The 141,390-nt window shown below is 50.3% G+C and overlaps 4 protein-coding genes across 8 annotated transcripts; 1 reads left to right on the plus strand and 3 right to left on the minus strand.

Annotated features, from left to right (window-relative positions):
• The first annotated feature begins 1,799 nt into the window (after positions 1–1,799).
• On the plus strand, positions 1,800–10,147 carry TMEM86A (transmembrane protein 86A). Its single transcript, XM_027580764.1, has 4 exons — positions 1,800–1,928; positions 4,039–4,303; positions 4,669–6,475; positions 10,022–10,147. Exons 1-3 carry the CDS (start codon positions 1,908–1,910, stop codon positions 5,103–5,105), a joined length of 723 nt encoding a protein of 240 aa, XP_027436565.1. The 5' UTR covers positions 1,800–1,907; the 3' UTR covers positions 5,106–6,475; positions 10,022–10,147.
• On the minus strand, positions 6,506–27,052 carry IGSF22 (immunoglobulin superfamily member 22). 2 transcript variants are annotated; one of them, XM_027580763.2, is made up of 23 exons: positions 26,851–27,052; positions 25,277–25,410; positions 23,167–23,298; positions 22,797–22,933; positions 21,551–21,650; positions 21,426–21,465; positions 21,045–21,219; positions 20,294–20,407; positions 19,636–19,798; positions 18,714–18,986; positions 17,426–17,710; positions 16,569–16,693; positions 16,303–16,444; positions 15,852–16,148; positions 14,452–14,754; positions 13,519–13,692; positions 13,096–13,224; positions 12,154–12,450; positions 11,417–11,505; positions 11,016–11,208; positions 9,999–10,298; positions 8,888–9,217; positions 6,506–7,633 (listed from the first exon to the last, which is right to left on the minus strand). In XM_027580763.2, the coding sequence occupies exons 2-23, from the start codon at positions 25,383–25,385 to the stop codon at positions 7,563–7,565; spliced, it is 3,978 nt and encodes a 1,325-aa protein (XP_027436564.1). In that variant the 5' UTR covers positions 25,386–25,410; positions 26,851–27,052; the 3' UTR covers positions 6,506–7,562. The 2 variants fall into 2 exon arrangements, with proteins under 2 accessions (XP_027436564.1, XP_027436563.1); XM_027580762.2 differs by having other exon boundaries at positions 6,506–9,217.
• A 1,903-nt stretch (positions 27,053–28,955) lies between these two features.
• PTPN5 (protein tyrosine phosphatase non-receptor type 5) lies at positions 28,956–82,188 on the minus strand. Of its 4 annotated transcripts, XM_027581579.2 has the most exons (16): positions 81,898–82,188; positions 67,196–67,285; positions 64,830–64,913; positions 61,184–61,260; positions 43,115–43,308; positions 42,451–42,558; positions 42,141–42,218; positions 41,416–41,657; positions 40,046–40,235; positions 37,640–37,724; positions 33,900–33,979; positions 33,577–33,714; positions 32,996–33,106; positions 30,743–30,903; positions 30,532–30,645; positions 28,956–30,143 (listed from the first exon to the last, which is right to left on the minus strand). In XM_027581579.2, exons 4-16 carry the CDS (start codon positions 61,206–61,208, stop codon positions 30,050–30,052), a joined length of 1,620 nt encoding a protein of 539 aa, XP_027437380.1. In that variant the 5' UTR covers positions 61,209–61,260; positions 64,830–64,913; positions 67,196–67,285; positions 81,898–82,188; the 3' UTR covers positions 28,956–30,049. The 4 variants fall into 4 exon arrangements, with proteins under 4 accessions (XP_027437380.1, XP_027437377.1, XP_027437378.1 ...); XM_027581576.2 differs by lacking the exon at positions 64,830–64,913; XM_027581577.2 differs by lacking the exons at positions 64,830–64,913; positions 81,898–82,188 and adding an exon at positions 68,482–68,620.
• Positions 82,189–125,371: 43,183 nt separating this feature from the next.
• MRGPRX2 (MAS related GPR family member X2) lies at positions 125,372–129,076 on the minus strand. Its single transcript, XM_027581077.1, is given in 4 exon segments — positions 125,372–125,428; positions 125,430–125,653; positions 125,656–126,059; positions 128,984–129,076. Coding segments are annotated over 4 exon segments (696 nt in total). The 5' UTR covers positions 128,995–129,076.
• Between the last annotated feature and the right edge of the window lie 12,314 nt (positions 129,077–141,390).

The raw sequence follows: 141,390 nt of genomic DNA on the forward strand, positions 1-141,390 counted from the left end.
CCAAAGATGGAGTGAAGCCCCTAGTTAAAAGAGCTAGTAAGTCCCAGAGAAGGACAGGTTAACACCAAGTACAGTAGTTCTAACTCTCAATCCAGGCTTTTTTCTGGGCAGGACACTGTAGGAAGGTGTGTGTGTTGTGTGTGTGTTTTGTGTGTGTGTGTGTGTGTGTGTGTGTGTGTGTGTGTGTGTGTGTGTGGCACCAAGCCCAACCCTCCGGGCAACAACTGTAGTCTCCCATTCTGGTAAAGTAGGTCTGCCCACAGTCCCTGACTAGGAAGAGAAGCAGAGCAGGCGGAGTTCACTGCCCACTGGGGCTCAATGCAGAAGGGACTTGGAGGGGATGGGAGAAGGCTGTGGGTGACCCCCAGCCCCAAGTCTTGATTCTCACCCTATTGCCCCTGACTCTGAATCTCTGCTTGTCAATTCTATCACCAAGAGAGGGCTGCTCCTCACTCCAAGTGGGTGTCAGGTCCGCACAGGCTTTGGGGAAAGCTGGGCAGGTCCCAAAAGAAAAAAGAGAGGCCCATTGTGGGAGGGGCTCACAGAAATCAAGCTGTAGGCTTCTTCTGGCCCAGCACCAGGTTGGGGTGGAGCAGCAGGGCTTTAGTGTCATCCCAGGATGTTTAAAATTCCTTGTTGGTTGATAATTAGGGCTAATTAGGGCTGGTTATCCCCTCCAACCCCAATTCCCAAAGCCTGACAGACAGCTCCTTCCCTCCTACTGCAGATCAAAGACCACAGGCCGTCCTTTAAGAAGTATCTGAAATCTCTGTCTCCAGGAAGCCTCCTGGACTTTCCTAACACCAGCAGCCTGCTCCTTCCCCATCCTACACAACATGTGGGCTGGGGAGGAAATTTAGAGATTATGCGCTTATTTTATATATGGGGAAATCAAAGCCAGAGAGGGCACGTGATTCACCCAGTCACCCAACGTGGACCTGGCAAAACTGGACGGAGATCGCAGTGCATTTGACAGCTTACGGGTCCACCCATTTAATTCCCATGATTCTGATGAGGCCGGTTCCAAATGTGCCTGTGTCCCTTTAGTCTCTGTAATCTCGACATTCAAGCTGCCTAAACCGGATTTTGGCAAAGTTAGTTCCCACTCGTGTGGGTCCTTAAGTATGCTCACGTCTGCCTGTCATCCCTGATGTGTTCTTATGCTACAGTTAGTTGTCTCTGAGCTATGAGAGGCACGTGCCTAAGGGCAATGAAGTATTTGTGGTCTGTAAGCTGCTGCGGGCTTGTCTCTGTGTCTCTTTTGAAGTCGAAGGATGTGTGTCGACCTGCCGCTGCTGGTTTTGTGTCTCCGGACTTGTGTGACGCCTAGGGGTAATTGTGATTCTGTATATGTTTGTATATACGTGAGGACGGTGAGTCTATGGGCTGCTGTGGACCTATTGATGTGTCTCTTTTCATGTTGAAGGTGGTAGGTACGCTGACCATTGTGTGTCCATTTGGTTGTGTGTTTGTACACAATGAAGGTTGTGGGTCTAATCGTAACTATGTCCGTGTGAACTGCGTGTTTAAAGGCTGAAGGGAATCAGCTTTTTATCCCCAGGTTATGAGAAGATGTGTGTAGGCGTGTGCCCACGACAGGAATGTGTTTGACTCTCAGCCCAAGCTCGGCCCTCACTCCGGGGTAACAGTCACGTTCCGGGGTGCGCTGGCCCGCGTTCCCGGAGGGGCGGGGCCTCAAACGCCCCGCCTCCCCGCCTCCAGCGCTCTCACTGGCGCTGTGTGCTGTGACGTGGCGGGGATCGCAGACAGGAATCCGACCGCCCGGCGAGCCGGAGGTATTGTCCGTCACCCTAGGCTTTGTCTTCGCCTGCTCACCTGGCCGCGGGCACGTCCTGGCCGCTGCAGCCCAGAGCGGAGTGTCAGCCGCTGCCGCCGCCGCTGCCGCCATGGTGTCCCCGGTCACTGTGGTGAGTGAGCGAGCGAGCGAGCCAGTGTCCGGCGCGGCCGGAGCCCACCGGCCTGGGGACTGGGCTGCGGCAGGCCAGGCCGTCGGGGGCCGAGGAAGGGCAGGGATCCCGCGGCGGTCGGCGTCCCCGGGCGGGAGGCGGGCGCTGTCAAGGGCCCCCGCAGTCGGGACCCGTGGCGCCCCTCCTCCACGCAGCCCCTGCCCGCCGCCGGCGGGAGGGAGGAAGACAGTGGGCACGTGACTCGGAAGCGTGACTTTGTTGATGTCTGTGTGTCTGACGGGGGTCGGCGGGGTGGCTGCCGGGGAGAGAGGGGACAGCGACTGGCCGCCAGGTTCTGCGTGGGCAGACCACAGGGAGGCGTGGGAGAGGGCGGGGAAGGGCAGGAAGGTTACTGGGACCTCCTGGGAATCCTGGCCCAAACTTGTTTCCTGGCGTTCCTCATCCTATAAACAAGCCTGGGGCGCGGGAGGGGACGCCCCTAAGTCCAGGCAGCGTTGGTAATGCGCTGGAGGAAGAGGGGTCATTCTCTCTTGCCATCTCCCCCTATTCAGACTTTCTCAACTCGAACCTTTGTCTCTTCCCCACCCTTCCTCTTCTAGTGTTGGATTCTCTCTGTCAAAGTCTCACCAGCTACTACTACTACGGCCTGTTTCTCCCTATAGGAAATATGGGGCTGGGGGAGGGGTATGGAGCAGAGGTTGATGCTTCCAAGGACTGGCAGGTGGTTGCTGGAGAGAACTGGGGACTGTGGGGTTGTTCATCTCCTCCTCTACCCATGCCCCTACCCTGACGAGCCTGGATGGAGCAGATCTCCGTAAGAAGGGACTTAGTCATCTTTTCTCCCTGCTCTCACCCCTGGCAGAGCAAGGGCAGGCTTGGACCCTGGACCTACCCATCTGCCTCTTCCCAGCCTCCTTCATCACAGTCTGATCAGTCCTCAGGTACCCGGCAGTCTGGGAATCAGTGTGTTCCCAGAGCCTTGTGCTGGACAGCTCACCCAGCCAGAGTCACAATCATTTTGGGCAGAGTGTGTGTATACAGGGAACCTCAGCAGTTCTGGATCACCCACAGAGACCCTGTCCTCGAAACCCAAAAAAAGGAGCTTCAGGGGATCACAGATTCAGAATATCTGCAGTAGCCCCCTCCCTCAGCTTTGGAGAGTACTTGAAGTGGCCTTGGACACACCTTGCTTTAGCTGCCCTCCCTCCTAATCTGGCTGAGGCCGAGTCAGCTGCTCTAACTTCCCCCCCTCAGTTCCACATCTCCTCCCAGCCAGTCTACTGGCTTCAGATCAAAAGCTGGAAAGAGAACCCCTCCCCTGCTTCCTTCCTCTCTTTTTGATGAGCTCTTGAATTGCTCTTGTTCTCTGGGAAATGAGACTGACCAAGAGACACCCTGCCCCTTCAACTCCCCAATCCCTGAAATGGTTCTCTAGCCAGCATCCCTATCTCCTCTCCTTGCTCTTGATGGTACCTTGAGGCTGGTACCTTTCAGGGCAGCTGGAACGAAGGCTGAAGAGCAGGCTGGCCAAGGAGAGAGCCTGTGGGGGCCGAGGGCCCACCCTCACACATTCCTGGCACTCACCGGGTGTTGCCAGGGCCCTAAGCCTGTGCCCTGGCCCCACCGCGGAGGATCACGAGTTGGCCAGTTGTGGCGTCTCTGTGGTTTCCTGCTGACTCCGCTTCATTCCAGACAGCTGGTGGCTGATGCTGGCAGAGAGGGGTTAAAGGGGTTTTGGGGAGGGACAGGGAGGAGCCAGAAAGGGAGAAGCATTGCCTGCAGGAGGGGACTTTATCCCAAGATCTGTTTTCTGCCCAGCAAGTGACCATTCCGGTCCTGCTTTGGGCCAAGAATGCCCATGGGCAGCAGGAACAGTGGAGCCCTTCCTTTGCCTAATCAGTTAAGCCTCAGGGTGATGATGGGAATGTTCATACTCTGCTGGCTGGTTGGGGCAGGCCAAACTGGCTTTCTGTGTGTCAATTCTCCCTACTTGGGAGGTGGGTCTGGCTCTGGGGTGGTATATGTCTGGGTTGAGGGTGCTGGCTCGGAACACCTCTATGGGCTTCTGAGCCCCGAGTGCTGAGTGCTTCCCTTGTCCTGTGTCCTCCAGGTGAAGAGTGAGGGACCCAAGCTGGTGCCCTTCTTCAAGGCCACCTGCGTGTATTTTGTGCTCTGGCTGCCCTTGTCCAGCCCATCGTGGGTCAGCGCCCTCATCAAGTGCCTGCCCATCTTCTGCCTCTGGCTCTTCCTTCTGGCCCATGGCCTAGGATTCCTGCTGGCCCATCCCAGTGCCACCCGCATCTTGGCGGGGCTCGTCTTCTCCGCTCTAGGTGATGCCTTCCTCATCTGGCAGGACCAGGGTTACTTTGTGCACGGTCAGTTGCCCCAGTAGCTATCTGGGAGGAATCCTGGGGCTGGGTGCCAGAGGGTCTTAGGTGGCCGAGGATTTGGGCGAGGGAGCTTTTGAACAAGAATACGGGGAATCTGAGGGTTTCTGAGGCCAAAGACTGTGGGGCCCTTGTTGGAGGATTACCTTGCATCTAGATGATCTGGTGATCAGTTCTAGAGTTTCTCAGGGGAAGGGAGGGTGTATCTTTACTTCTGTGGATTTCCTCCCACTCGTGATACTCCCCGGAAAAGCTCCTGGGTTTTCTGCAGCACTCCCCTCCTACCCCAGCCCTGTTACTCATTAGTCCCCCGAACCTGCCCTCAGCATCCCCTCATCCTCTCTCACTCCTAGGTCTGCTGATGTTTGCTGTGACCCACATGCTCTACGCCTCGGCCTTTGGCATGCGGCCACTGGCTCTGCGGACAGGTCTGGTGATGGCAGTGCTCTCGGGCCTGTGTTATGCTCTTCTCTACCCGTGCCTCTCAGGTGCCTTCACTTGTCTGGTGGGGGTCTACGTGGCCCTCATCGGCTTCATGGGCTGGCGGGCTATGGCAGGACTACGGCTGGTCGAGGCAGCCTGGCGCTGGACTGAGCTGGCGGCAGGCAGCGGTGCGCTGCTCTTTATCATCTCAGACCTGACCATCGCCCTCAACAAGTTCTGCTTCCCCGTGCCCTACTCACGGGCACTCATCATGTCCACCTACTATGCTGCCCAGATGCTTGTTGCCCTATCAGCTGTTGAGAGCCGGGAGCCACTGGAAGACTACAGACCGAGCAAGGCCAACTGAGAGGCCAGGGGCTAGTTACCCCTCTCTCCTCCTGGGGCAGGGATCCAGAACCCGCAAGGACTGGGTCAGGATGGCTGTAGGCCTAACCTGGGGCAGCAGATACCACCCGGGAAATGTACAAGTTTGAGGGGCTGAGCAGGAAAGGGATCTCTCTAGCAAAGCTAGCCAGTCCAGAACAATTCTGAGAGCTAAAAAGAGCCAGCCTCATTCTCCTTGCTGGAGCTGAAATCAGACATCTCCCCACCTCTAACCCCATCGGGACTGTCAAAACCCCTCTGGAGGGTGATGGTGCTCAGAGTCTTGTCTCCCCTCGCCCCACTTCTTCTAGATAGAAAAGTCTGACTCACCCACTCCCAGTCTTTCTGATCTGCACAGAGTTGAGGGAAGAGAGGAGAAATCTGAGCTGAGATGACCCAAGCCCAGGGCTTGAAGCCCCTTTTGCAGGCCCCTAGTTGGGAAGATTGGATGAGAATGGAGTCTCCCTTTCCTTCATCTATCCTTGTTACTTGAACAATCTCAATTTCTAAGTGTTGGTGGGAAGGTGAAGGGGTGTCTGTCCAGGTAGGCGAGACTGGGGACTTCACTGGCCTGGGAGCTTGGGTTCCCAAGGATTCAAGTTGGTCCCATCCCTCTCAGAGGCTAGCCCAGAGTGCAGGCCCACCACCACCACCCTTAGACCCTATCCCCAGGGCTAGGGTGAACCATGCCAAAGGAAGGGGCCAGCCTGTATTTGTGTCTGTGCATGTGACTCCATGTGTGTGTGTGGTCTGTCTCCCAGTCTATGTCTGACTCTGCCATCTGTCTCTGTCCTGCTGTCTAAGTCTTATAAGGGAGAGGGCCTCAGGGAGTTGCTGAGGGGGTGCTGAGCCTGGCTTAGAGAGCTGGGACCCCACCCTGCCTCCATCAGTGCTTTCCTCTCTGCCCCTTCTGCACTGGGAGCCAGAGGAGGGGGCTCCAATGACATTCTAGGGTCATAAGACCTAAGGCATATTCAATGCAAAAGGAGCAAGGATGGGACAACTCCATCCTTTGCTGCTCACGTGAAAAAAAAAATAAAAACCAAGGGCCATCATCTCTCCTGCTTGTCTGCCTGTGTGGCATGTGGCTGTCCTGGAGAGGAGGGGGTGGGACATGGTGCCATGGGCCCTGGATGTCCTTACAGCCTGGGTCACAGTCCTGGCCAGTGCATCTTGGCGCCAGGCTGGCTCCCTGGCTCTGGTGACACGGTGCTGGTTGGAGTGGGTCTCACTTCCCCGGTCACGTGTATGGGTGAGGATGTAGTTCAGGAGGATGGGGGATGGGTCGGATTTACCACCATCCAAGTTTCTCCTTGATACATTGCCCTGCGCACGGGTGCCTGGCCTCCTTTGGTAAGTCTTAGTTACCCAGTGTCCTCTGCTGCTGCCCACCTCCTCCCAGACCTGCTACCTGCTCCAAAATGATTCAGATTCCCTTCAAGCCTCTCCTCTCTCCTTGGCCTGTGGGCTCAGTTAAACAGCAGGGAGGAGGGAGAGTAGATTGGTTGATTTGTACTTTAGATGGGAAGCCCTGGCGAAACAATGGAGTGGAGTCACTCCACTCCAGGGGCATTTGCATCTTAATGGGCAGTGTCCCGACCCAGAAGCAGAAAGGGAAGCCTTGGGTGGTGGTGAATATGCCCGTAGTAGAGAGGTTGTAGAGTTGTGGGGACTGGATAGAGGAGGAGGCTCAGTCCCGTGTGGGTGATGGGTGAATTAGTGATTTCCAAACTAGGATTTTTACAGAGATACCTGGTGGGGGACAGTGAAAGAATAAGTTGAGGAGGGAGGCTCAGAGACCCCCCCCATCCTTGTTTGATGTCCAGTAGTTTCTTATGATTTTTTTTTTTTAAAGGGAGAATTCTGCTGTAAAACCTAAGTTTGAAACCCAGTGAGCTGGATGACCAGTTCCTTCTAGCTCTGAGATGCACTAATTCTGAAATAGTGGGAATCCTGGGCACTAAAGAGGCAAGGCCCTGATCCCCTCAAACCCCAAAACTCTGAGGACAGATCTACCTGGTGAAGAAATGGGAGGGGGGTACCTGAAGAAGGATGAAGCCTATCTAAGACTTGCTCTCCCTTGCCCTGAGGGGAGAGGAGGGTGCAGTGTGGCTGCAGAGGAGGGGGGAGGCATGTCAAGGTCCAGTCTAGAAGGGGCTGCTCACTCCCAGTGTGAGTGGGTTTGGACTAAACTCTTGGAGTCCATGCTCCGTGTGTCCCCATCCACTCCCAAGTCCATGTCCTTGGTCCCTGTTGCACATCACCCTCAAGAACAGGCAGGGGTGAGCTTAGTCAATTTATTGTCCCATGCCTTCGTGGACTGTTTACACTGACAAGCACCAGAGAGCAAACGGGGGCTGCCCTCACTGGGGCCACACACAGGATAGGCCCCGAAACCACATATCCCAACGTCCTCCTGATGCTTGGGCCGGGACGGAGCTCACATAAGGTACTTTGACTTCTTCTGCAGACTTTCAGTGACTGATGCTAGAATGGACTTGTCATCTTTGTCTGAAAGAGCAAAACAAGTATTTGTCAGTGTTAATGTTGCTAGGAGGAAGGCAAACTCTAAATTGCTGGACTTACAGTTAAGGCCCCAGTCTCCCAAGGTCAGCTGAGTGTATGGGGCCAAGAGCTACCAATTATTCAGCACTTAATATTTGCCAAGCATCGCGCCAGGCACTTCTGCGCACTATCTCATTTAAGCCTCAGAAGAGCCCTAAGGAACAGATGAGAGAGCAGGCTCAGCGTGGTTTGCCAAGGTCACACGGCTGGACAGCGGTGGAGCCAGGGCTCTGGGCCCACGTGCTTACAACCAGAATTAAGTTGCCAGGGATTTCTCTAGCTGTGGAATGAAAGCTGGATGTCTCCCACCAGGCCTTCCCTGGCCTACTTCTGTCACACAGTTCCGCTGCCACTAGGGAGGCACCATCTCAGTGCCAGACGTCTAGCTGGGTACTTGAGAGAGACAGCGACAGGGCGTGGCACTTGCCCCAAAGAAAGGCACCTACAACAGGACACCAATGGACTGCCATGGAGAGTTCAGGGAGTGGCAGAGGATGAGGCTGGAGAAGTAGATGTGAGGAGGAGCCTTGCTGGCTGGGGTTTTCTCAAAAGGATCATGGAAAAGTTAGGGAGTTAAAGCAAGAAGGGAGCAGGGCAGGTCAGCTTTGCATTTCGAGAGTTCATGCTCCTTGCTGTGTAGTTGTGAAGATAGTAGAGTGTGTAGGAAGAAATAAGATAGTTCCCCTACATGGACGCACCTGAGCGGAGGTGTGGCACACCTGTGCAGAGGAAGGCTCTCCACTAGGTTCCCTTCAGTCTTTCCCCCATCTGTACTTCCCATCTATCCTTATCCTAGACCAGTAGTTTTCGGTCTTGGTTGTGTATCAGAATCCCTTGTCAAATCTTGTAAACATAAAAATTCCCTCCAGAACCCTGCCACAGAGATGGTGACTGGTGAGTCTGGTTCAGGCCTTATCACCGGTATCTTTTTCAAAGGCAAGTCTAGGCCCACCAAGGGCTGCAAACTACAGTCTATTGAGGGATTGCAAACTCCCAAGTCTGCAGGGGCCAGGCACATAACAAATGACATCCAGAGGATGGGAGAGAGGAACCAAGTATGGCCAGTTGGTGAATGTTTACACCACGGGATGGCAGAGGAAATAAAAAACGGCGCCAAGAGATGGCCATCTTGTGCCTCTGGACCAGGTGGGCCGCAGGGACGCCTCCCCACCCCCAGCCGGCCCGGCCCGGTGCCCTCACCGTAGACCGTGAGCGTGCAGCTGCTGCGGTCCTTGCCCAGCTCATTCTCCACCAGCACGCTGAACTCGCCGCTGTCCTTGAGCGTGCAGGTGGGGATGACGATCGTGCAGACGCCGCTGGTGGAGTTGTACCAGAACTTGGAGTTGGCCGTGATGTTGACGTCACTCTTGTAGAGGGTCACCGTGGGCCGCGGGTTCCCAAGGAAGGCGCAAGTCATGGTGCAGTCCTGGCCGCGCAGCACCGTGTGCGGCTTGAGTGGGGTCAGGAAGCGCGGCGCGTGGCGCCAGTCCTTCTGCTGGTACGGCTTCAGCTGGGCGCTCAGGTCCTCGACTGCGCGGGGCGGGACGCGGCGGGCGGTGAGCACGCCCGGGACCCCAGCCGCCGCCCGCCCGCTGAGAGCTCCGAAAGCGCCCCGGAGACCCAGCTCCCCGAGAGCCCCGGGCCCCGAGCCCCGAGCCCCGGTGGCCTGGGCTACGTTCCCACGCGCTAGCAACTCTGGGGCCCCGACTTGACACTGGCGTGCCCGAGGTTCTCCTTCCGCCACGCTCCCACCCCTTGTCACTCCACGGTTCCACGATCAAAGCCAGGTGCGCGGGGGTTTTTACGCTTTTCCAGACATGCGAGTCCTAAGTTCTTGCCAGCTTCCGGCCCCAGCTGTTACCCGGCTGTTAACTGCCCATCCAGGCCTTCCCCAGCGTCATCTCAGCCTCCAGGATCTAGCCTCGCCTCCACTTAGCTCATTTCAAGTTTCCCTGACCCTATCCCCACCCTTAACCCCTTCCCTTCCTAGATGTCACCCTCGGAGACCCTCCCAACCCTCACCCCCGTGGACCCCCCAGGCTCCGAGGGCCGCGGATCAGCTGCACACCGCCCGCCTTCCCTGTCATCCCCGACCGCAAGGGCACCTCCCCACCCCCACCCCTCAGAGTACCCAGAAAGTATCTCCTCTGGGCTTCAGGGTCGCTACTTTTCTTCCCAGCATCCCTGACGTTAACCTTTCCACCTCAGCGGTTCTCAGATTTTACCTCAAGTCTTGGGTACCCCTGGCAACGCCTATGTCCTCCCTGCCATCGGGGATATAACCCAAACCCCCGAGTCCCCCAACACTCACTTTTGTCCTTGTTGATGAGCCAGGTATCCTTGGAGTCGAGCGGGTCACTGTCACCGATTTCGTTGCGGGCCACCACTCGGAAGTAGTACTTCCTGCCGGGGAGTAACCCTGTCACCGTGTACTTGTTGCTGAAGACGCGGTCAGCTGCTGTGAACCAGGTGGCGGTACTGGCATCCCGCTTCAGGATGACATAGTGGGCCTCGCCGTCTTCCTGCACGTCAGGGCTGTGGTTCCAGGTCAGAGTCACTGTGTTGGGGACCTCCTCAAACAGCTGTAGGTTTGTGGGTGGCCGCGGAAAATCTGGAACAGCCACAAGGTCCGTCAGCCACCCTTGGGGGCCTGAAGACTTGTGCCCCAGCCCAGCCGCCTGCCAAGCCCCATGGAAGATGGAATGGGGAATGTCTCTTCTTTGAGTCTCAGGCCGCTGGTGTTTCGGAGTCAGAAAGAACTTTCTGAGGTGCAGCTCTGCCATTTACCAGCCCTGTAAACTCTGAGACCCATTTCCTCATTTGCAAAATAGGGCTAACAATAACTCCCACAGAAAATGTTGAGTAAAGTGCCTGGCACATAGTAACTGTTCAATAAAAGTTTATCCCTTCATCCCTAGAGGGCTTAAGGCTTGATTATAAAGCTTCTAGCCCTCACTATGAGCTCACTCCAGGTTTAACGGACTCACCTCCTCCTGTCCATCCTGCCTCCCACTCATTTTCTGCTCTCTCTCTCTGCCAACCATACCTTGCATATATGCCCCCGAAGCTCACCAGATACGAGTGCAGAAACTGAAACAAGGGTTTGGTCCTAGTTCAATGCCTCTAGGGCTTCCGGACACTGAGAAAAAGTGGAAACAAACCTCCCCATCGAGGCAAAGGCCAATAACGTCTGGCTCTGTGGCGCCAGAGACGCCTTTACTACCTTCAGGCATGACTTTACGGTGTCAGGAACTCGAGCAGCAGTGGGGAGCTCTGTTTTGGAGTGTGTGCAAGGATGCCTTCTCGAGGCCTCCACCCGCTGTCGTACCTGCCACACGCACGTGGATGTCATAGTATGCCTCTCCAAACTCATTCTGGAGCAAGATGCGGTACACCCCTGAGTCGGAGCGCTTGGTGCTGTTGATGAGGAACTGGGAGTGGTTTTTGCCCTTGGTGATGGTTTCCCGGCCCTTGGTGGGGATGCCATCTTTCTGCCAGATCACGTTCGGTGGGGGTGAGCCCTGCGTGGTGACAGGAGATTGGCACTGGGGTCACCCAGGTGATATTTGAGGGCAGGCCCTCTCCCACTCCACTGTCGAGGGGTCTCCTGCCAGGCTCTAGTGCCAGGGGTCTGGCGAGGGGCAGAGACAGAGATTATGATAGCCAGAGCAGCCATCTTCATTAAGTGTGGGGGAGGGCATCGGGGGGCCAGGGTCTGGAACGACTCACAGAGAAGGCAGCATGGATGCAGAGGGCTGTCCCAGCGCGAACCATCATGTGACTCTTCAGCCGGGCACTGAGGTCAAACTTGGGGGCAGCTGAGTGAGACGGAGGAGACAGAGGTGGGGCCATGGACTCAGCTTTAAACCTCCCCTCAGAGCCTTCCCCAGCCTCTTGTCCATGCTCTCACAACAGGTCAGACCTACAGCTGGCAGCCCCAACACTGCGAAGCATTTAGTTGTTCCCCCTTTATCTTCCCCTGTTAGTATGTAAGACTCCAGGCCAGGTCCTGTGTCTTATTTGTTCCTATATTTCTAACACCTCCCTTGGCACACAGTAGGTACTATTTGGCATACAGTGAGTGGCGTTTTTTTGGGAGGGGACAGGTCACCCCTAGCTCTGTCTAGGCACAAGTATGGATGACTTTTTTTTTTTTTTAAAGATTTTATTTATGTATTTGACAGAGAGACACAGCGAGAGCAGAAACACAAGCAGGGGGGAGTGGGAGAGGGAGAAGCAGGCTTCCCACTGAGCAGGGAGCCCGATGCGGGGCTCGATCCCAGGACCCCGGGACCATGACCTGAGCCGAAGGCAGACGCTTAACGACTGAGCCACCCGGGCGCCCAAGTATGGATGACTTCTTAATCATAGCATCACCCACTTTTTCCCTGTGGGATGAGGTCCAGAGAGGAAAGTATGGGGCCAGGATGTTAGGGCCTAAACCCCAGGTCTCTCTGCATCCTCACCTGGTGGTGGCATGGCACGGATCCCCTCCTCCAGCTCCACAGGCTCCCCAACGCCAGCCTCGTTCACAGCCCGGATTCGGAAGAAGTATTTCTGCCTCTCGGTGAGGCCTCCCACTGTGTAGCAGGTGCCCGAGATGGGGATCTTTGTGCACTTGGACCACTCCTTGGTGTCTTCAGCCCGCATCTCAAGGATGTAACCAGAGGGTGGGTCTCCCTCTGCAGGCTCCCGCCAGGCCAGGGAGATGCTGGAGTTGGAGGAATCAGACACGTGCAGACCCTGCACCAGGCCTGGGGGTTCTGGGTGGCACAGGTATTCAGTCAGCCTTCCGACTCCTCTGCACTCAATCCCATGCCCAGTTCCCACATTCAGTACCCCTAAAACCTAACTTCTACCACCTCTGCCTCCAACTCCCAGTTAACACTTTCCACACCAACCCTGCACACTCAACAACCTCCAAATTCAATTCTCTCACTGGATCAACGCTTTCACCCTTGAAGTCAATACCCTCCAAATTCAACATACCCTATACCGTCAATCCCCCTATATTCTAAACTCCAGCCTTTAGCCCAACCATCTCTACCACATCCATTCATGTTCAGTACCCCCACCTCACCTCCTAAATCAGCACCCTCCCAACCATCTACCCTACAGCCCTACCCAATCCTCAAATACGCATCCACCACCGCACCTAACCGGAAATACTGAGAGTTTGATAACTTTCTTTTCTCACCCTGCCTCCTCGCTGTCCCTGACTCTCAATCTTTATTTGCTGGCTTTATTTCTGGGTGTGAATCCTGTCCCTCTCTTAGGCTGGCAGCCCCCAGAAAGTGGATACTGTGTGGTAAGGTCACCCTGTTAGACCTTCCCAGAGAAGAAATCCACTGTCTACGTTGAATGGGCTAATTCTACTATGTGTTGGGGCTTGGCAGCCCCCTACTTACTGACAGGGTCCTTGGCTACCACTGAACTGGATGCCATACTGGGCTGTCCAGGGCCTGCCTTATTCACAGCTATAACTCGGAATTCATATTCTGTGTCCTCCAGGAGACCATCCACAGTGCACTTGGTGTCTGAAATGGGAATTTGAGGGGTCATGAGGCAGGGGGTCCATGAGATGGGAGACCATAGATTGAGAGGACATGGAAGGGGGGGTTATGGGATGCTATTAAAACCCCCAAAGGAGTTGGGGAACAGAATATGTTCAGGGCAGCAGGATGGGAGAGAGGAACCAAGTATGGCCAGTTGGTGAATGTTTACACCACGGGATGGCAGAGGAAATAAAAAACGGCACCAAGAGATGACCCATGGGTCCACCCAGCAAAGCCTCCCTTGGTCCTCCTGGGCCTCTCTCCCTAGGACCTCACCTTGGATGGGGTCCTTGTTGACTGGCACCCATAGGTTACTGCCTTTCTTCCTCCGCTCCACAATGTAGCCAAGCACTGGGGCTCCCCCATCCTGGGTAGGGGCATTCCATGTGATGGTCATGGCCTCTTTGGTCACATCAGTCACTTGAGGCTGGGAGGCAAGACCAGGCGGTTCTGTGGGAGACAGAGGGCAGAGGTTGGTGGGGGAGCATGGAGACGGTTGCCCACCCTATGCTGATCTCTGGTTCCCTCCTTTGAGAAAACCCTGATGATTCTTAACTGTGGCTGCACATTAAGATCAAGTGCAGAGTTAAAAACAAATACCATCACCGAAAGACACTGTCCGGGTTTTACCTCCAGATAGTTTAATTTAATTGGCCTCGGGTGGAGGCCAGTCAGCAGCATGTTTTTCGAGACCTCAGGTGATTCTACTCTGTGGCCAAGACTGAGAATCACCAACTCGAATCTCCCAAACTGTGTCATTCTCAGTGCCACAGTTCTTAATGTTCTTGACACATGGAGACATGGAGACCAACTGGGAGGAGCGCAGCAAGCAGTTAATCAGCATTCATAATTAAAATGCCAATGTTGTCAAGGGTTTTCTTTGGGGGAAAGTTAGAACAGATTCAAGGTTATCTCTAAAGTAACATCACTCCCACTTGGATTTGGGATGATTTCTGGAATGGAGAAACAAGTGGAATCGTTTCCCTGGAATTGAATGCACTTCTGGATATACACACGGGAGTGTGTTGTGCATGAGATCTGACTGGGAAAAGTCGAGAATTCCCACCCAAGATGTTCGGCTCCTACTCTGGATTCTGTCTGTCTCATAGGATAGCTACAGAGGTGACCCCAGGGAATTCCCCCACAGGCTAGCATTCCTCACTGTCTGACCCCTGACTTTCCCACTGAGCATGGGGCTATCTCACTGACCAATGGGATTTCCCGCAAACACTTCATCTGTTTCCAGCGGGTCGCTCACTCCTTCTGAATTAACCGCCAGGATACGAAACTGGTAGGCTTTCCCCTCTTCTACCTTGTTGGTGGAGAATTTCGTGAATTTGCTGTCCACCTCGCCTATCTTAATCCAGGCCTTCTTGCCGACCATCCTCCGTTCCACTATGAACTGTGTCACTGGCCGCCCGCCATTGTCCTTCGGAGCCTTCCACTTCATGTGCACACAGTTCCCCGAGAGTTCCAGGAACTCCACCCGGCCCTGGGGAGGCTTGGGACGGTCTGAGGACAGAAGAGAGCATCAGAATGGGAGCCAAGGATGAGAAAGGCTTTATCCCACCTGCTGGAGGTCCAGCCAGACTGGGGGATAGTTAGATTCTGAGCTTTGTGGATGCCTCACCCTTCTCTGTGTTCACTGCCCCTCCTTGTAAGACTTGCCCAAAGAGTTGGATCCTTGGCCCCCTGAGACTCTCACTTGCCTAGCACTGGGGGGACTTGGGGACCTGAGGGTCCCCTGCCTCAGTGGATTCCCTCCTTGTCTTCTTCCAGACAAGATCTCCCCCTCCCCTCAGCTTCCAGAACTCCAATGCTTTCTGGTATTAATAGTTTATCTTATGTTATAATTACATGTCTGCTAGTTTTCATCCCTTTTGGGTTGAGAGACTGCTGGGACACTTCCATCTCTGCCCTCAGCACTGAGAACACAGAAGAGCTCAGTCATGCTGCTGAATTGAATTGAAACCCAAATTTCTCACTCCACAGCTTCATGGCGTGGTGTGTGTGTGTGTGTGTGTGTGTGTGTGTGTGTGTGTGTGTGTGTGTGTGTGTGTGTGTGTGTTGGCTATGAGCTCACTAAAGCCAGCTCATCTCTTTCCTTAGCCTTATGTTTAGACTCATCCCAAATCCCATTCCTACCCCCTCCCATTTTTCCAACCTCATTTTATCCTCAACTGTATCTCACCTCCCCTGACTTCATTTCACTTCAACCCCCAAAACTTCCCCACCAGCCTCACTTCTATCCCTAAATCCCACCTCTTTCACTTCACTTCTACCTTCCAACCATGTCCTCATCTTCAAGTCAGTGACAACACTTAACGTTGGAAGGTCTATTATGTGGTCGTGCACTCTGCTATGTGCCTTAGATTCACTTGAAAGAGATACAAAAAACAAACTAACAAAACACCAAGTCATCCTGTTGCAGGTAAGAAACTGAGGCTTCAGAAGGTTCATTGACTTGCCCAAGGCCACAGAATTAGGAAGTTAGAAAGTGGGCTTCTGGCTGCAATCCCTTTCTCAAGCCCCAGCTCCAGCTCTATCCCCACCCCCAGCGCTGAGCAGCAGGTACCCTCAGCCCAGCCCAGCCAGGGTCCTGCCCTCACCCAGCACGCTGAGGTGCAGAGGGGCTGTGGCTGTGCCGTGGTCATTCTTGAGCTTGAGCAGAATAATGCCACTGTCCTCACGCACGCAGTTTGAAATGGTGAGCAGTGCCTGGTCCTCCCCGCGCTCCATGGTCACACGGTCTTCCTCCGTCACCTCCACGCCGTCCTTGTACCACGTCACTTTGGGCAGCGGCTTAGCCCGGAAGGGCACCTTGATGTTCGCAGCGTGGCCCACCTTCACAGTCACGGGGTGCGCCCCCAGCGCCTCCAGCACCGACGGGTCAATGGTAGGAGGATCTGTGGGGCGGCGGCAGGGCAGGCTCGCCCAGCAGGAATGGGGGCCAGGGCGACAAGGGGTGGAGGAGAACCCCAGGGGGGTGGGGGAAGAGCTCTGAGCACATGGGCAGGCCAGGCCTCGTTGAGTTTTGCCTCTAGGGGGTGGTGACCTCACCTGCAATGAATACCGAGGCTTCGCTCTCTGCGCCCTTGGCCCGGAATGTGTACTTGCCCTCGTGCTCCGGGCCCATATTGGGGAAGATGAGCTTGTGCACTGCACCCTGCTTCACGATCTGCACGCCGGGCAAGTCCGTGATCTGGGAGGCGGGGGGGGGGGGGGGGGGGGGGGGGGGGGTGGCGAGGGCGAGGGGCGGGCGTGTGAATGTATGCCCAGTCAACCCCTTCCCTCCTTGGTCCCCTTCTCTAGCCCTTGCCTCAGACCTCCTTGCCATCCTTCAGCCACACGCCCTCCACCTTCTCATCGTTTAGCACGACGCACAGCTCAGCCGGGCTCCCAGTAGCCGCGTGCACGTCAGACAGCCCGCTCTTCACTGTGGCCAGACGCTCTGGGGAGAAAGGGAGCAGGGGCTGGGTTAGGGTGCTGGGGGTGGAAAGGACTCATGGGAAGATTGCTGGTGGCCATGGCCAAGGGAAGGAGCAGGGGTGCTGTGTCTATCAAAATAATTTATGATTAGCAGGAAGTTTGGAAATGGTCATTGGGTGATTGGAGAATGGTCAGTGGGGGGACTGGAGCAAGTAGGTGGGAGGTTGGGGAAAAGTTAGTTGCATTGGGAAATGGCCAATGGGGGGCTTATCATCGGAGGATGGTCAGTGGGGACTTGGGATGCTCAGCTGAAGAAGGGGAACAGATGGTGGGGATGCGCGTGGTTAGCGGAGCTAGATATGCTAGACTGCTTTTAGGAGTTGACGGTGGTCAGGGACAGTGGGGAATGGTTAGGGTTAGTGAGTAGGGGCTGGGCAGGGTCAAGGAGTATAGAATGATCAGGGCTGCTAGGGATGGTCAGAGTCTGAAAGTGAAGGATGGATAAAGTCAAGGGATTTCAGATAGAGTTCGAGAGATGGGGTATGATCAGGGTCTAGGAGGTAGAGATGTTCGGGGCCTGGGAGGTCGGAGATGGTCAGAATTTGGGAGATGGGGGTCGTCAGAGTGGGGAAGTAGGAACTGATCATGGTCTGAGGAGGGTTGGAGTCAGTAGGGGGCTGATCAGTGTCCATGGTAGGGAGCTGTCAGGATTGGGGGGGATTGGTCAGTGGGGACTGACAGGGTGGGTGTATACCCTCCACGGTGACCATGGCAGTACTGTAGTATTCAGTGGGGTCTCCATCCTGCATGGCCACCACGGTGTACTCGCCACTGTCACTGAGCAGTGCATCCTCAATGACCAGCTCTGCTCGCTTGCCCTCATGGCTCATGCTGTACTTGCTGCTGCGCTCCAGAGGGTGCCCGTCCTTCTTCCAGTGCAGTGTCACATCTTTGGATGTCAGCTCACACTCAAGGCATGCACGGCTCCTCTCTTTCACACGTACGTTCTTTAGGTTTCTCACAAACTTGATGGGGATGCCTGTGGACAGATAGATCTGGATCTGCACCCAACCCTGACATCCCTTTTCTGCAGCTACCTGCCGCCTTGCTCCTCGTTTTGGTCCCAGAAACACAGGGACCTGTGACATGGAATGTGTTTGTGTGCAACATGTGGCCCATAGAGGTAACTGGCAGGGAGAGTCCCAGCTCTATGCCTTACTTCCTAGCTGACTCTATGCAATGCATTCACTCCCTGAGCCTCAGGTTCCTCATATGTAAAATGGGATAACAACTTTTACCTCCTCACAGCATGGCAGTCAATATCTCTAATGCCACTTTGGAACTCCAGCCATAATTGCACTGTCTTTCTGGTGTCCGGGCCTTGATACATGCTGTTCTCTCTGCTGAGAATTTCCTCTCTTCTTCCCCATTTGCTGAAAGCTGAACTCCTTTTTTGTTCTTCTGGGAAAGAAGTAGCTTGGCCATCACCTCATCATATCCTTTCTGAAGGCTGTGATGGCACCACCACCTAGCGGTGCCCCTTCTTTGGGTTCCCACAACCTCTGTGCCTCTCTCCATCACAGCCTTGATGTTTCCATGTCACATGTGTCAAGTGCGGTTCACATGTGTGGCATGCTTCTGGGTGTACCCACCATCATGTGTAACTCTCCAAACTTGCTCATATAAGAATGCAAGTGGTTAAAAGGGATATGCTAGAATATATGAGATTAGAGCCAGAAGGGCTAATAATTTCTTGACCCATTATCTCCCAGCTGATAATAAGACCCTAGCATGTCTTGACTCCTTGCTTGAGAACTTATGTTCTAATTCACACCTGCCTCCCCCACTATACTAGGAGTTAGTGAAGAGAACCCTCTGTCTTTCTAGTACCCATCACAGGGCTTTGCAAGGAGAGATGGATGGATGGATGGGTGGATGGATGGATGGGTGGATGGATGGATGACTGGATGGATGGATGACTGCCCACATGGAGGTGGCTGTGGCATGAGGCCCACCCCTCGAGCTCTGGCCCAACCACTCACGGTCAATTGTGACCTGGGCCTTCTGTACCAGGTCCCCCACCTCAGCAGAGAACTCGCCCGCATCACAGAGTCTGGCGTCCTTAATCTTAAGTGTGTGGGTCAGACCATCCTCGGACACTGTGATTTCATACTTTTCGTCCCTCTTCAGCTCCTTCCCGTTGAACTTCCACACAAAGTTAGGCACTTTCTTGGAGAGGCGGATCTCAAATACAGCTGTCTGGCGCTCTGTCACCTTCATTGGCTTCATCTCTCCCAAGAACTTTAGGGGCTCATCTGTGGAAGAGTAGGAGGGGCAGTCACTGGGCTGCAGCCCTGGTCTCTCCTGAGGGGTGGGGTGATGAAGGGGGCATGGAGATTCAGAGGTCACTGGCCTCCCGTAGCCCACAATTGGGGGAAAGCATCCTTCCTTTCATTCTGCTTGTGACCCTTTCCCATGACGTTCCTATGGTCTCCTCCCCAGTTATGTTAACACAGCAATTTTACAAACCACTTACGTAGTTTTCGATAAGTGCCAGGCACTCTTCTAGCCAATTTGCACATATTAATGTATCCAGTTCCCGTATAGGTAGATTTTACTATTATTCCGCATTTTACAGATGGGGAAACTGAGGCAAATAGAAGTTAAATAACTTGTCCCAAATCACAAGCTCACAAGCTCATAGTGAAGCTAGGATTTGAGCCCCACTAGTCTAACTCTGGAGACTGTGCACTTAACCACGCTGCCACGCTGCCCCAGGGCATTTATTATCTCATGGTCCTCTCCCCATGTTGCCCTCCTCCACTAATGTCCGTCCGCATACAGTCCTCAACTGCACAGCCCCACAGTCCTCTCTCCCACATCCCTATGGAACCCATCCCTGGCTCTTCATCCCTTGACCCTGACTGGGCTCTCTTTGTCCCCCAGATGCCCACACATTCATACCCAGCACTGTGAGTTCTGCTCTCATCCGCTTGTCACCCACGGACAGGCTGTAGGTGCCTGCATCGTTCATGTTCACGTTGGTAATAATCAGCATGTACTTGGTGCCCATCTGCTTCACATCATACTTGCCTAGGGAGTACTGGATCCTCAGTGGTTCACTACCCTGCCTCATAAAAAAGGTAGAAAAGCTGATGAAGGACTTTAAGAGGAGACTTCCAGAGGTCCTCATTCCCCAAGGCCAGCCTAAGCTGGAGGCTGCCATGTCTACCTCTCTAAGATCCTCAGACACACCAGAGACCCCTAAGATCTCTTTAGCCTTATCTTCTGGCTCAGCGGGACCCAGGATCCCTGCTTCCTGTGAGACCTGAACTCTTAATGTGACCTTCAGGACTACCTAACCCAGCCTTTTCAGATGGCTAGACTGAGACACAGAGAGAGGAAGGTAACCGTCTCAAATCAAAAAGCAAAGTGATGGAGTAGCTGACTAGAGCCCAGCTCCCAGTCAGTTTCAACCGTACCAGGAGGCATCCTCTTGCTGGGATGGAAGAGAGGACCTGGTTGATGGATAATGAGGGGGGTCTGTGAAGGGAGGAGGTACAGAGAAGAAATGATATTGCCAGGGCAGGCCCTGCCTCGGTGCCCCCCAACCCCTGGCCACCTTCATCCATATCATCTTGACATTGGGGTCCTTCAGCTCCATGATGCAGTCAAAGACCACAGTCGTGTCAATCTTGGTCTCTATGTCTTCCAGGGGCTTCAGAATCCGGATGGTCTGTGAGATTGTGATGATAAAATGGCAGGCATCAGGGACATCTGGGGCCTGACCAGTGTGTTAACCCAATGCTGGAGGAACCCCCTAAAGGTCTGGGCAGAAATGACTAGGCTGATTGGATAGCCATGCTTCCCCCCCACTTCCTGCCACTGAGAGCCTCCGACACTTAGGGGGAGACGATGAGAAATGAACCACCATTTGCGGAACAGTCACTATGTACCTGAGCCCATTACATAAGTCCTCTAATTCCACTGTAGATGCTTAATAATTGAGAGTTGGTTGAGTGCATGAATGATGACAACACAAAAACAAATGAAAGAGGAAAGTAGAATTTTCATTTTGCAAATGAGAATTTTGCAAATGAGGTTCAGAGAGATGCCCATGTTCACATAGTTAATAAGGCAGCAGAACTGGGATTTGAACCCAGGGCTGTCTGACTCCAAAGTCCATGCAAGCACATTAGGGGGTAGCGGAGAGAGAAGAAGTAAAAGGAAGGTGAGTTCCTTTCCAGCTCTCGCCTTTGAGCATGTGTGTGCAGGCTGGAGAGGCCTTGCCACCGGGGGACACACAGGCACTAGCCCTTCTGGAAAGACCCAGACCCCTGCCTGCAGACCCCTGCCCCACTATGGGCACTGACCTCCACCTCCACTTTCTTCATCTCTTTGAGCTTCCTGAGCAGCCCCCGGAAGTCAGTGAAACCGTATTCCATGCAGACCCTCTCAAAGTCCTTCTTGGGCACCTTGGACAGAATCTCCAACATCTCTTTCTCACCTATCCCCTTCTTCTGCTTCTTCTTGGGAGCAGGGGGTGCCCTGCAAGGAGGTGGGTACCAAGCTTGGACTCAGCACCTCCCTCTGAAGACAGAGGGAGCCTCTCCCAACCTTGAGATTCCCCTCCCTACTTCATGGGTTCTAGGAGCCTGGGTCATTAACTCAGGGCCCTGCTGAAAGGCCTTCAAGAATCCCTAGCCTGGAGGTGGAGGGACAGCACCCCAGGCAGAGGGGCCTCCCAGCCTCACCTCTTCTTCAACATCTTTTTGAAATCCATTTTCTCTTGACCTGAGGACCAGAGAGATGGACAGGGTCAGACAGGGGGAGTCTGGTCCCTAAGAGGAAAGGCCAGGAGGAGAGGGAGCTGGCTCACCTTCTGTCACCAGCAAGGACACGGTGTAGATGGCATCTGCATGGTCATTGCTTGCGATGCACTTGTAGTTGTCAGAGTCATCGGAGGTCAGTGGCTCCAGCTGTATCAGAGACAGGCCATTAGTGAGGTGGGGGGGGGGGGAACCCCAGGGAGACTCTCTGTGAGAAGGGAGAGGAGCTGAGCGTTGGCATGTGTGTGGAGGACTGAGCAGCCTCTATGATGTGGAGGTTCCAGGTAGTAGTCAGTGTGAGTGTGTGTGTTTGTAGCCTGATTCTGCATGGGATTCTTCTTGGCTGTGAGCTGGAAGACAGGGACTTCCGCTGAGTTGTAACTATGTGCAGTTTCTATCAGTGGGATGGTATTCCTTCCTTTAACACATATTCACTCCTCTGTACCGGGCACTGGGCTGAGCCCGAGGAAACTGGTGAATTAGGCTGCCTTGGTGCCTGCAGCATGGCACTTACAGCATAGTGGGGCCTCAGAGGGTACTTGCTGAATGAATAGATTTGTGTAAGGGGTGGCCCGTAGGGGGACCCTGGGGCAGCTTTTGTGTGCTATGTGGGGCTGAGGGTCAGTAATGGGACCATGAGAGGAGAAGGAACCGAGTTCTGTCTGTGGGGGAGAGGGGAGGCTCTTTGCCCTTCACAGTGGTAAGTCCTGCCAGGACCAATTGGGACAGGTCTCTGCACATCCCATCCCTCCTTTTCCTCAAGGGTCTAGAACTAAAAGTTGCAGAAGCTGGTTAGATCTAAAGATGATCAGCCCTTGGTGAGAGTCTTTTGGAAGGCTCCCCTGAAGAGCCCAGGAACCCCGGCCCTCACCCCGACAACACTAGGCTCCATTCCTCCCTCTGTCCCTACCTGCCCCAATTTAGCCTGGCTCCACCCACTACGGCCCCGCCCCTTCTAGCCAGGACCACATACTTGGCCTCTCTTCCCTTTTGGCTCTCTCTCCTCTGGAACAGCTGGGTCTCTTCTGGTGGGGCCTGCCCCTCCTTGGCTTTGCCCTAGTTCTGCTTCACCTCGCCCCTGAGTTTGGTCCCCTGCTCACTCTAGCAAGGCCTCAGCTCCTCATTCAGCTTCTCTTATCCTGCCCCTCCTCTAGGGCAATGACAGCCTCTTTTCCCGTGGCCCAGTTCTTGGGTCGCTGTTGTGGCTCTCTTGTCCACAAGGGGGGCTGCAGCATGCCCTGGGGTCCCTGCCTCTGGCTTCATCCATAACTGGATCTCTGGCTCGGGTCCCCGCACCTTCAGCACATGCTCTTTGTTAATGCTGTCGTAGAACATCTTGGCCGACTCCTTGATGGGGATGCCGCTCTCTCTCTTCCAGGAGATGTTGGGTTTGGGGTTCCCCCGCACCCGGGCTCGGAACACGGCTTTATCCCCTGCAGTGGGCACAGGACGCAAGTTCATCTCCTAGCCTCCAGGCCGGACCTTCTGCCTGCACCCTGCCTCCTGCCAGGGATCTCACGTCTGCCCTGGGCAGGGAGGGACCCTCAGCCTGGCGTGGCTGATGTCCGTCAGCTGGGGGTCAGTGGGGTAGTGGTGCTGGTTGGGGCACTGGGAAAGAATGGGAAGGAGTTAGAGGCGTGGGGAGGAGACACGGGGAGTGACGCACCCTCAGACGCAGTGACCGGTTGAGGTTTCTCTACGAACTCCGGGACGCTCTCGCCTGGAGGGATGTCAGAACTTCGAGTGACCAAGCTGAAGAACTCTACCGTGCTGGAGGACTTCCTTGTCACGACTTCCTCTGTGGCGGCAGGTGAGAGGTCAGAATGGGCTCCAGGCAGAGCTCAGCCCAGGACTGGAGGGCTGATCTTTTCTTTACGGGACAATGGAGCATTTTAGGCCAGCGCGGGGACTTTGGCCAGGAAAAGAGGACTTAAGAGTCAGTGGGTCGTTGTGTTATGGCAAATTTCGAACACCAGGGGGAGCCAACTCCTCTTACCTTCATTGGACCACAATATTGGGCCCTAATTTTTTTTTTTTTTTAAAAGGAGACTTATTTTGGGGGGTTTTCTGGATCTCCTGGGCTTCTCTCCTGGAAGTTCTGGTCCCTCAGTCGCCTTAAGAGGGGCCAGGGCTTTCTGCTTGGGAGGCCTGGTAGCTTAGTTGAGCTCTGCTGTAGGCCTTCCCCCTGTCCTTCTGTGGTTCAGCATTCATTGCTATGGGAGTAGTAGTGAATTTTGAGTGAGGGACAGGAAACATTCCCCCTCCAGAGGGGCTTTATGTGGGCATCTCCTTATCTGAGAGAGCATATTCAATGTGGTAGGGTAACTCTATATTTGGAAAATGAAAAGTTGTATTTTCAGCATAAACTACAGAAAATCTTGTTGGCTGGTGAGCTGACAGTTAAAAACAATTGCTCTGATTCACCGAGCACTTTCCTTGGGTCAGGAACTGTGCTAAACACATTTCAGAGATTATTTTATCTCATCCTCGCAATACCCCCGTGAAGCAGGTGCCTTCATTATCCCCGCTAATCTGAAGGACTGAGATGTGAAAAATGTCTTAAGAAACTGCGTTTTAAGTATGCTGGCTGCACCTGACCTGCAGATGTGTGTTATTTGACCTAGTCAATGGTTAAACAAAAAGGAGCCCTAGATCTAAAAATTGAGAGATTTCACATAAAAATTCAGATTTCTGAATTCTCAGCCCTGAGCTCATACTCCCATACGGCAACGGTCAGTGGGCAGCGACTAGTGGGGGCCCCTCTAGGTGGGGCATGTCCTCTGCCATTCACCTCTGTCTCTTTTCTGCATTTACATTCCCTGCCTGGACCCTGTTGGCCAGTGGTTTTAAACTCTGGCTGCATGCTAGACTCTCTGGAGAGCTTGAAAAACAAACAAACAAAAACACACCTGATTTAGCAGTTGAGTCAGACTTCCGTATTGCTCCTTTTTCATTCCCCTTCCTCTCTGCCTGCTACACTAAGATAATTCTAATGTACAGCCAGGGCTGAGAGTCACTGCTATAATCACTGAAGTTTGCAACTTCTGGTCTCACGTCCCAGCCGTTCTCCTTGCCTTGCCTCACTGACCAGCAGGAGTTGGTATAGAGCGTTCATCTGGCCCTGACCCCTGTGCACAGAGGAGTTGGAAGGACTCTATCCCTCCAGGACTTTGAGGGAGGGGCAGTGACTGGGAGGAGATATTGGATATCCTGGCCCCTGGCCATCTTTTAATCACTTTCCACCAGAGACATGACTAAAACAATCTGTTCTGCTCTGAGACCATTTCTCAGCTTTCCCTTGGATCTGCTGTCCCCCAAGTTTGGTCCCCAAGGGTTGAGAGCCTGGAAGCTTAGGTCACTTGTTTATGTGTTCATCCTCTCTCCACTGACGGCTCCAAATCTCCTATTTCTGAAGTGGAGCAGGGTCAGCATTACTCAGATCTAGATCCCTGACTTCCTCTGTGCCTGCAATTCTGCCATCAGAGATACATCCATCTGCCTGTGACCCTACCTCCTCAAGCAATTAAGCTCATCAATCACTCATACACATTCACGGGGTTGACTTTCCTAAGCTGTTTTCCAGAAGATCTGATCTGTGAGTAAACATCCCACTGGCTGAAGCTTTATCAAAGCACAGATTAGGAGAGGGTTGCTCTTTGTAGCTCGGGCTCCTGAGGGGCCCCGGCACTCACAAAGCCTGAGGCCACCCAGGGAGTGGATGTGGAAGAAGAAAGGCTGCCCTTTTCCCGATCAGCCCTCCCACCCACTCTACTTGCCTCCCGCAATCTTGGTTGTCTGGGAGAAGGTCTGCATGTGGGTGGTGGAGCTGGAGAACTCCATGGACACGTGCTCCTGCAGCATCTGCTGGTGGTGAATGGTCGTCATGGTGACAGCAGGCGTGGGCACTCACCTGGGAGGACCGGGGAGAGGGTGAGGCCATGAAGGACGAGGAAGGGAATAGGAGAGAGATCCAGAGAGGTTATTCTTTGCGTGTGCGTGTGTGTGCGCGTGTGAAGGGACAGGGCAGGTGGACACAAGGGGAGATGGCTGTGCACAGGGGAGGGTGAGGGGAAGTAGGGCAGCAAGCCTCTTCTTTCTGGCCTCTCTTTTCCTCCCTTCATGTCTCACCTTCCCAGGATGGTCACAAGGACCCGTGGGCCTGACCTCCCCACCAAGTAATCCCAAACCATTCCAAGTCTCAGGGGGTGAGAATGTAGGGCTTAGATTTACCCAGGGAACCAAGTTAGGCCCAGGGGGAGCTGAGGATACATATTGATAGCTACATGGAACAAGGGAGGTGGTGCTGGATATTTCAGCGGGAGGGAATGAAGTCAGACCTAAGAAGGAACTTCCTGACTAAGCCGTACTTCAGTGGGCCTTAAAAGGAAGCTGGGGATTTTCCTCCTGAGCCCTGGGGACCCCTGGCATCGGTGGAATGCTGAGACAGATGATAGCTTGTGTCTACAGCTCTGCTTTCATTTGTGACTGGATAAAGACAGAGGTTGAATTGTCATGTCCTATACTTCTTTTTTTTTTTTTTTTTTTTAAAGATTTATTTATTTATTTGAGAGAGCGAGAATGAGAGAGAGAGAGTACATGAGACGGGGGAGGGTCAGAGGGAGAAGCAGGCTCCTCGCTGAGCCAGGAGCCCGATGTGGGACTCGATCCCGGGACTCCGGGACCATGACCTGAGCCGAAGGCAGTCGCTTAACCAACTGAGCCACCCAGGCGCCCATGTCCTATACTTCTTAAAAAAAAATCGGTAATTCAATCGCATAGTTAACAAAACAATATAAACATCTATATGAAGAGGCTCCCTCCCACTCCTGAGCCCCCGACTCCTAATCCTCCCTCAACATGTAAGCACTGTGGCCTCTCAGCTCCTTCTGGAGCGCCTTCATGCAAATACGAGCATGTTTTTTACCCTCATCCCCTTTTTGCACTTCAGGGAGCCCTCCTATATACACTCTTCAGCCCTTTCTTTTTCACTTAATACATCTTGGAGATCTCTCCAAACCAGTTCATAAACACGGTCCTCATTCTTGCTAACAGCTACACAGTGTTTCAACGGAGGGATGTTGCATTTTTATTTAACCAGCATGGCAGTTTTTCCATATGAAAGAAACTGATGTCTGAGAGAAATGACATGTTCGAGGTCACTCAGACTAGAATCCCGGCCTCTTGACTCCCAGTCCACTGCCCTCCCAAGGGACCCAAAAGCCTGGCTCTAAGCCAGTTCGAGGCTAAGCTTCACCTCCCTGCTATGACAGATCTCTGCCTGGCCTGCTTCCACCTCTGAGCTCTAAAACTGTCACCACCTAGACCCCAAGAGCTGATCTTTACTCCTCACCTGCTTGTACCCAAACTCTGTCCCACATTTTTCCTTAAGCTCTTCTTTCCAGCTTATTTCTTCACTCAGGCAAAAGACCCGAAGGGCCTAACATCCCGTGATGGAAACCGAAACTACCCCTCAAGCAGTAACCCTTGCCCAGACGGGGGCTCCGTCAGCTCAGGCGGCCCAGACCCGTCTGAGCCCAACCCCGACTCACGCCTGCGCAGATGGACCGCGGAGTGACCGACGGTTACCTTTACCTCAATAGAACACTAAAATCTCCACCCAAGACGGAGCACGAGCCTGCTTTACATGACATACAACGTACGTATGAGCATGTTTCCGTAAGGACCTTACGCCCGCCCTCGACACAGGACGACAAGGCTCCCCTATCTATATATTCATCCTAGCCCTCAGTAAAAGAAACCCACTCGCCCTTGCTCGGTCACAGCTTTGGAAGTTATTCCCCACGATCTCCTTATTTGCGGCAAATGAAGTTTCCTTTGTGCAACAACTCACCTGGTGTAGTTTCTACCTATGACTCACCGAGGAGCAAACTCACGTTAGTTGGGTTACTCTGGCCGTCCTGCTCTGGGCTCTGAAGGTAGCAGGCTCTGCCCCTTTCTTAAGGAAAGAGGGGAGACTTACCTTTGTGTGACCAGTTCCTCCTAACCCTTGAATGCCGTGTCCACAGCTTTGGGGGTGCAGCTATGCCTGGGCTATCAGCAGGCCGGTCTCCTTCTTCTTTTGCCCCAACAGTGGAGCCACCAGGAGTCACGGGTTCCTTAAATGTCTGGCCCCCTGGGGGCGATCCCTTACTTAGGCTCCACAGCTGCCCCAGCTAGACTGGCACATTGCTTTGGGGGGAGGAGGGTGGGGGAAGGGAGGCTAGAGTCAAGGCTGGAGGAAATGCTGGGGACCAGGCGTGTGGGCAGGAGTCTGAGGGCGGTGGTCCAGGTTACTTTTCCTGTTCCCTCTTGGCAGAGGTTTTGGTTCTCACTGCTGGTGCCTAGGGGCTCAGGGCAGTGTGTGTGCGCGTGCGTGTGTGTGTGTGTGCGCGCACGCAGGCACATACACACGCATATGTACATGTGCCCACAGGCCAGTGGGGCGGGGGGGGGGGGGGTCAAGGAAGTCGGCCATTTTGCAGAAATCCAGGGGCACCACTCTCGTACTCTGTGTCTGGTGCCCACACAGCTTGAGTGGCCTCCCAGGGCCACCCTGGGGAGAAGATAGAACTGTTAGCTCCCCTCCTCCTTCCCACTCCTACAGCTCAAACCTCATCTGGGTAGAGGGTAGGAGGCCCACCCTCCATGGCTGGAGAGCATCCCCCCCCCCCCCGCCGGCCCCCAGCCGCCCCGGGACCTGCATCCCAGCTGTTCAAGCTTCTCCCTGTTGTTTCCTCATTGTCTGTAGCATAGCTGTGTGTGTGGACCCTCAACCAACCCACACAAAATGCTGGTACCTCCTAACGACCCACTGGTTGGTCAGCAGCCCTGCCCTGGACCCTCCCATGCCCTGGAGTGACCCCACCTGCCAGCAACAGCATCACAGCTACTTTTGCTGCCTCCCTGAGGGCAGGGGTAAGAATAGAGCAGGAGTGTCTGGTATGGCTCAGGACCTGAGCCCTGGGGCAGAGTCTCTGGGCCCCTAGGGAGAGTCTCTCAGCCCAGGCCTTACAAGGGAAATTTCCAGGTTGCAGCTGCTGTTGGGACCTGTAAGGCTCACGGGGATGAGTGGGTGGGCCAACAGGGAGGGGCCTGGGTGTGACCTGAAAGTCTCCCTGCCCTAGCTTTGGCCTCTCTGGCCCACCTGTCAGAGCTGGTGGCCTGCTAGACACTTTGCCTTCTCTGGAAGCCTCCCACACCTGTCCTTGAGGCTCCTCATGGTCCAGGGCTCCCAGATGGGTTGGGGAGGGGGATGGTGCAGGAGACTCCTGCCAAAATCAAATGGATTTGGTCTGAATTTCCAATCTGCACAGGGGGCACCAGGGAGCTTGAGAGAGAGAGAGAGAGAGAGAGAGAGAGAGAGAGAGAGAGAGAGAGTGTGTGTGTAGAGGGTGCACAAAAACCAGGTTACAGGGAGGCAGGGAGGGGAGAGGCAATCACACAGACCCAGGGGGCTAGTTTTGCTCAAAATGCTCCGTTTATTGCTCTATTCAATGACCACGAGCAAATTATAAAAAGACACCAAATGTCTCTGTCTGCCGTGGAATAAATATTTAAAGTCAGCAATAAAAACACGTGGCTCCAAGATAACACATGTTGCCAAGAGTCATGCATGCCCTGCTGCCGGGCTCTCAACACACGCATGGACACAGGAACACGCAGGGCGACACGCAGCGAGACTGCTGGGAAGGCTTTCCCACAGGGACACAGAGAAACGTTTCACACAGATCTGGGGCCCAAACCCCACCCCACCCTCAGAGCTCCCCCTTCTCCCACCCCCACTGGGGCCCAGGTCCTCTGGGTTCACAGCCCCCCTCTGTCCCCTTCCCCCGCCAATGCCTCACAGGCTGGTCACTGCCTCCTGAGGGCATCTGACACCACGAGGTCACCCTTGCTGTGACACTCCTGCCCCCCCCCACCCGACCCCAACCCAGAGACCTCTCCCCCGAGCTGAGATCTCTCCACCAACTCCTCAGGAGCTCCCCATCCCAGTCCCCAGAACTGGGGCAAAATGCAATCTGCTGCGTGGGAAGTGGGGGTGGGGGCCCGAGGCAGGCACCTCTGCCTGGGCTGCTTTGGGGCTGGAGCTCATTACCCCTTTCCCGGGCTGAGGAGACACAGTGTCCGGTACAGATAGCAGAGATGGATGGACAGACAGAAACGCTGCGGCAAAGACGCTTGGAGTGCGGCACAGAAACGTTTTGGATCAGGTAGCAATGGAACCATCGTTAAAAACTGAGGCCCCAGGTCTGCATGGCATGGGTCAGGCCCCGGGGCCCCAGGCCTGGCCTGGCACATCCATCCCCCACCCCGCCCCCCACCCCAGTATGTACAGTAGGAAGAGCTCTGTTGGGGGGGGGCAGGGGCCAGGCCAAGGCTGACGCAGGAGGGAAGGAGGGAGGGAAGGAGCAGACTGAAGAGAAGGAAGCAGGAGGGGCGGTTGGGGGGCGGGGGCAGGCCAGGACCGAGGCAGGGCTCTGCATGTGGCCAGGGTGGGGGCCCAGACTCAGGTTGGGTGGTGCCCAGAGGACCTCAGGGCAGGAGTGCGGTCACTCTGGGGGCTGGCGGGACAGCTGCTTCTCGTAGAGGCTCATGACATGGTGCACAAACTGGTATTGCTCGCATGTCTGGATCATGCCGCCCCTGGGGGCAGAGACACACGGTGGACATGGGGCTGTGGACGGATGGGCTGTGGGGGGGGCGCCCCCAAACCAATGACACCCAGTCATTCGCGAGGGGCCTTGTCTTGCCCTCCCCGCCAGCCACGCTCCTCTGCTCCTTCCTGCCCCTCCCAGCTCCGCGCGGACAGGAGCAGGGACAGGGATGACAGGTCCCTCCACCCCTGGCGCCCCCCTTCTGCTCACCAGCCATGCTGCTTTCCCCTCCCCGTCAGGCCCCCAGCTGTCCGGATCCAGCTCTCCCCACGTGTCCTCTCCACGCCCTCTCTGCCAGGCTGTCCATCGGCAGCGTGTGCCCCGGCCCCTCAGCCCTGCCGCCCCCGGACTCCGGGGCCCCGGGCGCCCGCGCTGACCTGTCCTGACGGAGCTGGCATGTGGTCTTAAGGATGTCCACCACGCCCTCCTGGCGCAGCTGCTGGCAGCAGATGCTGGTGGCGATGAAGCAGCCCGTCCTGCCGATCCCTGCACTGAGAGCGGAAGGGACACGACACTGGGGCAAGGAACAGGGCAGCTCCGGGAGGAGGGAGGCCGCCCCGCCCCAGGGGGCCGGCTGCGAGGACCCACCTGCAGTGCACGATGATCGGGGCACAGCGGGGCCCCTCCTGCTGGGCTGCCTCCTCCACCTCCCGCACTAGGTGCAGGAGTGGGGGCGCCCGGTCGGGGGTCTTCTGGTCAGGCCAGGACGTGAACCAGTAATGCTTCAGGCCTCGCTCTTCGGTCCCGCTCTGTCCAGGAGACAGAGACCCAGCCCAGGTACATGTGAACGCTCAGAACCCACAAACCAGCCCAGAGATGGGATGGGAGTGGCAAGGACACAGCGAGGAGCACCCAGGGAGTGGGCCGATGGCCTCTGCTGCCGACACCATATATGGCTCAGTGGCATCAGAGACACAAATCCAGCTTGGTGGTGGAAGCTGGTCAGTGACGCAGGTACTGGTCTTCGCCGGTCAGTTCTGCCCCGACAACTCCAGGATCATCCAAGAGAGGCAGAGAGTCCCTCTCCAATCCACTCCTGCCCTCTGGCTCTTTATCTTTACAAACCGCCCAGTCACCTGTTAGTCCCATGACGCCGAGCACCAGGACTCTCCCTCTCCCACCACCGCCCTGCTCCGCCTGCCCACCCCCAGCGAGTCTTGTCAGTTTTCTCTCCTCTCCTCCAGTACCACCTCCATTTTGGCCTTTACCATCTCCGCCATCTCTCACTCCTGACGGCTCCCTCCCCACTGCCGTCAAGCGGGCTCTGTCTGCAGCACCAGTCTGGACATGCCACTCTCCTGCTCGGAACCCTCTCAGGGCTCCTGCTTCTCTCCGAATAAAACCCATTCTTCTCAGTCTTCAGTCTGGCAAATAAGACCCATTGTCCAGGGTCTAGCCCTCCAGGCCCTTCTCCTACCCAGGCCTGTATACTCGTATTCAATGCTCCTGCATTCCAAATGGTGTGTAGATAAAACCTCTGCGCCCCTCCCCCACACTCTCACAGCTATTCTCTCTCTCATGCCTTTCTTTCTTTTTCTGCTCTGCCTGGAATGTTCTTCCCACTTGTTTGCCCCCCAGTCAACTCTTACTCATCCCGCGAAACCCCACTCAGCACCACCACTTCCAGAAAGCCCCCCCTGAGCACCCTGGCTAACAGAGTGTCCGTCTTCTGTCTTCTTGCCTATTTCTAGCTTTGCACTTACCATCTGTGGGTGCTCCTTTAGGAGAGAGTCCAGGCTTTGGACAGCTCTGTGTTCCCAGTACCCAACCCAGAAGGAGGCTTAGAGCAGGCGCTTATAAAGACCCAGGGACAAGCTGTTCCATGGCACTGAAATAATGAGGTAGCCCTCACCTCACTTCAGCCTCCTTCCAGGGAAGCAAAAAGCTGGTTCCTTGGGCCCCGAGGTTATCTGGCTGTGACGGCTACCAGAGCCTCTGCCCCCACCTCCCGGCCCTCTCATGCCCCCCAGCAAGGCCTAGATCTCAAGAGCTGCTCAGGTGGCCACTGCCCTTCCGGGGCTGAGCGCTTTGACACCCCACCTTCTACCTTCTCCAGTGGGAAAGGGCAGCCCAGAGGGACAAGTCTCAGTCCCTCAAACTCAAGTCTTGAGTTTGACCCTGAAGCCGCCAGTGTCAGTAGACTTCTGACTGTTTCTGGTTAGAGCACAGCTTCCCGGTGCCTGGCTCACCTCCTCCAACCTGTGGGGTTATTACATCGGGCTCTCCCTTCCCGGAACATGGGTCTTATTTCTCAAAAACGGAACCCATTAATCCTCCTGACTCCAAAGGAACAATCTCCTCTGTTATGCTGAGCCTGGAAGAAGCACAACTTCAGGGTGGGAGGATACCTTCCCCCCTTCTTCTGGGATGTTTTGTATTGCTCATATGTTATATGCCTTTTTTTTTTCCTTTTTTGTGTAAGCATCACTTCCCTGTGAAACCCAAATGCAGCAAGGAGTGCCTGCCCTCTGGTGGACGGATTGCATACTACAGGATCTCAACGTTACCAACGGACCTTCCGTTTTAAGGACAGTGCTGGAGGCTGTTGGAGATCCCTTATCCAGGCAGTCCTGGACGTGAGTGTATCTGAAGCAGAGTTGGAGGACATTCAGAATGCCAGTGTAGACAGAGAATCCAAGAGCATTAAATGCAACTGAGGTTTCATCCTGCCTCTGGCCCTCAAGTCCTTTCACCCTCGCTCATCCCTGCTTATCGGTACGTCCTGAGAAGGCACAGGCCTGGATTTCAGCTACTGTGGACTCTTGGACGCCGTTATCTGTGGCGTCCCCAGTCATGACCCTGTCCCTCATCCTCCCAGCCCAGCCCAGCCCCTGGCCTCACCCTGAGGGAGATGAGTCGCAGCCGGTAATCCTCAGTATGAATGACTTTCTGCACGATGATCTCCACACCGTCGTACATCACCTGCTTCTCCGGCCAGTACTCAGTGCATTTCTGCAGGGGCCCAGAGCAGGCTGCATACACTCCCAGTGCCCCCCCACCCCCAGTCTCCCTAGTGCCCCACCAGGGCCAGTGGGGCAAAATATAAAAGGGGAACAGGTTTGCAGTCAGAGAGCGTTGGGTTCAAATGCCCCTTTTGAGCCTCAGGTCCCTCATCTGGAAAATGGAATACCTACTTCAAAGGACTCTTCTGGGGATTCGATTAACTGGGCTGGCCTGGCACGGGCACAGGAGCCGCCAGAGCGAGCCCTGGCAGGGGAGCGGGGGGCAGAGCGCATGTTTCTGCAGGTCGGCCCATCTCCTTGGCCCTGAGCAGATGACCTAACTCTGCTCGGCCTCCCATTTCCCCTCCTTGGCCACAGGCTCCCAACCTCCCAAGACTGTTGTCAGGACTAATATGGAAACAGATGCTCAGCAAAGGGCACAAAGCGGCAGACACCTGGGAACAGCACAGGGGTGCCTACCTCGTTCATCTCCTCGATGTTGGTGATCATGACGATGATGGGCGTGTGCTCTTGCCACACCATGCGCCAGAAGTCACCGACTGTGCTGACGATGGGTCCCTGAGTGGCGATGTACACCTTCTCCTCCCCACCATAGCCCTGCGGCCAGCCAAGCCCAGGCTGTCAGGGTCGGACACCGTGTTCCCTGGGCCCAGTCCCCACACTCAGGCCCTTCCCGGGGGTGCTGGCAGGAGCCACGCTGGCTTAGGGACAAGCCGGGAGGACGGATCCTGTGGGCTCGGGCCTCCCTTTCAGGGAGAGGTCACTTGGATGGGGCTACGTACCCGGATGTAGTTGGCGTTGATGTAGGAACTCAGAGGGTCGTCAGGGTCTGGTGAGGTCAGACACACTCTGCTGTGGGGGTCTGGGGTGGGGGGAGACAGGTGAGGCCGGTATTTGACAGGTGCAACAACCCCTCTAGGGCAGGGCTCATCTTCTCTGGCCCACTGCAGGGCACCCGCATTTCTTCTGGGATTCTTGAAGTTCCCCCTTCTCCTGCCCACTAGCAAAACACTGGCCCATCTCCGTGGCCCTGGCTCTCCACCTCCGTAGCATCAGTGTCTGCCCCCTGCCTGTGTCCCTTAAGCTTCCCCGGGCTCCCTGTGCCTCCTGTTCTGGAGAGGACAGAGCTAAGTCAAGAAAAGAACGACCTAGGGCACGCATCCCGGGCAGCAGGGGCAGCAAGTGTTTGGATGCACACGGTCACTGGTACGCTGGGCCCACGTGAAAACACGTGGCCCTCCTAAGCCTCAATTTTCCTATCTGTAATCCGGGGGTAAAGCTGCCTACTTCCTAGGGTTGTTGGGAAGATAAATAAGAAAACAGCCGGGAAGGTGTGATGTAAACCGTAAAGTACTTTATAAATACAAAGGGCTATTGGGATTTGGGGGTAGAAAGCCGAGGGAGAGCAGAGCACAGCACAGGGATGGGGGGCGTGGAGCCTTCCACGCCTGCGATCCGACGGCAGGGCCGTGGCAGCAGAGGCAGCGGACAAACGGCTTTTTATCTTTTTTTCCAATCTATTCCCATGTCCAGTCCCACAGCTACAGAGTCTCACAGCCTCCTGCTCCTCTCCCTGGAGTAGAATCTGTTTTGTTCCAGCTAGAACCTCCCTGAATGGACGCTTCTCTCGGGGCAGGGGCTGGGACAGAGACGGGGGAGGCTGCGCAGCATGGGCAGGGCGGTGGCTGGGGGCCCAGGGCCCTGGCTCCTGCTCTGGCTCTGTCACCAGCTCCCTGTCCCATCCCTTTCTCTCCTGAATAGGGAGGTTCGAACGGAAGATGCTTCCAGCACCCAGGCTGGGGCTCTCCATAGGTTCGAGTCCTGATGCTGTGATTTGCTGTGACTTGCTGGCAGTGTCAGCTTAGTTTCCCCGTGCCACGTCTACGAACTGGGGACACCCCTTCCATCTTAGCCCTGCTCGTCTTGTAAAGGTGAAAGGAGCGAGTGGAACTCGAGACCAGTAACTGAGCCCAGCACGCACCACGTAGCACCACGTAGCACAGAGCTGTTACGACTGCCATTGTTACCAGCTTCCCTAGAAAGTTCCCAGAGAGGATCCCAAACCAGGGAGGAAAAGCAGGTGACACTCACAAGCCTCTGCTCTCCAGCCCTTTCATGCCCAGCGCCAAGGCCTGAGGTCCTGGCAGCTGGTCTGGGGGCCAGGCAGCAGAGAAGGGCGGGGAAGGGCAGGGGATGCTGGGTGGCCGGCAGAAGAAAGGAGCAGGGAGTGCTGAGGGGCCGGCTCGCTTCTTGTCAGTGCCTGCCCAGATCAGGGGCCAGAAGTGGGCACAGCACCCTCGGGCCAGACGCCAGGGCCTTTGGCATTAAAGAACCACTGTGCGCACAGTGACCCTCCTGAGTACTGCCTCTGTGCCTGGTGCTGTGCCTGAGGGCAGGGACTCCCCAACAAACATGACAGGGTCCCTGCCCCCAAGTACTGCAGGCAGGCAAGCAGTGGGTGGTCTGACAGCAACCGGGCTGGGTGTGAACGCCCAGTAGGAACAGGAGTAGGGAACACCGTTCTGTCCGATTCCAGGGCACAGGGCAGGGTGGGGGATGGAGCCATGAGCTGGAGAGGAACCAATTGTCAGAGGGTCTTATAAACCATGCTTATCGAAACCCGAGGATTACTAAGGGTGACAATGACAGTGTTTAAGGAAAAGAAGGACACAAATGGATTTCTGTTTTGCACCATTTCTGTGATAATGGTAGATGAAGGATAGGAGGGGAGAGTACAGGACTCAGGAGACCCGTCAGGAGATTACTGCCTGGCACAACTCCAGGGGCCTTATGTCAATGCAGTCTATGCCAATGTGCCCCTGGAACTGGGCAATATAGATGCCCCGACCCCCCAAAAGTCATATGGCAGTGAGGATGGAGAGGGAGAGCTGATCTGAGAGACATTCCTTCCTTCCTTCCTTCCTTCCTTCCTTCCCTCCCTCCCTCATTCAAATAGGAGCAGAATGTCTACTATGTGCCAGGCCCTATTTTGGTACTTGGGGCACAGTGGCAAATGGACAGAAATTGCTCCCCCATATCTTGTCTTCAGTGCTGTCAGCTGGTTACTGGTCACTCTGTCCTATTAACTGCCCATGGATCTGATTCTTCCATTAGACTGTGAACTCCCTGTGTCTCATTCATGCCTCAATCCCCAGTCCCTGGGGCAGGGTTCAGCAGATGTGCGCCAAATGAATAAGAGAACAAGCTTCAGGGTGTCCTGGATCTGGCAGGCCTCTGTCACGTCTGACACGCCCTCTGTCCCACACACCCCCGCGCTGGTCCCAGTCTCTGAGGCACAGGGTCAATTCTTGCTGGCCACGGAGGATGCTCTGTGGGGCTCCAGGGCCTGGAGGCTCAGAGCATGGTTGAAGTGGCTCAAGGCCTCTCAGCAATCCAGTGGGGACCAGGAGGAGGGTGGCCTGGCTCCCACCCTCCCCCAGGGACCATTCTGAGTGAGCAGCAAAGCCCTGGGTTCTGGGGGACCTGAGCTGCTCCTGCCACAGGGGGCTGGTTGGTTGGAGGGTGACAGGATGAGGAAAGAGGTGAGCAGCCCTGAATAATGCATCCTGGCCTTAAATGGTGCTTTGTTTAACTGGAACTACCTAGAGATGGTGTAACCATAGCAACCACAAGTCGATATTTTAAAAGTTAAAAATAAGTCATGACATCTTACATGTTGTTGGAGATGCTGATGGCAAAACTGCTTTTTTTAAAGCCTCGTTACTCCACAAACTGAGTGGAGTAGGTTGGTGGGGATTCACTTTCAACAAGTCACCCCCTAAGCCAGCCCTGGGGCCAGAACTTGGCAGGGGTGACAGGCAGACAGGGGCTTGATGAAAGTTATCCGAAAACGACACCCCAGGGCTGAAAGAGGAACATTAGGGCACCTGGTCTAACTGCCCTCGAAGGGGGAAAATCCCTCTCAGATCTGCCAGGGGATTGATCATGCGGCTTCACTTGAACACCTCGAGTGACGGGGAGCTCACCATCTGACGGGCAGCTCATTTCCTTGTGGGGGTGGTTCTTCCTGTTAGAGGACTCAGTCTGACCAAACTCGACTCAAGGTAGACAAAAGAGCCCGATTCCGGGGTCAAAGAGGCCCAGATTGAAACTCAGTTCTGTGCTTCCTAGCTGTGTGATTGTGGATGAGCCACTTAACCTCTCTGAGCCTTATTTTCCCCTCTTTAAAATCTTCCCCTCTTTAAAATAGTGATTTTATCTCTATCTCCGAAGAGATAAAGAGGCCTTTAAACTCCTGTCTAGGAGCTGCTATGATCCTCATTCTTTCTCTCTGAGTTTCCAGAGCCAAGCATAGCCAGGACAAGGGTGAAGGAATGAACTCACTCCTGCCCTCACAAGGGGTGGAGGGGGGGTCCTTTCCCTTCACTGGGTACCCACAACCCTCTTTCTCTTCTCCTCATGACCCTGGAGGCCTAGCTCTGGGGTTGAGGTCTTCCTCAGGGCAAGGGGCACCGAGGCGAGGGTGAGCCTGTCCCCACCCCCTGGGGCAGTGAGTACTCACTGGGAAGGATGGTTTTGTACCGGTTCTTCCGCACCAGCCCAGGGATGTCATACTCCTTTGGATCCACAAAGTTCATGGGGATTTCCTGCAAGAGGAGGACATGGGGGTGTTAGCAGCTGTGGGCCGCCTCTCACAGAAGTTTGACTCCGGCACTGGTGGGCTTCTAGTCCAGTCCATGTTTGCTGGGGTGCATACATTCCTTCAGTGAACACTTACTAGTAAACGAGTCAGTGCACACAAAAAACACTTAGGACAGGGTCTGGCACATAGTGAGCGTATAATAACTGTTACTATTACGATTGTTGATCTGGGGCCAGCCCGGCACATAGTAGATGCTCAATAAATGGTTGATGAACAAGGAACAAGAGAAAAAGTGACCCGGCCAATCACTGCCTTCTACCACACTCCCGGCGCCGCGGCCAACCCGAGTGGCTTTGCTGATCCGAGTTCCTGCCCTGGGCATTCCCACCTCCGGGAGCTCAGCTTGTGCTGCTCCCTTTGTGGGAACATCCACCCTGTCCTTCCTGCTCCTCTCTCCTCTCCACCTTAAATGCCACCTCCTCCAAGAAGCCTTCCCCAATGCTCCAGCAGGAAAGAAGCCTCCTTCTGGGTCCCCAGGGATGTGTTTGTGCCTCCCAATTACGCTCTGTGTTAAAAGCCGCAGGGCCAAAGTCCTCTGCCTGGCATGTGAGGTGGCCTGCGATCTGGTCTTTGTTTTCCCCAGGGCTGTTCTCGGGGACCCGCTCTCCAATTACATGCCAGTCTCTTCCCTGCTGTGAATGTGCCCCTCGCCCTCCTGCCTCCAAGTCTGAGCTCCCAGCATTCCTTCTGACTTTCTGTGGGTCGGGAGCCCTGGTCCCACCCTTCTCCATCTGTCCAAACGGTTCCCGGCCTTTCAGATCCCCTCTTGCTCCCTCCCCACTGTTCTTGGGGTGACTCCCCAGGGGCTCTGGCTTCTTCGCTCCCCCTTCCACCTGCCCACACTTCTCAGTGCCTGACCACAGACAGGTTCACGGTGTCCACGGTTTTAGGACATAGTAAGTATGGGCTTCAAGGATCACTACACTCAATTTCTAGGGTTATTATGGGAATCCAAAAACCCCCCCCCAAAACCGAGATGTACAAAAGTGCCCATGGGGTGAGGGTACAGGCTGTGTTCCTCTGTCTCTGGACAAAATCAACAACGATCTACTGAACAGGAAACACCAAACAGGATGCAAGCCCTTTCTCCAAGGGGAGGTGAGGGTAATGGGAGCACACAGCAAAGCTGAGGCTGGGGTGGTTGAGGAAGGCTTTCTGGAAGCATCCATTGGGGGGATGATGTGAGTAGAGGCATGGGAAGAGGAAGGCCTGGGGCGGTATCCAGTTTGAAGCGGACAGTTCCTGTAGGGGTGGGAGGCTGGCCCAACTCGGGTTAAGACCGGCCATGCCCAGCCCTGGAGAATATGGAGCAGTGGGTTGGAGGGTGGCAGAGGTTTTCTCAGAAGAAACAGCCATCAGGTCCAAGTAGGAGGCAAGGTGGCCTGGGCAAGGGAAGTTGAGGGAAGCACATGGCTGCCCCATCGCCCCGGCTTCTCCCAGGGGGTAACTCTCCCCAAATACTCATGGCCTCTTGCCCATTCCTGCCCACACTGGGGGGCGAGTTACCAAATGGGTGAGTTTGAGTGAGGAACGCACTTTTGGGCCCAAGCCCCTTCCTTCCTCCTCCTTTGGGGACCCTCCTGCAGAGAAAGAAATATAGGGGTGCACCACCTGGGGTGGGTAGAAAACTTAACTCCTAGTATCAGGAAGCTCACTATTGCTACGCACCTAAGCCTCATTTTAAGCTTAGCTTTCATCATCAAAAATAAAGGTGATATTGTCATCTCCTACGTCTTAGCTAACGACTGGTTGAGTGCTCAGGCGGGAAAAGCAGAGAGGTCACTTATTGGGTCCCTCAGAGTCCAACAGGAGGCAGCTGGAGGCTCCTGCAGGGGTCTGGAGTGGGGAGGTGACTGGAGAGTTGTCAGAAGATGAACAACGCTTTGAGATGTGGGGCAGGAGGAGGGATGAAAAACAGGAGAGTCAGAAGGAAGGCTTTCCATCACTTGCAAAGCATAGTACTGGGCAGTAAGGACTTGGGGACGCCACCCGACACCAGTCACTGCAATGAGTGCTCTGCACACGTTAGCCATCTCTTTAATCCTTGCAACATTCCAATGATTTTTATCCCCATTTTCCAGATGAGGAAACTGAGGCTCAGAAGGGAAGCAGCTTGCCCAAGACGGCGGGAGAGCTGATAAGGAAATGACAGTAGTCTGTGAGGTGCCGGGTTCTGGGCACCCCGCACCACTGCCTGGCTAGGTGCGTGACGGAGGTGAGCGGAAGGGTCTGCCTGCTGTGGGTGGCTGGCTCAGGGGGACTCACAAAGAATTCTGCCTGCAGCAGGAAGGGGTCCAGGGCCTTCTCGTGAAGCTCCTCGGCCTGCAGGACCCGGGAGGCGCTGAGCAGATACTCACGGGCTGACTCCTCACGTGGGGACATGAGGTAGCCAAAGCCCTCCTCACTGCAGCCTGGCGTGCACATGTCCAGGGTCAGGGAGACGTTGGAGCCCCTCCTGGAAGGACCGGGAAAGGGGGAGCGCATCTCAGAGGTGGGAAGATGAGGCGGGAGAGATCCAGGGTGGGAGCAGGGTGGCACCCAGGGGAGGAGTGGGAGGGGGGACAGCACTCCTGCGTGAGGAGCACGAGGCTCAGCCCCGAGGCTGAGGCCTGACTCCCTGCCTCCTGCCTCCTGCCGTGGAGTCGCTAACTGAGGGAGGCTTGGGGCCCCAGTTCCAGGGGTTCCATCCAAGGCAATCTCAACACAGCCCTCCCTCGACTCTCCTCTGCCCCTGCTGGAGGCAGTTCCCAGCCCTGTGGCCCCAGGAAGTCATGAGACAGGGCACGTGCCTAGAGCAGAGAAGCAGGGCTCTACCCTGTGCATCACGGCCTTGGCCCCATGAGTCCTGGGTGAGGCTGCCAAGGAGTCATGGACATCTCACCCAGGAGAGGCCAGGTCCCTCGGCTATCAGGGGAAGGGGGAGTCCCGGGCAGCACACCAATTGCAAAGATGTCTGCACTAGACAAGCTCTACCATATTCAGTGTCTAAGGCACAGGACAGTTGAAAAGCCCTCATTATATAGGAAGGGAAACTGAGTCCCAGAGAGAGGACAAGAATTGCCCAAGCTCACACAGTAAGACGATGGCAGAGCTGGGACGAAAAGCTAGGTTTTCTGACTCCTCATTTAGTGCTTCTTCCACATCACGTAGGTAATGCCTGGTGTGATCTGGCTTACCCAACGGGGCTCTGAAAAGAAGGTGCTGACACCTCTCAAAGAATGCTCTCGGGAACACTATGGGACACTCTATAAAAGTAGGGTTCTGGGGTCAAGAGACTTTGAGGAATGCCACATGCTATCCCCTTGCTGATTTACAATGAACACAAGCATGTTAAAGGCCCTGACAAGTCCTGTAGTAAAGGAACCTACCCAAACTAACTTGAGTATAGGAGTTTTTGTGTGAGTGTGCACACATGTATACCTGTGTATGCCTGTGGGGTCGTGTGCAATAACGGTATTTACCTTGGGGCATTCTGATCTATGTGAATCAGACCTGAGGAGCATATGTCTACACTGGCTAAACCACAAGGCTGGCTCTGTCCTGGCCACTGGAGTCAGAGTCAGGCACCTGCCCTTCTGGCGGGGAGCTGAGAGCTCAAGAGCCCACACAGCCCACCCCTCCTCCACCCTTCCCACCTTTCCTGTAGACCCATGGACTTGACAGTCAGTGAGGCAGGGTCAGCCTCAGGCTTGATGTCCATCACGCAGTCAAACACAGGAGTCTCAGGGACAGGATCCAGGTCCAGGAAGTCATCCTCGACCTTCTCTTCCATCCACTCTGAGTAGGTGAAGGAGGGCTGGCGGCTCACTGACTGGCGCCTATCCTCAGGGGGCACTGCGGTGTGTGGCTCTGGAGGAGCCCTCAGGAGGTGCCACGCCTAGTTGGGAAGATACAGTATCATGGACCTGGGACCATGTTGGCTAGCCCCTGAGTGATGGGGTATCCATGAGATTGAGCCCCCTACCCTCAATGAGCCTAAAACAGCCCTGCCCTCCTGGGAGCGGTCTGCATGGCACTACCCTTCACCTAGATGGGAGGTTCCAGCCCCCACCTTACCCCCAGCCCCCTCCCCTGTCAACCCTCAGTTTCTTGTGGGCTGAGGGTCTTCTTGGTGGGGTGTGGGGCTCCTACCCTAGTCTTCTCGGGCCTTAGTCCTTCCCTCAGCCTAGAACACTGCAAACCCATTTTCAAGAAGAAGGTGCCCCTCATCCCGGGCTGGGCACACTGGTGGAAGGAGACAGACACCCTGTCCTTGCCCCTACCTGAAACATCTAGCTTGGAGATAAAATGGGAGCTGGTGGGGCCTGGGCCTCAGGGTCAGAGTTGGGGAGCACTGCGGTCAGGTCAGGAGGCACCTTACCAGGGTGGTAATGAGGATCACAGACAGAGTAACCAGCAGCAGACTGGGGACTTCCCAGGTCCCAACACCCAGCCAGGCCTGGGGAACATGAGACAAACAAGTCGGCAGGGGGGCGGGTGGAGACACAGTTCTGATCCATTCCTACGGTGACAAAACTGAGGCTTTGAAAGCCGCCAAGCAGGAGTGGGTGGGGAGCAGGGAGAAGGGTTTCAAGGGTGTGGAAGTATCTTCTGAACTCAGAGAAGCCCCATCCAGGGGTTGGTGACACTGGAGGCCCCCAGTCGCTCCCTCCTCCCTGGAGCTTACTCACCATGGGTCCCAGCTGTTCCAGAAGTGTGAGCAAGGAGGAGATGAGGTCTGTGGCATTCTGTGACCAGACGGGCCCATAACCGCTGAGCCAGAGCACCCCGCAGGCAAGCTGGGGCAGCCGGGGGAGCGGACTGAGTTTGGAGCCTGGGCTCCTTGCTCCCGTTCCCCCTGCAGAGCTCACCTGCAGCCTCAACCTAGCCCCCCAAGGTCCAGACTGCACAGCTGAGGGAAGAGCCCAGGTACTGTGTGCACGAAGGCCTCAGGACCCTCCCTGCAGAAAAGCTGACTGGAGGGATCCAAGACGAAACCCTTCCCAGGGGGGACCTCCCCGACCCCACCAGGTACATACATAAAAGGAAAAGTTTCCCCCGAGATATCTCCATAGATGCGAAGTCCTCAGAGAGGCCCCTGCAGGCCTGGCTGCTGGGGAGGCCTAAGTTCCTGCTTCTTGCGTTAGGGAAGGCCAGGCTGTGAGGGTCTTAGCTCTGTAGCTGAGAACTCCAGCCTCCTCTGCACACCGGCCCGAGAGCTTCGAGGCACCGAGGGGCACCAAGAAGGCCCCTCATCCCCCACGATCCCCGGGTGGCCACCTTGGGGAGGGCATGGCGGGCTGTCCCTCCACCTGCCCTCTCTGCAGACCCTTGTGAGGCCTGAGATCGCCTTACCAGGAACTGGGAGGCAGCCAACAGGCACAGGCTGCTCCTGACAGTGAGGGAGTGGCTCCCGGTGCCGCGAGGTGGCGGCTTCTGAGCAGGCTCTGAGGGCGGTGGAGGTGGTGGGGGCGGTGGCATCTCTCTCGGCGCGTCCACGAGCCCTTCGGCCTGGTCCAGCGCCTCCATCACTACCGGCTGGGGGGGACCTGTGGAAGGCGGACACACGCCTGGTGACTTGGGCCCCGGCGAGCCGCGACGGGCCGCTCCTTCTGGGGTAGCTGTGGCTTCTCAGTCTGGGATCAGTCAGCGCGGCTCCACTTCCAGCCGTCACCCTCGATTAGCAAAGCAATATTCACCTACCTTCGTCAGAAAGAGCTAAGTGTGGGTGGACAAATTATTTCTCTTTTATTTCTCCAGTAACAGAGTTAAAATGGCAGGAGGTTTTTCAGGGAGTTAACATCGCTGTGTTTACGCAGTTTCATTCTTTTCCATTTCTTAAGGAAACAAAAAACAACCACCTCAAACTCAATTAAGGGGGGGGGGAAGACACGGCATAACCAGGCCGTGACCCTGAACAGCCCTCCCACGCCTGCCTTCCAGATTTTTGTCTCTTGTAGTCTGTGCCTTCACTGCGGCCAGAGGTTGGACCCTGGACAAGATCCCAGCCATGTGCCCCTTCCCCGCCTCAAGGCGCCACACTCTGGGGGCAGTGAGGGTGGTGTGGAGGGAAATCTTGGTGTAGTAGAATTGGTATCTAATGTCTCGATCTAGTTCTGGGTCTGTCCCTAGTTGTGTGACCATGGGAGAGTCACCCCCTCTCTGGGCTTCAGTTTCCACACCTGGGAAACAGAAGTTCAGCTCGACCCTTGGTTTCCATACTGCTTCCTGGAGCCCTGGTGCTTTCTCAGGCGCATGGGGTGTTACCAAGAGCTCTGAGTCCTAGGTGTGAAACCTCTGCTTGTCCCTGTTCCATACCCTGAGTTCCTCCTCAGATTATGTCAACACAGGGTTCCACGAGTAAAAATGTGTGAACACCACTGGCTTAGATCTGAGGCACTGGCCGTAGGGATTCTATCGGCATCCACTTTGGTGAGTGCCCGGTGTTGGACGTCCCCCATCAGAACCCGTATGGTTGACCCTACTGCCAAGAAGAGAGGAGCTAGCAAAATGGATGTGTTAACAGCTTGACAGTGGGATGGGACTGTCCCCACAGCACTGTGTAAATGGGACAATGGACTCCTCTCCTAGTTGGGTGACAACAGAACACCCAGAGCCAAGACCACGTGAGGCCAACAGTGTTTTGTCCACGAGCTTGCTTGCCCACTGGACAAACATTTACTGAGCATCTTCCACGGCCTGGATCACCAGTGCGGTGCAATGGGCCCAGGTCCTGGTGACAGCTCTATGTGTATCCCAGGTTCTTCCTCCTAGATGCTGACCTGGTATGGCTCCCCACGTAATGTGATCCAGCCATACTCCTCGCAGTTCCTCAGGTAAGCTCACCTACTTGCTCTGCACGCCCCCCCCCCCCCGGGCTTTGCACCTGCTATTCCCTCTGCCTGGAACCCTCCAACCTCCTGCTCCCCTGCCCAACCACCCCCCCCCCGCCAAGTTAACTCCTCTTCACCTTATAGAACTCACATCAGATGTCACCTGAAGTCGGTCCTCCCATCACATTGGCCTAGCACCACCTGCTTCTCCATACCAACAGCAGCAACAATACATCTGGAATGTGGGAGGCCCTGCTCTGAGCACTTTATACATGTGAATGTCTTCCCTCTGCACAGTACTCCTATGAAGTCAGTACGACAATTATCGTCATTTTATAGAAGAGGAAGATGAGGTACAGGGAGGGTACAAGATTCTCCCCTGGTCGGTTAGCTAAGAAGTCATCGAGGTGGGTTCAAACCGAGGCAGACAGATGGGCTCTGGCTGTGGTTTGTAAAATTATTTCTTGAATATCACCTCTCTCACTTGTCTGTAATTTCCATGAAGGCAGGAGTGGAGTCCATTTTGTTCATCATGACTGTCCACAGCATCTAGCAAAGTCCTGACATGTAAGTCTGTGATAAATATTTATACCAAATGAGTGCATGATGGTAGGCCAGTATTAACCAGTCACTCAGTTTTCTTACCAGATAACTGGGGATGATCATACATTCCTTGAAAAGCTGTGATGAAGACTGTAAATACTATAAATGAAACACTCAACATGGCACCTGGCATCTAGTAGGTGCTCAATAAACGTCAATAATGTTAGCACATAATTCCTGCCTCCGGAAGGCTCCCAGCCTCATAGGGAAGACAGACCAGTGGATACATGCCCATAATCCACTGCATTCAGTGGAAAATCCAAGTGCTGGGGGAGTCACTTTTTCTTTCTTTCTTTTCTTTTTTTTTTTTTGACAGAGAGAGACACAGCGAGAGACGGAACACAAGCACGGGGAGTGAGAGAGGGAGAAGCAGGCTTCCCACCTGGAAGGTAGCCCGATGTGGGGCTCGATCCCAGGACCCTGGGACCATGACCTGAGCTGAAGGCCAGACACTTAATGACTGAGCCACCCAGGCACCCCGGGGAGTCACTTTTTAAGGTTACCCACTTTTGCCTATGTAGGGCCCTGTTACCTACATGAGCACACAGCTCAGATCCTGGCCAGCAAGGTGAAAAAGAAAAAGATGCTGCCAAGGATGGATCCTGCAGGAAGCCAGAAGTTTCCATGATTGAGACACAGATGCTTGATTGCTCAAGTGGCAAGGTCTCCACCCACGCCCTCAGAAAATGCAGTCAAAGGGTGATGCCAAATTTGGAAGGGTGGGAGGGGTCCAGGGCCCAGAGGTCACCTGGCTTGGCCCTGCAATGCACACACTGTGGACCTTGGGCAATCCCCCCTTCTCCCTGGGTCTCAGTTTCCTTCTCTGTAAAAAGAGGGGCTTGAACTAGAACTTGGTGCTTCTCAGATGTTTCTGCCATCCTCACAGAAGAGGGGACGTGGGTCTTTCGGAGAATAACAGCAAGCTCACATGATTTTGGATCTTGCTTTTTTTTTTTAATTCATGGGTGCTCTCGGTTCTATGCTATGGGTATCTGTACTTGTTTTGATATTAAAATAATGGGCTTTTTCCCCTCCCAAAGCTTCAAGTCAAATTTCTCCTTCAGGAAAATGAGCTACAATTTATCCTGTGACTTTGCCCTCAGGGGTACACACACCCCAGTCTGAGGAGCGTGGAACCTGCCTGCAATAAAACATCATGCTGCTATTATAAAAGACTCAGTAAATGAATATTTAACATCATGGAGGGAAATTTTGATGGTATAGAGAAAGGCAAGGTGACAAAAGAGTATAATCTCCTTGGCCTTAAAAATTAGGAAAGTATAAACGTGCGTATAAAAAGGTGGTAAATGCCCATCGTAAGATGAGAAGTTAATGTGAGATACTGCTTGTGAAGCATGCGGCACGGCTAACTCCTGGCATACAGTAAGTGCTCAATAAATGCTGGACATGGTAAATGGGAAGAACAGAAGCCAGATGTTAACAGTTCTTTGGAGGAGGGGGAGATGAGAGGTGATTTTTTTTTTCATTGTTCACTGCTGTGTCCCCAGAGCCTGGCCCAGGGCTCGGCAAAGTATACAGTTGGTGCTCAATCAGTGTGTGTTGGACTCGTGCCTGAATGAACAGAGATGAAAAGAGTCTGTTCCCAAGCCTGTTCTCCAGTTCCCCTACTTCCACTGCTTTCTATCATACACCTCTGCTCCCCACCCCCGAGATCACAGGTGCTTAACCTGACGTCTGTGGATCCCCTCCGAAATGACATGCAGCATATACTGTGTTTTTGAAAACATATCTTCCTGAATTAAACGTCTGCGTTCTGCTCAGAACAATTTCTCAGTAAACCCTGCTCTGAAAGGTAAGCATCTCCCAGGCGCTCAGTGAATACCCACCAGTTGGATTCATCTGGCTCTCAGGACTGCCAGGTGCCCTGTGGTCTCTCTTTTCCTCTCTGTTCATTCAGGCACGAGTCCAACACACACTGATTGAGCACCAACCGTACACTTTGCCGAGCCCTGGGCCAGGCTCTAGGGACACAACAGGGAACGAAACAGTCTCCACCTGCAGGCACCACTGTGATCCTGGCCCCATTTGTCATTTCAGCTTCTGGTCCAGCTCCTTGAGATGATGTCAGCTCCCATCCTTGCCCTGCCCACCCTGCCATGGGCTATCTTGTTGTGGGCATGGTCCCACCACCTCCCCGGGCAGGGTCTGCGCACTTGCCAAAGTGCTTCTGCACACGCAGTTGCGTTTGCTTCCCTCGGCAGCCCTGTGAGGTAGACATCAGCATCATCAGCCCCGTTTTGTCGTTTTGTGGGTGAGAGGCGGCTGCTTGTGTCAAAGGCTGGCTTTTCAATAGTTCACAGCGAGGAAGCTGCTTTGCCACGCATGAAACCCTGACTCAGAGGCAGCTTGCTGACAACGATGTAACGCCGGGCTCCTCCTGGGCTTGCGTCTTGCGCAGGGTGAAGGGGATTTTCCAGGCGCGCAAATGAGGCTTAGAGAGGCCGAATGGCTTGCCCAAGTAAGCGAAGACCTGGGATTCCAACCCAAGGCTTCCGGACACAAGAGTGATCTTTCCATTTTGCCATATTGCTTATCAGGAGGGCTCACTGCAGCAAAGGAGGGAGGTGGTGAGAGCCTGGGAAGGAGGGAGGGAGGAAGTCTCTGGGTCTGGGGGGAATCCTGAACACTACCCAGCTGCAGGGGGTGGGGGTGGGGGTGGTGCAGCATTTGTGCCTGACCCCCCCCGACCCCCGGGGTTAATGGCTCCTCAAAGGCTACACGGCGTGGCAAGAAGAAGCCCTGGAAGGCAGGCGCTCGGTATCCTGGGCCAAAGCTCTAGGGACCCTGGGTAAGGCCTGCAAGCAAATAGCCTTCAGATTTTACCTGGGGCATGTGGAAGCACTGTGATCCCTCTCCTGTCACCTAGCGCCTGAATCCCACCATTAAACTCTGCAGCTACTGTGTGCCCTGGGGCTGGCGCCGCCCGAGCTCCGGAACCCTGGCGGCTCCTGTCCGTGACTCATCCTCGGAGTGCGCGGGCTGCCAGCCCACCGGAACTGGAGCAGAAGGCTGGCTCGGCCTGTTCCTGTTTACATGACAGAGGAGCTTCTGTCCCATTCAGCTTTTCCTCCTTTCCCAAACATGGCCACGAGTGACCTCCCAGCCATGCCCGCATCCTCACGGGGGCCCTAACCCACGGAACATCACACTCAGTCCCAACCAGACCTTTAGAACCAGGGACGGTCAGAGCCTGACAGGCCCTGAGGGGCATCTGGTCTGGTCTGCTAGTTTCAGAGGGGCAAACTCAGGACCAGAGAGGGGAAAGTGGTCACACTTTCCTCAGGGTCACAGAGCCAGGAAGCAGCAGAACTAGCATTTGATCCCAGGTCTGTGGGCCTCCACTATCCATGATCTTTCTGCTATTCCACAGAAAGTTCCAGAAACCCACCAGGGGACAAGGCAGGGCAGGCCAATCGAGCCTATTCTGAGATTTTGCTTGGCTAAGCCCTGAATGTAGAACCAGGGGAAGTAGGTGCCCCCAGGGAATGGAGAAGGGGTAGAAGAGTCCAGAAGGAGAGGCCTAACCAGCCATTTCTGCCACCACAATTAACACATTCCTCAGCCATGCCCGGGGAAAGAGACAGCCTGGCCTCGATGGGCCAGGACTCTGGCCTCCCCGGGAGAGGCCAGAGTGCTGGCCTCCATTTTCCGCTACCTTTTGGGAGGTGTGTAGGACGCAAACCAGGAGTCAGAGGGGATGCGCTGGGAGGTGAGAAGATTCACCAAGATAATGTTTTCATTTGACAAACATTCATCAAGCACCTGTTCTGTGCTCTGGGGACGTTTTGTGTCTCGATCCTAATGCTGACCAGCAGGACTCCTCGGCGTGAGAACAGCCCTGGCGTACACACACACACACACACACACACACACACACACACATCTAGCCCTGCTGGCCAAAGGCAAACTGATGGTGGGTGTGGGGTTCTAGAAGTTGGCACTGGCTCCCCACAAGCCCTCCGCCTCATCAGTCCTGCTGATCAGCAAGCAAGAAGGCCGGTACACCCCCAGAGTGAGGCAGCACAGTGGCAAGCACTGGGCTGGCCTCGAGCCCGAACTCTCGGATGGTAAACTGGCTGAGGGCAAGGCCCCAGTCTTGCTCACTGCTGCACTCCCCAGGCAGGATGGCTTGGGAACAGGAAACCGACTCTGGCCAAAGAAGATTCTGGACTAGGACATGGGTGCTCACAATTTATCAGCTACATGACTCAGGTGGGCTGCTTAATCCCTGTATAACTAGATTCCTATAGTGGTTTTCAAACGCATCTGTGAATTCCTCCACATTCCTCCCATCGCTGGGTAGTAGAACGAATGTCCCGTTTCCCCCCTCCCCCACCTCCCCAACTGGATGATTGCCTTAAAGATGGGAATGTGGCAGAAGATGATGTCTGACCCTTGAAACTAGGTTAGAAAAGTCCATGTAGCTTCTGCTGCTTCTCTCTGGATGCATGCTCTGGAAACTTTCAGGAGTCATGTAAAAACATCTAGCTGCCCTGGGGCTGCCTTGTGGAGAGAGCCAGAGAGAAGAAAGCGGAGAGAGCGTGAGTCGAGAGAGAATGAATGCATCAGACGTAGTAGGTGCTCAGGAAAATCTGAATACTGGAAAGAAGCCCTCAACCCTGACATTCAGCACACAGGCCAATGCAGCAGAAGGGGACCTGCACCGTAGGCCCCATGGGATAAATGAACTATGATGTTCTGGGAGCTCACCTCAAGCAAGGCGAGCAATCTGTACCACAAAAGAGGTGGGGGGCAGCTCTACTATGCTCCCTTCTGTCTGATTCAGAATTCTCCAGAACTTTCCTCAGTGACTTGCTTCAAGCTAGGGACCCTGGTTCTCAGACTGACACAGAGTGCAAGCCTGTGGGCATGAGGTTGTGGCTCCACAAGCTCGGTGTCCTCCAAGCCAATTCTCTTTACCAGCCTACAAGGCACAGTGCCAAGCATCCCCGTGACGGCTTTACCAATACCCACTCATTCAGGCCTTACCACCACCCCAGGAGGTAGGTAAGGGGACAGTCCTCTCACCGACAGGAAAATAGGAGTTTAGGAGGTTCAGTGACTTGCCCAGGGCCACCACGGCTCATGGAAGGCCGAGCCAGGCCTCAGACCCGGGCAGCTGGGCTCCAGCATCTGTCTTCCTAACCAGACCCTGTGTTACCCACCCCTGGCTGGGTCTCCATTGTTTCTTCCTCCTGCCTATCAGGGGGAGTCAGCTTGGGAAAGAGCTTTAGTCCATTCTAGGACAGAGGGGACAGTGCTCCCACAGCACTATCACACCCCGGCATGGGGGCAGGGCGGGGTGGGGAGGCTCTGCTAAGGGCAGGGTGGGCAGAGAAAAGCGGGCTTGGGCTGAAGATGAGAAGTCTGGGAACTCAGGTGTCCTACGCTCAGTCTGGAGAGGGCCAGGTGGAGGTGGGGTGGGCCGGGGGTGCTGGAGGCTGTCTGCAGACAGCTGAGAAGCTGTGCTAGGGAAGGGGGCATGGCAGGGGGCAAGAATGGGACCCCCGGGTGAACGCTCTCAGCGGTCCGACTGAAGTAACAAGAAATATCTCCAGGACCCAACTCTTGTGTGTTGTCATAGCTCTTCCTATTCCCCAAAGTGGCTGTTTCCAGGGATGTAGCTTTTTGTAGTGGCTTGTGGCAAAAGTCTGAGTTACACAAACCTCGGTTTGAGGCCTGACTTTGCCATTTACTACTTCTGTGACCTTGGCTAAGTGACTTACTCTCTCCTCTGGACCACAGATGCAGTAAGACTTGTCTGTTGGATTGTGAGGATACCATAAGGTAAGACATGCAAGGCGCTTAGTCTGGTGCCCAACACATGGTGAATGCTCAGTAAATAGTAGCACAATTCAGAGGAGGAGGAGGAAGAGGGGAGGGGAGGGGAGAGTGAGGGAGAGGCAGCAGTAAGGACTTCCCTTTCATCTGCCAGGTGAGCACCCCAGGAGGACAGTGGATGCCCTGACCCCACGTGGGCAGAGGCTGTGAGGCTGTAGGCTGGCAACCGGGGTCGGTGGATGGAGTGGGCACGGGCTCAGGGTGGTGGGGGGGAGCAGTGTCATCTCTGCCAGGTCATTAAATCCAGAACGCTAACAAGCGTTCAAAACAAAACACAACTCAAGTAATCTTTGGATGGGATATAATAAAATGGTTCCATCTGAAACTGCAAACAGCTTTGTTGCTGCAAACAATGGCTTAGTTCTTTGTGACTCTCCGGAGCGGAGGCCCAGAAGTACAAGGGTGCAAAGGGTCAATGAAACTCTGAGGGTGCGCCCCGCCCCCAGCTGCCCACGCTGAGAACTAAAAGAACAGACAGAGAGGCCCTGGGGCGAGGGGGTATGAGAGGTCCTAAGTGCCTGAGACTTTGACCAACAAAAACGCATGAGGAGGAAAGGACAGACTTGAGAGAGCATTTGGTCCACCCGCCCATTTCACAGATGAGGAAACTGAGGTTCAAAGGGTGAGAGGCAGAACCAGGATTGACACATGTGTCTTTAACGCCTCCATTCAGTTCTCGCTCATTACGCCAGCACGGGAAGTTTCACAGGGGCTGCCGGCGGGCATCCGAAGGGCTGAGGCCAAAGGCCCCAGGGCAGCAGAAGCCTGGGTCCTGGCTTGGGGTTCTTTGGTGGGCCCTGGTCAGTGCCCTCAGAAGTATAGGCAAGTCCAGTGGTAGAAGGGAGCAGGAGCGACCCAAGACTCCCCAGGACAGCAGCGCCCACAGATCCCACGCCTTCAGAGGCCACAGTCCTGGGTTGGCCCTCTGCAACCAGGGAGGCTCACGATGTTGGTAAAGTGTCAAGAGACTGCAGTGGCAAGTCCTCGTTCTGCCTCTCCCGGGCTGTGGGGCCCTGGACCTCTCGCTGCCTTGTGGGCCTCGGAGGCCTTCTGTAAATTCAGGGTGTGACCAGGGGTCTCTGAGGGCCCTGCTGGTGCCAAAGATGCACCTATCTTTAAAAAACAAACCTGAGCCCCTGCTCTAACCAAATTCAATGGTCTCACCTTGTTCTTAGGATAAAGACCAAACTCCTTGTCATGGTCAACAATAAAGGCCCAGCATGTGTTGGCCCCTGCTTACCGCCTCAGCCTCCGCGCACACCACCTTACTCCTACTTATCTCTGTTCCAGCTTCTCCCGGATCCTCTGCTGCAACTGGCCTGGGAAGCAGGAGTCTGGAAACCAGTGGCTCTGCTCCAGGGAGTTCTCACACAGCCCCTAAGGGGACATGGAAGCCTATGCTCTCTGTGGCAGGGGTGGGAGAAGTGGGGAGATTAAAAGTACATGCACACAAAACCTCACCACCCCTTCTGCAAGAGCACACGGAGACAAACAAAACACATACACTAAATACCTTAGAACACAGTAACTACGGGGAGGAGCACTACGGCAGCGGCAGAGAATAAGCGAACAGAACCAGAGAGTGCCTCTCGTAGACCACTGAGGGCAATGGGGCCATGCAAATACCTACAAGGATCATCACCCTGCCTCCCCCAAGGAAACAGGACACAAAATGACCAAGTTGTCAGTTGGGCCAAGTCCAGATGGCAAAAGAACAACAGCCAAGGGAAGGCCTGTTATCTGGTCTGGGTCCCCGACCTGAGAGAGCTGGAGAGAGGGACATGGCTCTCTCCAGGGCGGGCTCTGGCTGCTTGGGAATTGGCGCCCCCTGTAGGGGGAAAGGCTCATGGACTTGGCTGAAGCAGAGCCAACTGCCAAAGAGACCCCAGCATTTCTGAGCAACTTCACCAACATGACATTCGAGTCATTGTGTTGGCTCTCTCTGGGGGAGGGGGGGGATTCCAGGGCTTGGTGACTGTCTCCACAGATGCCCCCACAGGGTTAACTAACCCCCATTAAGATCCTGGGGGTTGGGTCAGCCTGAGATTCTGGGCCTGCCAGGCTGAACCACCCAACCTGGAGGAACGTGACTCACCCCACAAGGCCCCTACTACCCCCAACTACCACTCTTGCGTGGCAAGGACTAATGAATATCTTGGGGTGGCTGATCGTTTTTTAAATGATTTTGGAAAATATGAGGGGAAAAAACCCTCATAAAAGCATAAAGGAAACTCAAGTCATCCATAATCCTACCACGCTGAGAAAGACACTGGTTTCCTTTTGACATATTTTCTGGTATTTTTTCTTTCTTTGTGGGTGGATTTTTTTTCCCTCATAAATCATTCTGTATATAGACGTATCCTTAGAATATGTCTCTTTGGATTTCAAGGGTTCAACTTTTCAGCAGCATGGCAGACAGCCTCCAAGGTGCCCTAATGATCCCCGCCCCGCCCTCCCCTCCCCCCCCCGCCCTCCCCTCCCCCCCCCCCCGCCCTCCCCTCCCCCCCGGCTCCTGATATTCACACTGAGGGGCCACACATGTAAGAAAAGCTTTCTTGGGCCTTCTATCCCAGCCCAGCACCAGGTGAATATAGCTAAGTGAGTGACCTCAGTTGAAGCCACCTGAACAGAAGAATCACCCAGCTGAGACCTGCAGGACCCTCTGAATCATGAGCAAATCCAAGGTTGTTGTTTTAACTCACTGAGTTTTAAGACTGTTTATTAGGTAGCAAACAGATTAACCAAAAGAAGTGGCTGGGACTTGAAAGGAAGAAATGAGCTCAAACGGAAAGATGAAATTTTTTTTAATGGCTAAAATATTCTTTTTAAAAAATTTATTCATTTATTTATTTTGACAGAGAGAGAGAGGAAGTGAGAGCAGGGACGGGAAGGGACAGAGGCAGAGGAGAGAGAATATCAAGCAGACACCATGCTGAGCGGGGAGCTCAGTGTGGGGCTTGATCCCATGATCCCGAAATCATGACCTGAGCTGAAATCAAGAGTTGGACGCTTAACCGACTGAGCCACCCTGGTGCCCCAAGATGAGATGTTTTTGGAGGGTCCCTGGGCTAGGCAAGGTGAAAGGGGACAGCATCTGTCACTGCATATCTTAGGGATACCACAGATGTCCATTTGTCTGAAAGACCTTTAGCATCAACCTGTGTGGAGGCAGACAGCCTTTCTTCCCATTGTGAAGACTCTCTGGTCATATCACACATCCAGGTAACTCCCTGGAATATCAGAACCATTTCTACAGTGGTGAAGGAAAATGGGTGACTGTCCTCTCCTGCAAACCTGGCTCCCTTCCCCGCCTGACTCAGCACGTAGACAACACTCTTGCCTGTCTGTGCTGCTTCTGTGAGGTGCCAGGCCTGTGGCGGGCAGTCAAGAAAGACCCAGAGAGCTATACCATCCACTCCACTGCTGAAGGACTGGACTGCAACTTGATGCCCGGGCCCTTGGGAATATCTGAAGGGTTTTCTATGCACACTCCATATCCTGGAACAATCCTCACCCTCATTACTAGCTAGCACTTACAGAGCATTGTGGAAGAAGCACTGAGCATGCATCAACTCATTTAATCCTCACAAAATCTCTACAAAAGTCTTATCATGGTACCACCTCATTTTAGAGTGAAGAATGTGGAACTCAAAGCAGTCAGATAAGTTACCCAAGGTCATGCTACTGATCAGTGGCAGAGGTGGGATTTGAACCCATATCTGTCTGCCTCCTCACAGCATCCTAAGACTCAGCTAGATGGGTTCATCCTTCCACATCTGCCCTAGCATCTGAGAAGAGTTAACCTCTACCATCACTGTTCAGTGGATACCTGGGTTGGTACTTCTCAATACAATGGTATCATTACAGAATGCTCTCCAATTAGGGTTCTTAACACATCCAAATGGTGTTTTTTCTTTAATTCCCACTCTGAAGACTCAAGACAAAGACAATTCACTGTACTGCTAGCCACAATAAGCCTTCCTAAATGCATTAAAAGTTTTGAATGAAAACAGAACTCCAATGATACAAAGAAAGAAAAGTCAACAGAACTTAAGCTGCTGAGTGTTGACACTCAGTGAGCCCTCAGCAATACAACTATAACCAGGCCTGTCTTCTCTGTTTGTCTATCTGGGCTCCTGCACTTGCTCCCAGACAAGTCTGAACCAGTACTAAGTACCAGGCCCTGACCAGAGTCTTTGTGAGAACGAGAGTTAGTAGACGGGGACAAAGCCCATTAGGATGTTAACCTATTCATTAAAATGCTTTGATAGCTGGTTCCTAAAGATATGAGCCAGAGCCCTATTCATCCTTCAGGTCACAGTTGAAAGGCCATTTCTTCCGGGAAGCCTTCCCTGACTCCCCCTCAAGATAAGGCTGCATTAGGGGTACACCCTTCCGTGGTGTTCTGGCCTCCCTGAGAGCAAGAACCAGGGTCTGCTCTTCACTGTGTCACCACAGCCTGGCCCAGGCGTGGGCACAGAGTGGATGTTCAATAAAAGCTTGTCAAATGGATAAAAGGGCTTTGCAATTGGTCCTTGCTGGCTTCTGGCCCAAGATCTTGTCTGTGTCATGAAGGGACAGCCGGGAAAGCTGAGATGTGACCCTCCATCATGGCCAGGGTTAGGCGGAGTGGGATTAGGATTTCCTCAATAACGCATCCCCTTGGGACGCCTGGGTGGCTCAGTCGGTTAAGCATCTGCCTTTGGTTCAAGTCATGATCCCAGGGTCCTGGGAACGAGCCCTTCATCGGGCTCCCTGCTCTATGGGGAGCCTGCTTCTCCCTCTGCCTGCCACTCCTGCTTGTGTGCGCATGCTCTCTCTTTCTGATATATAAATAAATAAAATCTTTAAAAAAATGGCATCCTCTTTATAAAAGGCCACCCAGGATGGTCAATGGTCTCTTGCTGAGACCTAGACATTGTCCCCCTCAAAAGAGGGTCAGGCTGATATCCATGATGATTTAGAACCTAGGGCTAGGCAGAGGGTAGCCTTGAAGGCACTAGGACTTAAGTGGGAGTGAGTAGGAGAGTCACCAGGACACCAGCTGCTCCTACCGAATGGGCAATGGCCTACTCAGGCCTTCAGTAGCTACTCACAACCTTGCACTGAGCTGGCTAATCATGATACACTTACGTCTCAGGGTGGCGGTGACTCCCATGACTCCAGCCAGCTGTTGGCTGTAGGATGCTATGGGAGCACCTTGTTTCTAAGACCAGAGTTGTCCTTACACCCAGACCGAGCTCATTCTCCTCTGGCCACGCCGCTCCCTAGGGGGCAAGGAGTTCCACAGGGCTAGGAGGTGCGCCTACACTCTCCTTTCCAGGCCACGCTCTGGCTACTAGGACTCCAGAGCTCCCTGCCCAAATGTCCTGGAGCCTGCGTGGGTGCAGGTACACCCTTCTGAGGGTGGATGTGGCCTCCTGCTTGGGTACCTTTGGATTTGAGGGGTGGCCAAGGAGCAGCAATTGGGGTGGGATGTGGAGCACATGTGGACCCACAGACTGACGTGCCCACATGCATGCACACAAGGGCCCTTGCAGTGCAGGACTCAGCAGAGGGTGGTGCACCACCAGGAGCCTCATTTGCAGTCTGGCCGTGGTCCCTGCAAATGTTAGGAGCAGGCCAGCCCCTGAGCCTGCCCGCTGGAGACAGTGTGAGTGACACTTGGTGATGTCATGCCATCACCAGCACCTCCTATGGTCTTGTCTACCTCCTTCCTCTGACCTGTACCCCAAAGGAAGCCACGGGTTCGAGGCTGGGCCTGCAGCGGTCCTGGCTGGGGAAGGAGCGGAGGCCCCGGCATCAGCAGGGTTGCCTGGTTTCTTGCAAATATGAACACCTACACATAGAGGCGGGGGGAGTGTGAGTGTGAATGTATAAATGTATTTGGGTGACTGTGAGCAAGTAAATGAGCAAGCACTGGGGGGTGAGAGAGAAGGAGAGGAGAGGGACCCCGTGTGAGAGAGTGTGTGCACGAGGGAGAAGGAAAATGTATGTGTGTGTGTGCACAGAGTGGGGTGCACGAGACTACGTGCAGCTGAGGGCCTGGGGAAAGGGTAGAGAATGGGAGGGAAGGAGTGTGCCCGCTGGTCTGCACGTGTACATGAGAAGGGACCTGGCTGCGGAAGAGAAAGAGACCTGAAGCAGGAAGGACAGAGCAGGCAGATCAGTGTGGATAATGGCACCATGGAGCAGAGATCCCGAGTGCACAAGGGGAAGGAAGCTCGCAGGTGCATGAGCTTCAAGTGGGTGTGCGCCCAGGGAGCTTCAAGAGGCAGAGCGAGACGGGGCGTGTGCCTGGGTAGCTGCGTGTGGGTCTGTGCATGCGCATACATGTGCACGGGGCTGGGACAAGTGAGGACGGAGACGAGCGTGTGAGCACATGCGAGCAGCGCCCCGGGGATGTGAGTGAGCGTGCTTCCCAGCTGCCCGGGGGTGTTGGCGATGCCGGAGGAGGTTTTCACCCAGAAATCTCAAGCTGGGAGGTCTATGTGACCTGCTTGGTGCTGGTTCAGGTCCAGGTGACCGCGGCCACGCCGCCCCTGCCTGGCGGTGCTTGTGGGAAGGCGTGAGTCACTCAGGCAAGGCTAGCCCTCACTCCACCTCATCTCGCCCAGCGGGAAGACAGCTGGGGGGAGGGGGGAGAGATTTCTTGATGGCTGTATTTTTACACCATCCTTATGCAATTGCTTGCAGTGCCCTTGGGTTCATTTTAAAGGCCCTGCTCCCCGATTCTCTCGGCCTTTATACCTCCTTTCATGTCCAAGTTGCTGCTCAGATCGGTGGTTCTGGCTGATGAGCATTTATGGAAGCGTCCTCCTAGCCAGGTTCCAGGACCACCCTATTTACAAAGCTACCCCCCCACCCCGTCCTTGCTCATCCCTCTTTCTTGGTTTTAATTTCCTCCACAGCACCTACTACTATCTACCATCCTAAATATTTTACTTATTTATTTTATTCCTTGTCTATCTTTCTCGACATAGCAAATGCTTACAGATCAAACTACCTATGTGCCAGGTACGGTTCTGAGCTTTCCATTAATTCATGTGCTCCTCCAACAACTCTACATGGTTGTAAATAGTATTCGTGCTTATACTTTGTAACTGGGAGGCACAGAAGGATTAAGTCACTGGAGCATGATCACCTCCGGGGTAAAGGGTGGAACCAAGCCCAGGTCCAGAGTCCCTGCTCTTTATCAGCACACAACACTGCCCTGTGAGGGTGGACATTTTCTCAGTTCGGTTCACTGTTGAATCTTACAAGGTTCAGTGCTTACAAGAGTGCCGTGCCCAGGGATTCACTCAATGAACAGTCATCCAGTGAATGAAGAAATGAGTGAATGAAGACTGGACGTGGAGGACAAAATAGGCACTTGCCTTCAAAGAACTCACGGTCCCGTGGAGGAAACAGGCAAAACATGATTACAAGATCACATGACGGTGGCATCCTGGGAGTCTAGAGGGGCGTAGAGCTGGCCTAGCCCCTGGCAGGACGGACCCAGATGGGGACAGGCACGGGGACATGGCCCATCCCCTCCAGACTCCTCCCCAGGGACAGACACACCTTAGCTCTTCTTGCCTCAGTTTACACAGTGCCAGAAACTGATGGTGGCTCCATGGTGACAGTGGAGGCAGAATGGGGAGGTGACCAGGAGCATGGGCTCTGGAAAGAGACAGCATGAACTGAATCCTCACTCTACCAAACACTAGCAAAGTGACCTTGGACAGACTCCCTCACTTCCCTGGGCCTCGGTCCTCTCATCTAGAAGATGGGGACAGGAAACGATACCAACTTCTTAGGGCAGGGGACAGGATTCGTGAGACGTACATGTGAGAGTATTTGGAACAGTGCCTGGCACAGGGAAGGCACTGAACCAGCTCCACTGGAGATGACCAATACTCCTCTTCCATGCCAAGCTGGTTGCTGGCTTTCGGGGAGGGCTGAAATTTCATATATTATTCTTATTACTGTATTCTCTCTCCTGTGGTTCCACCCCATTTTCCAGAAGCAGCTCAAAGCAGGGCAGGGACTATGCCTGTTTTATATACCACTAGATTCCTAGCACCTAGCATAATGCCTGACACAGAGAAGGCGCTCAAAGAGTATTTGTGGAATGAATGCCTATGTAATTATATTTTTTTAATCCTTGTGAGGATAAATATTCATATTGCTGTGAGGATAAATACTCATATTGCTGTTGTTCCCATTTACAGATGAGGACCAGAGGCCCAGCAGGGGTAAGTGACCTGTCCATAAACACAGAACCTATAAGCCAGACCCAAATGCCAAAGCTGGTGCTCTTTCCTTCACACCATGCAACTCTCTGGACTCCCTATACATCATGTCCTATTTTCCATGGGTTTTTTCTAGCCGCTGGGCCATCCCTGGCCGTAGAATCATCTCTGAATTCTATGACTCATATCTGAATCACGGAACGTTTAATAGTTGAAAGGGACTTTTGATGTCATTTCGACTTCCCACCCATTGTGGAAATTTCCTCTCCACTGTCTATCCAGATAATATTTGAATGCCTCCAGTGATGGAACACTCATTTTCTTCCTCTTGAATTATCCAGTTCTACGAGTGGACCGCTTTCAGATTCGGAAAGAAAGTTCCGGGGGCGCCTGCGTGGCTCAGTCAGTTAAGCGTCTGCCTTTGGCGCAGGTCATGATCCCAGGGTCCTGGGATCGAGCCCCATGTCGGGCTCCCTGCTCCGTGGAGAGTCTGCCCCACCCTGCCCCGCTCCGCTCATGCTCTCTCTCTCCCTCTCTCTCTCTATATATATCTCAAAATAAATAAATAAAATCTTAAAGAAAGAAAGCACGTAAGTAAGTTCTGGATCCCTTGTGCCAACAGGCCTCTTTTTAATTTCTGCGTATCGGGTTTATGCCAGCCTTGTAAGATACACAGAATGAATCTGCTGCTCCCTCCACAGGACAGCCTTTCATATATTCACAGACAGCTCTCACATCCCTTTTGGAGAATTCTGTTCTTGAAGCTAGCTGTTGCGGGTCCCCACAAGGCCCCCTGAAAGATGACACCCACGCTAGACCAGCTCAACAGGCCTTCCAAAATGTTTTTGAGCAATGGTACCTCCTACTGGACATGGCGTGAACTGCACCAAAGGGCTTAATCCTTACCTGCAGGCCTGAGGAAGAAGCTTCATCAGTAGCTGGGGCACTGGCTCATGGTGGGAGTAAAATAACCACTTATTTTAAGGAGTCATCGTTTTAGAGTCATACCTAGTTGTTTTCAATGTCTGTCTTAAAGAGTGTCACTGAAAACGCCACTCGAAGGTTCCTTGCCAATCATGAGGTTTCTGACAAGCTACAGGTTTGGGACCTCAAAGTCAGCATTCAAAAGGCTGTTTTTGAACCAAAAGGATTGGAAGGGAAGATGAAAATGAATATTGTGTTACGGGAGTACAACAATTTTTTTTTCGTTTGTCTTATTTTCTATCATTTCTACAGTGGGTATTTGTTATAAGAAAAAAAGTTTTATAAAAAGAAAACGAACATTACAGCTGTCTCCTCTCCTCCTTTCCTTTATTCCTTCTGGGAGCTGGGTACTTGGTCACAGCTGGGACACACTGCCACCCCACGGGCCCCGGGCAGGAGTGCCGCGGTAAGGTCTCTGTGGCGGTGGCGAGCGCGGCCAATCAGCCTCAAGCAGCACGCACTGACCCTCACAGCGAGGCTCTCAACAGGGCTGGCAGGTACTTTCTCCCCATCGCCCACCCACCCTCGGCTCATGCCACATCTGGGCTGTCCGCGTCCCCTCGCCTTACCTCTTGAAGTTTTGCCCAACACCCTGCTGCTCAGCGGTCAGGGGCCCAGCAGCCCTGGACTCCCCAGCTCCTCACCCCTCTCTCCACCCTCCCGGCACACCCCCAGCTGCCTGCTCTTCCCTCCGTGGGAGCCCAGAGCAGCTTCATATGACAGGTCAGAGAGACATCAGGGATTAGAAAAACAAGTCCTCATTTAAACGAAGACCTTGTGAGCAGCTGAGTCAGTCCCCCGCCCCGGAGCAAGTTCACAGCTAAGCGGGCTCGACTCCAGCGCGGGCCATCCGGGGCGCTCTCCGTGCCCGGGGAACTCTCGGGCCCCTGGGTGCCGGGCAGACTCACCCGGCAGCCTGTCACTGCAGCACATGTCCAGGGTCCCTCCCTCAGAGTCATCGGCCGTGTGCTTCTCTCTCGCACTCCTGCAGCGGATGAAAAATGCCAGATGATGCAGTGCAGCCGGGATCAAGGCAGAACCCTGAACAAGGATAAAAAGCTTTCTTGCTCGCACTGTGTCCCTTTGAATAACCCTACCCCGTGGCGGGGGAGGGAGCAAGGAGGAGGACCAACCTGCAGAAGGGTCAAGCTGCAGAGGCGGGAGCAGAATTCTGCAGGCATTTTCCCTGTGCAATAATGAGCAGCAAATGCCCTACAACCATCATTACCCCCATCCCCTCTGCTATGGAGGGAGGCCTTACTGTGTGCAAAGCACTTACAAACTTCATCACACTAAGTCTTCATCGTGACCCCCAGATTAGGGATCGATCAACAGGCTCAGAGGAGTTCAATAACTTGCCTAAGGTCACAAAGCTCATTAGGGTGGAGCTGGGTATGAAATTACAGTCTAGGACTCCAGGCTTATGCGCTCACTGTTGTGTTTATTGTTCTGCCTCCTCGTTCCTGTAGGTTTGAATCGCAGGTGAGCAAGAAGAGAGGTCTGGGTCACACACCGTCTATGCCCAGCTCCTCAAGGCCTGCAAGTACCTTGTGCCTCAGGCAGTGGAAAGTGGCATGCAAAACTCTCCTCCAGAAAGAGTTAGAAAATGTAGGTATATATATTTTTTTGTGTATTCTAAATGTTCTATTTCTTTCTGGCATCAGAAAACCCCCTCTCTGGGCACCTGGGTGGCTCAGTCGTTAAGCGTCTGCCTTCGGCTCAGGTCAGGATCCCAGGGTCCTGGGATCGAGCCCCGCATTGGGCTCCCTGCTCAGCAGGAAGCCTGCTTCTCCCTCTCTCTCTGCCCCTGCTTGTGTTCCCTCTCTCGATGTCTCTCTGTCTCTCTCTGTCAAATAAATAAATAAAATATTAAAAAAAAAAACCCTCTCTAGCCAATAAGGGCACTTTCCAGGACTATACTGGGGTCTAGCTTTTCTCCTTTACCCCGTAAGCTGGAAAAAGGTTGCAGGAGATCAGCTAGACCCCATGAAGTATCAGCAGAGTAGACACACCCTGGGGGCAACTATGCAGCTCACAGGGGGTTCCCCTACTCTGGAAATGGCCTGATATGCAAATATGGGTTCCAGCGACTCTGCCTGCCCTTCATGTTCTGACCCCTGGCAGTAGCTGACCGATCAAGGGCTAGACACACCAACCAGGCTGAGGCAAGCGGATCCTCTCCCCTGCACTTTTCAAATGCGTCCTGGAGGGCCTGCAGTCTGCGGATGCTGGCTCTAAATCATGGTAGCCACAGTGTCCTGGAGAGAAGGTCCAAAAGCATCTGCTGCTATGGGCCTTGGGTCTGCTTCATTCCTGCCCATCCTGAGTCTTGAGTCTGTCTATCAAAACCATGAGATGCTCCAGGATCCTTCCAATAAATTCCAACATTTTAGCTTAAGCCAGTGGAATCTGATTTCTGAAATTAGCAACCGAAAGAAACTTGAATACAGCACTGCCAGCATAATATTTCCACAAACTTCAAGAGGTCAACTACCTCTCTGCCCACTGTTTCTGCCATCCTGCCTCTCAGACTGGTCCTGAGGCCCATATTAGGCCCAGCTGCAGACCTGAAACAGTTAAGGATAGGCAGAGTTAAGGGTGACCATTTTCATTCTGACATCTTCTGCTCTAAACTGGCATTGCATTATTTTATCTTTTCCTCACTCCAGCCGGCAGGGGCTCTGAGAACCCCAAACCTTGGAGCCCAGCTCTCCTGCAGAGAGAAGGCTGCTATCTTCAAGGCCCTTTAAGTGTCTCCTGAATCCCTCCACTTCTCTCCCTCTCCGCCACCTACATCTTGGTCCACGCCAGCCTCTCTTGCCTAGATTACTTTGGCAGTCTTTGAACTGGTCTCTGGCATTCACTCAGGCTGCCCCTAGAACATTCTCCATCTTGTTCCAACACATATGGCTTCATAGGTTGTGCAGTTTATAACCTGCAGAACTGGATGGGGCAGGCCTGAGCTAGAGACGACTGTTTCAAAATTGAACATTTATCATATAACCTTCTTAAAAAGATCCTTTAAGTAAAAAATACTTTAAGTGGCATCCTATTGCACTTAGAGCAAAGACAGAAATGCTGTAACATGCTTTACTAGGTCTTGCCTGATCTGACCCCGGTATACCCCTCCAACCTAATTTCATACCCCCTTCCCTTTGTGCTCGGCACTGTAGCTGCACTGGACAGGTTCTTTTCTCCACAGTGCCTCTGCACGTGCTTTTTTCTCTGCCTAGAGAGTCCCTCCAGCTCTATTTCCTAGCACTTTTTACTCACACACTTGACACAGTTTGAAATTTCATTTTCATATATGCCATTGTTTGATTAACATTAGACTACAAGCTCCATTTCTGTTTTATTCACCATTGTATCTTCAAAGCCTTGCACAGTTCCTGGTTCATAGTAGGTGTTCAATAAATAAATAAGTAAATACTTGTTGAATCCGTGAACGTTGCCCTGACCTCCTTGAAAGAAACATCAGGAACCTCAAACATGGTCATCATCTGAGCTGCCTCGTGGGCAGGTCTTTGTGAAGCCACCTGGAACCCTCCTCCACAGCTGTTGTCCAGAGCAGGCACAGAATCACACATCCGGAAGGCCCCCAATTAGGAGAGGAGGGAAAGGGGGCACAGAATGGAGGTCGGACCTGCTCCAGGTACTCTGTCAAACTGGTGGCCGTGGGGATTGAGGGGCTGAGCTTTGTCTCTCTACTGTGAAGAGCACCCTGGCTGGAGGGCAGCCCATGAAGGCTGGCTCCTGGCTGGGTGCAGAAAGGTAACCAGGGTATCCAGATACCTCTGGAAGGGGACCCATGTGTGACTCACAGCTACTTTCACACCTTAAGCCTCCCAGGCCCTAAGCCGTGTTCAGAATAGCTCAGCGCTGCATGTGTGCAGCGGACTCTATAAATAAGCTTCCTAGAAAATGACTAATTTCATAATCAGAAAAGCAGAAAGAGTAGCACCTCTCATCCGTAGAGGAAAATGGAGCAAGAGTTCGCCCCTTGGCCTTGTAGTTGAAGGACTCCGGGCAACCTGAGCCAAAACCTGCATGGCTAGGCTGTTCAGGGGAGGGTTTTAATTAGATTTCCGAAGAGAAGAGAAGGTCCAATCAGGCTGGATGGAGAAGCCCAGTCTCTGGACACTGCCCTCTCTCCTCTCCACCAAGAGCAGAAATAGCTGCTTGCAGTGGATTACTGCAGGTTCCCTCTTTCTCCTCGATTTTTAGAAGCTGGGCAACAGGATCAGAAAACACAGCAACTTGCTGGGCTGTCCCCCACCACCACACGCTACTCTTAGAACCAGAGAACCCCAGAGATAAAAGATAAAAGGACTTGGAGATTACCCAGCCTGTCCCTCCCTCATTGATGGAGAATATCTGGGCGGGGACAGAACCTTCCCAAAGCCACTGCCTCATTCAACAAGCGTTTGCTGAGGACCGCCTGTGAGCAAGGCATGGAGCTGTCCTAGGAATACAGTGATGAACCACCAGGCCCCTCCCTGCACAGCTCCCAGTCATCTCGGGAAGACACACACACAAACACGGCTGCTCCCACACCTGCTTCAATCGACGTCTTCACGCGATGCCTTGGGGAGCTCAGCTCAGATTGTGGTGAGGGGGCAGGGTGGGGGGGGAAGTCTTCTGCAAGGGGAAGATAAGAGCTGGTTCTTAAACATGTTTCTAGATGGATGACGGGTCACAAGGGAAAGAACCTCCTTCACGGTGCAGACAGCAAGAGCAATGCAGACGTCTGAGATGTATCTGGCACCAGCTGGAGGGAGCAGGCTGGTCAGCGGGATGGGAAGCGATGGGGGCTAGACCTCAGAGGCACATCAGCAAGTCCTCACTGCCAGGAATCCTGGCTTTTCAGCGGGCAGCCTTCTTCCACTTGACCATGGGGCTTGACTTGAACTGAGGTGTCAGAGGCGCCCCCACCCTTGGCCTGGGCGGGGGAGGTCTATAATGGATGGGGGGCCAGGGGCATGTGTCTGAGGAATGGACATTAGACCTGGCCGGTGGCATCTGATCTGGTCCCAGACTACTTTTTCTAAATTGTGATAAAATTCACCTAAGAGAAAAAGGCACTATTTTAACCGTTTTGAGAGTGTACAATCTCGTGGCATTTAACCCATTCACCATGTTGTATGACTGCCACCACTCTCGGGGCCCAGAGCACTTTCATCACCCGAAAGGAAACTTTGGACCCATGAGGGAGCCCCTGCTCATTCTCCCCTCCCCTCGCCTCTGGCAATCATTAACCTGCTTCCTGTCCCCATGGGGCGGCCTGTTCTAGCTATTTCATATAAATGGAATCATACATTACATGGTCTCTTGTGTCTGGCTTCTTTCACTTAGCACAATGTTTTCTAGGCTCATCCAGGTTGGAGCACAGATCAGTACTCCGTTCCTTTTTATGGCTGAACAACATTCGGCTGTGTGGATATACTACATTTTATTTATCCATTCATCAAGCCACAGACATCTGGGTTGCTTCCACCTTCTGGTGATTATGAACAGTGTGCTGCGCCAAACCAAACCTCTCCTTTAAACTCTGCTCCCAACATGCTGATGCCTGGGTAATCTTCTCTCACCCTGGGCCCCTGAAGCCTCGTCTAGCAAATAAGGTGGTCAGACCCCTGGCAACCCGAATAGCATCACTATCACTTGTTCACGTGTGTGTGTGTGTGTGTGTGTGTGTGTGTGTGTGTGTGTGTGTGTGTGCGCGCGCACGCGCGCGGGTGTGAAGGTAATGGGGAGCCCCGTGTTGCTGGCTGCTGGACACTGGACCTGGACCAGCCCGCCTCACCTTCCTAGAACGCATGGCGAGTGGAGGAGACACAGGACAGGTAGGTACCTGCTGTGGGCTGGGTGAATCAGCATTCTAGCAGAGGCCCGTCTGGGATGGGCTGGGAGCACCTCACCGCTCTCTGGGGGGTGAAGTAGGATGGGTGGGTGCTGTTAGCAGGCAATGCCAGTTTTGCCCGGGACTAGTGTAGAGAAATAGCTGACAGCTTTGGGGAGGGAGGCCAAGGAGCCTGCACCCTCTTCCTGGGTAGGTGAGGGGCTAGGAGGAACTAAGATGCTGAAGCCTTACTCCTGGGTGGGAGCCTGAGCCCCCAGCAACCTCCTGACCCAACCCCAGGCAGACACGCCCTCTACCTCGGGCTTCATGCTCCTGGGGTTCTAGGGCCGCTGAGACACCTCTCACTGTCACCATGGAGCTCCCAGCACCCCCCCAGAGCTCTGATCCCACCAGACATCACTATTCCCTGAATCAAACCCGTATACTCCTACTTCTAGGCCTTTGTTCACGCTGCTACCTCAGCCTGAAATTTCCTTTCTCCCTCCTGCCAAATCTTACTCATCCTCAACGTCTCCTCTTCCGTGGAGCACTCCCTGATCTCCTGGGGAGAATCAAACTCTCCCATCTCGGGGCTCCCACACTCCTGGCTCACTACTTCTGTCTCTTACTTTGTTCTGCTGCTATAGTTACCTGTTTATGCACCTGCCTCCCCCGTCGGGTTTCCAGTCACTTGAGAGCATCCCCACCCCCTCAGCCACCTCTGCATCCCAGGTGTTCAGGACCTGAGCTTGCTGATACACGGTAGAGTTCAAGTGGAAGACGGTGGCAGCGTTTAGAGTTAGTGGCTCTGGGGGGGTCTCCGGGAGGACAGACTCTAGCTAGGAGATTCCCAACCTGGGGAAGACGCCAGACCACGACCAGAAAGAGGCCCATAATGCCGGCTCGACTTTCAGCAGCATATTCAGCATGCAGGGGCCAAGGACATGCTGGTTTCATGGAAGACAAAGGATGAGGCTGACTACCTCATGCAGATGAGTCACGTGTCCCCACACATGCACGTGGAGAGGTCTTGGCCTCCTCAGTGGGGTGAGCGGCAGGGGAGCCCCCACACACTACTCACCTGGCTTCCTCATAATTCATTCCCAAGGCGTCCGGATGGGGAAAGGCGCCATCGGGGGCCAGGGCAGGAGGCTTCTCAGCAAAAAGCACACTGGAGATGTGAATGGAGAGAGGCCAGCTTTAGAACACGCAGATGGGAGACTCAGGCAAGAGAGGTCAGGTGCCTCACCTCACGTCGCACAGCATGGACAGCAGTTTTCAGGCAGTTAACAAAATCCAAATTTCCTTTGGGAGTCAACCCTCTCTTCTCTGGGTGCCCTACTTGTCTGTTGCCACAGGGAAGGCCCAAGACTACAGGCCTATTCCCTGTTATTCTGTGTTATACCTTTCTGCCTAAATGACTCAAGAGTCCGTTTCTGTTGCTGGTTACCAGAGAACTCAGACTGATGTGTTCAGCAAAGTTGGGGAACAGACAGGCTCTGAGCCCCAATCTCCCAGTGCTTAGTTCACAGCTATTTCCATCTTGCCAAGCTGCCTACCCTCCCTGCCCAGCTGTCCACTGTCCAGCCATCTGTCCCCACGTCTGAGCAGACTGCAAACTTGGAGTGTTCTGGATCCCAAACACAGGGTCTGAGTGTTCTCTGCTTGGGACGTGCCCAGATAAATGATGACTTCTCCATCCTGCTCTGTTGGTGGGAGACTGGGGCGTGGGTGTGGCCGAGACCCAACAGAAGGGAAGGTGGAAAGGTACTGGAGAGGCCCAACCTGCAGAGGGCTTCGGGCAACACAAAGTTTCCCATCTTCCATGTGAGTCAGATCCAGAGACCGGAACATTTGTTTGCTCAACTAGTGTTTACTAAACAGCTCCTATGTGCAGGCCACAGGTGAACTCTAGCTCACGGCCTAATGAGAGGAACGCAGGTCAGCAAAAGGCAATGGTGACACAGGTTGCCAGTCTGAAGGAGAAGTGTAGGGTGCTGTGGGGGCAGCGGTGAGGTCCCTAATGAGGCAGAGACCTCAGGAAATGTTCCCGGGAAGGAAATCTATGATGTGCCATGAATGAGGAGCCAGGCTCAGCAGCTACGGAACGACAGAGGGGCGGGTGGGCTGTTCCAGGCAGAAGGAGGGCATGTGGACGGGCCTGAAGCTAAGAGAAAACAGGGCACATTCGAGAGATGGGAAAAAAATTCAGTGTGACGAGGGGCAGGTGAAAAGGGAACATGACGCGGGACAGGGACACTGATGGAGATGCTCATTCGTGGTCTTCTTCCTTGTTTTCCATCTCCCTCCTCACCCTCCCAACGTGGGGCAGACCTTAGTCTTCAAACAGCCCTAGGAGGAACGTACTTTCATTTCCTGCGTTTTCTAGATGGAAACATGGAGATTCAGAGACGGGAAGTGACCTGCCCCGGGCCACACAGCTAGTAATGACAGATCTGCCCCTCACCGCCCATGCTCCTGAGCGCTCTTCTCTTCTGGCTTTCCACCTTTGTTGAAAACAGTGCTCTGAAGGTAGGAAGAGAGTGAGCGTGAATCAATCAGCAGACTACAGCAGCTGTGCTGTACCTGTTCTTTTAAAAAAAGATCCTCGCTTTATGTCTATTAGGCTGCATCCCATTTTACAGACGAAGAAACTAAGGCTTGGGGGTGAAGGGATTCTGCCAGGCTCACGCAGTGGGCAAACTGGTGAAGGACCCAGAGGCGGACACTGGCGTGCCTGTCCTCCTGCCCAGGGCCCCGAAGGAGCTCCTTGCTGTAGGGCCATTAGCTTTGTGTGCTCTCCCCAGGCCCAGAATGCCTGGAAATCCTGCCCTGGACTGTGGCCTCAGGTTTCTCCACTCGAATAATCAGCCCAGAGAGTCCTCCTTGGGAGACTGGTTTGGGTGGGGGATGTCTATGATGGTGGAAGCTGTGTCCCATTACTGGAGCAACAAACGTACTCCCGGGCCAAGGACCCAGCAGCCCAGGACTTTTGTCCAAGGCCACCTTGTGACTTTGGGCCGGCCGTTTCCTCTAATCTGCATCTCAGCAACGCCAACTAAAATCAAGGGAATCGAACTTAATGACTTTTAAGGGCCTTTCCTTAAGGTCAAGCCCCAACTTCCTGGCGGTCAGAGTGGATTTAATGAGGCAGATGGTGGTGGAGTGGCAGGGCACCAAGGCTTTGGTCCACGGAGCCCACCTGGCAAAGGCCGCTGGATCTTCAAGTGTGTAGGGCGGCTCCCACTCCAGCCAGTTACTGACAGAGGCCATGTTCACTATCTGCTGCGGACAGTCCTACTTGAATGGTGAGCCCCCAATAAGATCAATCGAAGAGCAGGATTTCAGAGTTCAAAGGTCATCTGGTTCAACCCTGTTTTCCAACACTCTGAAAACACTCATTCTGCTCCCTCTCTCAACAGCACCCCCCCCCCCCCCCCGCCAAGACCCAGGTACAGAGTTTAGTGTACGAGGAGAAAACACAAACATGAAGGCATGATCACACCTCTTGTGAGGGTATTCTGGTATGTCCCTTGGGTTAGATGCCCACTCCTTCCTATAATACCTTGGAATGTACTTTTCCCTTCACTGGGAAAGCCCCCCCTTTCCCCTTCCCAGCTTGGAAAACTCTCGAACACCCTTTTCAGATCCTGTTCGAATGTCACCTCTTCGGCAGAACCATCCCTGACTCCCTTGGGAAGAACTGGGTACTCCCTCTTCCTTTCTTACTGCTCTGTTCAGAAATGATCTATTGATGCCTGTAACCCCAATTCCCATGGGGCATCTGTACACAAACCTGGGGTCTAGAATCCCCTCGGCCCTCTTGGATTGAGCGCTGCCTGTGTGCTGGAGACCATGCCAACTGCTGGGCATGTTCTCCATCATTCATCTCTCACTATAACCCTATCAACTAAACACAGTGATCATCCTCCTACACAGGCAGAGATTGGGACTTGGAGGGACTGAGTCACTGTTCAAGGTCACAGAGTTGGTAAGTGGCAGAACCAGGCTTCCAATTCAGTTTGCCTCAACCCCAGGCTTTATTTAAACCACGAAGTGTACAGCTTCTGACATGGACCTTCCCGTTTTCCATGCCTACACTCTATCTGACACCTGGCAGATAGGTTCAAGACATATTTCTTGAAAAGACAAATTAAAAGCAGGCTAGAGACTGAGTATGAATAAATGGCTCATTAAAAACCACAAAGCACAGGCTGTGGGATTGGGCTGCCCAAGTATGAACAAAGGATCCCCAGCGGCTACCCAATCTTGCACAAGATACTTGAATTCTCTATGCCTCAGTTTGCCTCCTTGTGAAATGGAAATAACCATCTACACAGCAAAGGATTCTTAAGGATGTTAAGCGAGAGGCGCCAGGGTGGCTCAGTCGGTCAAGCGGCTGCCTTTGGCTCAGGTCATGATCTCAGGATCCTGGGATCCCTGCTCGGAGGGGAGTCATCTTCTCCCTCTCCCTCTGCCCCTCCCCCTCTGCTCATGCACATGTGCTCTCTCAGATAAAATCTTAAAAAAAAAAGACCCTTGAAATGTTAGCTGTTTATCTTGTATACCTAATTTATCTTGTATGTCAGGTGTTGCCTGTTTCTCAGTTAATACAGCTCTTCTTTCCCCATACAGATGAGGTCCATGGAGACTCTAGGATGAGTCTTATGATGTGCTAATAAATTGGTTCTCAGAACAATAAATAAATAAATTTAAAAGCCCTGATTAGTGGCATCTGCCGATTCCCATGGTGTAAATGGTCCCACGATGGCTGATATCGAGCTATGAATGTGAGGGGTCAGGCTGCCCGTCTTGGAGATCAGGAGTTTTACTCCAACTCTCTATGCCTCAGTTTCCTCATCTTTAAAATCCCATTGTTGGGATGAGTAAACATCCAGCTCCTAGAGGAATGCCTGGCCAGAGTACACTACGTAAGAGTTAGCTCATATGACGGTTGTTGAGAGTTGTAACAACACTCAGTCTCACTGTTGCTTGTCTGGCTCGGACACTGGCCCAACCCCAGCACCTGGCTTTTCGCCTGATGCCCCTGGCAGAGTCTCTGTCTTGGTCATTTGCCTTCTAGGACTGAGGCCTTGTCCACTCTTGCAGCTCTCCCCAGTCCACGTGGAACGAGAATTCTGACTTCGCCTGTGTTGGTCACATACTCACCCTGATCACAAATGGTTTCATGCTGCTGGTGTCTATAAGGCCTCTGGTTTCAGCCCTAGATGTCCCTGATGCCACCCCTTGGCCTGGACTACCTGTGCCTCTGCCTTGCTCTGGATCGTCCATGATGGTCCCATTTGGCATTTGCTCTGCTCTTCACGCTTATGAAACCACTTCTCATAGGGCTTGTACGCACTTACAGAGGGGAGAGCCGGGGCTCAGAGCTACGGTTGCTCCCCCTGCAGCCAGGGAGAACTCTAGCTCCTGCCATGCCCATCATGAGGTCTAGTCCTGGCCAGAGTCCCCAGCCTCTGCCTCTCATTTAACCCTTCTGTGCTCAGGCCTGGCCCAGGCAGTGACAGCACAGGCTGGGAAGACCCTGGCACTTTAGGATTTGGTGAAAGACTCAGACAAACTGAGTCAGAGGCAGAGCCTGGGAGAGGCAAGGCAGAGGCTACATTTGGAAACCTTGGCTGGGTCTGAGGCTCCTTTGCCAGGAGAGACAATAGAGTGTCATATGGAATGGGAAGGAAAAAAAACAAAAACAAAAACAAAAACCCAGACGGGACCAGAGTCAAGGTTTAAATGGGGCTGACCTGCTGTATTCAAAAGTAGTATCAGCTGCATACCTACTATGTGCCGCATGCTTTCCAATGCCTTATTTAATTAGACCCTTGCGGCAACCTTGTGAAAAAGACATCATTAGCTCACTTTGTCTAGGAGCTAATAGGCACTTGGAGGGGTTAGAGCCTGGCATGAGCACAGGTAAGTGTCACTCTCGTCCTGCTCAGGTGGCCCATGGAGAACACAGGACAGAGCTTGGTCCCGGGCCAAGGATAGATGGTCCTCTCCATGCCTCATGCTACTGTACAGCTGGAAACCTGGGGCCCAGGGCAGGTTGTCAACAGAGGTCCTCGGTTATGGGCAGAACCCTCAAAACATGACAGCTGACCATTCTAAGGTCACGCACCTCAAGGCAACCATAGTACTCTGGAAAAAGGATGGATTTAGAGGCAGAGAGACCTGGTTGAAACACTGTGCTTTGCCACCTTCTCCCCATGGGGTCCCTGGCCAGTGTCTGGACCTCTCTGAACCTCAGTTTCTTTCTCTGGGCTGCAGGAGCAACACAGCTGCCCGTGGCAGAGTTGAGGTATGGGCTCTGGAAGTGACTGCAGTAAAGAAAGTACCAGGCAACCTGAGGCAGACTGCCTCCTCCTTATTACAGCTGACCTGGCTCAAAACTTCATTTCCCGGCTCCCTCCCTCCCTCCCTTTACACCAGAGATGTTTCTGCTTTTTGGACCAGGCAGGGCCATCAGCTCCAAAGGTCTGTTTCCTTTTTCCTCAGGCTCAGTCAGGTGTTCTTGGAGCTAATGAGAACAGTGTAGGGCCTCCCCAGCAGAACAGACTCTTCTTCCGTCTGGAGAGCCCTGGGCTGTTTCCAGGTCTCCCTCGTCAGACCTGGGGCCCTTAGGAAGGTGGGTCAAAGAACTGGAAACCTGACTTCATGGGATTCCCCAAATCCTCCTGCACCATGAATACTGCCCCATCTTCCAGCCACGCTCATTTTTGATTCTCGCCTTTGTCTCCCCTGTTCCTCCTTCCTGCATAGGCCTCCCTGCTCCTCCTTCCGAGCTGTGGCCCTTGGGCCCTTCTGCCCTGAGGACCTCTGCCTCAGCACCATGCCTCCTCCAGGAAACCTTCCCAGTGAGCCCGGTGCATGCTGACTGCGCCTCTGCCTGAATTCTTCTCCCAGCATTTGATTTGTGACTCGAAATCTGGGAACAGACTGCACCCCACCCTGCGCTGCTCCCTGGCTATCCCGTTCAATAACCTGGGTTTCTGTGAGCTGCCCAGGCTGAGAAGGGGCCAAGGATGGACCTCCTCCTATATGGCCCACAACGGGGAGCCCTGTGCAGAGGAAGAGAGATGGGAGGCAGGGCAATGTGCTTCCAGCATCTTCCTGTACCCTCAGATTTGAAAAGAAAATAGGAAGGAGTGACTAAGTGGGAAAAAAAGAAGAAAGAAGTGAGTGAAAAGAAGTGAAAGGGAAGGGCAGCCATGTGAGACTCAGGACCAGGGTCACAAGAGGACAGATCCAGGCTGCTCTGGATCATGCGTTAAGGCTTTCTGTGAATTACCCCGATTATGTAACTCCCTGGTTTAACAGACTCCTCTTTGAAAACATTTGGAACTTGACCTCTTCCAGGCAGCCTTCCCTGATTGACTCAGGTCTCCTCCTGGCTCCCTGAGCTGTACTACTCTGTACTCCCTGATGCCATTTCCAGGATGCTAAGTCCTCTGGGGAAGGGCTGGAGGTCTCTGCTACACTGGCAGCGAGTTTCACTTTACATTTATCATCTGCAGTCAGAGATACCTCACACTGTTTCTTTTATCAGTTTCAGAGGGTGGGTGAGATTTATTTTGCATGGTTGTTTTAGATCCAGTTTGCCTCCAAGATAATCTTGAGACAAGGTCTGCTATTGTTTTATAATCTTATATGATTCTTTACTCTCAGGCTCTGTTGGGCCCAAGACTCAGTCCCTGCCCTCAGCCAGGGTCCAGCTTAATGCATAGAGTCAGAAATGTGCTAAATGGCCAAAATATGGAAAGAGCCCAGATGTCCATTGATGAGATGAGTAGATAAAGAAGAGGTGACACACACACACACACACACACACACACACACACACACACACACACACAGAGGAATATTACTAAGCCATCAAAAAGAATGAAATCTTGCCATTTGCAACGACGTTGATCGAACTAGAGGGTATTACGTGAAGCGAAATAAGTCAGTCAGAGAAAGACAAGTATCATATGATCTCACTCATATGTGGAATTGAAGAAACAAAGCAGATGAACACAGGGGAAGGGAAGGAAAAATAAAATAAGATGAAAATCGAGAGGGAGGCAAACCACGAGAGACAGTGAACTCTAGGAAACAAACTGAGGGTTGCTGGAGGGGAGGTGGGTACGGGGATGGGGTGACTGGGTCACGGGCGTTACGGAGGGCACGTGATGTCATGAGCACTGGGTGTTACATGCAACTGATGAATCACTAAATTCTACCCCTGAAACTAATAAAAAAAAGACAGAAATGTGCTAGGTATCCCCTGAGGCCCTCTTATGGGAGTGCCGAGGAGGGCACAGTGGGAGGGGCTGGGAAGTTGCACAGGGAGATGATGAGCATCTCTGGGACAAGCAGGAGGTCAGCAGACAGTGGGGAGGGCATTCCAGGCAGAGGACAGCACCGGGGCAAAGAGCCAGAGAGAGGAAGGAGCTGGGCCGTGGGAGAAAGAAGACACGTGGGTGCAGCTGAGGGGGCCCCGCGGCATGGCGGGCTGGCTTGGTGCAGCAGGCTAAGTCATCCTGTCTCGAACTTGGAGGCTGCTTTCACTCTAGCTGGCATGGAGAAATCTGTGCCAGTGAGGCTGGGGGCACAACACGGACGGATGCCCGAACTGCCTCATGCCACAACGACCCCATGTTCTGATGCCATTCCTGTGAAGATCAAGAACGGATGAAACGTCCAGAATGACAGGACCAGGAACCACGGTTACCTCGGAGGGCAGGGTACTTCGTTCTTGGCGGTCACAACTAAAGGTGCGCTGGCAATATTTAGGGGACGGGGCCAGGGAGGCTTTCGCAATGAAGAGCTCTCCCACTCAAAGGCCAAGAGGGTCCCTGGTGGGAAGCAGTGCTGCAGGCCGCACCAGGGGGTGAAGGAGCAGAGGGGACTGGCCACATCTGGGTTTGGGGAAGATGGGCTTTGGCCATGATGGGAGCCCACAAAGTCCGGACATCTTGGGGGCAGCGAAGTGACACAGAAGGTGGACACGGGACCTCCATGGCCACTCCTGGGCTTTGTCCTTGGTCAATTCTGGCCCGCTGTCCTGAAGCTGCTCGGACCCAGGAGGAGCCCTAGATGTCCCTCTGTGGTACCCCAGGAGGGGCTGGAAGGAGGCCAGGCAGGGGAGTCAGAGGGAAAAGGAAATGCCCCCCTGCCCGGCCTCATGATGAGCACCAGTGATGATGAATTATTATCCTCCTCTGAAATGGAGTGTCGGTGAGGTGGGGAGGCCCTGGGAGGTCAGAGTCCTAGCAGGAGGGCCAGAGGCTACTGCTGCTACAGAAAACCATTTTCTGAAACCACGGGCAAAAGCAGACAGAACACAGCTGACTTACGCTAAAACGCTGGCCCACCTCTTCCTGCAGGAAGCCTTCCCGGATCTCCACGCTGTGCAGGAGTCTCTCCTGCGTTCCCACAGCCCTTGGCCCGCACCAGAGGATGGTTACTGCCTAGGTCTGAATCTGGCTCTGCCACTCCCTTGCTGTGTGTTCTTGGCAAGTTCCTCAAGCTCTCTGAGTCTGTAAACTGAGGACAATAAACACCTTCTGTACTGACCTGTCATGAGGATAAGGAGATAATGTCATAAGCACCCAGAAGAAGTCAGTACTTATTATTATTATCAGAGCACATGTCAGGATGGAGCACTGTTGCTGGGTTACTCGTCTGGCACCCCCAAGAGATATAAGCTCCTTGTGGGCAGGGGCCGTGTGGCCACGTGGATTTCCCGGCACAGTAAACCACTTGCATGCATGAATGAACTGCATCCACTAAGACCTCTCCAGAGAGCTTTCTTTTTCTACCCACACGGCTCTAAATCACAGTAATTCTTCAGAAATGAGGCTGGATTCACTTTTACTCTGGTCTCTCTTCTCTCCTCTCTATTACCTCCAAGGCAACAAAGAAGCCACGAGCTTCTACTTTCTTATTTTTCAAAAAATTTTATTTATTTGAGCAAGAGAGAGAAAGCCCGTGAGCTGGAGGAAGAGGAAGAGAGAATCTGGAACAGCCTCTGTGCTGAGCGTGGAGCACAATGCAGGGCTCGATCTCCTGACCGTAGGATAACGACCTGAGCCGAAACCAAGAGTTGGTCACTTAACCGACTGAGCCACCCAGGTGCCCCAAGCATTTATTTTTTTTAAATTAATGGCTTCTTCCCAGACTCCAAACTCTGAAGACTTCATTCAGTGGCCTTTTTCATGCTCAGCCCACAAGAATCTTTTTTTAAAAAAGCCCCAGTTGTTCCTCACGAAGTTAAACACAGAATGACCCTATGATTCAGCAGCAATTCCACTCCTAGATCCAAAAAAACTGAAAGCAGGGGCTCCAATACGTACATCAATGTTCACAGGAGCAATGTCCACAACAGCCCAAAGCTGGAAGCAACCCAAGTGTTCATCAATGGATGAACGGATAAACCAAATGTGGTCGTCTGGACACGCGATATTACTAAGCCTGAAAAAGGAAGGGACTTCTGACCCATGCAACAACTCGGATGCATCTCGAAGATCTTGAAGTACAAATTTCATGTACTTCTCAATTTTAAAAAAGCACCCCAACGGAACCAACAAACTGCTGGAGGGACCCCATCCCAAATCGAACAGAGCTGGTTACCACCACTCTGGCATACCCTTAGTGCTCTTTTGGCCTCTGGCCTCCTGATCTATGATCTCCCTGTCCATCCTCTCCTTGGTTCTTGCTCCAGTGTCCCCTGTTCTCTTTCTACCCCGGGACCCAGGGCCACATCATTTAGGTCCACGGAATCAACCTGCCTCTGTCCACAGTCACTCCTTTCTGTCCCCTTGGGCCCCTCTTTAACCTCTCCATGGCCCCATCATACCCTCTTGAGGATGCTTCAAGTGGATGCCTTGAGAATCCAAGATGGAAAAGCTGTGCTTGAGGATGTTCACTACTATATCCACCAACAAAGAAATGGTTAAGCAAAATATACTAAAGCCACTAAGGATACAAAGATCATGATGGGACACAGAAGTCACAGTAAAATGTTCAGTGAAAAAATGCAAGGTACTAAAGCTAGATGTGGACTGATTTCATTCATTAAAAAATACAGACTTTTAGAGGCAACCAAGAAACAGACTCTTAATACAGAGAACAAATTGATGGTTGCCAGAGGGGAGGTAGGTAGGGGGATGGGGAGACAGGGGTTGGGGATTAAGGAGTCCACTTATGGTGATGAGCACGGGTGATGTATGGAAGCGTTGAATCACTATATTGTACACCTGAAACTAACATTACACTGTAGGTTAACTAACTGGAATTCAAATAAAAAAATTAAAAAAAAAACCGCAGGAAGAAAAAAAGACAGATTTTCAGAAGAAAGAGAACAGGATGTTCAATATCATGGTAATTTTACGTTTGCTTTATAGTGTGGTCATGTCATTTTTACAACGCAATTTATTTTTTAAGGCCAGGCAACACCCTTAAGCTGATGATGAAACGTACAATCTTTGGAGCTGACTCTAGACACCCACATGCTGCCCATCACTGAAGTCCACAAATCCCTCTGAGTGACTTCCAGAGAGTACTGGGAGAGAGGAACATTTTGACTTGAAGCCTCTCTAATTAAACTTCAACCAACCACCTCACCATGCAAAGGAAGGACAATATAGGGTCTTCATTTTACTATCACAGTGACCAGGAGATTTGGCCATGAATGGTTTAACCCCTACATTAGCCCAAAGTTAGACATTCTCACCAAGAGCCTTGCTCTCTAACAAATCTGCAAACTGTGGACTTTTCATACTTGAATGACAGCACATTCAAATCATCTGAGTTTTACCATTCTGACCATATGACAACTTACTATGCCGTAATATCTTCTTTAGTGGTTCATATAATTCCAAGTTATGCAGCTTCATACATAAATGGTCAATTCTAACATTCAGTCATTCAACAACTATTTAGTGAGCCAGTGCTGAGTGTCAAGTTTGGTTTGCTAGTCACTAAGAATACAAGGAGAATATGACTCTGGTTCTCTTGGGACTTATTAACACTGTGCTTTCTTATTCCTTAGGCCTATAAACACCTACATGATCTGGCCTTGCCCCTCTCTCCTACCTTTTCCCTTACCACCATTCTTCTCTGCCTATCCCTTACAGCCACACTTGCTGTTCCCTGAAACACCAAGGGATTCTTACCCCAGGGCCTTTGCACTGATGGTCTCTTCTTAGAATGCTATTCTCTCTGGCCTCCTCACTTCATTTAGGTCTTTGGTCAACTCTCACCTCCTCAAAGGCAATTCTATTTAAAGGAAAATCTCTTCCTTCACTCTCCCCCCTCCCCACCCTGTTTAATTTTTCTCCAGAGCACTTCTCACCCCTTGAAATGTCATATCTCTGCTTATGTTTTATTTTCTGTCTCCCTTGGTAGAGCTTGGGCAGGAAGTTCATCTTTTTCAGCAATGTATCCCCAGAGCCCAGAACAACCTGACACATAACACATGTTTATATGTATCTGGAGATTGAATGAGCAAACTGGCTCTTGACAGTTCGGGGTGCCCAGTGAGCCAGCTTTGCAGGAGTCATTATGGTGCCCTGTCAGATCCATGCCCCCAAGTGGCAGGCCTCCCCACCCCCCCTCCTGTTGGGCTCTGGCATTCTTAGCCACTCAGGCTCAAAACCTTGCCACCACTTCTCATTCCTCCCTCCCTCTAGCACCCACATCCAAACCCCTGCCCATTTCGGTGATACTCCGGCCTCCTGCATCAACTCCTTTCTCTCTTCATTCTTATGGCCACCCCCACTCCTTATCTCTCACTTAGACCACTGTCATTATTTCTCACCTGGGCTCCCTGCCAGTGGTCCTCCCTCCAATCTGTTCTCCACAGGGCAGCCAGGATGAGTTTCCTACTGGCCAGGCTGGATCAGGTCTCTCCCCTACTCAGAAACTAAAAACTGATCTCTAAGCTTGGCATTCAATGCTCCCAGAAACTACCCCACCTTCCTACCTAGTCTTCCTTCTCGCAACTCCTCTGTTATCCTTTCTGCTCCAGTTGGAATGAAACACTCTCCAGTTTCTACACACGCCCAAGAAGGTCCCAATCCCTGTTCTCTGCTCATGTTGCCTCTAATATTTGAAATAATTTCCTTTCTTTCTTCTAGTGTACTAATCATGTAGACCCAACTCAAATGCTACACAGCTTCTCCAAGAAGCGATTCCTGATTTTCCAGAAGAATAAAATCCATCCTTCTTCTCAGCTCTTTCCAAAGGTCATCTGTCTCTCTTTTAGGGCAGGCGTTGGGAAAGGACAGGCAACATGATGTAGAAGAAAGAATTCGGAATCTGGATTCAGATGATCTGAGCTCAAGGCACAGCTCCCTGGCTCTAAGACTTTTAAAGTATGCACCCTTAAGTAAGTTCAACTCGAGTCTTAACTTCCCATTTATAAAATGGGAATGATAACACTGTGGCTATCACGGGTGTCTTAGGAGAATTAAATGCAAGCGACAGTGTAAGAAATGCTTTGACACTGTATCAGTTACTAAATTCAGTCATGATAAGCTGTGAAACAACTAATAAACAGAAATGTTCCTTGTCCCAGGGAGGCTTCATGGATGTCTTATGCCGGCTGAGTGCGAAGTCCACTGGGGAAGAGATTTTTTGAGAGAGAGGGACTCCGAGGCCCTAAAATCCCTTGTCCTGGGCAACCTGAAGAGGGAAGATGTGGAGAGTATACCTACAGAGGTGGGGCTCTAATGGTATTAATTGCTACCTATTCTGGAGCTCTTTCTATGCCCCAGGCACTGTGTTAAGTACCCTACATAAGTTATTTCATCTCATTTTATTCCCTCACAGAGTAATAGAAGAGGAAAATCAGGCCCACAGGGAATTATATAAATAAGTGGCTCGCCTCCCCCCTCCCCACAGTTCAGACCTGAAAGATACCCTGAAAATTTCCAATGAAATGATCTTATTTTTCAGATGAAGAAACAGACCCAGAGAGGTTATGAGCATTCACTGAAAACTGTCCAGCCAGTGAGAAGGAGACCGGGCCTGGAACCCAGATCTCTTCATTTTCAGTGAGGGAGCTCCTGCTCCGCAAAAAGCCAGGGGGCACTATACATTAGAAGTCCATGTAAATGGTGCTTCTGGAGCGCAAATGCCATTTCTGTGGACTACGGTTGTGAGTGGTGGTCCCTGAAGTTATGACACCTAGGCACCTTGCCAGGCAGCTCACCCCACTCAAGAAGGAAGCTCTTGAGACAAGAGCCTCAGGCCCCTAGAGACTGAACACTGCCCTCCTTGCCAACTACTATCTCATCCAACAGAATCTCCTCAAGAGTGACTGACTTCACCATTCACCACCCAGCATTGTACTCCTTTGACATACATCTCAGGGCACCCTGTCTGTGCCAGGCATCGGGCTCAGCTCTGGGGACACCCAGCTGCCCTTGAGGGAGCCTTACCCTGAGCTACCACCTGAGCCTGGTGAGGCTGTAATTCAAGCTGCCCCAGCAGCTTTGTCAGCAACACCAAGAGACTATACTCAACATACATCAAGGAGGAAGGGGTGGCCTGAGATGAAGGACTTGGGGGGCCTGGTTAGATTAGAAGACCCAGGCCGTTAAGGAGGAGGGGAGCATGACCTAGAAGGCATATAGTCAGGTCAAGGTGAGGGAAGGGGTTGACTCTTGAAAGCCACACCAACTGGTCCAACTGAAGACACAGGCTCAATGACTCCTGGGAGAGCCCAACACCCTAGAATCTGATCTCCTGCCCAGAGCTGCTTCATTCTTGCAAATTAAATCCCCAAACCTGGAGTGCTTGCTTGCATAAGAGAGCTCTCCTCTGAGGATGACTGAGGCAAACTAAAGGCCACCCTTCCCCACCCCCCGCCCAAGGTACGGGTGGTAGCAAATGAATGGCACCTGCCGCTCCAAGTGGGGGCAGGGCTGGAATTACAGACTTCCCTGGTACACTCAGATGAATTTTGGGGTTCTGGGGCTTATAGGACTGAATTATATAGGAGAAAATGAATAGGAGAGCCAGAGACCCTAGATTCTAATGCAAGCTTTGTCACTAACTCTTGGTGACCTTGGTCACGCCACCTCACTGGACCTCAGTTTCCCCATTTGTAAAGTGAGGGGGTTAAATGAGTTCCAAGGGCTCGTCTCGGCCTGACCCTCTAAGCCACGTGATCCTTGGTAAGGTAAGCCCCTCAGAGCTCTGAACCCGACGATCTCCGGATTTTGCAGGAGCCTGGGCCTCATCTAGGAAAAAGGGGCATGCTGGGGGAGGGGAATGCGCTGGGCTCTTATTTTGGGGGTGGGTGGGTGGCGGGTTGTTTAAGCTACACCGGTCGGTCCGGGGGAGGCGAAGCGAAGGGAAGGCTGGGAGCCGCGTTTTACAGGCCAGCAGGCTAGCGGCGATCTCCTGCCTCCCTCCGGAGCTTCAGACCCCGGAAAGGCGACGCAGCCAAGAGCCGCGCACTAGCCTCGCTCGCGGAGGCTCGGACCCGGGACCACCGTCTCCATCCTTCCCCGGAACCGTGCACGGGCTTCGTGGGGAGTGGCTGCTGCTCTCTCCCCGGTACCCAGCGCCTAGCCCCCTCCCCGGCACGGGGGGCCCCCTCCCCCAGTCCGGGGGCGCAGGGAGCCCCATGGGGGCGTGGCGGTGGCGGGCTCCCGCTTCTCGGCCCTGGGGGTTGGAGGAGGTCTCAGTCGCGGGGCTGCCCCGGGAGGGACCCCCGCGCCTTCCACCTACCGGCTCCCCACACAAAGGCTCCCACAGAGGCGCCGCACTTACCGGCCAGAGCGGGCTCCGGGCGCCGGCGAGCGGGCGGGCGGGCGGGCAGGCAGGCTGGCGGGAGGATGTGCGCGCGCGAGTGTGCGTGTGTCTGCGTGTGTTCCTGTGTGTGTCTGCGCGAGTGTGTGTGTGTATGTGCGACGGGGGCCGCGCCGAGCTCTGTGCGTCTGCGTGTGCGGGGGCGTCCGTCCGTCGGTCCGTCCGCCCGGCGCTCAGTCCCGCGCTCCGTGCGCGCTCCCTTGCCCGGCCGCCCCACCAAATGCGCTTGGGTTGCGGAGTCGCGGCTGCAGCCTCCGGGTCGCCTCGGCACCCCCCCCGACCCAAGCCCCGGCTCCGCCCCGCCCCCGGGCGGCCTGGCGTCGCTCCCCGGGAATTGCGCAGGGCCCGCGGGGCTGGCGGGCGGGGCGCGGGAGCTCCGGCAGTGCGCAGGGCCCGAGCGGGGCTGGATCTCGGACCCTTGGTCCCTGACCTGATCTCAGGCGCCCCCTCCCCCCTACTCTGCTCGGAGTCCCCGCGCGCGCCACCCCCGCGCGGAGGTTGCCTGGACAGGGAGGGCGGGGGAGCGGGAGAACCGCATGCATTTCATTCATGATTTTCTCTTCACGGGAGCCCCGGGCCCAGGCTGCGCGGATACGGCGACCGCCAGAGGGACCCCAGCGGGGCCGTGCGCGCCGAACCCAGTGCGGGACGTACAGGCAGACAGATGGGGGTAGAGGAGAGCGAGACAAAGGGGTCAGTGCTGGGCGGCGGGGAGTGTGCACCGAGAGGGTGCTGTGCCGCTCCCCGATGTTGCCCGCAAGATGCCAACATCTGCACGGAGTGGTTGCATATCCGGGCGCACACAGTGCCCGGTGCCCAGGACCTGCTCCAGGGCTCGGAGAAGGCACCCGCCTTCCCACTCTTCGCTCTTCAGTTTTTGGGGAGCAAGACCTCACTCCGCCAGGTCTCTCCTGGCTGACGCTCGCCCTGGGGCGCGTACCTATCTTGGCTTTCTCCTGGGCACCAGGGGCCGGGACGCGCAAGGAGCTGCCCATGCGCCCCACAATCCCACATTTCCCAGGATGGCACCCGGCTAGCCGGAGGTTCCTGATATTCCTGATGGGGGGCTTTTTGAGGCATCAGGCTGCACACAGAGCGGGGATCCTAAGCTCCATTTTTACATGGGGCAACCGAGGCGCAACAGCCACCATCTCTTTCACCTGGATTTCTGCAATAGCCACCAGACTGGTCTCCCTGCTTCCAACCTTGGCCCCCTGCAGTTGATTCTTCACACAGCAGTCAGAGATCCTTTTAAAACGTTAGGTCTTCTCCTTCCCTGGAAATCCTACAATGGCTCTTCATTTCAGACAAGTGAAACTAAAGCCCCATAACAGCCTGCAAGGCCTCTCCTAAGCTGGCTACCTTTGAACTCTCTAACCTCACTCCCTACCACTCTAGTCACGCTGGTCTCTTTTAATGCATCACCAACATGGCAGCCACCCTGTGGCCTCAGGATCTTTGCAAGGCTCTGCCTGGAAACTTCCCCCAGTCACATGCCTAGCGCACACCTTTACCTCTTAAATGTGTCACCTCAAAGAGGTCTTCTGTGACCATCTTATTTTAGTTTTTAAAGATTTTATTTATTTATTTGACAGAGACACAGAGAGAGAAGGAACACGAGCAGGGGGAGTGGGAGAGGGAGAAGCAGGCTTCCCGTGGAGCAGGGAGCCCGATGCGGGGCTGGATCCCGACCCTGGGATCATGACCTGAGCTGAAGGCAGACGCTCAACGACTGAGCCACCCGGGCGCCCCTGTGACCATCCTACTTTAAATTGGAGACCCACTCCCCCTATCTTCTCCATGGTAGTCATGACCTTTATTTTGTGTTTCCTCACATTGGCCCTTCTCTAGCGGCTCTCACCTCAGTCCTCAGGCATTCCAGTCCTCCAGGCTCACCAAAATTTTGTTCTCTAAACAAACTGTATTTTTCCCATTTCTAGCCTTCGTTCATCCTGTGCTTTCTGCCTGGAAAGCCATGCTCCTATGTTTTACCTCGTTTGTAAGGTCCAGTTCAAATACATCCTTCTCCATGGGGCCTTCACTCATATCCCCGGGGATACTCAGTACTCATTCCTTTCTGTCTGCCGTGATAGCAGGTTCTTTCTTCCTTCCTTCCTTCCTTCCTTCTTCCTTTCTTTCTTTTCTTTCTTTCTTTCTTTCTTCTTTCTTCTTTCTTTCTTCTTTCTTTCTTTCTTCTTTCTTTCTCTTCTTTTTCTTTCTTTCTTTCTTCTTTCTTTCTTTCTTTCTTTCTTTCTTTCTTTCTTTCTTTCTTTCTTTTCTTTCTTCTTTCTTTCTTCTTTCTTTCTTTCTTTCTTTTTCTTTCTTTCTTTCTTTCTTTCTCTTTCTTTTTTTTCTTCCAAGTGCACTATAAACTCCTGCGATAGGGCTGGGTCTCTTATCTCTCCCCAGTTCCCAGCACGGAAGGGACCATCAGTACATGCTTGTGGATCAAGGGCAGTGATTTGGAAGGCCTGGATCTTGATTAGTCTTTTTTTCCCTGGGAGGGGCACAGAGCCCAGGTAGGTCTTCTTGTTCTCCTCAAGTAGTTGCCTGTGGATCCAATATCGGATAACAAGGCCATGCTGCTTGGTCTGCACAGAAGCATGGGTAGATATGTCAGTTGGTGCTCAAGGACTTGCCCTCCCTCCCGGAGAGCATCATCTCTGTCCTTCAGCATAAGGTTGATTTTTCCTGATGGTGTCAATGTAACAACAGCAGCGACCATAAATGAACATTTAGTATGCTCCAGGCACAGTTTCGTGTATTTTCAACACACTGCTTTAGTTCATCTTCATGATAACTTTGGGAGGCCGGCATTTTGATATCCCCATTTTCAGAACAGAAACCAGAAAGAATAAGTGACTTACTTAAGGTCCTACAGTTGTTATGCAAGGGTGTGTGTTTCAAATTCAGATCTAGCTAATTCCAAAGCCTGAGTTCATAGAGCAGGGGTGCCTTACAGGTGAAGGCCCTGGAGGCTGATGGGGGGGGAGGGGTGGAGGGCTCAGAGAGCCTGGGCAAGGTCAGCTTGGCCCAGATTCTTTTGGAACCCAGCTCAGGAGTCACAGAGGCTTGGCACTCTGGTGGGTCTGGGGCCTCACAGGTTTCTGTCGGTGATGCCTGTGACGTCCTGTGGTGGAGTTGTCACTCTTCATGAAAATACCAGAAGGCCAGCACTGCCTCACAGACATTCCTAGCTGTGTGCTCTGGGTTCCAAACCCAGCCCCAGCTGTCAGATGTGATTAACAGCGTTCATCTCAAAGGGTTACAGTAAGGATCTGTGATGATATATACGGTAATATACCTGTGATATATACCTGCATGACTATACCTACAAAGTAGTAGCGGCTCAAAAAATGATGTCTCCTTTGCTTCTTGTAGGGCATTTCTGTCCCATAGGGTTTCTGCCCTGTACATCCTCTTATTAAAGAGTTTCAGATTCCCATTGTCTGGTAAGTGTTACCGTGGGGCGCAGTTAAGGAAGGAAAGTCTAACTTTTATGAAGGGCTTTAAAAACAAGCTATCCATGTTGCTTCCCTGTATTCTCTCCTTTCATCTGCATGGGTACATTAGGAGGGAGGCACTGTTATTACCAGTGAGGAAACTGAGGCCCAGTACTGTGGCCATGGCTTTCCCATGGCCACCGTACTCCCTAATGAACGGCAGGAATGAGATTCTGACCTGTGTCTGACTCAGTGCCCCGAGCAGCACCCGTCTCTTCAGCCTGTCAGCATGCAGAGTGAGCCCAATTTCCTTTCTATCCTCTGATGGGGAAGAAGGAGAATTCTGTGAGTCCCATGGCAATGAAGTTGTCCTTGGGGGGTTGGGAGGGTTTAGGCTTACCGGGCCACTTTCTGTGACTCATGTACCCTTTCTTGAGGAAGGGAGGAAGAGGGGTTTGGGAAAGGGGTGGGGGGAGAGAAAGAGGGCCTGATCAACCAGAGAGCGTCTTGCTGGTGGTTTTTGATGGGCTCTTAGAGATTAGAGTCAATATTTCTTGCTTTTGGTCTCACTTGGAATTCACTCTACTGATAATGAAATGTTTTGCTTCAGTGAAAATGTTCCCCTATCCAGATTTTATTTATTTACTTACTTATTTATAACCCACCCCAATCCACAAAGGATTTGAGGTAGCTTACCACAGGAGCAGAAACCATAAAACAATGTTAAAATATTAATAAGGATAGAGAATCAGGACCAAGGAAGGTGTAAATAAACTTTGAGAGACAAGACCAAGGCTTGATAATTACAGCTGATTTTTATCAAGTTCTTCCTGAATGCAAAGGAATTTGTGTACATTATTTTATTTAATCCGTGAAAAGAGCCCTGTGAGGTAGGTACTATTATCATCTTCATTTTGAGGCATAAGGAACCCAGGGCGAGAGAGATGAACTATGATGCCCAAAGTCACGTAGCTGGTGAGCAGTAGAACCAGTATTTGGTTTGGTTTTGGAACTCACACCCTTCACCGCTGTCCTGCCCTGCCTCTTCAATGGACAAAAGACCGCAAATTCGCAGACCACAAGGGGCCTCCCGAGCACTGGGCTTGAGCCTCAAATTTAGTTCTGATCTTCTTGGATGTCAAAAAGAAAGGGAAATAACGCATGGAACTCATTCCCTCACACCGTTCAAGTCTTTGCTCAAGGTCACCTCCTCGATGAGGCCCACCCTGACTACTCTTCTTAATAGTGGAGGCTGCCTCTGCCTCGTCCCTGCTGCTGCCCAGTACCCCTTTACCTTTTCTTTTATGATGGCACATTTTACCTTCTAACATATTGGGTAATATATAAGCTAAATATTGGTTGTAACATAAGGCACTCTTTAACATATTCTTTTTTTTTTCTTAAAGATTTTATTTATTTATTTGACAGAGAGAGACACAGCGAGAGAGGGAACACAAGCAGGGGGAGTGGGAGAGGGAGAAGCAGGCTTCCAGCTGAGCAGGGAGCCCGATGCAGGGCTCGATCCCAGGACCCCGGGATCATGACCTGAGCCAAAAGCAGATGCTTAACGACTGAGCCACCCAGGCACCCCTCTTTAACATACTCTTTATTCATATCTTTATTTGTAAATTTTAAATTAACTTATGTGTTGATATGGTCACTGTTTCAGTGTCCGTCTTCTCCCACTAGAATACAGGAATCACACGGGCAGACATTGTTATCCGTTTGGATCATGGATATATCCCAGGTGTCACAGACAATGCCTGGTGTGTAGTAGGTGCTCAATAAATTTTTGTTTCTTGCTTGAATGATTATTTCAGCAAGGAAGAAACAGACCAATTATGTCTAAAGTGGCAAAGTAGGTCACCTTTTTTTGCTAGCTCATATTTTCTTTCTTTCCTTTCTGCTTTCTTTTCCTCTTTGTTTTTCCAAAAAGAATTTTCCATAAAGAATTTGAGGCAGCTGTAGCACCTAGCTCTCAGAGCACAGCTTCAGGAGGCTTTTTTGGATGGTAGTCTCTCTTTTTTTTTAAGATTTTATTTATTTATTTGACAGAGAGAGACACAGTGAGAGAAGGAACACAAGCAGGGAGAGTGGGAGAGGGAGAAGCAGGCTTCCCGCCGAGCAAGGAGCCCATGCGGGGCTCGATCCTAGGACCCTGGGATCATGACCCGAGCCGAAGGCAGACACTTAACGACTGAGCCACACAGGCGCCCCAAGGATGGTAGTCTCTTAGGGTCCCCGTGGCCAGTGACCTTAGTGTCATTGTTATAGCAAATGCATAAATGGGATTCATGAGGCTGATTTTGGTGAGGTCTCTCAACAAAAGCTGGGCATTATCCCACAGGTAAATTGGCAAAGGTAATTTAGTTTAGGGGTCTAGGAATAGTGTCCAAGTACCTTTCCCAAGGACTTGGAATTTGGAGCAGATGCTGTGGGGATGGAGATGGGAAAATTAAAAGCAGAGCATTTATGTGAAATAATTGACTTAAAAGGAGAGGACATCTTTGTGTTCCCAAGAGCTCACCTCCAGAGTCATATTTCCTGGCTGTAAGCCTAAAGAGTGAAAAGCCAAGGACATTAACAAGGTTTGTCAGAGGAGAAGCTGAGCTGACACCAATTGCTCAGGTGGATGTGGTTTGGGGGTGTGATGTGATCTTTTTGTAGGAGCTGGCCTCAGATCTGGGCCAAGCCTCTGAGAGCCACGGACACCAGCCTGTCAACTCAAGGTGAAGGCCAAGGGCACCTGGCTGCCAATCCTAGGGAGAAACGTCTGAAACACTGTCTCAGGAGGAGTGGGAGTCAGAACTTTGATCACTCCTCTAGGATCCTATGAAGCAGATTCACTCAACAAATATTTTATGGAGGGCCTCCTCTGAGCTGGCCACTGTTCCAGAAGCTGGGTACACATTAAAGAATGAGACGGTCAGCTTCCCTGCTCTCATGGAACATACATTCTAGGGGGGGCACACTGCCAAGGAACCAGGTTAAAATAATGAATCAAAGGATAATTTCAGACAGTGGTAAGTGCAGTGAAGGAAAAGAAAAGAGAGCTGGGTGATGGAGAGTAAAGGCGGAGGGAGGCTGCTTCTGCCTGGGTGTTCAGGGAGGGCCCTCAGAGGCGGTAACATTTGAGCAGAGACTTGAGTTATAAGAAGAAAATGGCCATGCAGAGTAGGGAGGAGCTTAGCAGGCAGAACTTTCTCTTCTAGGCAGAGCAGGAAGGCTAGGGAGAGATGGGGTGGGAGAGGAGGCTGGGGGAGTTTGGGTTTCCTTCTAGTGTGCTGGGAAGCTATAGGAAGTTTCTCTGTGGGGAAAGTGGTGGGCCTTGTCTTGAACACGGCATCCTAGAGAGTAGCAGTAACAGGGAAGCACGAGAATTCCAGCCCTCCGCTCCCAAAGGGCCCCCAGAAGACGTCCCATCTGGTGCTTCCCAAGCCAGCTGCATCTCAGAATCACTGGGGGGAACTATTTAAAAAAATATAGATTTTTCAGGGTCCCCCCACCCTCCAGAAAGTCTGACTCAGTAGGATCGAGGCGAGGCTCTATCTTAAGATGATGCTGCTGATTGGCTGGGAACAACCAGCGGTCAAGGTCCCCACTTTAGGGGAAGTATGCGGAGGTGCAAGAAGGAGAAATGCCCTGTCTGAGGCCACACAGGGTGTCTCCTGACCCTGGAGCACTGATGGCCAGGGGTGTCTGGCAACAAGCCACAGGAGTGACTATTGGCTAACGTAGGCAAGAGGGAATTTATTGGAAGGCCATGGGGGCAGCTCGTGGTTGGAAGGGAAGGCTGAAGAACCATACTTGGAAAGGTGGGAGTCAGGTTTGTGGGTTTGCAGGGTTGGAGCATCTCCACTGTCCCATCCGGGTGTCCCCATAGAGATGCATGAGCACCTAACTTGGTTTTCTTCCTTCCTGCCACTCAAGACTCAAAGTTCTGGGACAGCGAGAGACCGATTGGCTGGGTTCTGACTGTGGACTCACCCCACTGGTTAGTGGAGGGCACACCCCGATTGACAGTCCTATTCAGACTTCACTCAAGACTTCATCCAAAAGGAAACCAGGGGTCTGTCACCAAAAGAGCAACCACAAAGGTGCACTACATGTGACACCTCAGGGGGTTGTAAAGATCACTCATCACTATCATTGTTACCATCATCATAGTAACGCTTACTCATTTACAGTGTGCCACGAACATACATGAGCTAATTTAGCTCACACTTTAAGGCTTTGAGGCAGGTACTGAAGTAGATGCTGAGCTTGGAAACGGAAGCACAGAGAAAGTATGTAGCAACAATGTCTAGATTCTGCTTTTACAGATTCCAAAGGTCATTTATACCTGTTGCCTAGTTTACTCCTCATTTTTTAACCCCCTAAGGACAGGCATTTTTACAGGTGGAGAAAGTGAGCGTGCACATGCTGTAGAATCTAGTTAGTAAGAAGGGGAGTCCTTGGATTCATACATTCACTCATTCATTCAGCCACTCATCCATCCATCCATCCATCCATCCATCCATCCATCCATCCACTCATTCATTTATCAAGCAGCAAGCAGCTGTCAGGTTCTGGGAATTCATTGGTTAACAAGCTGCAGTTTCTTCACTCCAGGAGTTCACTAACCCCAGGTAGAATGTTTGTGGCAGTGGCAAGAGAAGAGTCTAGAACATGAGGCTGGCCCAGAAACAAAACAAAACAAAACAAAACAAAACAAAACAAAACAAAACCAAGGGCCTCGTGTTAAGGAGCTTGGATTTTGTCTTGAGGGCAACCGCAGAAGGATTTTAAGCTGGGAATGTGTGCCTTATGAAGACAACTCTGACTGCAGTATGAAGAATGGACTGGAGGTGTAAGAATGAAGGTAAGGAGACAGTTGTGGGGTAATTCGGGTGAGAAAGCATGGCTGCCTGGATTAGGATGTTGGCACTGGAGATGGAAGGAAGTGAACAGAGCTGACAGGTAAAAACAAACTGACAGGACTTGCTGGTTGGCTGAAGGTGGGTGGGGGGTGAGGGCAGGTTTTAGGATGAGCCCAGGGTTTTTGACTTGGGCAGCTATGTGAGGTGTGGTGCCCTATACTGGGGGTGAAGGCTAGCTGAGGAACCATTTGGGTGTGGGAGATGATAGCTCAGTTTTGGCCATGTGGTGTTTGAAGTTCCAGTACGACAGTGAAGGGAGGGATATAGAAGTTTGTAGACCTTTTGCCTCCAGACCCTGTGATCTTCCCAGAATGCCTTGCTAATTGAGAATCTCCATCTGTGAAGAACACTCAGAAACTCAGAGACTGTCAGATAAACCTTGGAAACCCCCTACTTCATCGTCCTCCCATTTCAGATGAGAAAACAGTCCAGAGAAATGTGGTTCCTGGAAGTCACACAGCAAGCGGATGGTTGAACTAAAACCAGAACATAGGGCTTCCCGGAAGGCCCCTTCCCTACCATCCTACAGGACCCTCGTCCAGAGGTCACGTACCAGACACGTGCAGCCGAAGACAGACTCCAGAAGGACTCTGTCTGGCCTGCAACTAATTCAAACTAGTTGTCTTCATTAAAAAAAAGATTAGGACATTTCAAGTACAAATCCATATTTAAAAAAAAAGATAATAGAAGATCTGGCAACTTCAGGCTCACATGCCTACATGACAGTGACTGGCGACGCTGGATCGTAACTGCCCCCTTGAAGCGGGGCGTGTTCAGTTTGCCACAGTCCCCACTCTTTTCCCCATCACCGGGGGCGTGTGCTATTTGCCATTTGTCAGGAGGCTTGCTCTGTTGTTTTCCTTAAAGAGCAAAGTCACATATTTTTGGTATCATAACTAAAATATCTCTTATCTGTCCCCAGCTTGCTTCATTTCCCTGGCTTCTGAAAGCATTTGAGTTAGGACCCTACCCCTTCCCCTCTCTGAAACACACATTCCTCTTTTTAAAGCGAGGCGTTTGAATACGATGAATCCAAGGCCCTCCAAATCTGCACTTCAGAAATGAGTCGTGCTATTGACAATGCGTAATTGTTCTGCAGATGGTTTTTGAGGGATTGCTCACCCTTGACTCTTTTGTCCTTGAATTATGATTTATCTAAGCCCTTGGAAGAAAAATACCTTTTGTTTTGGGAGTTTATCCTTCATCTTTGATTTTGAAAAAAAGATGAGTACTTCAAACAATGCAGCATAGCTGCGGTTGTTAGGAAGAGCGCAGTACCAGAGGCTGCCTGGAGACAAGCCAGCAGAAAACTCTAGTCTCCCTTTCTCTTCCCTTCCCTTCCCCTCCCCTCCCCTCCCCTCCCCTCTCCTCCCCTCCCCTCCTTTCCCTTCCCCTCTCCTCCCCTCCCTTCTCTTCCTCTCCCTTCTCTTTCCCTCCCTTCCTTTCCTTTTCCATCCCTTCCCCCATCCTTCCCTCTCTTCTCTCTCTTTTGAGCAAAGATGTCATAATCAAAAACCTCTTCTAAAAAGACCAGTCTTATTACCAATAGAGTTTAGGCTGCCCTGAATCCAAAGGGTTATTTCTAAAGAAATAAACTATCAAATACTCAGTGAAATGAACACTTGAGTTTTAATTCTGGCTCTGCCGTTAGATGGTCGGTTCATCTTGGGCAAGTAATTTATTTTTCTCTGGGCTTTGGTTTCCCCATCTATAAAATGGAAGGTTGGAGGAAATGCTCGGATGCTCTTGCATTTCCTTATGGCCCTAACATTTTAGGAGACTGGCGGAGATTTAGAGAATAAGGTAGCACCGGCAGGTAATGTCTCTGTGACTCTCCTTCAGGGTCAGCAAGACCCTGAGATCTCTTCACCTTGAAACTATAATACTCAGCAGAACGTCTTTGGCTTTCTCTCCTCTGGCTCTCCAAGTTTTTTGTTTGTTTGTTGTTTGTTTTTAAAGTAATCTCTACACCCAACATGGGGCTCGAACTCATGACCAGAGATCAAGAGTCTCATGCTCCTCTGACTGAGCCAGCCAGGTGCCCCCCCACCCCTACCCTGGTTATTTAATCAGTGGTGAAGGAAGGATTTCTATCCACCCTTCTCAGTAGATGTGATGTGCCCCCAGTATCTGTCTCACTGGGTAATCTTACTTTTAGCATCATCCCTTTGTTGTAGGACCTAAATGTCTGTAATTAATTCTTCAAGTTCGATACTGCCCTCAGATTGCAGGTCCCCAGCCACAAGGATGATGGAGACGATTTAAGCAACAAGTGCACCCCCTGGTGACCAATGTAAAAATTGCAGAAGGGCTCAGTTCAACAAATGCTGAATTTCAATCCTGCCTCTGCCTAACCCTCAAGGTAAGATCTTTAGAAAGGGCATAAAAGTCCTATAAAGTATAATACAGCTTACAAATAGGAAAGTTATTGTCTATGAAGGTTGTATGTCCACTCCCAGAGCCAACATTTGCCCATGTGACATGTCCACTCCCAGGGCTCCTCAGTTCCTGACTTAACAGTTGGTGGTGTGGGTATGTTGAGCCCCACACTGCCATCCTCCAGTGAGTCCTGCTTCTCAGTGCAGCAGTGGGACTGGTTATTCAGGAACATAATCAGTTCTCAGCTGCTGGAGAGGTAGAAGCCCATGTCGCAGGAGTCCTTCTTAGTACTGCTTTCTAGCAGTACTAAGGGTAGGGATAATGTTAGATTCACTTATTCAAATGATCAAATACTGAGCACCTACTATGTTCCAGAAACTTCCTAAGTGACAGGTGTACAAGTTGTGAACAAAACAAAGACCTTGTTTTATGAGCTTACATTTTATTGGTGAGGGGAACAAGCCCCAATATTCTTTTCTAATCAGAGATGCTAAGATTCATCAACTGCAAGTAATGGTCGTCTGGTTTGGGAAAAATTTGTGACAGTGATTTGACCAGGGGCTGGGGGCCCTAAGGAGATTTAGTGTAGCAGGCTGAAAACAACTGAGGCCTCAGGGCATCACGTTGGCAGATGGAAACCCTACCCCCTGAAGCTGTTCTGGGTGCTGAAAGTGGAATCTGAAGGAGGCTGGTTCAAGGTCTTCATTCTCCCAGGTATGATTAGTCTGAGCAAGAGCCTGTGGATGAGAGGAGAAGAGAAAGAGGAAGGTATACAAACATCAGGAGTTGCATATAGTCACAAATCACCAGAGCTGGAAGACCATCTTAGAGTTGATCTCCTGTAATATCCTCATTTTGGAGACAGAGTAACTGAGGGCCTGGTCTGAAATCACAATTAATGATCATTAGCACAGTGGGATTAAAAGTTGAATTTGTATAAGTTGATAAGGAGAACAAACATATTATAAATAAGTGTAAATAGTATGATTCCAGTTTTGATTAAAAATCATATGTGGTTATATTTTGGAGGTGGGATCATAAGGGTTTTAATTCTTTGGGCACACATTGATGTACTTTCAAAATATCCACAGTGAAACTGAGTAAATGTAAAATAAACATTATTCAAAAGAACTTGTATATTCAATGATTCAAGGGAAATAAACCAAAATCTGATAGCAGTGGTGGAATATATACATACATACATACAGACAGACAGACATATATATTTCTTTTTTCAACTTTCATGAATCTTCTGCATTTTATTTAATAACTGTTGTAGACATTGCTAGGCTTCCCAGTATGCTGTTCCTCCCTTATTCTGGGCATACAGCAGGATTCCCCTTTCTTGGGGATTACTCTCCCTTGGCCCTTGCACTGCTTGTATTCCTTATTCTGCCCAATAGGTTATGACCTGTGTGGTCAATGGAGCCTGAGGGCTACAGCGTTCAATTTCCAGCATGAGCCTACCCAGCAGCAGTGAACTCTAAGCCTCACGTTGAGATGGAAGTACCTTAAGCTGGAAGTTTCCTGCACTGCCAGGGGCTGGGCCTGGAGGGCAGCCGCTCTGAACATGGGCCCAGACATGCTGTGGACTTTGTATGAAAGGGAAATACCCTTTTCTTCTGTGATGTCACTGAGATTTTGGTGGTGCTTGTTACCCCAGCATTCCCAAGTCTGCAGTGACCAGTACAGTGATACATACTGACTTATGAAGTAAAAAGAATCATCATCATTTTGTGAAATGTAATCAACAAAATGTACAATATTCAGAAATGTTTGTCAAATTTCACATTAAGTTATATTTGTAGTGAATAGTCATCCTAAGTTTGATTTAAAATCAAGATAATTTTTTTTTCAATTAAGGAATATTGATGTGTAATGACTAGTTTACCGAATTGCAGACTTGGACTATTGGGAGGGGCCTCAAACTTGCATCTGGCACATAGAATGTGTGTTCTATACAGATATATCAAGTTCATATAGAGATATATCAAAACCACCCGATACAAATGAATTGTCTAAACGAATGGATTCTGAAATCTTAATAACCAGTAATACCAGGAGAACTTTACAAAAAGTGAGACTTCTCAGTCACACCTGTGGAGTTTGGTGAGGGAGGCCTTGTACAGGACCTAGCAAAAGGCATTTTAAGAAATCTGCCATGTGTTGGGCGCCTGGGGGGCTCAGTCGGTTGAGCGGCTGCCTTCGGCTCAGGTCATGATCCCAGAGTCCCGGGGTCGAGTCCCGTATCGGGCTTCCTGCTCGGCGGGGAGTCTGCTTCTCCCTCTGACCCTCTTCCCTCTCGTGCTCTCTCTCTCTCTCATTCTCTCTGTCTCAAATAAATAAATAAAATAAAATAAAATAAATCTGCCATGTGATTTCAGTCCCAGGTCTGGGAATCACTGGTCGAGAGGATGACTTCAAACTGCATTTGTCATTCAATTTAAGTTTCGTTTAAATTTTGTGTTCACCTTGAAATTGAAATCACGTTTGCATTTTCAGATAAGGTTCTCTCGAACTAGAATCCACGGTGAGGATCCATGTGCGTGTGATGTGCTAAGGTGTGCTCTCCGGAGAAACCTGTGAGGGAACAAGGGAAGTCAGACAGGGAAGAAGCAGCAGCCGAGCCAGAGGATGATGTCAGCAAAGTCTAGCCTCAGCATGATCTTGCAGGAGCTCTGGAGTGCAAATGGCAGCCCAGAGTTGTCCCACCTTGAGCCAAGGGAGCTGGGCTTCTGTACACCCCCCAAGGATGGGCAGTCATTCGTCACAGGCAGCCTGGACTGTGGGTACTATAAGCTGTGAGGTGGCTCCAATCAGCCAAGGACAACTTGCTGGTGGAGTAGCAAGTGTGAGCTGTTAGCAGGAATTCAGCGGGCAGCGGGGGGTAAGCGTAGCAGATTGGGAAAAGGGATCCCCGGGGCGCCAACAGCGTCTGCTCTGGTCCAGCTCTGGCACCACTTAGATCCACTTGCTTCTCATGTTGAATTCACTCCACCTTGTCTCAGCTTCTCCGGGATTCTGGATGGCCACAGTGTGTAGTGAGAGCTATAGGAGGGGGATACGGGATGGAGTTGCAGCCCCCCAGTTCTGTGGCTGGCCCAGGGCTGCAGCGGATGCTTATAGTCTCCTTTCCTGTACCAGCCATGACAGCCTCTCTTCCCCTCTGCTAGCATTTCTGCTGCTCTAGGTGGCTTGAACGGTGGAATGACCTAGACACTCAGGGGTCTCAACCCCTTTTTATCATGTTCTTATTAGGCCACGGTTAACTATATTTTTCCCATTTACAGTTAAACTCGGCATGAGAGTAAGAAGGGACACTCCAATGGTCCAATAGTTGCTTTAGATTACCCAGTGGTAAACACATTCCTCCCTACCCCCAATATGTGGTAGCAACTCTATGTCCTCATGATAAGGACCAATTGACTCCTGGAAGTATGGTGGTGCCTTTCTTTGACTGGTGGTGTGCTGGCACAAAGAGCATGAAATGTCTAAGGAGGCAGCCAGCGTTTTAAGTTCCAATGAGCTACTTATTTTGTTCCCCTGGGGTAAGCATGGTCCTTCTGGGGACCGGACCTCTAGATTCCCAGAGTCCAGAGTTGTAGCAAGGGAAGCACAAATTCCCTAAGGTGGGTCACTGGGAGTAAAGGTAAGTGGGGGCCACTCTTACTTGAATCTCTTCATTCCTGGACCCAAATATTCTACCTATGGAGGACATTCCACCCATAGTGGCCATTGGTTTGAGAACACCTGGCTTTTCAGCTACATCTTTAAGAGGCACGTTCACCACTATCAGGTTAGCAACTTTGGGATAACGTGGTATGTGATAAGAGCAATGGAGTCCACGGCCGATTGCTTTGCTCTTTCGCCATTGATGGGGTTCCTTGGTCCAAAGCAATGTTATCTGTAGTTTCACGTTGGGACCTGAGATACTGTGGCAGGGAGGGGACTGGGGTGAGGGCGAGTGAGGTGCCTAGGATGCCGACTTGAAGATGACACTCACTCCTGGTACTCCAGATGCCTCACCTGCCTCACCTTGGTCCTGACCCTGAAGCTGTGAGCCCTCAGATTACGGCGCTGGTGGAGGCGCTCCAGGCAGGAAAGGCAAGCTGAAATACCTAGAATATGTGTCAGTCCTAGTCAGGATGAATTGCTGCCATTTCCAGGATGGAAGCTTCCAGTTATAGCCCACATGTCCAGTAGGTTGCTTGTTGGCCTCCTTGGGGTCTGAATGTTGGTCTTTGCTGCTGACGGGTTGGACATGAGAAGCAGCTGTAGCCAGATCAATCTTGGAGAGAAGAAACGGTGCTGCAGGACCCAGGCATACCCCCCATCTCTGTCACCATAGTTGTTCGACTCATAATCCCATTTCGCCCTACGCTAAGGTGTCCAAGGACAGAGGCTGGCTGACATCTAATAGATCTTGTCCTCTTGGTTGTTTTCATGCTGCTTCTGCAGAGGATGCCCTCTGCTGGGCATTAATGTGTGATACAAAGCATACAGTTAGTGGTTTTTAGTATATTCACAGAGTTGGGCAAAAGTCACTACGATCTAATTTTAGAACATTTCATCACCCCAGAAAGAAACCCTGTACCCTTGAGCTCTTATTCCCCATTTCTGTTCCTCTCCCCCTCCCTGCTGCCCTGGCCCCAGGCAACACATCTACTTTCTGGTCTCTATGAATTTGTCTCTTCTGGGCGTTTCGCATAAATGGGATCATAATATGTGTGCTCTTTTGTGTCTGGTTTCTTTCACTGAATGTAATATTTTCATCCATGTTGTAGCATGTTTTAGTACTTCCTTAATTTTATTGCCAAATGATAGGCCATTGTATGGATATATATTTTGTTTATCCATTCATCAGTTGATGCATGTTTAGGTTGTTTCCACTTTTTTGCTGTTGAGTAATGTTTGTGCACAAGTTTTTGAGTAGACATTTATTTTCATTTCTCTTGGGTATATACCTGAGAGTGGAATTGCTGGGTCAGATGGTAACTCTATGCTTATCGTTTGGAGGAACTGCCAAACTTTTCCATGGTGGCTGCACCATTTTACATTCCCTACAGCAATGCATGAGTGTTCCTCTTTTCCTGCTGCAGATACCTCTAGTACCATGGGATCCGTGGGCCATATGGCCCAAGTGGCAGGGTTACACATACTGCAGACTGAAATTGCTACAGAGTCCTTTCTTGCTTCTTACCTTCAAAACTGGCATCCTTCCTCATCACTCTGGGTCTGAGCAGTATCCCCCAGTGGGAAATGTGCTGCTTCCAAAACCCAAAGAGGCTTAGCCAGTCTTGCACTTCTTTCTTGGTGGCAGGAATTGTAAAGTTACAACATCTTATCTTTTACTTTTACAATATCTTATCTTTTACTTTGTGTCAGCATGCGTAAAAACCACCGAACCCTTAAAACTTCACAGATAAGGCAGGCAGGGTCCTGAATTTTTAAAAATATTTATCTCCTGGATATCCAGAGTACTTGTCACTTCTTGATTATCAGGTCAAATAAATATGATGGCATCAATATAATGGACCAATATGGTATTTTCTGGAATGTCTCTTTAGAGTATTTTGCAACAGAGGGCATGATTGCTGTATACTCATGTGCATCCCACCTGAAGCAAATTTCTTCTGACCTTCCTTCCTGATGGGTATTAAAAATAATGCATCTGCCAGATCAAAAGCAACACCATATACCAGAGGCCATGTTACTATGTTCTGGTAATGACAGGAAATATAGCACAACAGCTGTAGTTGGTAGATGTCAGTAATCCACTGTCATCTGCCATATTCATCTGCTTTTTACAGGGGCAAAATATGAATTAAATGCACATATGATCAAGACAATCACTTGTGAATCATTAAAATTTTTGAAGGTAGTACCAATCTCTGCCATTTCCCCTGGAATGCAACTTTTAAAAAATTTATTATTTTGTCTAGAAAGGGTATAGTTTCAGGGGACAAGTATGACACTTTTGTTCCCTGGGTTTCTGGGTCAACTCAGACTCCATATAATAGCCCTCAAAAGATCTAGGCATTCCCCTTCCCCAGACATTGTATTATCCTAAATCCTGGCAGTTACCCAAATACTTTGGGGAAGGACTGGAGAAATCACTACTATATATACTTCCTGTGGTATTTCAGGGCACTTCCTCAAGGGGACTCAGTCTTTCTTCAAAAAATAAAAAATTTTTTAAAAGGTTTATATTTTGAAACAATTTCCAGCTTACCAAAAGTTGCAAGAATAGCACAAAAAATTTTGTATGCTCTCTCCCAGAAGCCCCATTCAAGTTTCATCAAGAATGTCCTTTATGAGGGGCGCCTGGGTGGCTCAGTTGGTTACGCATCTGACTCTTGATTTCAGCTCAGGTCATGATCTCAGGGTTGTGAGATCGAGCTCCACGTCGGGCTGGCTCCACACTGAGTATGAAGACTGTTTAAGATTTTCTCTCCCTCCCTCTGCCCCATCCCACCCCCTTAAAAAAGAAAAAAAAAATGTCCTTTTTTGGCATCTGGTCCAGGATCACATGCCATGTCTCAGTGGTCTCCTTCAATCTGCAACTTTCATGACTAGTACATGGTTATGAAGATCATCTGGCCAGTCATGTTGCAGAATGTTCTTCAACATGGTTGTGTCCAGGATTTTCTCATGATTAGCCCTGGGTTATACATTTTGGTCAGAATACCACAGAAATGATGCTAATGCTGCATCCTTCTCATTGCAATCCTATATGATGTGGATTTGCCCTATGACTGGTGGTATTAATTTGATCACTCGATCAAGATGGTGTCTGCCGTGGTTGTCCACTATAGTTACTTTTCCCCCCCTTTTGTAAAATAGTATGAATTTTGTAGGGGAAATACTTTGAGGCTATATTAAATTCCTCATCTCATTTTGATCCTCTAGTTTTAGCATCCATTGATATTTCTTGCCTGAATTATTACTTCAATGGTTGCCAAATGTTGATTTCCTAATTCCATCAATCTTCAGTTGGCATTCTACTATAAGGAAACACTTTTTCTGTTCCCCATTTATTTTTCCATTTATACATTTTTGTCATTATGGACTCACTGATTCCTATTGTTTCATGAGTTATAATCTGGTACTATCAGCATTTATTTTGATGCTCATATTGTCCCAGATTTTTTCACTAAGAGTCCCTTTAAGCTGGTTTCTGTGTTTGTTTGTTTTTAAGATTTATTTATTTATTTGAGAGTGAGAGAGTGTGCGCACCCACGCGTGACCATGGGGAAGGGCAGAGGGAGAGAGAATCTCAAGCAGACTCCCCACTGAGTGTGGAGCCTGACACAGGGCTCAATATCACGACCCAGAGATCATGACCTGAGCTAAAATCAAGAGTTGGACGCTTAACTGACTGAGCCACTCAGGCACCCATCTGTGTTTGTTTTCTATGTCTCCATCATTCTTTGAGTGCTTCCTTACTTTCTCGAATAATACAATTTTTCCAAGTTCATCTTCGGCTTTTTTCCTGCCTCTGTCCTGGGATCAGCCATTTTTTTCAAGTAGACTTACTTTCTTTAAATGGGGAATGGTATCTAGAAACTAAAATCTATTGGAGTATTGCTGTTTAGAGCCCTGACCCCACACCACCAGTTGTCAGAGCTAGAATATACATGTGTGTGTATATATGTATATGTATCTGTGTGTGTTTATACATAGAGATTAATATAGATATTTCTGTATCTACATACATATTGAAAACCATTAGCTTACACCTATACCTCTGATTCCAATTCAGCACCAATCCAACAGGATTGGATATAGCTTTCCCTGTATTTGCCTTCTCCAACTGTGAGAAATCTGGCTCCCATTATGCTCAATATGTTTATTGCTGAATCCCCCCTGCATGTGACCAATAACCTGACCACCCTAGGCCAGCATTCTGCTTGGACGCCCTCCTCATGCAGGCCCCGATCCTGCTCTGCTCCTCTCCTCACCCCCCTGCTCTGATGTCCTCCCTGGCACGGGCTTGTCAGCTTCCCTTTCGACTGATGGGTGTTAGGTCTGAGACCTGGCTCAGGTCTGAAAACTGGGTAAAGCATCATGACACTCTGTTGAGGTGGCTGACCTCAACCTTGGGCTCATTCATTCTTGATTTCTTTTCATTATATATATATTAAGTGGTATCTTTGATGCCGGCAAACATTTATTGCCCCGATGAATACCGTGCTCCACTTTCCATCTCCACAGATTCCTCCAGGTCAGGCCGCCTGGCTGCTATTCTGATACTGTCACCCATTGTGGGGATTAAAGTCATCTTGTCATTGATGATTAATGCTGCCATCTGGCCTCTACTACTCCAGAATGCTATCAACCCTTTTGAAAACAGAGAGCCCAGCTTCGTAACTGCATCTCCTACTGCCAGTTTCAGCCTGCGGAGGACAGCTTCCACGGAGCTTCTCCACCATGCTGACACCCCCCTCATCATTCATTCCTTTTCATCTTGGTAGAGGTAGTGTCCTCTGGGCTATTCTGAGGTGCAGAGCCTGAACTGGGGGTTCTTGCACAAGTGATTAGATAATGGAGTGTTCTCACGAGAAACCCGTGAGAGAGTGAGGGGAGTGGAATGGGGAAGGCTCAGAGCCAAGCATGGAAATGGTTTCAGGTAAAGTCAAGTCTCATCTTGACCTTAAGTGCATGGAGTCCATCCCAGCTTGAGGCAAGAAGGAGGGGTTTTTGTAACTTTGATCCCCACTGTTCAGGCATCTCAGGGTAAGATGGCTCCATTTACCCTAGGACCAGCCTCTGGAGAAGGTTGCAGATATGAGCTATTAACAGTAGCACCTGTACCAGCTGGTGGATGGACAGATAGAACAAAACCAACAAAGAGAGTTTCAGGGATCTGGACAGGTCATCAGCAGTGTCTGCTATACCTGGACAGGCTTCAACAATAGGTAACTCTGAATCTGCTTATATTCCCCAGGACTGGAGACATTTCCCCCATCCATTCATCTCTGGTTCTCCTACACGACTGTTCCATGACCTCTTCTTTCCTTAAGCCTCTGATACCTTTTCCATCATCCTCACGGTCAGCTGATGACCTCAGCAAGGACAATGGAAACAATCAGAAGAGACATTCCCCAAAGTTCCACCTCTGTATCTGTCACCTACCTGAATCTTTAACTATGTACCTCCTCCTCCCTTCTGTTACTGTAGGTGAACCATCCCTTCTCCACTGTCACTGTTCCTACTAAGGCCAGCCATGTGTGGTAGGAGCAGAAGGTTGGAAGGTGGAGCTCCACCCAGAGGGCATGGCTGGCCTACCCGAGGCCACTCTGATCCAAGTGTAAGGGCTGTGTCAGGGTAAGATGTATTCTAACCACTCTCTGATCTCCTGCTGGTCGCCTCCTATTGGCTGAACCAAGGAAGCCCAGATGTTGGAATCAGTAGAAGGTAGCCTCCTGGGGGCACAGAGAAAGGCGGAGAAGGGTGGAGAACTGGTTGAGGTGGGGGCACGCAGACAGTAGCCAGCACAGACGCTATCTATATTCTGATGGTTTCCAAATTGACATCTCCACTGGAACCTCTGAATTCCAGACTCCTATAACTAGTTTCCTGTCAAATTAGTCTATCTATCACTGCATAGCAAATTACCACTCACTTAGAGGCTTCAATCAGCACACATTTATTGTCTCAGAGTTTCTGGGGGTCAGGAGTCAGGGCATGGCTTAGTTGGGTCTCTGCTTGGGTGGGGAGGGGCCTCTCCCAAAACTGCCACGGAGGCACATTTGATCTTTCACATGGGATCATATTTGGCTCCAAGGGTTTCAACTAAAGACTATGGTCTTTATAAAATGGTAGTGGTTTGCCCTGCCAACAATCTGAAGGATGTATTGTTCCCTGGGTGGGGAAGCCGAGACCATGGAGAGGAGGAGTCTTGGGCGCCAGTTGCCATTTGTTGACAGATAGTATTCTTCAGTCTGGGATGACTCTGCACAAGTCAGTACTATTCTGAGGACAGTTGTGGCTGTGACTTTTTGGGTAGTTTCAAGTTGTCTTCCTAGGGGAGCATGACCGAAACAATCGATCCTATCTCTGTCAAGGCGGTTGTGTTGGTCAACATTTACAGCGAGGACCCGAGGCTGGGCTGTTCCACCCTCTGCTTATGGAGGCCCCCCAGAGAGTGGCAAGGAGAAGAAGACACCTTCCTGGGGTGTCAGGACTGCAGTCATGTGGTTGTGGGACAAGTACAGTCATTCTTCACACACTTGCTGTGACGTGGAACCTCTGATTTTCCAGGAGGGGGAACAGGGAGAATAAGTCTATGGGTGCACCAGAGGAGTACAGTGGTTGTGAAAATGGTCCTGACTTTTCATTTTACTTGTTAGAGATGGAGGGGTCTCACACACTTGAATGGACCGGTCCCATAGTTTGGTGTCACCCAAATAAATAGGGTTTTTTTTTTTTTTTTTTTTGGTACCTCTGACAACTAGAGAAAACAATGTCTAATCAACTTTCTAGACTCTCTGACATTTAATATTCTGGCTTCTGCTTACCCTTTCATCTACATTTATTGCTACTACCCCTCTCCTATTTTCTGGCATCATCCTTCAAAACCTTGTCCATAAAAGACATAATTATTGGATCCCAGAATGCTATCACACTGAGTGTGGCTAGAATTGGAGAATTCCCCTGAAGGCAGCACTCAATAGACTCTACCAATCAATTGGCATTAACCTGAGGAGGAAACGTGCGCCTTGTTTATGCTCCCTGAGTAATTTTTGTGCCTTTCCTGAAATTACCTCCTGTCTTCCAGCTTTCCCTGTCACCATCTCTTGCTATCAAAAATTGTCTTTTCTTAAACTTACACACCTCCCAGGACTGTGTGAGTATCAAAAGATAAAAAAAAAAAATAGTTGTAGAAAGGCCCTTTCCTGAAGCCGTGCCACGTTTGCAACCTCACCCTCTGTGCTCCGCTAGCTCGGAGATGGTAGTTCCTGGTAGCCAATATCCCCTGCCATCCTGAGAGCATGCCGTAGTGCAACACCTTGTCCGTTTCTACATCTCCCACAGGGTCAGGGTGCGTTGCCGGTTGTTCATGCCTGATATTGACTTGTGAATCAACTGATGACTGGACAGGAATGGCCGTCCGTCTGGCAGAATGTGCAACATGGCATCGGCCCAGATTCCAAGCAGGCTGTGAATACCAGAGGGCAGTGCTGCAGAGGTCTGAAAAAAAAAAAAAAAAACCAGCCTGCATTTGACACTGATTTGTGTGGTTGGCTGGCTCACAGGTCCTTTAGTGCCCATGTTTCTACAACCTTTCCCTTTTGCTGGTGACAGATCCCACTTTCCTGAAAAGGGATGATGGTTTGTGAATAAACAGGAGCCTTCAGAATGCCCCACATTTTGTCTCTAGCCATTGGTCTAGGTGGTCATGCGACCAGTGCTTGGACCAGTGAACATCATCCACTGAGGTTTTTGTTGTGGTTGTTGTTTGTTTGTTTTGGGGGGGGGGTTGTTGTTGTTTTTCTAACTGGAAGTAGCAAGGAAATTTCCTTTTCATATAGAGCTTCTAGAGAAGATCAGGGGAAGATAGTTTATCCCCAGAGATCAAGGTGATAAGAGTTATTCCCATCTGTTGCAAGAGTTTGAGGGACTTTAAAAATGTTATGGTGAATGGGATTTTTGTTTCTGATGAGACTTCTGTGTTCACATGGACTATGTGCATACTTAGAGGGAAAATGTGAAGCAGTCCCACAGCGGGGCAGAAATCTTGGTGTTAATTCTAAGACTATACCTGGCTTTCCTTGGACTCCACCTTTGTTCTTCTCTCTTTCTGTCTCTTGTTGCACTTTTTTTTTTTTTTTTTAAGTAGGCTCCACACCCAGTGTGGAGCCCAACACAGGGCTGGAACTCATGACCCCAAGATCAAGACCTGAGCTGCGATCAAGAGTCGGACACTTAACCAACAGAGCCACCCAGACACCCACCTCTTGGTGCACTTTAAATTTCTGAGTCATAGTGGATTTTTGTTCTCGTCATCACTTCCATCCCCTGAGCCCCTGCTTTCAGCTTTTTTTATGTGATTTTCACACACCAACTCACATGTATTAAAATCTCATACACAATCTTGGTTAGTGTAATAAATTTTAATTAAGTTTTGGTGTCCATGGGAATTTGTCCCATTGTTTATCAGAAAGCAAAAACTAGAATGTAACTTGATAATAATAATTACTAATACTTATGTATCACTAGCAGTTCTAATCACGTTATATATAAACACATTTGATTCCCGAACAACCTTCTGAGCTAGTATCAACATGATTTAAGTCTGTGCCATTGGGGTGCTTGGGTGTCTCAGTCAGTTAAGCGTCTGCCTTCAGCTCAGGTCATGATCCCAGGGTCCTGGGATCGAGTCCCTCATTGGGCTCCCTGCTCCGCGGGAAGCCTGCTTCTCCTTCTCCCACTCCCCCTGCTTGAGCGCTCTCTCTCTCTGTCAAATAAATAAATAAAATCTTTAAAAAAAAAGTCTGTGCTATTATTATCTTTGTTATTCAATAAAGTTGGATTTAAAGGCCATTTTTTTTAAAGATTTTATTTATTTATTTGACAGAGAGACACAGCGAGAGAGAGGGAACACGAGCAGGGGGAGTGGGAGAGGGAGAAGCAGGCTTCCCACGGAGCAGGGAGCCCGATGCGGGGCTCGATCCCAGGACCCTGGGATCATGACCTGAGCCAAAGGCAAACGCTTAATGACTGAGCCACCCGGGCGCCCCAAAGGTCATTTTTTTTATCCTTTGATTTTGTCCAGTCCCATATTGTTCTTTTTTTAAAAGATTTATTTATTTATTTGAGAGAGAAAGAGAGAGAGTGGGAGGAGGAGCAGAGGGAGAGACTCTTCAAGCACACTCTCCGCTGATCACGCACGGAGCCCGATCCTACGACCCTGAGATCATGACCTGAGCCGACATCGAGAGTCAGACACTCAATCAACTGAGCCCCTCACGTGTCCCATGTCCTCTCCATATTTTTCTAATAAACTTTTTTGAACTAAAATTTACATATCACATTTTATGGTGTGTGTCCATTTTGTGTGCATGATGTGTAGTCAGAGTGAGTTTTGACAGTTACATACATCCATACAACCATAACCCTCCGTCAAGATACAGAACTTTTCTATTACCCTAAAAAGTGTCTTCAGGCTTTGTTTCGATTGGTCTCCCAACCCCACCCACTACCTCAGACAACCCTTGTCTGTATTCTGTTACTAAAGAGTGCTTTTTCCTGATTTAGAATGGACTAGTGCATTATCTCATCTTTTGTGTCCTGTTTCTTTCTTTTTAAAAAAAGATTTATATTTTTGAGAGAGAGAGAGAGCGAGAGAAAGCATGAGCAGGGAGGAGAGGGAGAAGCAGGCTCCCCGTTGAGCAGGGAGCCTGACACGGGGCTTGATCCCAGGACCCCGAGATCATGACCTAAGCCGAAGGCAGATGCTTAACCGACTGAGCCACCCAGACAATCCGAGCATGGGTTATTTGGAACCACATTACTTAATTCCCAAATATTGGGTATTTCCCAAATATCTTTTAGTTGTTGATATTTAATTTAATTCTTTTCTGTTCAAAGAAAATACACTGTGTGCTTTTAATCCTTTAAAATTGATTGGGACTTTATGACAAAACCAAAAGACAACTGACAGAATGGAAGAAAATATTTGCAAATGTCTTATCAGATAAAGGGCTAGTATCCAAAATCTTTAAAAAGCTTATCAAACTCAACACCCAAAGAACAGATAATACAATCAAGAAATGGGCAGAAGACATGAACAGACATCTTTCCAAAGAAGACATCCAAATTGCCAACAGACACATGAAAAATTGCTCAACGTCACTCAGCATCAGGGAAATACAAATCAAATCTACAATGAGATACTACCTCACACCTGTCAGAATGGCTAAAATTAACAAGTCCGGAGAAGACAGACGTTGGCGAGGATGCACAGGAAGGGGAACCCTCTAACACTGTTGGTGGGAATGCAAGCTTGTGCGGTCACTCTGGAAAACAGTGTGGATGTTCCTCAGAAATTTGAAAATAGAGCTACCCTACGACCCAGCAATTGCACTACTGGGTACTTACCCCAAAGATAAAAATGTAGTGATCCGAAGGGGCACCTGCACCCCAATGTTTATAGCAACATTGTCTGCAATAGCCAAACTATGAAAAGAGATGTTCATTGACAGATGAATGGATAAAGAAGATGTGGTGTGTGTATATATATATATATATATATATGAGGTAGAGTTCAGTGATTCATTGAACTCTGCCTCTGAAACTAACAATACACAATATGTTAAGTAATTGAATTTACTTAACTGAACTCTACCTCTGAAACTAACAATAGAATCACTGAACTCTACCTCTGAAACTAACAATACACAATATGTTAAGTAATTGAATTTAAATTAAAAAAATAAAATTACCTTGGAATGTTTATATACTTGATTGATGGGCACATAATTAATTTATGTAATCTTGAAGAATTTTAGACTGAAACTAATTTATGTTTTTGGTAACTTCATATGTGGTTTTTCAAACGTGTCTTTGTAAAATATGTGCTTATGCTAAATAAATTTAAACATTGCAAAAGGTTATACAAAATTAAAAAAATAAAGATAAAAATAAAAATTCGACAATAAAAAATTTTAAAAAATAAATTGGGACTTTAAATACCATGATCCCAGATAGGGTCTAGCTTGTCAAACTTGAATGAAATTTTCTTGAAGTTTGATATATTAAATTGTTAAGTAATTTTTTAAAAAGATGACAAATAGCTTGACTTGGCTGCAACATGAACCTCTTAAAAGGAAGACCTGGGACATAAAACTGAAAATGTTTCCTGGCACTTGACAAATGGAAAATGTATCGCTGACAAGAATTATGAGTTGGAAGAAGTATGTGCTAAATCCTTCATCTTTTATAAGAAGTCAGTAGATTGTGCCTGATGTTGAGAGCTGTGACCTTAACCTGTAAATTTATCATTTAAAGTTATAAAGATAACTACTAAAAATTAAGAATATTAAAAATAGAAGCTCTAAACTGTGATTTCCCCACCCCCCGCCCCAGGGAATGGAATGGGAGGGCTTTTATCTTTTGTTTTATGCAATCCTCTGTCATTTGAAGAAAATACTTAGAATCTGTGTTTATGTTACTCCTATGATTAAAAAGGTCTAACAAAACAAAACAAAACAAAGGATAGGGTGGGCCAGGCCATGGAGACCTTGAACGCCAAACAAAGGTGAGTGCACTTTATTCTTTATTTATAAAGCCTCCTGGTGTGGGCTCACGCTGCTTGGCGGTGGTGCCCAGACTTGCCATTAGCTGTGAAGGCTCTGGAACAGCGATTCTCTGCAAGAAGGGTGCTGGATGGGTGGGGATGGGCAGAGGCTGAGGTTGATTAACATCTTGTGAGGTTTTGTGTGTCCAACGAATCTGGGCCCCCAGCGGCCAGCAGGCCCCCGGAAGGAAGTCACAGGAGCTGTCTGGCATCTTGATAAGCCCTCCTTAGGCACCAGTTTTCACTGGAGCTCCTGAAGTCACCCTCTGACAAGGCAAAGAGTAAACGGAAAAACTCTTCCTTTCTGCATGGTCCCCCCACCTCTCTGGTGAAAAGAATGGAGGAAAGGTAAGGATTTGCTTTAGGATTTATCTTACTTTCAAAGTCCAGTGTTAGTTTTTCTAATTATTCACATCTTTTTTTTTTTAAGATTTTAAGATTTTATTTATTTATTTATTTGACAGTGAGAGACACGGCAAGAGAGGGAACACAAGCAGGGGGAGTGTGAGAGGGAGAAGCAGACTTCCCGCCGAGCAGGGAGCCCAATGCGGGACTCCATCCCAGGACGCTGGGACCGTGACCTGAGCCGAAGGCAGACGCTTAATGACTGAGCCACCCAGGCGCCCCATTAGTTCACATCTTTGACTCCACCTTGGGGTAGGTATGTGTGGGTCTCCCTTAGGAAGAGACAGGAAAAGTCCACCTGACAGCTTTGGGTGCTGGCAAACTCGACTGTGAGAGATTTGACTAGGGTAACCAGAACTTCTTCTCTTCCGGTTCACCTTTCTCTATTGTTTTGTTCCCTCCAAATGTTCAAGTCTGCGAAATGGGAGCAATAATGGACACTATTTCATCCAGCCGATGACCAACTATTATTTGTGCTCGCGGGGACAGCAGAATATTTCTAAGCATGTGTACAACACTCTCAAACTGGATGACCAACTTCACACCGTGGAATGTAAGCGAGCAGGCCAGTCCTCTAAGGAATGACTGCCTCACAGAGACATCTCATCGTGTGTCCTTTGGTGTTTCTGCCAACTTTTGCCTCTCAGACTCTGTGATGTTCTTTCCACCCCAGGAGTCCTTCCTATGATAGTCCCTTGCCGATTGCCTCGGAGACTGCTTTTCTGGGGGAGAAAAAGAGTCCAGGACACTTTTCCTTTCAGCAATGGCTTTCACTCACCTATTTCTAGTTCAAGATGTTATTGACCATTCTCCTTTGGTGTTTCTGAAGTTTGCCTCCTGGTAGATTCAACATCCTCCCTCCCCCACACCCTCACATATGCTCACACACAGACACTCACATAAAAACCCACTCACGCGAGTGCAGACACACGTAACTTTGGGTTGTCTGTTTTGTTTTATTGTGGACTAGAAATGATCACTTTTTTTCTTTATGTGTAGCCCAGTGGAAGCTTAGCTGTATATTTTTATATTCTAGCAATGAGTGGGAGAGCACAGCACCTAGGGTTGGAGATTCTGCAGATAGGCTGTCTGGGAATAAATCGGGGCTCTGAACCTAACGCTTAGTGACCTTGTGTCTCTGTGAGTGCTTTGTGCCTCTATTTCTTGTCTGAAAAGAGATGATCATGTTAGCACTCACCTCTTAGGGTTATTTGGAACATTTACTGAGAAAAATGTACCCAGTGCCTGGCACATATTGGGAGCAAACAGAAAAACTCTTCCTTTCCGCATGGTCCCCCCACCTCTGCTACTCTTAGTCCAAGCGCCGACTATGCCCTTGCCCTCTGGCTCCTGGATCTACCTGCAACTCACGACTTTCACTCATACCAACCTGGTCATAGAGCTCAAGACCTTCTCTAGTTCCTGTCACTCATTTCTCAGAGTGGTTGTGAGGGTTCAATGAGGGAATGCGTCTCATGATTCATCTGAGTAAGTGGCAACTGTTAGTATTATCTCCCCCTAAACAAATGTATATTCCACGCTCCCCCCGGGACCTGCTCCCCTAGAGTAGGGTTCAGCCCCGGGGGCCAAATCTAACCTACAAACAGTATCTGTAAATTAAAGTCTTATCTGAACCCAGGCATACCCGTTTGTTTACATAACGTCTATGGCTGCTTTCACACTATAATGGCAGAGTTGAATCATTTCAGTTGAGACCCTATGGCCCACAAAGCCTAAAATATTTTTTTATCTGGCTGTTTGCCGAAAACGTTTCTTGGCTCCTCTACTAGAGTACAAGACGAAGGCAGATTAAATGTTGTTTGCGGTACAGATGAAAGAAGAGAATTAGGTATTTCAGGTCATGCCTGAGTGGGTTGAGGTATGGATAGGTGACTGGAAGCTGGGGAGTCCCAACCGTGGAGCCTTCCAGTGGCGTTCCGAGTGTGACGCCTAATTGCAATCCAGCTTGACCTTGTGGGTAAAATCTAGAACCTGGAGAAACCACCCAGAAAAGAAATTACTCTCAGCAACCAGAAGAGTGAGTGTATGTATAAGGAGGGCCCTGCCTAGAATTGAGTGGGAAGCAACTGAGAGGAAATCTGATTCTTGGAGACCAGGCAAAGGGACAGAACATCTAAACTACCCAGGTAGTCTAAGATCCTGTTGTCTGCCAACCCTGAAAGTAAAGAACCATCAAATCCCTGAGTGGAAGGAGTGTGGAGGCCGTGTCATCCCAACCCCTCCTTCTATGGATGGGGATGCTGAAGCCAAAGAGGGGAAGGTGAGCCCAAGTTTACACAAAGAATTGATGGATAAGGAGCCACTACTTGTACTTTGCACCGAGCTAACTTTAAATCCTGTTCCGACTTCACTTTCCAGATACTATCCTGGGGCTGGGAGAAGTCTCCTCCCCAGATTTTTGAGAGAAAGGGCTTCATTTGTTCTACAATAAACAGCAACCTACAGTTCTCAATTAAGAGCTGAGCAGGGAGCCCGATGCGGGACTCGGTCCCAGGACGCTGGGATCAGGACCTGAGCCGAAGGCAGGCGCTTAACCACCTGAGCCACCCAGGTGTCCCTGGTGCTACCATTTCTAGTTTGAGGGTTGTTGTTAGAAGCAACCAATGAGAGGCTGTGTAATAAAGAAATTGGCTGCCTTTTGTCCCTGGCTCTTGGGAGGTAGCGTCTAAACCCCTGGAATCTCCTGAATGATAAGACGGTATTTGTTATTCATGGTGGGCCTTCCAGACCACACTTGATAGTTTATGGTAATGGGTGACTCATGGCAGGCCCTAGACAATTAATACTAACTTGATGACTCAGAATGGAGGCTAACCTTGCTAGAAAGACCAACCATGTGGTTAGAAGGTTGGGGCTCTGAGTCCTGGAAAGGGTGGGGTCCATCAAGACCACATGGTCAGTGAGTCAATGAATCATGTCTACATAATAGAACTCCAATAAAAACTCTGGATTCTGACGCTCGAACTAAGCTTCCCTAGTTGGCAATCCTCTGCATATTGCCGCATTCTGCTGTGTCAGGAGGGGGGACACATTCCTGAGGATGATGGAAGCTTCACGGCCCAGACCTTGCCCTATATGCCTCTTTTTTTTGCCTGCTTCTGATTTGTATTCTTTTGCTATAATAAAACTGTAATCATAAGTACAGTGCTTTTCTGAGTTTTGTGAGTCATTCTAGAGAATTATTGAACCTGAGGGGATAGTGCAAACCACTGAATTAATAGCCGGCTGCTTAGAAGTGAGGTTGGCCAGAGGTCCTCCAAGCTTGCAGCTGGTGTCTGAGGTGAAGGCAGTCTCATGAGGACTCTCGTTTGTGTCTTCTTCTTTTTTTTTTTTAAGATTTTATTTATTTATTTGACAGAGAGAGAGAGAGAGAGACAGTGAGAGAGGGAACACAAGCAGGGGGTAGTGGGAGAGGGAGAAGCAGGCTTCCCGCCAAGCAGGGAGCCTGATGTGGGACTCGATCCCAGGACCCTGGGACCATGACCTGAGCCGAAGGCAGTCGCTTACCGACTGAGCCACCCAGGCGCCCCTCGTTTGTGTCTTCTGTCAGGGTGTACTTGAGAACGTTGAGTTATGAGAGAGTTCTGGCGGCAGAGTCCATTTTGACCCTGAGACAAAGTACAAGAGCGGTTCTCCTGGGAAGTTGGCCTATTTATATATATCATGAATGTGGGACTGCCAAGACTTTGGTCTTCAAGCCTGCCAGAAAACCCGGGGCCCTAAGGGGTTTGTGTCTCATTCCTGACATCACTTTGTCCCCAACCCTGAGTGTCTTTCTTTTATTTTATGCCTCATGTTTAATTCATACTGTCATGGATAACCCAGATGTCATTGAGGGCCTTGCATTCTTCCATCACCTCTGCCTCCAGGATCTGTTTTATACCTGACCTCTTTTTTCTCTGATGTATCGTTCCAGAAGAAAGTTCATCTAACTTGATTTACACACATCCGCACATAGAACTCCCCCTCCCCTCACCAACCTACCCACATTATTCGTAATTGTGATGTAGACTTCACTGAAGATTTGAGGGTCATGAGAAGAGGTCATATGTCAAGTAAACAAATAATCTATGTATAAATATTACACATTTCTGTTTCCCTCACGAGAGATTTCTCAGCGGCCCTTTGTCTTACCTGGTACCCAGCCAACCATCTGCCATCTTGCTAATTCCCCTCTTCCTCTTTCTTCACCATTTCTTTCCTTCTTTCTCATAAGTAAAAATAAATTCTTCACATTTTCTCAGTTGCCTGATGTGTAGGAGTCAGTCAACTCCTTTCTGGATTTCTCTCAGAGGGAATTGATCCTCCGTGGGAGGAGGGCGAGTCAGAAGGCTTTTATCCAGCCATCTTGCTCTTAATTGTATTTTTATATTCCAGCACTGAGCAACCAGAAAATGAAGTAAAAAATATCATGTACAGGGGTGCCCGAGTGGCTCAGTCGTTAAGCGTCTGCCTTCGGCTCAGGTCATAATCCCAGAGTCCTGGGATCGAGCCCCGCATCGGGCTCCGTGCTTGGCGGGAAGCCTGCTTCTCCCTCTCCCGCTCCCCCTGCTTGTGTTCCCTCTCTCGCTGTGTCTCTCTGTCAAATAAATAAATAAATAAATAAATAAATAAATAAATAAAATCTAAAAAAAAATATATCATGGACAACAGCATTAGAAAACATACAATACTAATCGGACAAAAGGTGTGTAAGACTTGTGTAGTGGAAACTACAAAAAGTTGCTGAGAAAAATTAAGGAAGACCTAAGTTAATAGCAAGTAATACCGTGTGTATGAATTTAAAGACTCTTTATTCTAAGAATGTCAATTACTTCCAAATAAATGAATAGATTCAACACAATCACAGAATGTTAGAGATGATTAAGGGGTGCAGAGACTGCTCCCAGTATCCCTTTTCCTCCTCGGTCAGGTAAGAATTCTGAGAGCTTCGGAACAGAGAAAGGACCCCACCTCCCAGCCCCCTTGATGCAGATGGCACTATGTAACTGACTCCTGGGTTAGGGCTCTAAGAGAAGGAGCATGGCTTCCCCCCTACCCCCAGTCCCCACCCTGGGGCTGAATGGGCCTGAATGCTGATGTGACCGGTAGCCATGTAGGACCATAAAGCCTCTATGGGAGACAGGAGCAGCAAATTGGAAGGAATGCTGGTGTCTGCAGGGCTTGGAGTATTCAGGCCAAGTCTAATAAACTGGGAGGAACAGCAGGCAATGTGTGCTTGCCTTGTGAGGCTTTATAACTAAAGAATAAAGTATATCATAGGGTGACTGAAAGTTCACCGTGACCTGACCCCATTTCTTTTGTGGGGTTTGTTTTCTTTATCATAGTAGTAATGCATTCATGTGTATAACTTCTTTCCAAATGGTAGAGAAATGTGTACAAAGTGACAGTATCCCTGAATCCCATTCTCCAGAGGCCACCAGTTATTGCAATTTCCATTCCTATTTCTTGTATTATTAGCTCAGAATAGTAAGCTTATATTTCTATTTTTAGTTTATCAGCATCAACAAGTGGATCAAGTGACTTCTCTCTTTTTAAAATATTTTTTACAAAGATTTTTTTAAAATTTATTTGAGAGAAAGAGTGAGTGAAGGAGAGAGCATGGGGGGCGTGAGGGGAGGAACAAAGAAAGAGGGAGAAGCAGTTTCCCCCCTGAGCAGGGAGCCCAATGTGGGGATCGATCTCAGGACCCTGAGATCATGACCTGAGCTGAAAGCAGACACTTAACCAACTGAGCCACCCAGGCGCCCCTCAGATGACTTATCTTATAAAATGTAAAGAGTTCAGCACCCGTAACATATTCTTCTTCCTCCACTCCATGAAATTATTTATTTATTTATTTTTATTCGGTGTAGATATTTAAAAAATTAAGTCTTATCTCCTATGACTTCTTTTCATGTGCCTCGCGCTACAGCCAAATTAAGCTACTTGTCTTTTTTTTTTTATGTCATTTGAATTAGAAACTATTTCAGATATTCAGAAAAATTCTTCAATGGATTTATTCAGCAAATATTTAATAAGGATCTTGTCATGGACTGAACTGTGTCCCCCGCAGCAGTCTGTCTTGCAGTAGGCTCCTTCCTTCCACAGACTGTGAGTTCCTTGAAGATGAGTGTGTTGCCTTTGGATCTCCAGTGTCTGGCACAGGGGCTAGAACATAGAAGATGTTCAGTTATTATTTATAGAATCAACAGAAGAATGACTTAGAGATTTTGCTATGAAAAGCCCACTTAACAATACATTCAAGCCTACAAGTGGATAGGTTAATTGCAAAGATCTGTTAAATGGCAATTATAAAACAGGGTACATTCGAATAAATATTTTATTTTTACCTAGAGTTCATTCCCCAAAAATGAAGGAGAAAGAAGGACTTCCCTTTGAATGTGGATTAGCAAATAGTGTTCTACTCTTTCTTGCAGAAAGCACACCCATTAAGCATTGTCTGTGATTTGCAGGTGGATTTATTAAAGTGGAGAGCATAACGTCATATGTATAGCATTCCGCATGAGGAAATTTTTCAATATTGCTAGATTTTTCTCAATCTAGTATAGTTGTCAGGCTAATTCAATAACAATAATTTTGAGACTAGCTTTTATGGCCCTTTTAAACATTTCATATTAATTTTCATTGAAGTTATAATTCTCCTCTCATTCTCGTTACATTGTATTTTGTTAAGTTAGGTAATTACATGAACAAGTCCAACCAGCATAAGTAGGATTGGAAACAGACCCAGCTGTTTCTCATGAAACAGGGGACTCAGTGCTCTCGTGTCCAGGTGTGTACTAGAGAATTTGTGAATGGCCCTGAGGGCTCAGCGTTTACTGGACATCAACCAGTATGTGTTTGGGGTGGAATGAAAAGGGCTGGTTAAGAAGACAGAGGTTAATAGTAACCAGAGGTTTATTTAAAAGGTGTCTACTCTACACCCAAATAGCAAAGTGCTTGATAAAATAGGTTTAAATACTGTTTGTTGAATTCATGCACAAAAAGCAGTTGTGGATGTCAGCTCCCAAAGGTGCCATGAGGGACTTTCAAATCTTTTCTCTCTCCCTGAAGGAAACTCCTGGATGTCCTGCATGACCCACCCCAAGGTGAAGCTACAAGGACAGTCATCATTAGCTTTGGGAAGAAGGGGCTCATGAACAGACACTTTCTTTCCCTCATCCTTTCCCCACTAGAGGCAGCAAGCAGACCTGCAATGAAAGGGAAGAGGCTTCCTCAGACTGACTCCAGAGGACACTTTCTGTTCCCTTGAGTGGGAGATGTTTGCAGGTGCTACAGGGGGGGCAGAGCCAGTCTTTTCTGGAAGAAGCTGGACAACACCATGATCTTCGGGTAGGGGTTACTTGAGAAAAATAACTGTGAGCATCTTCATCATGGCAGGACAAATTCCATGCACTAGGGAGGGATTCAAAGACATGCTCTCTGTTCTTAAAGACTTCCCAGTGTGGTGGTGGAGGAGGAGACATACAAATGAGTCATTATGGCACAATGTTGTAAGTGCTGTAATAGAGGGATGTCGGGGCCAAGCAAGTTCGGTGTGGGCTGCAGTGGCTAAGCTTAAGCATCCGGGAACTCTGTCTCCTTGCAGCCAACATGTAGAGAAACGCCACTGACATCAAAAGAACCGGTTGCCTGGGTGAAGCCCAACAGTCTTTGATTCACACACTATGTGAAACTTCTCTACAGACCTCCTCATGATGGATGTATTCAGCCAAAGCTGTACAACTGAGGCTATCAAAGACTCCCAGGGCTGACTGTCATAGGAACCCTCAGTCGAAGTCAGGGACATCACAGTGGCACCTGTCTGGTGCAGAGACTACAGCCATCTCTTCCTGCCTCCTCCCACCACCCTGCACTCTAGCTGAGCCAAAACTACGGCCAAGCCCTACTGCAACATTTGGAAATCAAGAAGTGTACATAGGATGCAGCATCAGTGGGGTGCTGGACAGAGAAGAGCATTGGATCTGGAGTCAGGGAACCTGAGTTCTAAGTACTGAAGTGCGTTACAGCAATGGTTGTTATATTTGGTTGGAAAAATAGAAAACTGTGGTTGGCATCATTTTCATAACTACCTTGTGTTGTCTCCTGAGTACTCAGTGCTCATTGGTTAGCTCCTCTCTCTGAAGGTAAATCTGAAGGCAGTCTTACAGTCTGTGAGGAGCAGACAGCCTGTTGTGTTGTCACACCATCCCTGTCTGCTGAGTTCTGTGAGGAGTGAGTAACCGCTAGCAGAGAATAGTCCAGAATTCTGTACCGAATCTGTCTTTATCAATCCGACTGGCATCACTATGGAAAGATCAGATGTTTCCAATCCTGCTCCTTATGGGAACTGGCCATTAAACTGACTAAAAGTCACAGCCAGAACAATTGGTACAAAATCTTGAGGCTTACAGAGTGTTCCCAAACCTAATATCTGTAAGCTAATAATAAATGGTTTCCAAGATAATTTCTATTTTGAAATCAATACAGGTTGCAATGGCCAAATTAGAACTGGTGGGACATATTTCTTGACTCTACACTGGTTGAGGCCAGAGCTGATAGCCACTTACCAATTCTCTAGGGCAAAAACCATGGTTTTCTTTATTAGAAACTAAGGCCAGCTGTCACCATGCCATGGACAGATGCTGCCAGAAAACTTTTCATAGACTAAATTGAATTACCTGGACTAGTCTTATGCAGGTAGAGAGTATGCCTCAAAGGACATCGTTTTCCCCAAACTCAGAGAACCCAGTGAGATTAAAAGTAGGAGAATTCACTTATTCAAGCTTTCTACCTGCAGAATGCCCCCAGTCATGGGACCAAATATGAGTCTTAGGGGAACACAGTCTGAGGGGAAAATAAGGGATCATCTTTCCTATACTATCAGAGAACAACTATGAACAAAGGTTTTTATGATTTTTGGACAGTGATCCCTTCTATTGCAGTGAAAATTGGCAAAAAAAAAAAAAAAGGAAGAAAGAAAGAGCATTTGATAAGGAAGATTCAGAAGATTAATGCTTTCTCTGAGAAAAACTGGAAGAGCCAGACTAAAAAACAATTTGAAGACTTTGGGGAATCACTGAGACATTTTGGAGGGACAAGGTTGAGAGAAGAGTGGATGATTGCCAAGGCTGACGGGGCGGCATTGACTCTCAAAGTCATTTCTGAGACTCTTCATCCGTGACCTGAATGTACTCCCGGGGGCATCCTCCACTGGCGTCCCTGGGAACACAAACAAGACTTGAGCACCTGCTGTATGCTCACTGATTCTCAGGGCCACCCTGCGACATGGAAATTACTGTCCCCACGTTACAGAAGAGGGAAAGGGAGGTTTGCAGAGATTATGATACTTACTGAAAGGCCACACAGCTTTGGAGTCCTGGAACCTGAATTCAAACCCAGTTCTCTCTAACTTTAAAGCCTGGGCTCTCTCTACTGCAACACAGACCTTCTACTGACATGGGAATGTACTGTGATCCAAATATCCCCACTGACTGTTCTAGGCCAGGACATGCTCCCTGGAGGCAGGGGGAGATATGTCTTGATAGGCTGTGCGGGATGACAACAGGACAACAGCATTACTTCCGCTCTGGAACAGTGGCTTCGGCTCAGGGGCAGGAAGTCAGAAGTCTTAGGCATGAACAATGGATAATCTCAGTGACTGAGAGAGGTCCACCCACCAGTGAGAGAGGAGATCATGCTTTAGGTCATGAAGGGAATGTGACTTCTTGCTATGACACTGTGAGGACACCTTAGGCTGTTGGGCCAGAAATAATTCAATGTGTCATCTTTATGACACAGAGAGGGATTTACTCTTGTCCTTTGCTGTGTCCTCAAAGCCTAACTCTATGGGGGCGACACAATGGGTAGTCAAGAAATTTTTAATCATCAAATGAAGAATGAATGAATGAATGAATGAATGAGGAGCCTAAGGGCAGTGGAAAATTTAGATTTAATGTAACGTAAAAAATTCTTAATGAAATTAGTTACCCAGAGACACACACACAAAGAAATGAAGAAAAATTCATTTCTCATTATTCCTTCTGTGGAAAGTTCTGGTGTGTGTTTGAAAGAACTCCTAACGCCTGCACAAATAACTAATGATGGCCACTGTGAGGTCTCCAACCCAGGGAGGGCCAACACATGGCGCTAGTGAGCACCCAGAGATGGAAGCACATAGTGTAGGGAGAGGATTCAGAGCTTAACTGAATTTCTCTGCATTTCAGAGGAATAAGAAGCTAGGCTAGGGAAAGAGAGAGGCAGCACTGGGTCTGAATAGAGGTAGCTGGGGCACAGAAATACCGAAGGGGGATTATTAAGTGATTTTCCTATGAGATGTGTAGTATAAAACCCATCTATTTTCCACACATGTGATTCTGAGTAGTTTTCTTTGCAGATTAAAACATTCGTACAAGAGAATTTGGGGAGGTAAGGGGGCTTTTCAAAAAGTACTTATTTCCACTTTATGGAGGGCTTTGGCTGAAAAGAGAGATGCTCTTGCAGATTCCAGATGAAAAACAAGGACCAACTCACTCATAGGTGAACTGTAGCAGCTGATTGAGTGCTTACTTGTTATGATCTTTAATCCTCTAAATAGCCATGTGAAGCAAGTGCTATTATTGTTCCCATCTTGCATATGAAGAAACAGAAGCACAAAGAGGTTGACTGATATGCTCCAGGTCTCATGCTCAAAAGTGGTAGGGCCTGGATTTGAATCTTTAGCAGGGAGAAACTTAGCATGTCTGACTCCATATTGCTTCTTTTTCCCTTGCTGTGGTGACCTATAGTTTAGAAACTTCTGCTTAGCCCTGCATGTAGGCACGTTACAGCTAAGATTTGCAAAAAGTGCTCTTTACCCAAAATCCACCTCACCCAAAGAGATAAGGTAGTAGCCAGACTGGTCACCATTCCAACTCCTCAAGATTGAGGAATGATCATAATTCAAGGGAGGATTGAAACCGTGCCCCATAGGGTTAATGAGGCTGAAATCAGCAGAAAATGTAAAGCTTGTTTTTCAGAGAACTGTTTCCCCCTTACCAGCTATTGTATCTTTTCTGACCTCACTAACAAACCCACTAGCTTTCTCGGCAGAAGCTTAGACTCAAGGTCAACTGATACGTTTCAGCCTAGAACAAGCACGGCCCTGCATTCCTTACCTGAGACAAGGAGCCCAAAACTACATCTAGTTTATACCGGCTCTCAGAGCTTGCCCATAGCCCCTTCCCCTTGTCCTGGGATAACCCCCTGAGGTCAGGGGATGAATTTTGCCTCTTTCTGATGCTGTCTCCACCCCAAAGTGAACATGGGATGTATGTTACATTATGTTTGCTCAATGCGCATGCTCCACCTTTTCTCATGAATAGTTATGTTTCCCTGCCCTTTTCATCAATATGCTTGTCAGCTCCTACCCTGAATTTCCCCTTAAAAACCCCACTTGAGGGGCACCTTTGTGGCTCAGTCAGTTGAGCGTCAGACTCTTGATTTCAGCTCAGGTTGAGGTCTTTGGGTCATGGGATTGGCCCTGCCTAGGACTCTGTGCTGGGCTCTGTGCTGGGCATCCCGGTCTGCTTGGGATTCCCTCTCTCCTTCTCTCTCTGCCCTTCCTCTCCTCCCCACCCCACTCATATGTGCTCTCTCTCTCTCTTAAAAAAACAAAACAAAAAACAAACAAACAAACCAACCCACTTGATCCTTAACCCAGAATCTCAGAGATGGTCTTTGGACATCAGTTCTCAGTCTCTCCAGGTTGCTGGCCTCCTGACTAAAGCAACCTTTCCTTTTCAACCAACACCTGTCTCTTGAGTATTGGCTTTCAAGCGGTGAGCCCCTTAACTTGGATTTTGGTAACAAACCCAGGCAGAGGTCTGTGTCAGAGTCCTCACGCTTCCCAAGCCCTGCAGCCCCACCACCAGGGTGCTGTGTCCACTGCACACGGAAGGTGGTGTGGAGAGGAAGCAAGTAACTCTCAGGGACAAATCTAGAATGGCAACCACTTGTGTGTTTTATTAAACCAGAATAGGCAAATTGTGTAAACAGCAAGGAAGTGAAGCCCATCCAATATGGAAGAAAGAAGGGCGGCTAGAGGACAGCTGAGAACCAACCACAACACCCAGCAGCCCCTTTTTGCCTCTCAAAGGCCCCATCAGTCAGGACTGGCCAGGGGCTCACACAGGGCAGGAGTATCAGCATGGAAGCAGCTAGACCCCACTGGGCCCCAGAGTTAGCATCAGGGGCTGATTTATCCATCACTCATAGTTCCTGCAGTCCTGGGTGGCCTGAGGAGATGGAGGAAATCCACAACCTCTGCTGTCCTCCTTCAGGGCACCATGGCATTTTCACTCATGGACCTGAACACAGTTTGAAGCTCTAATTTGTAAATGTTCATCTTTTTCTTTTCTTGGTCTCCCTTATTAAACTCAAAGCTTATAATGCCTAGATCTGCTGGGGTTTTTTGTGTTGATGTTGTTCACCATCATGTTCCCAGCATTCAGCACATGTCCCTTAGAGACCGTCTTTTATAGTATCCTCATTTAACACGGGAAAAAGTTGAGGCTTAAAGAGTCAAAGGGATTTTCCTGGGATCTCATTGTGAATAGCAGGTCCAATACCACTCTTGGTCTCCTGGAGTCCTGCCTGAGGCTTTCCCATTGTTCTCTGCCGCATCATTCATTATGTGAGAAGTTCCCCCACAAAAATCCTCATGTGAGCTCAGAATGTGAGGGAGATTCAGGGGTATAGAAAGGGCTAGTTGATCCAAATATCCATTTCCCTCCTCTCTCACATAATAATGCTGTGATTTTTAGACCAGATAAAGGATCCTAACCTCAGCCCACCATAACGCTGGATGGCACCATGTAACTTGGCATTGGGCAATGGGAAGAGAGCAGAAGCGATGTCACCAATTCCTGAGTTGTGCCTTTCCTTCTCTTCACCTCTGGATGGAAAGCGGAAGTGTCCAGGAGCCATGTAGAGCCGTGTAAGATGAAGTGACCCCTAGGGATGGGGAGCATCAAGTGGGAAGCTCCCTGTGTCTGATGCCGTGGAGTCACCAGTTTGGTCCTGGTAACTTCTCTCTTGTTTAAGTCACGATTATAATGGATAGCTTCCTAAAGCAACAAAAATCATAAATTTAAAACACTTATCAATACCTGTGTACCCCCATATTCTTAAAAAACCCCACTACATTCCATTCTCAAGGCATCTATGTTAATAATGAGAGATTATTCTCAAGCAGTGACATTAGATAGAGAAGGGCAGGCAACCAAACTCTGAGGAAATACAACGAGAAATTGATCCAATCACATAGGGAGAGAAAGTCCCAGGGAATGCCAACTGCAAGGAGGCCATAAGAAGAGATGGATTCCCTCCATTTGCCATCAAATCTCATTTCCAACTTCTCGACCCTCCTCCGCGTCCTCATGATCCTCATTGATGGGCTCCCTCTCTCTCTGGCTCCTGGTTGCTTTCAGCGGAAGGGGAGACATGGACAGGAGCTGGAGGGCGGGAGGAGGGCGACTGGGGGTTTGTGACTTTCTGGCTGTCTCTCTCTGCCAGGCTGTGAGTTAGCAGTGGACGTGTTACTCTGCCCAAGGACTCCTCCCCTGTCTGATGGCCCTTTCCTACAGCCACAGCCCTCCTAAGTTCTGTTAACTTCTTCCCCTTGTCTTTCAAGCCCAGTGATGATCTTAGGCTCCTGCTATTACTTTCCTTAGGGGGTAGTGGTCACCATCCCATGTAATTTTCTCTAAATCTGCCCATATTGGTAGATTGTACCTTAATTAAACTCTTCTGAATTATCCCATTTTAGGCCATCTGTTTTCTGCTGGCGTCCTGAGAGATACCAAAAGGAAAGTAAATTTCAAAAAGCAGTCAAACAGATGACTGGGTTATTCACAGCATTTTAGCTTTGGGATGCGTGCATGTTCCCAATCTTGCTCCCTAAATTAAGGAAAGCAACAGATTTCTCACCATGACAGCATGGTTTGGAATAGTTGGGATGGAGGGGCAAGTGGGACAAGGGTTTAATGGGGGGAACAGGTGGTTTACCAATTCAGATTCCCACGGTCAAGGTTGCCAGCACCCAACGTGGTCGGAAGGTGCTTCGTGCCTCCTGTCTTTTCCTGCAGGAGCCCCTGAATACTGCACCCCCAGATCAAGTTACATGGATGTGCACTAGGAAAAACCCAACAGTGGCTTTGGAAATAAATACTTGATCAAGGTGCCGTCCCTCCATTCTTTCTGCAGGAGGCGACAAGCTGACCTGTGCTGAAGAGAAAGCCTCCTGTGATTGACCGCTGCTATAGGACACCTCTCTGTCCAGGAGCAGGGGTGAAGCAGGGTGCTGGAGTAAGGCTGATCGAGATGCGGGACAGCCCCTGTGATTTCCCGTACAGGGATCTTCTGGCAAGTGAGAGTGTGGTGTTCTCTGAGTCATGACTCCTCATGAGATATTTCTCGACATTTGATCTACTCGACCCCTTTCGCTTCACCTCTGCCCAATCCCCCCCCGACCCCGCCACCCCATCTGTGCCTGCAAAGGAGTGTTGTTTTGTAGCCATTTGCTGCCAACTGTGTACCTTGGCAGCAACGTCAAGCAATGTGAGCTTGTACCAGGAGGCTTTATAACTAAGAATAAAGCATACTCTCCTTACGTGTAATTCAACGCCCTCCATGGCCTGTTTCATGCTTTTTCATTGTCATAGTCAGTAACACACATGGGCTTATACTTTCTTTCCAGTTGACATAGAAGTGTACCAAACAAGTAGTAAAAGTCTTCCTGAATCTTATTCTTCAGAAGAAATGACTGGTTTTTTCAGTTTTTCTAAATTCTTTTATTAGTTATAGATTTGATCAGTAAACCAATATTTCTGTTTTTTTAACTTATCAGTATTAACAAGAGGATCAACTGACTCCTCATATAAGATGTAAAGAATTTAGGAAATGGCTGAGAATTTGGAATTATAAGACTGGGAATTTATAATAACTGTGATTAATATGCTAAGGAATCTAATGGAAAAAGCGGCTGTGTGCAAGGGCAGATGAACACTATCAGTAGAGAGATAGAGATTCTAAGAAAAAAGAAATGCTAAAAAGAAAAACACTGTAACATAAGTGAAGAATACCCTTAATGGGCTAGCCAACCGCTTTTCAAAGGATCAGTGAGCCTCAAGGTAAGTTACTAGAAACTTCCCAAACTGAAAAGCAAAGTGAAAGAAAGACTGAAAAAATGGAACAGAGTGTTCAAGTGCTGTGGGATGATTACAAAAGGGGTAGAATACATAGAATGGGGATATTAAAAAGAGAAGAAGGAAAGGAACAGAAGATCTATTTGAAGTAATAATGGCCAAGAGCTTTTCAAATTATTTGCAGGCACCGAACCACAGATTCAGGTAGCTCAGAGAACCTGAACCAGGATAAATAATAATAATTTTTTAAGACCCCCCCCACCTAGATATTCAGTTTCTGGGGCCGGAGAAACCACTCTATATGATACTGTCATGGTGGATGCATGATATTCTGTATTTGTCAAATCCATTGAGTTATACGAGGAACCCTAAGTAAACTATGGACTTCACTTTATAATAATGTATCTGTATTGGTACATCAATTTTAATAAGTGTGGCACATTAATGGAAGGTGTTAGTAATAGGAGAAACTTTGGGGGAAGGGAGAGGGGATGGGGAGAAAGAGTATATGGGAACTCTCTGTACTTTCTGTGAAATTTTTCCATAAATCTGAAAGTGCTCTAAAATACAAAATTCATTAAAAACGAATAGGCAAACCACCAACTGGATGAATATTTATAACACACATAACTAAGGAAAGACTCATTCAGCATAAATAGAAACTCCTACAAATAAATAACCAAAAAGGGAAACACTTAATAAAAACGGGCAAAACTTAGACACTTCAAAAAAATACAAGTAGCCAATAAGCACATGGAAAGATGCCAATTTCATAAGTCATTTTGGAAATGCAAATTAAAACACAATGAGATGCCACTTTATACTCATTAGAATGACTAAAATTCGAGAGACGGGCAATGTTTGTTAAGAAGGATTTGGGGCTCCCTGCTCAATGGGGAATCTGCTTCTCCCTCTGCCCCTCCCCCTCAGCTCGTGCTCTCGCTCTTGCTCTGCTCTCTCAAATACATAAATAAAATCTCAAAAAAAAAAAGGAAATGTGCCATGAAGGATCAGGCAGCTCCAGAGAGGGAGAGCCAGAGCAAAGGCACAGGGGTGGGAATGAGAAGGGACGTGTACATGGGGTTCCACTGGAGGGCGGGGGACAGGAAGTCACAGCAAGACGACCTACCTCAAACCTTAAGCATGCTTTGACGTCGATTTGTCCGGTTATAAAACTCAACTTTGTGCTTGCACAAACTGACAATGGTGAAAGAAAGAAACAGATGGTGACTCAAATCTGATAAATGGACGTTTAGCACAGCCTTGGTGTAGAAATTCATCATTTATTCATACATTAAGTCATTTATTCAATATACATTCATTAAGCTAGGGAGATATTCTAGGGCCTTCCAAAATCAAAGAAGATTGCTCTTTGGGGCTAGACTGCACTTTAGTTCTTTTAATTTTATGGAGACAGATGGCAGGAGGGTGACCACAGAAACTTGTGAAGGAATGTTCTTCTAGTCCCTCCCGAGTGCAGTGACCAAAGAGAATTTTGACCTTTCCTGCACTGTGTTCGGCCTCTGCTGAAGGTGGGATTCTTCAGAAGGGAACCCGAGAGTTGGCAAAGCCCGGGATGGTGTGAAGGCCCTGGGTGAGGCCGTCCTTGAGGTGCTGCACTTCAGTGTTCACCTGACAGGCGCTGTCTCAGTCCTCACGAGGAGGAGCATTATCTCAACTTCAAGCTTTGTCTTAAAACCTTAGGTTTTAAGATCAGGGCGCTCAGAGGCTGAGAGAAGTCAAGAAAACCTCCCAAACTAATGGGGAGAAAGTTGGCTCTCAAAGCCACATGTGTCTGACTCAGGACACCAGCCCGCTCCCTGCCATCTCCAGAGTTTCCTGAGGAAGGCTGGCTTCCACTCTCATCCCCTCCTGATATGTCCTGCAGAGCCCTCTGGAGGACCATCTTGAGGCTCTTGTGCCGCTGTGGCCACCGCTGTCTACAGGAGCCAACGAAGAAGTAAATGCTAGGGTTGACACAGCTGTTGACACAGGACAGGGCAATTGCAGCCAGATTAAGATGCCTGAGGACTGTATCAGAACTCCTCCGAATCCAGTGTAAGAGGAACCAGTGAATGCCGAGGGCAGGCCGCAGAGGAGGAAAACCTGCACTGTGAGCACCACGGTTGCGTACAGCCTGGTCACCTGCAGCCGATGGGGGCCACACAGCAATCGGGTCAGCAGGGCCAGGCTGGACCCAGAGAGAAGCACAAATAAGAAAATCAGCCAGGTGGCAGCGATGAAATCAAATGCCCAACACCAACCATCGTCAAAATCTCGTAACAGGAAGCCACAGTACTTCCCTCCCAGGCTGCTCGGCAGCAGGGACAGGGCCCAGAGCAGGGCACACATCACAGTTAACATGTATCTTGGGCGGTGGCAGCGGTACCAGATGGGACACAGGACGGACAGGCAGCGCTCCGTGCTAATGGCACTGAGAATGCTCAGGCTTGTGATGTAGGCAAAGGTCCACACGATGATGAAAAACCTGGGGATGGAAAGGGGCACAGAATGGAAGTTGACGGGTGCCTTCAGAGAATAGACAACCTGGAAGGAGAGGAAGAGGAAGTCGGCTCCTGCTAGGTTGAGGATGTAGACGGAGAAGGCGTTCCTCCGCGTGCGGAAGCCCAGGAACCAGAGCACCATCAGGTTTCCTACCAGCCCACTGAGGGCAAAGGTGAGGCTCAGCAAGGCCAGGATCAGGATCTCCACGGGGCAAGTTTGCAGGAAGGCCTGGTCACTTCCATTCACTGGTGTGAGTGTGCTCTCCCAGGCTGGGGCAGTGGGATCGATGCTCAGAAACCCTCCACTGGTATTCCTGGGAACACAAACACAACTTGAGCACCTGCTGTATGCTCACTGACTCTCAGGGCCACTCTGCTACATGGGGATTATGGTCTCCATGTTACAGAGGAGGGGAAAGGAGGCTTGCAGAGATTAAGATACTTGCTGGGGATGCCTGGGTGACTCAGTCGGCTAAGCCTCTGCCTTCGGCTCAGGTCATGATCCCAGGGTCCTGGGATTGAATCCCCCATCGGGCTCTTTGCTCAGCAGGGAAGCCTGCTGCTCCCTCTGCTTGTGCTCTGTCTCTCTCAAATAAATAAATAAAATCTTAAAAAAAAAAAAAAAGATACTTACTGAACGCCCCACTGCTTTGGAGTTCTGGAACCTGGATTCAGACCAGTTCTCTCTGGTCTCTAAAGCCTGGACTCTTTCTACTGCCACATGGACCTTCTACTGCCATGGGAATATTCTATGGTTCAAACACCTCTTCTAAGCATGTCAGGTCTGCAGCAGGCAGGAGGAGACTAGTCTGGACAGGTTATGTGTGGTGAGAACGGGACTCTGAGCTTGGCATGCCTTCTGCCTGGGACCGAGATTTCCTCTTAGGGGCCAGGAAGTTGGAAGACCCAGGCATGCCCTATGGACAATCTCAGTGACTGCAGATGGTCTATCCCTCAGAAAGGAGATCATGATATAGGATCATGAAGAGAATGTGACCTCTTGCAATGGCAGGTATGAGTATGGCCAAGCTTCTTGGCCAGAAATGGCCCAGCATTTCGGCTTTATAAGGACAGGAAATAACTTTCCTCCTGGCCATTAGTGTGTCCCCAATACCCCACTCTGTTGTGGGGGACACAGTCTAAGTCACTCTTACAATGGATTTCTTCCTAGAGCAGTCAAAATCGTAAACTTAAATTATTTATAAATATGTGTGTACCCCACCTTAAAAAAACAAACAAAAAACCCCTCATAAAACTATGTTCCTTTCTCAAAGCATCTATTTTTTTTTTAAGATTTTATTTCTTTATTTGAGAAGGAGAGAGAGAGAGAGAGAGAGCACAAGCAGGGGGGAGGGGCAGAGGTAGAGGCAGACTCCACTGAGCAGGGGGGACGCGGGGCTCCATGCCAGGACTCTGGGATCATGACCTGAGCTGAAGGCAGACCCTTAACCGACTGAACCACTCAGGTGCCCCCATTCTCGAGATAATTCTGAAGACATAGCAGCAGATAGAGAGGTGCAGATAGTCGAACGAACAGCCTGAGGAGTACCATGAGAAATTGATCCAATCACAGAGAGAGAGAAAGTCCCAGGAAATACCAGCTGTGAGGAGGCCAGAAGAAGAGATGGATTTTGGGCGCCTGGGTGGCTCAGTCAGTTAAGCGTCTGCCTTTGGCTCAGGCCATGATCTCAGGGTCCTGGGATCGAGCCCTGCATTGGGCTCCCTGCTCAGCAGGGAGTCTGCTTCTCCCTTCACCCTTCCCCCCACTCATTCTCTCTCTCTCTTTCTCAAATAAATAAACAATATCTTTAAAAAAAAAGAAGAGATGGATTTTCTCCATTTGCCATCAAATCTCATTTCCACCTTCTCCACCCTTCTCTGCGTCTGCACCATGCTCTCATCCCTCTCTCTCTGGCTCCTGGGTGCTTTCAGTGAAAGGGAGACGCGGAACCTGGGGGTGGGAGGAGGGTGATTGGGCGTTTGTGACTTTCTGGCTGTCTCTCTCTGCCAGGCTGTGAGTTAGCAGTGGACGTGTTGCTCTGTCTAAGGACTCCTCCCCTGTCTGATGGCCCTTTCCTACAGCCACGGTCCTCCTGAGTTCTGGTAACTCCTTCCTTTTCCCCTTCAGGCCTTATCTCTGGGGTCTTCAGCAGAATCCCTTATAGATTTCCCTTAGCTCTGCCCGTACCTATGTAACCGATCCTTTCATTACGCTCCTCAATTACCCCATTAGTTTGTGCCCTATATTTTCTGCTTGGACAATGTCAGATACAGGATACAAAGGGGAAAAAACCACCTTTGAATAGCAAGCAAATCTGTGAAACCTGATGTTATTAAAACAATTTAGCTTTGGAATGTCTTTTTTTTTTAAGATTTTATTTATTTATTTGAGAGAGCGAGAATGAGAGAGAGAGAGAGAGAGAGCACATGAGAGGGGGGAGGGCCAGAGGGAGAAGCAGACTCCCCGCTGAGCAGGGAGCCCGATGCGGGACTTGATCCAGGGACTCCAGGATCCTGACCCGAGCCGAAGGCAGCCGCCCAACCGACTGAGCCACCCAGGCGCCCATAGCTTTGGAATGTCTTGCCAGGATGCCATCTTGCTCCTTGAATTAAAATTAGCAAAATACATCTCTCCATAGTTGCAGATGTGAATGTTTGGAGAGAAAGAGAGAGTATAAGGAGATAGGAAAGAAACCAGAAGAGCCTGGGGGACCCCGTGTGGCTCTCCCACAGTCCAAGTTACCAGCACCCAAAGCCTCCATGAGGAAGCTTCAAGTCTCCTGATTTGCGGGGAGGTGCCCCTGGCTTCCCGCACACCCTCCCTTAAGATGAATTCACAAGCATACAGACTAAGAGGAAGAAAACAAAACTGCCTTTGAAAGAAGATAGTTCTTGATCAAATTCTTACCAGAGCACCATTCTTCTTGCTGGGGGTAGAGAATAGAAAAGGAAGAGTTTTCCTGAGATTGAGAAACAGCAGAGAGTGCTTCTCTACTCTCTGGATGGCCAGGGGGCTGAGGCAGCAAGGCGTGAAATCTGGTGACTGCCCGAGGCTTATCAAGATGCTGGACAGCCCCTGTGATTTCCTGCCCAAAGGGCACCAGCAAATGAGATCCCGGAGATGTGTCAGGCAAGAAACTTCACAAGATGTTTCTCACTTGCCCTGACTCTAATCCCTTATCTTGGCCTCTCCCCATACTACCCCATCCGGTCCCCCTCCCTGTGAGGAATGGCTGTCCTGGAGCCTTTTGCTGCCCTCTGTGAGCCTGGGCAGTAAACCATCCACCAAGCCGCATGAGCTTCCATAGCTAAAGAATTGTTTGCTTGGCATTCAAGGCCCTGCATGACCTGGCTCACTTGATCTTTTTTAAATTTAATGACGGAAGCAATGTATGCACATTAGTTCTGTTTCAAATGACAGTGGGGTGTAAAAAGTGAAACGTGAAGTCTCTCCTACTCTCATTTTCCAATAGCAACCAGTATATCCAGTTTCCATTCTTAATTCTTTTTAGATGCTAATATTATGGCTTTGTATAATAAAACTATATTTCTGCTTTTGATTTGTCGATAACAACAGCAGGGAATATCGAGTTCCCTTATAAAAGATAAGGAATGTGTTAGCACACTGCACACATTGTCACCATTCTCCCTCTCCATCATGATATTTGTCAGCCAGCTCGTTTTTCAGATCAGCTAGAGACAGCAAATATTTTTGGCCTAAGCTCCTATGGCTTCTTCTCATGTGCCCATGCTGCGGCCAAATTGAGTTCCTTGCCATTCCCTTTAAAAACTTAACTGTGAAGCACTTAAAACAATCAGAGAAATTTATTCAGTGACCCAAAACTATAGGTTTGTTGTGAAGATTAATGGATTAATAATGTAACAGCTTAGAATAGGAACTCATAGTAAGTCTTACATACTTGCTAATTCTTACCATGATTTTTATTACTATCTCTTTCTGGGAGTCTAATTTAATATATGTTAAAGTATCTTTTTCTGTGTTTCCGTATCACTTAAGTTCTTATTTTCCATCTCTTTGTATCCTGGGCAATTTTCTGGGTAATTTCTACAGATGCACCTTCTAGGTTACCAGTCTCTTTTGCACTGTGTCTAATCTTCTGTTTAATCCATTCACTGAATTTTAAATTCACTTTTTATGGTATTAATTTCTAGTAGTTTTTGTTTTTAAGATTTATTTATTTGTCAGAGAGAGAGAGAGAGCACAAGCAGGGGGAGCGGCAGGCAGAGGGAGAAGCAGGCTCCCCACTGAGCAGGGAGCCTGATGCAGGGCTTGATCCCAGGACCCTGGGTTCATGACCTGAGCCAAGGGCAGATGCCTAACAGACTGAGCCACCCAGGCGTCCTGAGCTGCTCACTTTCCTTGGGACTTTATCTGTGGGAATCCTTTGAGGGCTGAATTATAGCCGAGCTCCTCCAGAGAGGCCTTTTGTTTTCTTTTGCTACTTGACTGGGGGACCTTCCCAGCATGGCTTTCATTTTTTAGGATGTCCCCAGAAATCTCATCTATCATTTGAAGTGTTAGGACCACAACATGATACTGACTTGGGGCTACAAATTCTCAAGAGAGAGAATGTTTCTTCACTCAGAGCCAAGCTTGATCAAGCACTTTCTTGGTAGTTTATTTCTCACTAATGAGAAATACACTAAAGGTTTAGTCTTTGGAGGTCCCAACTTTTCATGGGGACACTTCTCTTTGATTTCTGACCTTTGGGTTGTCCCAGAATTCTATTTCTAGAAGCCATAATAGGAAATATGAATCTCCTTCTGAGAGCAAAAGGGATTCCATTAAAGGAAGTAACTTTATCAGCTCTGTGCTTCAGAAAAGTCCCTCAGGCTGCCGAGAGGAGAATATAGAGAATATAAATGAAAATATAAATCTCTAGTCATACTTCTACAATGGAAACAACTGCACAAATACTTTGGTGTATGCACACAAAATATCCAATATGCTGTTTTGTAATGTATAGTATATTTCCAATTTAATAATTATTAATTATGGAATCTGTTTGGTCTCAGTTCCTTCTCTGTAAAATGAGATGCTTTCCAGCAGTGATTAGTCTAAAACTAAGAAGTCCCTGGTGCCTGTGGAGGCCTCTTTACCCCCCCTGTGCCCTCCCCCACCCCCCCTGGATATGTTCTCTACCAAACAGAATGGAGATTTCAAATAAGGTTCTCTCCCAAGTCCAAGCTTGATCCCAAAGTGACTCTCATCTGTCAGGTCCTTAATAGTTCCCAGAGGGTCCCCTTTCCATCCCTGTGATATACTCATCAGTCTACGTGCCCTCCATGGCCCAAAATTTTGTGTTTCGAATTCTTTTCATTAGAGTTGAGCATGCAGGGCAATGTCATTTAGAAAGTCCTTATAAAGAATAGTTTTGTTGTGTGGTATGCATGTGTGCGTGTTGTGGAACAGTGTATATGAAAATATATGTGTAGCTTATTTTACTATGCGAATTTGCAGTTATATTTTGGGAGAGTGTGGCTCATCCCTGTATCTGAGCCTCTTCTCATTCCACTCCACGTGGGTATCACCATAAGCTGAAAGCCAAGCACATGCAATGAAACCAAGCCCCGGGTTGGGGGGGGGGGGGTGCATCCTGATGGTATCATCTGAACTCTGAATCCCACTATGCCTGGAGCCAGGGTTTCTTGCTGAATCTCAGTTGTTTAAAGCAATAATATCTATTTTTGCTAAAACGAATTTAATTTAGACCTATCTTTTGCTCACACAGCCACAAATATGTCGATATGAAAACATCGATCACATAGTACTTTAAGCATCTGAGGACATATTTCTCTCCTATTGCACTGTGAGTGCTTTGAGAATAAGGACCATGTCTTTGAATCCCATGCCTGGGACAGTGCCTGACCCAATGCTCAGAAAAAAAAAAAAAAAAAATTAAGTATATGCACTTGTGTCCGCAAGCATGAGTGACTTAGTGATTGAATAAATGACTTGGAAAAGTGAGGACGGGGAATTCCTTCTAGCCAGAGAATTTTAAGGCCTAACTGTGAGAAACACCTGGGCATAGCAGAACAAAACAAAATGGAGACGAAGAATACTTGGCAGGGTAGTCCGCTTTAAAACTTAACACAGTATTTAAGAAGCCCAGTCCTCGTGGGAAATGGAACTCATCTGTAGTTGACTTAGATTCGGTTCTCAATGACCATGCAAGTCGGGGAGCGGTGTTTTGAAGGAATGGGGGAGCAGGCCACTGTGACCTAGAGAATCACAGGGGAGTCCAGGAACGTGGAAGCAGAATAAACTGGAGCTAGGAGTGGGGACAGAAAAGTCGCTGGGTTACTGGAGAGTGGGCTCCACCGATCTCTTGTGTCTTCACAGCCCGGGCTGGAAGACAATGGCTGCGTCATCAGAAGTATGGTTGACTTATGGTGGCTCAGCCAAGGGCTGCAGGAGGAAATGGATCAAGATTAGCCTGAACTGGCTGGATGGAGGGAAGAACAGTCGCAAGACTTCAGAACAGGAAAGAGAAGTCAGTCTGGGGAGAGCAGGGGAGGACCGGAAGTGGGAGACTCCCTTGTGAGAGCCCTGTGCTTTTCTCATCCAGTTATGGTTGCATAGTCCTTGCAGAGGAAATCACACGGCTTCTCAGGCTCTTGATAACACCGTATCGGGCAGCCTCATCTACAGGGCTTTCCCTAGCCAGAGGACCAGGAGTTCATTTTAGAGTCAGGAGCTCCGGGAAGGGCCCTCTGCTTCAAGGCAGCTCGGAGCTGACTTTCTACTGGAAGTGGAGGAGAAGGAAAGTAAAGACTTATTGAATTCTTTTCTTTCCATTCCTTTGCCTTGTTAGGTCAAACTGCTCTTGCTTAGACAAGATCTAGTTCCTCGGAAAGTCAGGGGATCATGGAGATAGGAGTTGTAGAGCTTCTAGCAGCTGTGTGGTCAGGGAAGCCTGCCGCCATCTTCATCTGACTGAGGAGAGCCAGCTTCTCCATCTGGTTCTTTGTTCCCTCAGATCTGCTGTCAGGGAACATAAAATACGGGCCTGGGATGCTTCCGGGAATAAAAAAGCTGGGGCGACCAATGCTCTAGTTTTCCTAGTTTATATTTCTTTTTCCTCTAAGAATCACTTAAGTTCATTCAACAAATATTTATCGAATGTCCTCTTTGCGCCAGGCACTGTTGCAGGCACTGGGGATAAGGAGTGAACATCATAAAAATCTGGTAAAGGGAGAGAAATGTGACATTCCACGTGACACCACTAGGTGGTAGTCAACGATTATTGTAGGGATCATGTAACCCTTGGCTGGCCAGCAGGGGGCCCAGTCAGTGAAATTTGGGAAGAGGTCCCACTTAAAGTGGGCGAGTGAAGGGGAGCCCTGTTGTTTCCGGATGGTTATTCCTGAGTGGCAGTGTAGGGCAGTGTCTGTGAAATCAAACTCTGGAATGGTCCTTCCTGGTCTTAAAACCTGGTTCTAACAGGATTACTAATTAACTGAACCTTACTAACAGCTAAATTGCTTAATCTCACTAACCCTCGGTTACCTCAGTGAAATGGTGATGTCTGCTTATAGAGGTGTTGTGAGGTACTCAAAGACACAAGTGGGTGTTTAGCACGGGGTAAAAGCTCTATGACTGAGGAATGTGCTCATCATGGTCATCACCTTTATTAGCCCATTCCTTCCCTGGAATCCCACAAGGCCTCTGAAGCGTGGTCCTGACATCCAAGTGCCCCAGGCCAGCAGGGTCTGAAGCTCCTCAGCGCACATCGGCCTGCGAGTCTCTGGGCTGGAGCTGTGGCCTGGACGTGGCCCTTCCACCTGCCGTTGTGTGACTGTGGGTGAACCCGGTTTCCCCTCCTGTTGATGCGTCTCTGTTAGATTCCTTGTGTAAGCAGGGGCTGTAAACTATAAAGCCCTATAAAGATGCAAAGGATCATGATGGCTGCCATCACTCTCTTCACTCTCGCAGGAACTTTTGTCGGGGAGCAAAAAGGGCCAGACTCCCTGCTCTTCAGCTTCCAGCAGAGAGCAGCTTCTCTCCATGTCTTTCTGGCTTCAGGGAACCCCAGTGACCTCCATGTCACCCTCTTCTTCCTGGGCTCCGTAAGGCCTGACTGTCACCTCGTGAGGCCTGCCCGTCTGGTTTTCTCCAGCTTCCTCTGACTGTGTTTGGCCAGGGCGGGGTGGGGAGAGGTGGCGGCATTTCACCAGGGAGGAGCAGGGAGAGGTAGTGGGGTCTTGCCGCCAGGGAGTGGGGAGGGGATGTGTAAACACCGTGGTGGGGGTGGGCAGCCAAGGAGGAAGACAGAGGTCTGCGCCCAGACCTCCCTGAGGGCTGGGTTGGTCCCAGGCCTTGTTACAGTTGCTGGGTAGAGACGGACCCTGGGGCCCGGGAGCTGACAGATCTCTGTTTCAAACCAGCTCCTTGTATGAGGCCAGACTTTAGAAATCCTGTGCTGGGGAGCTGGGCCAGTTTATAGATAACTGTACAGTTTGGAGTTCTGTTTTGGGAGAATGGAGGGAAGACGTTGGAACAGACTATGTTGCAGAATATAAGCATCTTTCAGATACTAAACTGCCCCTGCCTCTAAACCTCTGTGCATGCAGCAAGCCTCAAGCTCCGTGCTCTTCCCCCTTTTCTGCCTCCTGGAATGCCCCTTACCCTTGTCCCAGGTCACAGGGACACTTTCCTGGGCTGACTCCACAACCCCTGTGCTCTGCCCTACAGACCCGACACAGCACATGCTGCTCTCTGCGGAGACTTATGATTGTGTCCTCCAGGTTGGAAACTCTCTGACAGCGGGGACCATGTTATCCATTCACTGGTTCATTCATTCATTTGTTCAGCAATAATCATGGAGCACCCATTGCCCAGCAGGCGCTGGACTGGGTGCTAGAATCTGCTCAGCGAGCCAGGCCTGAAATCCAGGTCCTGACTCCTGGCCCCGTGCTATTTCCAACACCCCTACTCCCCACCCACCTCACCCGGAGCCCAGCCACCTGGTTGTACTTTAGGGAAGCAGTGCTCAAGGGCCCACCTTCCTCTCACGGCCCCCACAGGTGGTCCCCTGGGGCATTTGCGGGCAGGCAGAGGGGGCTGGGAGGCACCTCTCGGCTGCCTCCCTCTTCTTCCTGGACAGTATCAATCAGGTAACAACAGAAACATGCCCTTCCCCTTACCACCTCTGCAGCCTCACATGGTGACCCCAGGTACCAGGCCCAGGCTCCGTGGGTCAGGCCTGATCAGCCACTCTTGGCCAGGTGACCTCAAGCAGATCCTCCAACCTCTCTAAACCTTGGTTTCCTCATATCTAAAAAGACGGTAGGATGAGTACCTTTTCCCCGAGGTCGTGTAAGAATTCTCTGAGACTCTGCGCCTTCAGTGAATGGGATTCTTGTCCTTCCTGCACCACTCTTCCCTCCCCTGAGGCCTGAGGGCTCAGGTCAACTCCCATCCGTGGCACCTTGGCCGACTCAGAGCTATGAAGCCCAGTCTCCCTCTTCTAGCACCCAGCCCTAGATAGAGGAAGAATAAAACTGAATAAAACTGAAATAATTATGATACTTAGAATAATAGTAATGTCTACCTTTTTTATAATCCTTATTTTTGTGCCAGGCACTGTTATACATACTTTGCATTTATTAACTCATATAATCCTCACTATAACCGTATGAAGTAAGTGCCATCATCATGCCCCTTTTCCAGATGATGAAACTGGGACACAGAGAGGGTAAGGATCACAGAGTAGTAGCTCCCAGAAAGCAAGAGGTATTCTGTGCAGCTGTGGTACAGCTTGTTACCACAGCAATGGCTAAGTTTAAAAGGTGAGCCTAGGATATGTGAAGTGGAGCATGAAAGATTTCCAACACACCTAGAAACCTTTCCAGGGATGCCCAGATGCCCTGTGAGCCAGCCTGCTGCTGACTTGTCCTCCTTATTGGGCCCACCACGTGCAGTCATGTTTTGTGGGGTTTTTTTGGGGGGGAGGGCAGAGGAAGAGAACCCCTTTTTTTTAAAGATTTTTAATTATTTACTTATTTATTTAGACAGAGAGCACGAGCAGGGGAAGGGGCAGAGAGAGAATCTCAAGCAGGCTCCACACTCAGCATGGAGCTCGCTCGGGGCTTGACCTCATGACCCTGAGATCACAACCTGAGCTGAAACCAAGAGTTAGTGGCTCAACCCACTGAGCCACCCAGGGGTCCCAGGAGAGAGAGAATCTTAAGTAGGCCTCAAACCCAGCGTGGAGCCTGACGTGGGGCTAGATCTGAGGACACTGAGATCATGAGCTGAGCCAAAATCAAGAGTCTGGTGCTTTTTTTTTAAGATTTTTTTTTTTTTTCATTTGAGACAGAGAGAGATAGCAAGAGAGAGCATGAGCAGGGGGCAGAGGGAGAAGCAGGCTCCCGGCTGAGCAGGGAGCTGGATGTGGGGCTCGATCCCAGGGCCCTGGGATCATGACCTGAGCCAAAGGCAGATGCTTAACTCACTGAGCCACCTAGGCACCCATGTTTTGTGGTTTTTTTCTGTTCTTGAGAGTTAAAAATGTTTCTCTGTGGGGCCTGAAGATATCACCTTGAGACAGGAGGAGGGGAGAAGCATGGGGACCCTGTCTCCCCGCTCTGCTGTGCTTAGGCTGACTTTTGTTGGAGAGAACCTATACTTACGTCTCTACTGACTATAACCAGAGATGGATTATCTTCAGATATATGGACCATAAATTAACATTTCCTTGAGCATAAGTCTGCATTTGGCAATGACTCAGAGGTTTCCCAATCAACTGGGTAAGACTAAGGAGATGTCAGTTTGAGGAAGGTTGGTAAGGGTTTACTATAATGAAGGAACAGAAAGTGCTTGCTGGTTATTGATCATTGCTCTAATTGGGCATAGCTGTGGACTAACAAGCCCTGGGCCATGGTGGAGGCATGGGACTGAGCCCTGTTTGGAATTCTGGTTCTGGAGCTTTCTAGCTGAATGACAGTAAGTCTGAGGCTGTCTCCTCTGTCTGTGAGGATGACAGTGCTCTAGCAGACATGAAAGGTGCTTTGTAAACCGGTGTGTGGGTTGTGGTGGTGGAACGGGGCATGATCATAACCGCTGCTAACACGGTCATGTCCGAGGCCCCCTCACACTTAGACTGAGGGTGCCATCATGAAACAGGGACTCAAGTGCCGTTGAGAGTCCAGATATGTCACCTAAATAAGGAAGAGGGCCCAAAGCCAGGAACTGGAGAAGCAAGCCAGAGCACCCCAGAGCTAGGAGAAGTAGCACAAGAAGATGGGTCAGGCAGAGGGATGATTCTGGAAAAATATTTTGGATAACGTTCCTTGCTGAGACACCGGGCAGGTATGGACAGGTGGCTTAGCGGCCAGGGATGGGACAGACAAAGTTCCAAGTGTTTTTCTAGTAGAAAGTGTGTTGGCTTTAATATAGGAAGCTAGGGATACTGATTTATCATGAGTAGGCACTTTGATTATTTTTTCAAATCTACCTGTTCATTCTTATACAGCAGTCCCCTCCCTTATCCACGGGGAGCACGTTCTAAGACCTCCAGCAAATGCCCGAAACGGTGGGTAGTATTGAACCCTATATATACCATGTTTTTTCCTATATATACATGCATACCTATGATAAAGTTCAATTTATAAATTGGGCATGGTAAGAGATCAGTAACGATAATAGTAAAATAGAACAATCACAACACTAGACAGTAATAAAAATTATGTGACTGTGGTCTCTCTCTCTCAAAATATCTTATTGTACGGTGCTCACCCCTCTTCTTATGATGATGTGGGATGATAACATGCCCATGTGATGAGATGAAGGAGGTGAACGACGGTGTAGGCACCATGACGTGGCGTTAGGCGGCTACTGACTGTATTGACCTGACCTTGTTGAGAGGATTGTCTGCTTCCCCACTGCGCTGACCATGGATGACTATAACAGCGGAAACCAAAACCATGGATAAAGGGGGGACTACCGTGGTCTCTTGCTCTTTACTCACTTTTTATTCTTTTATTTCTTTAAACATATTAAGTATAATTGTTTTATATTCTATATCCCAGTATCTGAAGTCTTTGAGGGCCTGATTCTAAGGTTTGCTATTTCTGCTGCAGTCTCTTTCCTTGTATGCATTGAGCTGTTGATTGTTAACCCCTATTTTTAAAAATCTTATGACAATCCCATATGGCCTGGTTTGAGGTGCATTGTTGCAGGGAGGATTTTGTCATTGCTTCGGTGGGGTATCGGGACATCCCGATAAAAGACCAGTGCCCACTTTAGATTTAAATGCTCATTTGGGGGTTTTAAGACCACACAACCAGTGTCATTTCAGACTCTCACATCACACAAGGGTCATCCAGTATGTCTAAAATCTCAGGGACTTTTTCTCCCCAACTACTCCAAATCGGGGCTGACATAGACACTTTTCTGTTTTTGTTTTTATTTATATCGATCACCCTTTTTCTCATGGTATGAGACTTTCTGAGTCCTGGCTTTATGTGGAGGGGTCTCCAATTTGACTCCCCACCCTGAACGGGTACAAGAACTAGTGCCAAGTGTCACCTTTCCCTTCCTAGCAAAGTTCTATGCAAAACAGGTCTAGACCACAGGACTGTGTAGAATTTCCTAGAAGATGTGACCACTTCTTTTCACACGTACCCACTTAGACTAGGGTCTGGTTTCACTCCTGGCCCCAGGTCCCCCTTCCTTGAAGTCTCTACCTTTGGCTGAAACGCACTTTTTTTAAAAGATTTTTTCCCCCTAACATTTGGTATGTTTTCTAGGCAGAGAGTTTGAGAGCACCCTCAGCATCACCTGGGAACTTTTCAGACACACAGAATTTGGGGCTCCATCCAGATCCACAGAAGCAGAATCTGCACGTTTGCGAGACCCCAGGTGACTTGCAGAGGTTGAGAACCATGGCTTTCCTCTATCATATCGCTAAAACAGAAGCAGGACAGGCACTTTTTTAGAAACATTTTTTATTGGGATATAACAGACATAACATTATAACAGTTTTAGGTGTACAACCTAATGATTCAATGTTAGTATATGTTCTAAAATGATCACTGCAATAAGGCTAGTTAACATCCATCACCATACATAGTTACACATTTTATGTGTGTGTGATGAGGAATTTTAAGATCTACTGTCTTAGCAACTTTCAAGTATGCAACACAGAATTATTCACTATAGTCACCATGCTGAACATTGCTAGGATGGGCACTTTGCATGGAGTTTCTTGAATAGCAACAAAACCAAACCTGTTCCTTTCTCCTCCACCTGTTTCTCCCTGGGTCCGGTGGCTCAAATGGAGAGAAAGACTAGCATTAGTAGTGACCTCTCTGTCAGCTGCCTTTCTCAGCCCCACAGAGACCCTAAGGTGGCAGACTAAGCCCTGGGAAGATCCCAAGCTACGCATGACCCCGCCAGGGGATGGCCTCAGAGGTCCCAGTGCTGGCCTCGTTTGCAGGCCCAGGGAGCCCTGGTGCTTACTGAGGTTTCTTCTCCCACCCACTCCCTTCCTTTATGTTGTCCCCATCTACACGAAGGATCTTCTGCCTTAGTTTCTCTGCTCTGAACAGAAGCTATAGCTCGCCCTGAGCCCCAGCCCCGACACCTTCTAATCTCAAAGACGGCTAGAATTTGTCACAATACTTTTCACTGCAGGTTGGGAGCCTTCTCTCTGGAAACCTTCAGCTACCAGCCACTCATACCTTAATGTAATGAAACTTCTTAAGACTCAGAGACATGGGGGCTCCTGGGAGGCTCAGTCGTTTAAGCATTTGCCTTCATCTCAGGTCGTGATCCCAGGGTTCTGGGATTGAGCCCCGCATGGGGCTCCCTGCTCAGCAGAGAGCCCGCTTCTCCCTCTCCCTCTGCCTGCCGCTCTGCCTACTTGTGCTCTCTCTCTATCTCTCTGTCAAATAAATAAAATTAAAAAAATAAAATCTTAATAAAAAAGAGTCAGAGACATGGCTAGGACTGTCTGGTTGATTGGTACCGTTTCCATCCTTATATAGAAGATTCCCATGGGTGTCCATAACACAACAAAGCTAAAGGACTTTGTCCCTGTATATTCAAAAAATCTATCCCCCTGGGAAAATTAGTAGAAAGAGGAAGCAGTCCAGAGTTCATTGTTAGGAACCATAAAATTAGATGATTACTTTAAATTCCATGTAATAAGATATCCATTGCCATGCTTGAGCTGAGCCTTGCGTTATCTCCATCACATATTCAGTATCTTTGACTCTTTCAATTTGGTGGCCACTTATTGAGCCCTCATACTGAACCAGGTGCTGGGCTCAGTGCTTGATGTGCATCATCTCATTTAATCCCCACAACATCCCTTTGCAGAGATGAGATAGGTAAGGCTCAGGAATACCTGTGCAGGGATGAGATGATGAGGCTCAGTCAATCCATTGTCTAAGGTCATGGGATTGGTAAACGGTAGAGCTTGGATTAGAACCTAGGTCTTTGATACCAAAGCCCATTTTCTTTCTGCTCCCTTTTGGACAGTACCCAGCAAAGTGCCTGGGACAAAGTAAGCCCTCAATAAGTATTTTGTGTTTTTTTTTAAAGGTTTTATTTATTCATTCGAGACACAGAGATACAGAGAGAGAGAGAGAGAGAGAGAGAGCATGAGCAGGGAGAGAGGCAGAGGGAGAGGGAGAAGCAGGCTCCCCGCTGAGCCAGGAGCCTGATGTGGGGCTCCGTCCCAGGACCCTGGGATCATGACCTGAGCCGAAGGGAGACGCTTAACCATTTGAGCCACCCAGGCACCCCTCAATAAATATTTTTAATATGTTTTAAATATGAATGAATCTTGCCATATAAAAACTACTACTTGTTGAATGCCTACTATGCGTGAACACTTTTTTTTAATGTTTTATTTATTTATTCATGAGAGTCAGAGAGAGAGAGAGAGAGAGAGAGGCAGAGGGAGAAGCAGGCTCCCCACCGAGCAGGGAGCCCGATGCGGGGCTCGATCCCAGGACTCGGGGATCATGACCCGAGCGGAAGGCAGATGCTTAACCATCTGAGCCACTCAGGCGCCCTTTCTATATGTTAGTTCAAATCCTTATAACAATCCAGAGAGGTATTGATAATTATTTGTTTTAAAGATAAGAGTGAAGTAAATTTCCCAAAGTCATGCATCTAATGAGTTGTTGAACTGGGATTTGAATTCAAGCCTTTCTTTCTGATGCTTAGAGCCATGCACTTCTTTCTGTACCACCCCATCCCTCTAACATGGGACATCTAGTCTTGGGAAGGTGTCTCAGGGCTGACACATTACCAGTGGTGCTGGAGAGGGGCATATCTCC

Source organism: Zalophus californianus, chromosome 11 (assembly GCF_009762305.2).
Source record: "Zalophus californianus isolate mZalCal1 chromosome 11, mZalCal1.pri.v2, whole genome shotgun sequence".
In the NCBI taxonomy this organism is placed as follows: Eukaryota; Metazoa; Chordata; class Mammalia; order Carnivora; family Otariidae; genus Zalophus; species Zalophus californianus.

Coding starts and splice junctions, on each gene's coding strand:
- TMEM86A (XM_027580764.1), top strand. CDS start 1,908: ATGGTGTCCCCGGTCACTGTG. Junction 1,929..4,038: donor TGGTGTCCCCGGTCACTGTG/GTGAGTGAGCGA, acceptor TGTGTCCTCCAG/GTGAAGAGTGAGGGACCCAA. Junction 4,304..4,668: donor CCAGGGTTACTTTGTGCACG/GTCAGTTGCCCC, acceptor TCTCACTCCTAG/GTCTGCTGATGTTTGCTGTG.
- IGSF22 (XM_027580762.2), bottom strand. CDS start 25,385: ATGACGACCATTCACCACCAGCAGATGCTGCAGGAGCACGTGTCCATG. Junction 21,651..22,796: donor ACAAAGAGCATGTGCTGAAG/GTGCGGGGACCC, acceptor TCTCTGATACAG/CTGGAGCCACTGACCTCCGA. Junction 16,694..17,425: donor TGCCATGGTCACCGTGGAGG/GTATACACCCAC, acceptor CTTTCTCCCCAG/AGCGTCTGGCCACAGTGAAG.
- PTPN5 (XM_027581575.2), bottom strand. Junction 43,309..61,183: donor CTGCAGTGACAGGCTGCCGG/GTGAGTCTGCCC, acceptor CGCCTTCCACAG/GTCCCCCCCAGCCGGTAGTG. Junction 41,658..42,140: donor TGATCCTCATTACCACCCTG/GTAAGGTGCCTC, acceptor CTTCCCAACTAG/GCGTGGCACCTCCTGAGGGC.